Raw genomic sequence first — 144,179 nt, forward strand, 5'->3', positions numbered from 1 at the left:
TTCAGATTTGGATAAATGTTGAATCACAGAAAAAGACAAAAAAAAAATTGGGTGTAGGCTCAAAAAGCATAACAGACCACAAAAGAGAGGCAATTTGGCAACACTGAGCCATTGTGTCTCCAGTGATGCCAGCTCATCATTATGCATCTGGACCAAAATCGAGTTCCCTGGAACAAACAAACCGCACAGTCTCACTCAATGTAACAAATTTTTATTTACTTTTAGGCCGATTTCTTCAAAACGAAGAAATTGAAAAGTCGTTGATACTTGACTGACTTGCAGCTTTACTGCGCACAACGTCAGGTAGCGCGACCCCGTTTAGAAGTTGGAAACATTGTCCATGCGGTGAAAAGACCCACCTCGCTTCAGGACATGAGCTCTTAAAGCGAAGGTGATCCTTTAAAAGGATGAAGGCCAGGTTCATGATATATTTCACACACACACGTTTTGAGTACAAACCTCCTGGAGAGATTTAGGGCCCATTGTGCTGTACATTACATTACACACCCCCACACTTGCGCATCGTGTGAGACGCGGAGAAGTCAGCCGCCTGTGGAGCCCCGCCAGCTTAAGGAGTCATGAGGTCTCGGGCAGATTAATGAGGAGGTACAAACCAAACGTGTTTCTCATTGACTTTGCGGACGAACAGCAGGTTTTTGCTTCTGCTAGTTACTTGGCAACACGGCGTCTGAAATATTTTGTTACTAATAGAAGAGTAATTGCAGAGCTATTAGAGATGTACATTTTTTTCCCCCCCTTTCCATCTTTGTTGAGTAATTTTGGCCTTATGTAGTGAAAATTAATGGATAAAAGTCCCACAGTGCAGTTTCCTGTATCTATGAGTAACTGATGATGATGTCGAATTTTTAACAGCTCAACAGTTAAGTTATTGTTCAACTGAAATGCTTTATTTAACTTGGCGAGGCATTTTTCTAAGCTATTATTAAAGGCACATAAGGTGATAAACTGCGCTTGAAGCAGGGTGTGAAAAAAGCCAGCATAGTTCTTGTGTCTGTTTAAAATCAGACTGAGTGAGTCCTGTGTGCTCAGGAGGTGGCAGCCTCTGTTGTTCAGTTACAGCAAACAATGTCAAGTGTACCAAGTGGAAAATGCACTTCAGAAATTTCTGGGCTAGATTTCAACATATGATGCTTTGACCACCAAGGTAAAGATGCTGAATGCAAAAGCACGCCACCCTTTTCTCATTTTCAAAACCGTTCCTCCCGCTTAATTTCACAGATCTATCAATTAAAATCCCAACGCAATACGAACGTGACAAAATGTGTTTTGTTGTCATGTTTAGTTGCTAAGAACACTTTGGCAAAGCGCTGTGTATCCATGCTAAAATAATGAGCTACGAGGGAATAGATAAAGCTCTGAGGACGAATAGGAGGTCACAGTTCAATGTGACAAACATTTGTTTTTCAGCTTTGCCGTCTAAAAATCTGAACCTTAAAAAAATCAAACAAAACATTTTTTTTCCTCTCTCACTTTGGCATTAAACTTTTTCTTTACATGCTATTTCAGATTATCAAAATTCTAATGCCAAAATAGCTTGATATGTTTTTTTTTTTTGTTTTTTTTACTTCCTGTAAAGCCAGAAGTTTGCATAGACAAAGACAACCATTCCTTTTCTGACAGTGATGCTGCTGAAATAGCTGTGTGAGGTTCAGTCACAACATTTGATTTAAGTGGCAAATATTCGGATTCACCACTTTAACTGGGAGGAACAGAGGCGGCTGCATCCTGTTGTGAAACTGTTTGTCTGCTGAAACAAATAGCATTTTGAGGAAAACAACACTGTGTTGCAAATGAATCAGCATCTTAGGAAATTAGCTTGGAAGTTCAAATTCAGTCAAAATGTTTGAGCACTCATCATTAAGTTATGATGTCGGTCATGCAGACGTTTTGGAGGCGCGGCTCCAAAGATGTGTGTGAACAAAGCGGACTACAAATTTGCACCAGTTCTGACACAGATTTCTGACAAACCGTTGTTAGAGACTTTTGGAAAGAAAGTCATGACAATTGAGCCGAGTCATACGGTTTAAAAAGCGTTTCCATCAAAGAAAGTGTGTTCAAGAATGTTAATAAACAATTCTGCTTCTCATTTTCATAACATTTAGCAAATAGAAATAATTTTGGTAAATAACTGACAAAAATGATACATGGCTTCAGCAAAAAAAAAAAAAAAAAACAAGAAGAAAAGAAAAACTGGAGAAGTGTTTCATGATGAATGAAAATGATAAATTCAGTTCAGTTTTCTAAAGTTGATTTTCGTCTAAATTAAAACATGTAATATGATCCTGGAAGTAGAAGCAGGGTGGCATATTCGGGCTTATGGGACAGCAGGGGACTGCAGAGTTATTCGCACGGATGGGATTCAGCATCTCTGAAAGTTTTCTCACTGATCTCCATCTTTTATTGCTGGGATCTTAAAGCGTGCCACTGCATGGCTAGGAAATCTTTACGGAAAGTTTCAGTCTTGCAATTTGAATTGGGTGTGCATGAACTTTTCCCATTTATATATATATATTTTACGTCTTTAAACTAACACTCCCTTAAGTGTAATTTATACTTCTTTCTTTTAATGTTGTGTTTCGGCTTTAGAGGTTGAGCAGATTATAATCTGAGAGCATCTGCTTCACTTTCTCACAGGCTCCACTTTCCCTCCTCTCGTTCCGGCACACACCGTCCTTTTATTTTCTCTCCCACACACACACACGCACGCACACACGCACACACACATGCGCACACATTGAGCTATAATGTAATGCTTTGGTTTGATCCAGACCTCCCATTCATTTGTTTAGCTCTGAAGGTCTATGAAGTTGATATGTGTTTACATATTTGTTCACCCTTTCACTCTTTTCCAGTAACTACGGGTGCTGGTCGACCTCGTGTGTGTGTGTGTTTGCGTGTGTGTGTGTGTGTGTGTCTTCTTCCCATTGCTGAATTACACAACTCTTTCCAACCCAGGGCCTGAGAACTCTGCTCTGATGTGACCTGATGATTTTATTGCAGCTACAACCTTTTAAACGACTCGCTCACTGTCTCTCGTTCTATCGTTTTCCCTCTTTCTCTCATTCTATTTCTCACAGAAACAGACATGTATATACACATACACACACATATCATATATATATATATATATATATATATGAACTGTTTCCCCCTGTGTCTCCGTCTCTCACTTCCATCTCTCTTTTTTCTTCCCTCCACATCTGTTAATCTGCTCAGGGAATAGCAGAAGACAGAGTTTTCCAAACCTCTGTGCATTTACGTGTCATGCAATTCATCACTGGTTGAGTCCTAAGTTCTGAGAAAGTCATACTTTGACTGAGAAATGGGGCCTGAACTTAAATCAGATTATGGGTTGCGCAACAGTAGCCCAGAGCTTGGAAGTTGCTTTATTGGAGGTTTGGGGTAAAGGTGGTCAGATTAGATTTATACATCTCTGTAAAAAAAAAAAAAAAAAAAAAAAAAAAAAAAAAAAAAAAAAAAAAAAAAAAAAAAAACGAAGACAGAACAGACCTCCAGGGGTGTTTTTGGATCCACTTCGTCTGTAAAACCTGTTGAATAAGTGACGGAAGCTAACATTTACAATAACAGCCTCCCATCGCACAGCTTATAAACTCATCACTTGTGTAATTGAAGATATCGCCACTGGATGCCTGACTGAATAACGTTGCTCGACTCTACATGACTCAGAAGACGTCTATGGGTGAACAAAGAAGTAAGATGGCTGACTTCTACCTGCTAGAGAGACAAATAACAATAACACTAAAATAAGAATAAACTAAAACATAACATTACATAACACTAATGTGGCAACTGAGTTCAAAGTCGTAAAAGACTTTGATTTAAACCCAGAACCTTCTTGCTGTACAACAGCTGAGCAAACACCTGCTCCACTGTGTGGCCATGACCAACCTAAACAGTGTTCTGATGCATTTCTTTTCTTTTTATCTTTGACAAACACTAAAGATGGCATATTATGACGTGCTTAAACCATCCCAATGATTCTTTAGCTAAACAGCTGCCACAAATAGTCAACCGCAGCGTGACGACTTGCTCAGTTTGTGGATAAGGTCTTTCTTGAACTGTGTGTCCCGATTCCTAAAAGGTACAAAATGGCTTCAATAATTTCCTACTCAAAGATCTAAGGTTGAGTTTTGACTAAATCCTTTAATTTGGCTACCACATAGATCAGTTTTACTAAGAATGAAGCATTGCTGCTTTCACAGCTAAAAGCAACGACAGACATGAGTCAAAGCAACAGGATTATGAGTAATTACAAACCCTTTAAAAACTACAGGAACGTTTGTGTGGATGCAAATACCCATTTAAAACTTTTACACAATGCTGCAAGCAGCGACATGACATACGGTGGCCTGCTGGACATCTAAAAGTCAATCATGCATGGGGCCCCAGCTCCTCTGTACCACAAATATGTGTATTGTTAGTGCATGGCTCTCTGCAAAGCCGTTGAAGCCCCAGCTCCTGTTTAGACCTGAGGTTGCCCTCTGGTCTTTGTGTTCCCATCATGGTCCATCTCTGATTGATTTTGACAGGGAACAATAATGGACACGCAGAGAGAGGAAATTCTCTCTGGCTATTTGTCAGTCCATATTAGCTCAACCCATTAGCCCCAAGTCTCTGTGAGTGACTGCAGACCTTCACTGAGGACGGCATAAAATGCAATACTGGTAAATATTGACAAAAAGTTTATATCTGTACTTTTTTTTTTATTTATTCCCATATAAAGGGTTTACACAACACTGTTAAAATGCCAAGTTCTTGTGATTTACAAACCATTTGAATAAAATAAATTTCGCCTGTGACCTGTGTAACTCGACTGAAAAACAAACTGAAATGTTTAGGTGGAAAATGAAAATACAAATAAAAATAAAAAAAAAAACCCAGAAAGATCTGGTTGCTTAAGTGTGCACACCCTCTTCTAACTGGGGATGTGGCTGTGTTCAAAATTAACCACAACATTACATTTCCTGTTAAAAAAAAAGAGCCGGTTCACACCCACCAGCATTTAAAGTGCCCCTGATAAACCTCCAAATAAGCTTCAGCTGTTTTTCTGTGCGCTTCCTGAAACGTCCTCATAGGTTTCACAGATTGGAATTCGTTTTCTACAGATATCAGTCAGCACAAAGGTCCACAAGGTTTTCCAGTGCATCAGATATGCCGTGGAATATATAAAAACGGTAATGATCCAGTGGAGAACATAGCGAAATTACTGAGAACTGGGTGTCCCTTCAAGATTGATAAAAGGACAAGAAGAAAACTGCTCAAGAAGGCTAAGAATTTAACAAAGTCTGGCTATAGTTTGAAAAAAGAAAAAAAAAAAAAACAAATGTGAATTTTTCCAAATGAATGTGATGAAATATCTTTCTTATTCCCTGATGAAGCCAAACTTGACTTATAGCCATGATTCCTAAAGGTATGCTTGGTGTAAAAACAACACTGAATGGAAAGAGAGCAAAGCGGTATTGAGACTCTGTTTCTCGAAGTCAAAACAAAACCTTCACATCTTAGTGTTTCGTCAAAACTTCTTAATTCCAATTTAGATATTTTATAACACATAAAAATGTTTAGCGAGGCAAAAATAAATCAATTTAAGTGGTAAATAAAAAGGCTGTTATTGAATAAATTTCTCTACATATTCAGTGCAATTTATAAAACATGTTTAAGACATCAATTTTCATACTTATCAGTTTTCAGATGCATTGCAAGTACCTTTTTTTTTTAATCAAGCATATTTAACAAACAAAATCTAAATCGTATAGTTTAGGACTTTGTGCATCAGAAACAAATTTCTTTGATGAACAACAGGTTTACAAGACCCAAACTGATAGCTGTGCATTAATATATAATATTAATTGGGAAATACAGGTTACTGTGTGATTTATACGACTATTACAGAGAAAAATAAGAAAATAATGACATGTCTGCGTGTTAATATGCCCTGGAAATAAGAGTAATAGCGTGTCGCCTGGGAAAGCTGTTAGGCATAAATCTCTGAAAAAGGGCTCTTGAATTTATTACTCCAGCATGAAGCAGAAAAAAAAAACTGAGCATGTGCTCGCAGGAAACAGGTGAGGCTGGTGAGATTCAAGCAAAATTCATGTTTTTCTTGCTTTTGAGAAAATGGCATTTTAAATGGCATTTCAATGTGGCAGCCTGAACCAGCGGATAAATTCATCTTGTCCTCATCTGGAGTTAAGTGTTTTCACAGGTTTGCTGCAGAAAAGGCAAAGCGCTTAGTGAACAGTTTAATGTCGCAGCTTTGAAAGGGCTCGCATGGTTTAGCGTGTTGTATTTTTAATAACAGACTTCATCAAACAGCATTACGGTTGAAAAACACCATAAAGGACAGATGGCGCTGACGGGGAAAGCGTCAAACAGGACACGGATTCAGACACGTTCGCCCGACTCTGAGAGGAAAATGAGCTCTAACTTTACATATTGCTGCCATCAGATTAAGAGTTTATTCCCTTCCTGTGCCATAATCTTGCACTAAGGCTTCACACTGCTCTAAAACAGACGGAGACGGAAATGTTTTCATAACAGTCCTCATTGTCCCGAGAAAGGTTTGAAATGTGACAGGTGAGATTTTTATATATACACAGTAAAAATGCCAGTGTTGAATTAACACCCAAAAGTGTCTATATGTGTCCAAGTCAGCGGGTGTTAAAGTAACACTTCTGAAAGTGTTAAAAGATTGACGCCCATGTTTTTGTTAAATTAACATTGGCCTATAATACTGAAATGGGTTTAAGAAAAGCTAAACTTTCCATTACCGTGTATTGTTTTGAATATTCTCCACTGGATTTGATTGATATCGACACCTTGTGGGTCAATTATTAACTTTTTTAACACCACATTATGTTTTGTGATCAACACTACACTGGTGTTACTTTTAATATATTTTAACACCAGCACCGTTGTAAATGTTAATGTGACACTGTATTGTTGAATTTAACACTAGCTGACTTGGACACATATAGACACTTTTGGTTGTTAATTCAACACTGGCATTTTTACTATATATATATATATATAAATCAGTAGAAAGGAAGAAAAAAAAGGAATCACACGCTGGCTCAGTAAGCGCCAGCTTCAGAAATAAAAATAGAAAGGAGCTTTTATAACCCTTTGAATGGTGCATGTTGACGTGAACTGTGCTTCTTTTGTTTGTGAACGGATATCTAGTTAAAGGACATCAAGTTGGAGAGGTTATTGAACTTAAACTGTTAAACAAACCATTTGTTGAATTCTAAATTTCACCCTCCTGTAAAGTGAAAAAAGTAAACACCGTTTCAAAACAATTTTTTAACTGTTTAACAATTGCTTAGAACACCTACAAAGTAACCTGAAAAACGTTTGGAAATTAAAATGCGTTTTCTTGTCAGTGAATGCACCATACATAAACATTAACATTAACAGGTGGCAATAATAATGACACAAGGAAAAGCTCATTTCAGGTATACTGAGGAGTTAAAAAATTATGTTTTATTTACCTTGCCTTTGTATGTATAGCACTTTGTGCAAACTTTCTTTTCGTTTTTAAATGTGCTTTACAAATAAACTGGAGTTTGGACATCAGATGTAGCACAAAGCGTCTGGATACTCCTAAAAATATGTTTTTTCTACACACGTCTATTGTTGGCTGCAATTTTTTGAGGATCTCAGAGTTAAGGTCAACGTTCTACCATCCCTATAGGAAATACTTACAATAAATACACCTACCAGTGCAAACTGTGGTAATTACTAACATAAGATGCTAAAAAAATAAAACAAAATAAAATTTCTCGATTGTATGTTTGATTTAAAATAACACTGCTTAACAGGTGAGCTGTGGAGCAGTGGCTGCTCTCTGTCACACACAGTGTGTCATCTCTGTTCCTGGTGTGAATAATTAATGATCGCAAAACAAACTCTTCTGTGGAGCTACAATAAACTGATAAATGACTACAATAAAATGATTTTTCCTCTCAATCATTAAGATTGACGCAATTTTTTTTTTCACCCAGTACAAAGGAAATTTAAAATAAATACAATTCTCAGAATTTACTGCACATTTAGGTTTTCAAGTGGGCAAAAACATTTTAGAGGCAATCATTTCAGCTTGAAGGATGATGCATCATTGTTTTGTTTCATGTTTTCGATACCTCCTTTACAAAAGGAAACAGTATTAGTAGAGTTTATACAGGGAGATACTTATTTTACTTTAAACATTTCATTGTAGGGACAGAAAAATGTTCAATTCTCTCAGAGATATTTTAAAGTCTGTCAGTCCTAGTTTAGAGATCATAAATTGGTGCATCTCTAGACACGTGTTCACGCTTCTGAATGATCTTTATTGATTATTCTAGTTGGATGTTATAGTTTGTAAAAATATTTTAAACCCTGGTTTGGCTTCTGTCGTTTGATTTTGTTTCCGATTCCCTGTTTTGAAAGCTGAACGCGACATCTGCCTCACATGAACATTGTCAACCATCCCGGAGAAAAAGTTAAACTGAGGACAAAATTTTTGTGGCCTCTGTTTTTATTTCTACACCTTGCACTTTCTGAGCTGCATACTTACACTTTCTTGCGTTGCCGCAAAACAAAAGTGCCAGGATTTAACTCTCTGTGAACTCCCACCTTTAAACAACATCAGCCAGACACACTGGGGCACAAACAACAGGTTAAGCTAGTCTAATACATACAGATACAAAAGCTGGACATTATTTCTAAATTACAATGTAACAGTATCCTAGGTATAGTACAGTATAAAATGGCTTTCATTGTGGATAATGACGATACGCGTCAATTCCCTTCTGTTAGTGAAACAATCACTATATGACAAGTTACGTAACAGACAAAATCTGCTATTAATGTAAAAGAAATCTCATAAAAAGCTCGTTGCATAACACTTGCTCCCTTCCAGTAAATTCTTTGATGTTCGAGGAGAAAAAATAAAATAATAATTTGAACCTGTTAGGAATGAAAACATCCAGTGAATGGCAGCGCACCCGTGGCCAGTTTCCAACACAATCCTTCCCTGCAATTCAGGTCCCCTTTTCTTCTTTCCTGTCCATCCGCTCTAATAGATGCACAGAAAATAAAAGGGCCACCGCTGCTGGCTGGCCAAAAGAGAAAACCTTGGCTCAATTTCTTTGTTCATTGCCTTTCCATTGCAAATCCAACAGGCATTCTCACTCAACTCTCCTTTCCCCAGACCACAGCTATGGCTTTGGATACAGCAGTGAGTCTGTCCTTTCTCCTTTTGTGTTTGAAGATAATGCCCACTGTCTACAGAGAAGGGAACTTAAGGAAAGTTTAAACAAAATCCCCAGCCAGAAAGAAATCCGACCATTCAGGGGAACAGATTTTAAATTTAGGACAGAAATAATAATAAAAAAAAGCTGCACTGCCTACAATGTAGAGATTGTAACTCTGTGGACTATCTGACTTTTGAAGTTGAAAGTAGACCATAAAATAAATTTGATTCAGCCGGGGGTTAAATTGGGGTCAGGTTTTAAAAATAACTCCCCTCTCGGAAATGTCTCTGTAACAGCAAAATTAACACGGAGCAAGAAGAAGAAGAAGAACAACAAAAACAGTTTTAGTTCAGAACAGAGAAAAGCCACGGGGTCAGTTTAAAGTATTCATCACAGCTCAGAGTCTACGAGGTTTTCTTCTTCTGTACCTAGTGAAATCCTTTCCCCTCAATCAGTCTTTTTTGTGTCCTCTCAGCTACATTTGCAAGACTTGACGATCATGTTGGAGAGCTGCTCCACCTTAGGGGTCCGTCCAGAGTAGTAGAGTATAGTGAGGGGCTCCAGGTCCTGAGGAACGCAGCAGGGGGCGGCGGAGGCCTCTGGATTCAGAGTGTTGTACAGGCTCAGCAGCTGTTGGGAAGCAAAGTGTGGAAGTTAAAAACTCTCATTCACACACGTTTCCAATGCCTTCTGTTTAGTCTGTTACGCTTGTGTATAATTGAAGAAATCTGGGAAAGATTTGGGTTAATTCACAGCAGAGAAAAAGTCGGACAATGTGACAGGAATGTCTGCAAGTACTTGCAGTGGCCAAAATATTTGCATATTCATTCTTATGCTATGACACTAAGTAATTGCATAACTTTCTTGTGCATTTCTGCCCAAGAACAAAATGATGTATCAGAGCACATCTAATTTTAGCATATCATGTACCTTTGTCAGTCCAATTACCAGTCTATGGAATATATGGAAGAATATATTTTAAAATGTTTCCATACACTTGTGTTCCTTTTCCACACTTATCCATACACGGAAAATAGAAGAAAAAAATGCTCTAGTATTGGTTTGAGAAGCTATTTCTTTCCCAGACAGAGTGTGGAGCCCTCCAAATGCTTTAACAGTGGCTGAAACTAAATATTTCGTCTTATTGGACAACGTTTCTATCAAAACCTTGCACATATTTTACTCTCCGACAACTAAATGATCAACATATGTAAATGGAAGCAGTTATTTCTTTTTTAGAGTTAAACTAGAACAGGTTCTTGGTAGGGTTAGAGTTGATCATTTTTGCTTCATAGGCCTTCTTTCTTACCGAGCTGTGTGTTGTGTCGGAGCTCCTCAGGTAAGGGCAGGGCCCGGAGCAGTAGTTGGCGTCGTAGCCGCTGGGCTCGTGGATCCACTTCCAGTCCAGATCGCGGCGGAAATCTATGTGGAGCCGGCGAACGCAGCAGCTCTCCTCCGTGTTCCTGCGGAGCACGAGAACATCTAATGCGGTTGCGTGAAGTTTAATCTCACAGGCAATCCACTCCTGTCGCTGAACGAAAGCTTACGAGAAGCAGTAGTTTGTGTCCAGCGCTCTCTTGCGTCGGCGAGAGGAGTGGGTGTCCATGCGGTGGGGTGGGATCATCATGAGGATGAGGTGAGGAGGGTGTTGCTGCTTATGTTTTTTCAGGTTGTCCAGGTCCAAGCGACTCTGCTCCTCATCTCCGTCGACACCTAAACCACAGGACAGGATTCAGCTTCTCTATCTCCACCTATTAAGCCACCACAGCGTCTTCTGTCACGATTTTTATCAATCGTCGCATCCGATTTGAAAAGTGCGCGAACGTTTCTCCTGCTAGTCTTTCACACAACGGAGACGCAAGAAGTTTTGACCATGCACTCAACGAAATCACTTAAGCAAGTGGCAACTTAACCGAGGAAACCCACCTCTAAACTTCACCTCCAGAACTTCCTTTTCGTTGTCGATGATGTCACCGTTTGAACTGAAGGTGTGGCAGGGACAATGCACGTTGATTTCCAAACCTAGATTAGATCCTGGCGCCAAACGATCGTGAAAGGGAGAGCAGTACAAATAATTTTAATGTCAGCAGGAGCGATTAATGATGTCTTATTTTAAACTCTGTCAGATAATGTTAACCCCACCTTTGTTTATCAGCCACTCTCGTACGGTTTCTGTCACGTCGAAGGTGACCCACTCAGGAGAGCCTCTGGTCTGCACGTTTTTAGCGGCAATGAAACGCTGCTTCCTAATGTGCTCGTTTGGTTTCATAATCTGCAAAACAGTGACACAAAGGTATAATTATAAGCTTGCTTGCTACTGGGAGGTTGTCAACAAATGGACGCCACAATTTGCAATGAATTTTTCAATTAACTTTGCAATTTTGCACTATTTTGCGTTCGTCTTTTGTATCAAATCCAAAATTCATCACATAAAGTAAAGGATGTGGTTGTAATGTGACAAAATAGGTAAAAGTTTAGGTTGCTGGTGTAATGTTGCAATGCTGTGTAAAGAGTTGAAGTTTGCTGGGGTTTTTTTATTATTATTATTATTATTATTGAATCCAGCTTTGGTCATGGGACATGGAGATTTATATCATTTCAAACTCCCCTGAGTATCTAGTGAAAACGCAGCAGAAGGTTGTTAATTTTGGCCTCTCCGTTACGGAGCAGAACTTAGGGATGTTATTCCAGCTGAAGAAGGAAATATCTCCGGGCTTAAGGGGTTTTAATAAATGTTCATGACAGACTGAAAATATGGAACTTTATTGGTAGAAGGACAAAGAAACGCTACCTTTACGCACCTGGTAGAGCTCAATCCGCTGTTCACTCCTCACGGCTTTGGGGTTTGGTACCCTCAGGGCTCGAAACTCTGCTCTGAACAGGTTGGTTGAGTTCCTTTCCATTTCAGAGACACTGAAGCGGAAAACTTTAGAAGTCAGGCTTTTAGGGCAGGGGAGATTATCTGGTGAGGGGAAAACAGATAAAATATGGCTGTCATGACATTCAAATATTTAACTTTCCCAAAAACAATGCAGCATCACTGAACTATTTCAGCCTCAGCAATAAGACATTTGAGTGATTTCTGCTGACGAGACGCTGCTATGATTTTAGAGAGCCACCAGGGTGAGCTAATGAAAAAGTCAGCAGAGGATCACAACCCTGGACAATGTGGTGAGATTGTGCCAGTAGCGATGTTTATAGATTCTTTCCTCTGTGTGCTGTCCATCTGCCAAAAATTGGGCTGTGCTTCCAAATGATCAGTAAATGCACCACTTCGATTTTGTCAAAAGGAATTATTCCTAATGAGTAGTTTTTGTTTTTTCTTTCAAACTGAATAAAAGCAGTCACGCTAAAATATTTCACATGAAATTAAGCTACTGCAATGAAAATAATTTATTTAAAGGCTTTTCTTCACACCTTTACCAAAATGGGAATAAATGTGATCAAAGCTGTCTTTTTACATAGAGTCCCATATGAACATATGACCAAAACTCAGTCCTCACATTGCAGCGTACAACAGGCTGGCACTTTATTTTCCAGCCCACAGTGAATGAGGTTGGCTGCTGCCTCTCTTATCAAAAATTCCAACAGATTCTGTCTATATTTGGAGAAAGTGATAACATTGATAGTAAAACGCCAAGATTTTTTAAATGTCATATGACTTCATCTCAGTGGTATCTGTGTATCAAAGGCCTTGCTATACTCAGTTCTGTTGATAAGCAGTTGGAGCTGAAGCTTTTGTTATCGCGATGACTTCCCTAAAGCCAGGCACTGACATACACCAGATCTGTCGCGCACATAAACCCCCAAGATGGAAATCTTTCCTGTCGTTTGCTGACCAGCTTGTGCAGTGATGAAATGAGCCCTTTTCTACCAACTTCCTGCTTTGTTTGCACCTGCCGTGTAGTTTCGGTGTTTTTTCCGGTGGTTTTTTTTATGTTTTAATTAGGGTAAAAAAAAAATGTTCAATTTAGTTTTAGGGAACTGCTTTAATATTATTTCAGTATCTTGATGTCTTGAAAATAATTTGATTAGTGATTCAAATGACAAAGATGGAAATAAGCTAGGACAGGTACATTTGAAAGCTTGCTGTTGTAACTGATGGCACCTGCGTGCATATAATGGGAAAAATCTTTAAAAAAGTAAAAAATAAAAAAAATATTTTCCATGCATCTGCAAATAGGGTTTTCTAAAATACTTCCCCCCTCCCATCAGAAACTTTTATTGACAGTCAGGGGTTGGGAACATAACCCAGTACGACTGCATCGAGGACTGTAGCCTGTAAATGGGGCGGACGATCTGCCTCTACCCAATGTAAAGCCACAAAATCACAACGGTTTGACTTCAAAACAAAGATATGTTCATGCCTGTAAACAAAAACAGAAAGAGTGGCAGTAAAGAATGCTATAGCATGCATTAGTCGTATTTAAACAGCAAATGCACAAGATTCGTTTTATTCTTCTTTTAAACAAAGCTTTATTTCACTAATGTGATAGGTTATTTAATTATTCCTCAGGTACTTATTTAAATCGCTCATTATGCATCTTATAACCGTATTCCAGAAATCTGAACATTTATCAAAGAGCGCAAATTTAGGCTGAAAAATAGCACCGTGAGCGATCGAGGCCTTACTTGTTGTGCCCCGCAGCTCCACATCACCCATGCTGTGCTTCTACATCAGCACTATATTTTTACCCTTTTCTCGTTCGCATCCATCATATAAACATCCGCACAGACTTTCCCGATTCGTGAAAACTGAAAAAACAGAACACAAGACATCACATGATAACTTGAGCCTCACACTATGTGGACACTGTGTTTGACAGCAAACGAGGCCTGATTTCCATATTCGCAACAGCAAATACACAGAGAGTTCACCCAACATAAGGCGTTTCTACCTCCCCATGACCTTAAAATTATTTTAAAAACTTGTTCAAGGCACAACTGACAGATTTTTTATTTTTTTTTTCCACATGGTTCTTGTGCAACATGCTTTCGAAAGTTTCTAATGCCGTTCTGGCCTTCTGCCCTGTGGCCTACATCAAAAACGGCACTTACTGGCTCCTTATTGCTCAAATGAACAATTTCTTAGTAAATAAAAACACAAACATTTTACATCTGTCTGAAACTTGGAAAGTCTTCAGTTTGTTATCCATAAGCATGTTGTTTCTCTTTGACGTGATCTGACGCAGACAGTTATTTCTGTAGGACAAGAGGACAAGCAAGTAAAGCAGATGTGTGTCGACCTCTGCGAGTCAGGAAACGGCTACAAGAAATTATCTACTCCTCCAGTCAGAGAAGTGATTAAAAAGTTCAAAAGAATTGGAGCTGTGACGAACAAGGCTGCAGGAGCATCCACATTTATATTGCTCCCATGCAGGAGGATGAAAACATAGAAAATAAAATTGAAAATACCAAAGAGAGGCAAATTAATGAGTCTAACTAATGGCATCTGTACCAGAAGTGGCAACTACACCTTGTTACCATCTGGTACAGCAGATCAAAAGAAGCCTATGCATAAGTGACAAATGAGAAGTTCACATATAAATACTGCTGAAACTTAAATTAAATCTTCTTTTTGTCTCTTTTTATTTTTCCCCAGCTGTTCACAAGCGACTGTAATAAAATAAACTCCAGTTCTCGCCTGTTAGCATTAACATAAATTCACCTGAAGCTAATCTAAGGTTCTGAGAGCAGGACTCCACTGTTTGGTGTCTTTGGTCCAAATCGCTTTTGAAAGATTCGAACCAGAACATTACAGAGGGGAAATTAAACTTCAGGAAACCTGTTGATTTCAAAGGCGCGGTGATGCAATAAGCTTGGCTTTGCCCTGGACCGTGAGGCTCTCTTCAGCATTTATTATCCTATTCTACTCTCTCAGTCTGACCACAGACACGTGTCCCCCTCTCTCCACGAGTTTTCCATTTCCATGCCGTTTATTCTATTTAAAAAAAAATGCTGGTAACTATATAAGTTTGGCATGAAATATGTGGAGTAAGAAGAATATGAGCCTAAACAGCCTTTTCTGATTATTTTAACAAATTGGCCCCATCCAAAGTAAAGCTCATTATAAACAGAGCACCAAAAACCATACTTAGTGGCAAATTGGCAACAAATTGGAGGCATAATGGAGGAATTCATGTTGAAGGCTCTGTTTCACTCTCGGTTTAGCAAAAGCAAAACCTCAACAGTGAGGTGATCTCACCCCTCACAGACCACCTGTGTGTGTAATTATCAGGCCAAGACACAGCGGGCTCGATCGGAGCACCGCCTCAACACCATCGTGCCTGTGAACACGAGGACTTCGCCGAGAGCGGGATCCCTCTCTCAAAGCTAACCAGGAGGGTCCCCTCCGTCCTCCAACCCTTCCTGTCCACCTCTGTTCACTTTCCCTTCCCCTAAAGGCATCCCCCATCCGCCGAGGCAGATGTCCCTCTCATTTGGCCCTGACTGGAAAGGAAATGGTAACATCTGGGAGGTGGAACATGATCCACTGAGGGGGGAAGAAACAAGAGGGGATAGAGAGTAAAGGAGGGGATTGACCTTCCTGGTTCAGAGTTAAAACAGGTGGGACAGCACAGGAGTAAAACACATTTCCTCTCCTTTGCAAGTTCCCACTGCTGTTTTTAAATATATTGTCCAGTGGTGCATTTTTCCCACCAATAAATGAGTACTGACAGAAAAAAAAGAAAAAAAAAACAGCTGAGTGTGGATTTCTACTTCAGGATTTCACAAAACATGTTTTTTTTTTGTTTTTTTTTTAAGAACGCTGAAGGAAAAACGTGCCAATTCTGCTTGATGACATCAAAAGAGGCACAAGAACTAAGCTGATTAGCTGGCTTCAGTAAACATCATGGTGACTGAGGGATTTTGACATAAATTTTGATATTTGATTTCCATTTAAAAATAAGTATTTCAATAAAAAAACCCCCCATCAAAATAAGTAAGAAAAAGAAGATAAAAATAAGTTTACAGGCTGATAAGTTTCTTTATGCCATATCTTTGCATACAGAAGTAATCAGGTATCACAGCTCGATTTGGGTAGATTCCGTCTTCAACTATCTCCATTTTACAACTAAATCGCAAAACAAGTCGGAAAAAATAACAATGACTGTAACTGAGATGAATCTACAGAGAATTTGGAAAGCAGCTTTAAGATCTTCACAATGTAGAAATATGTTTCTTTGCTTTGTGAAAGCATGAAGTGTTCTCAAAGAAAATTGTTCGTTTCTATTTGGTCATCTTAAATGAACTAGTTCTTAAATATTTAATATTTTTATTTGATTTCTTTTTATTTTGTATAACATTTGTAAAAAATATATATATATTAAGGTATCTCGCTGTAGATTAGAATGTCGTCCAAAATATCATCATCATCATCATCATCATCATCATCATAGTGTGTGAACAGTTTGGAGTGCAATAACTGCTGACTAATATAAGTATTTTGAACTTCTGATTTATTTGCCCATGTTGTGTTCAACCAGTTGAACAAAGGATGATCTCACCAGAGGCAGATAACCGAACCAAAAATGTAAAATGTAAAAGCAGAAAAGAGTTTATATCGCTACCGATACACCGATGTTTTCTCCATCACAATAATTTCTAATATTGGTGCAGCCTTGACTTGGAAAAACTATCTATTTCATTGACTGTGATTCGAAGAATGAACCTCATTTATCTTGTAGATTTATGACACACACAGTGAAGTGTGTATTTCTTTTCAAGATGTGATCAGGACTAAATGCTAATGGAAACTCAAAATTAATTTTCTCCAATAATAAGAATGTCAAACAAAACCCTTAAAAATTAGTTTTTATTACATTATTACCTCATTAATGTCACCCTATTTTAAAAGATGTCTGCATACTAGACAGTAGATGCACTCAATGCTCCCTCCTTCGACATCATTTACTGCATCCATGCAGCATCGATGGAGGCGACCATTCTGTGGCTCTGCTGCGATCGCTTTGATAGTCAGCTCCTCTGCACTTCTGTAGCGTCTCATCTGTCTCTTAGCAATCCCCCTTAAAGAATCTATGTTAGATCATTTGTGTTTACTGGCTGCTCAGTCTCATTTAACCAGTTTTTCTTTTGGTTCTCCGGGCAGAGTGTCAAGTCCTGCTTAGAAAATGAAATCATCTTCACACAGTTTGTCAGCAGAGGGAATAATGAAGCACTCTAAAACTTTGTGGCTGCTCTGACTTTGGACTCGTTAAAACTCAGTAAACCAACACCAGCAGATGACAAAGCTCCCTAAATTGTTCCTGACTGTGGAAACGCCATGCTGAGCTCTGATCCAAGCAACTTCGATTTTGTGCCTCTTCGCTCGCTCTCCAGACTCTGGGACCTTTGGTTTCCAATCAAATGCAAAATTGGCTTTATGCTACTGAACAACAATTCAGCTTTTTTTTTGTTTTGTTTTGTTTTGTTTTTGTCCTAGACTGAGGTTGTTGTCTCTGGATCAGGAATGGCTTAACACAACTAATGCAGGGCATTTAGCCAAAGTCCTGCACATGTGGTAGATCTTAGAAAACTGAGTCCAGCCAACTACTTTATCTTTTATTCTTATTGCACTTGCACACTTTTTCCTTCCACTCAACCTTATTGCTTGGCTCCTACATTCTCTGAACAGCCTGCTTCTTCAGCAATGTCCTTTTGAACACTTGTAAAGTCAACGCTGTTAGCCACAGGCCACAGCATCATATATCTACGAGATTTCCGATGCTTTTGTCAAATTTTAAGAAGCTGAATGCAGAGTTTTCGTTAGTTGTGATATTTAGTTATACGCAGAAAATAAACGCTTTAAATATCTCACAAAGTGTGACCTGTCTTCATATCTCGTTCATTTTCAAAGCTATATGCCACCTTTTAAACGCCGTACAATTTTATTGATACAACGCAGTACAATCGACATATTTTTGAAGGAAGTACAAATTGGCCATCATGCGGTGCGTAATTACGCACTACGGAGACAACGAGAACGTTTAGAAAAGGGAAGAACTCACTGTTGTCCGGCGTTCCGTGCACCATGTTGATTTTGTATATCTCTTTGGCGATGTACTCCGTCTCTGTGTTGTCCTGGCCGCAGCTCTGCTTCCGATCCCTGCCCAGCTGCTCCAGAAGCTCCTTCGTGCTGTTATATAACGCCTGGATCTGATAGGGTACCTTGCTCGGTCCCATGGAGTGCGGGGGGCTCGACAGCCGAAGTTTGCTCAGGATCTGACCCCGGATCGCCTCGACTCTCTTCCTCTTCACATGGTCGATGTCCACGGTGGCACAAGTGGACAGGGGCGAGCTCAGAGTTGCGCAGTTGAGGAGGACGACGAACAGCAGAGCTTTGCCCAGATGCATCTTTCTGTCCGCATTTGTTTCGCTCTGGCAGCTGAAATGTGTCGGTTCACAGAGAGGACTGCCTCTACCTTTTAAATCAGCTCCTTTTCTTTTCCAGCTTAGAAACTAACGTGTGGACTAACTCCGCTATGCGCAAATCCGAATTTAAGTTCGCCCATTATTTATTCATCCGATTCAAATTTCTATTAAGACTTTCTTTCTGTATTCTTCTGTTCAGTCCATCAGTCCTCCTGGTCCTCCTTGAGCGGTTTGTCTCGCGTCGTCTATTTCGGAGCATCAAGTTTTATTCTCCGTGCAGGGTGACCGCAGGCTGTCGCATTAACGAGGTATATGCGATTTCGAGCTGCTGATACGGCTTCATGTGAGCTTTATAGGCTGCCGCTGCTTTCTGACGTTTGATGGAGGAGGGACCGCAGACACCCGGGAGCGCACAAATCACAACAGGGGCCCACTGCCACACTCACTGAACCTGAAATACTAAATAATTTTGTTTAAAAAAAAAAATAGAGAGAGTGGAAAGTATAAATTGCTCTTTTGTTCCCTGGTGCTGTAAAACAGACTCCTTTGGAAGGAATGCTTGCTTGAAGATTTAGCTTACCATGGCGCAGACTGCAATCCAGATCTGGTCTTGGGATCACTTTGGTGCGTCTTATGTGACGATATGATAATGCTACATGATACGGAGGGTTGTGACAATATTTATTCTAATTGTCTTCTTGTGATATTGTGTGGTTTAATCTCCCTGGTAGTGCGCCCTCTACTGAGCAAAAATATATTCACGTTTGATTACTTCATTCAACTTGGCAAAAGTAAAAGAGGAAAGGAAAAAGTATTTTTTGAAAAGATATTGAGTTACTAATTTGAGGCAAACATTTTTTTTAAACATAGCCACATTTCTCAGATTCTTCTTTTCTTTTCTTTGGTCTTGACAAGATTTTACATTTGATGTCGAAATTTCAGAACATTTGTGTACATTATGTATTAAATGCATTTTTTATTCAGTAAGTCTCCAAGGTTTTACAGCCGTTCAAAAGTTTTCTTATTAGTATTTTTAAATAAGAAATCTTACCGTTATAATTTTCCACCCTTATAGTAAGTCTTGTCTGATGAGTTTTGATTTATGCTGCTCGTTTCACTCATTATATCAGAATTGGACTTAAATAAAGAATCCCACTTGCAGTTTGACCACAGTTGTCCTATATAACTTAGAGTTGTGGAACTCTTAAAGAACCATTTTGATTCATTCTTCCTGATTAAAAATGGTCCCTTGTCTCTTGTTCTATATCTACCAGTAGGCAAAAGATAAGAATATGATTCAAAACTGAATGTTTTTGAGAAAAGTATAAAAAAATTACCTGAATTATGCAGGGTAGAGGGATTAAGATATTCTAATTGTCTTTACAATTAAGCTTTTCAGCCTATTTCCATTGGTAAATAAGTCAGGAAGTTCACTAAATCTTACAAAGACAGCTTACTGCATTCCTCTTCTACTTCTTCTGCAGTTCTATGGTGCCAAGCAGTTCTAAACAAAATCTAGTCGTTTGATGGAGATCTCATATTACAGACGCCATGCCAACACATTTGTATTCTCACTCAATGGAATCAATGATTTCTTGCTGCGAGCACAGATTTTTCCCATGCCCTCAGCAGCCACCTTCCACACAAATGTCTTTTTTTTTTTTCTTCTGTCCTAATGTTTGACGGTTTGTTTGCAGCCGTCTGAGTTATTTTATCTTTTCCCTCCTTCATCAGCTTTATCTCTCTTCTTAAGGCATATCCGCATTTTTCAAACCTATTTAAGGTCAGACTGTCGCAGGCTCCGGAGGCCCCGTACCCAGACATGGGATCTAACATTTTACTATGTTGCTTTTGCCTGGCAGTTTGCATACCAGGAATGATTTCATACGATGTTCAATCTTTATATGGCAAACATTTGGTTTTAATTTCCATGGTACATAGGTGTGTGATATACAGAGCTCCTGTGTTTTATTTGGCTGGTTTTCCAAAGCTTTTCATGTCTGTTTACAATGTTTTCAGAACAAATATATATTTTCTCAACTTGAGTTGATAAGAAATAAGGAAATTCAAACTTCTTCATACAACCAGTGCTTTGAAAAAGTATTCACATCCTCTTTTTCCACCTTATAACCACAAACCTTAATCTATAAGTGAGCAATACAAGGGTGTAGGAATATGATACATGGTTTTAATAAGTTTTTTGTTGTTCTTTTTTTTACAAATAAAATCTGAAAAGTGCGGCTTGCATTTGTGTCTAGCCCTCTTTACTTTAGACTTAATATAATCAGGAGTACAGCAGTTCTGTGAAGATCTCAGCAGAGTTGGACAAGAAAGCAATATCTCCGGTTATTAAACTTTCACAGAGCAATATTCAATCTATCATCTCAAAACAGTTGAAAAAACAATCTGCCTAAATTGTTTGGCTGGTCAAGAAGAGATTTGACCAAAGAAGCAGCCAAGATGTCCATTGTGGAGGAGGTGAGATGAAGGTCAAAATTACTATGAGAAGTTTGAATTATGCCTCAAAACATGTAGGCAACACAGCTGACATGTGAATCAAGGTACTCTGGTCAGATTAATCCAATATTTAATGTGGAGGAAAGAGCACAACATTCCCCTGGTGAAAGACAGGCATAGTAGCATCATGCTGGGTTGGGTGCTTTTATTCTGTTGGGAAAGAAAAGCAAAGTTTATGGGACTAAGGATGGAACTAAGTAAAGTGCAATCCTGGAAGAAAACCTGTTAGGGGCAGGAATAGACTTACAACAAAAACCTTAATCATACAGCCAGAGCACAGTGGTTTAAATCAAAGTCTACTTTGGGTTTAGTCAAAGATCAAACCCAAATAATCCAATTGAGAATCTGTGGCAAGATGTGAAAACCGCTCTTAACAGATGTTTCTGATCCCATTTGACTGAGCTTGATATGTTTTTTTTTTTTTTTTTTTTTTTTTTAGAAGAATGGGCACAAATACACACTTGGAAAGTTAGTGGAGAAAGAGGTGGCAAAAGACTTGTTGTAATATGTGGTTCTGGAAAGAATTGATTAAAGGAAAATAAATACAAATTCTGATCCCCACTTTTTAGATTCTTTTTTTTTAAATGAACGTTGTATCATTTCCTTTCTATTTTAACAACTTTGCTCTAGTTTCTATAGCCCGTCATATTAACCTCTGATAAAACCGAATGGATTTTGTGGTTTTAGAGAGACGAAACGTGAAAGAGTTGATCAAGGCTCTCTGAGTTTCACAGCCTGACTGCCGTTTATCTTTTCGAAAATGTGCAATGTAGTCATATCTTGATTTATAATTTGTTTCGTATTTTGAGTCACTGCAAACAAACTTGGGAGAGAAGTTCATTGAGCTGCTGTAATTATAGAGTGACAGAACTCCCTTGTGGCACTCGAGCAGGTAAACACACGTGGCAGCTTTTAGTCAGTAATAAAACTCGTACATATCATTTAGCTTGGACACATTTGTCGCAGTTGTCCATGAACACTGGTTTCTCACTTTACCACCTACAGTTCTGGCTGAGATGTCTTCATTCATGACTCGATCTGTTAATTGTGGCGCCTGCGATCCAAAACCTAAAATGGACTGAAATGAGTGTTTGTACGATCCAGAAAAAGAAGAGGGAAGGAGATGTCTTCATGGCCATTGTGAAGCTATTTTAGGAGCGGCACCAAGGCCTCTGGTTTCTGTCAGCCACTCTCCCACAGCCGTCCATGCACGCTGCGATGCCCTGGATATTTGGAAAAGTTTCAAATGACTTTTATTCTGGACATTTGGAACATTCTGTTTTAATTGTTTCCTTCCTAAACTCGCAATATGTTCCATTATACATTGAGATTATTGTTCCAGAGGATGCTTTTGTTTGTGTTTTTAAGACAAAACTGTAATATTCAAATGTATGATTTAATTGAAATTAACATATGAAGACAAATTTGATGTGAGTTTAGGATTATCGCAAAGACACACCAGACAAAGAAAAAGGTTTTTAGAGAAGAAGAAAAAATATTCTATCAAATAGGTAAGGATGAAGGTTAACAGTTGTGCATCAGGGTTAAGTGATTAAAGATATAGAAATTTGTCAACAAGTGAGGAGAGCATATTTTGAAGATGCAAGGGGGACTTCGAGAAGCTGTTAAATTGAGAAAACGAGAGATAAAAGAGTACTGTTAGAGAATCTGGAAGTGCAGAAGATTGTTAAGGCAGAAATGATATGTAGATGGGAAGAAGTGACAGATGTAGATGTAGAGATGTGTAGAAGAGAAGGCAATGAACTTTTCATTTAATGTAAAAACACCATTAAGAAATGGGAAAGCATTAATGAGGTTTAATTATGAAGAGAAGTGATGATCAGGGAGTGGTAGTTTGGATTACCCCCACACCTTGGTGATGCCACCACCATGTTTTATGGTGAACATGGTGAGTGTATTCGTTTTCCAATATGTATAGCCTTTTGCATGTCGCCCAATGAGTTCAGCTTCTAGAACATCTTTTCCCACATGCTTTCTGTGTCTCTACCTTGGCTTGTGCAGCTCATGGAAGTAGGATGAAGGCTGGTGTAACACAGAAGGACGCAGGCGCTAGAGGAAGATGACAGAGTTGTTCCTGTATGGTAAATCCGTAAAACAGAGCAGCTGAATTAAGATTTGTAACATTATATGAGAGCGGCAAAAGCTTTCTGGGTGGCTTGACCTGAAAGCTGTCTGTGTTTTTTGGCAGTTCTCCATTAAGCCACCAGGTGATGCTGCATACCAGTTCATAACATCTGCAATCATTGAAGAAAGCCTACTTCATAAACACTCCCAGGACTTACATTAAATATACTAAAACCAGCATATATTATAACCAAAGCTATGAATTGGATGTAATGTGAAAATTTTATAGAAATTTTCACATTACTAATATTTTAACAATTTTAACGTAACAATCAGCATCCCTGTTCCTCTAAATTCTTCCACCTGTCGTCGTTCTTGTCTGGACTTATCGATTCAGATAAACCATTCTGGACGTATCCACGTGGAGAGATTCTGTCATGGATCTGAGCAGGGAGGCCGCGTACACATCATCACGAGAATTACAACCAAATGAATGGAAGAGGAAAACCTGGCCGTTCAGCAGGAGCCAAGGTTCCAAGCAACATCTTCCATCAGTCCAACATTCCCGTCCCTGTGGGGATTCCTAGACGCGATCCCAGACATCACCAGCTAAGTTCACTTTTACTCCAAGCGTCGACCAGTGATTACCTCACTGCTGGGTCAGGTTTTAGTGAGTCACTCTCCGGCAATCTCTCTCTGTCTGGCAATACACACGGAAAAGGAATGCTGCTTTAGACCGAGGGCTGAAAACAAAAAACACATGCTGGTAGCCGCACAGAGGGAAATGTAGGTCAGTTTTCTGCTGATTATGTTTGTCAGAGATGTTAATGGCAGATGTAGAAGTTGACCTCAACAAAAACGTCTGCCAAATGTTTCTAATCTTGGCCGTCAAAACTACATGTTTAACACCAGTTCCTTAATTTGATTCAAACCATACTCATTTCAGGTTTTTTTTTTCCTAACACCTTGTACGTCCCCATCCAAAAATCCAACATAGTTAAAGGAGGAGTTCAAATTTTGGTGAAGAGTAGAGCTTAAAGAAGTCGAAAAGAAAACACACTCTCAAATGACTGAAGTCTGGCTAGACAGGGTCAGACAAACCCCAAATACTAAGCAGCTTCCTGCCAGATTTCCCTTTTCCGCAGAACCCTGACAGGCCGGCGCAGTAAGCCCGCCTTGTCTGGGGGAAACAAATCAATGAGTCATACGAGGGGACGTATCCGAGTAAGAATGCTAACAGGAGACCCCTAAAACCCACACCAGAGGAGGCAATGATGTGTATATGTCATAGGCACATAACTTCAGTGAAGCGTTTGATTGGTCCAACATCTGTGTTAGTCATCAGTTGTCCTGATACATGAAAACAAGGATAGGAATACCACGCCGGCTAGACGATGACTTAAAGTGAGGTCATTTAAATTCAGCGCAGGTTTGCGACTCTCTCTTGTTGTGTCTTAATTTTTATATATCTTTGGACCTTAACTCATACTGTCATCCAAGACATTCTGCTGGTCTTAGACATCTCAAAACTATTTAGTTATTCAATAAGTAAAATAACTGTAAAAAAAGAAGAAAAAAAAAGCTATTTATATTTTTACAAAGATACAAAATGTATTTTCTTTAATTACATCTTTTGTCTTCAGTTTTGAGTTTTGATTGGGGAATTGCTTTGTCAGAAATTATGAATTTGTGCTTGGCTTATTTTTTAATGTTAAATATAATTTGAAGTGAACATTTCAAAAAAACATGATTGCATGTATTAGCTATTTTACAGTTTTAATAGCTTGTTTGAAAGCTACAGCTAAGCACACAGATATTTTGCCCCTGGTCTAATTTTACCAATGTGTTTCTTCTAACTGGAAGTACTATCATTGTCTTGGGAGCATCCCAGCTAGCGCGCCGTCTTGACTCTAATGGAGAACAGTGCTGAAGATTAGGGTGATGGCAGGAAGGTCTTTCAGGCTCAAAGACCGAGAGCACATCAACAAAGATAAATCATCAAAACACCAAATGAAACACACAAAAAATCTGGTCAGCATTTATAAGAGTTTGATTGTAATACCAACAAATAATTTTATAGTGCTTATTGGGAAAGGTATAAAATATTTTAATGCAATTATTTGATCATTTTGTGTTGTATTATTAAAAGGATTAAATAATCCTTAAAAATTATTCACTTTTTATCGGGTTTTTTATTTTTCTTTCTGAGACATGCCTGTCTTTTTTCCTAGCAGAAACAAAAGCCTCGGTTTAATTCAAGTATGTACATTTTCCAGGGTAAAAATAATTGGGGAGCTGCTTATACATTTATTTTCTCAAAGCTGAGTTAAAAATAATATAGCTTTCTTTTTGATTGATTGATTTGCTATTTTAATTTTGTCCACTAGTGGGCAGACCACTTTCAGTTTATCCCTGAGAAGCGTTCTTGAACACAGAGTGACGTCCAAAAACTCGGCCTCCGGCGTTATTACCTGTTTATTTAAAGATTTTTGAATTTTTAAATTAACTCACTGTGTGGCTATTTTTCAGCTAGCATTTTCTTTTTCAAGTGTGCTTGAATTTTGAAAAAAGTAAATAATGAATCAATTAGTAGCTTTACAACAGAGGACCAATAGACCAATAAATCTATGATTCAAAGGGGGGAAAAAATAAAATAATTTCCCTTGGCACAGTTAAAACTGCATAATCTTTAAACAGGAAATTAATGTATTGCAAAATATTTTTTGCCACTTTTGTTGAGGGAAAACTTGTGAACTCTTACTAAGTGGTCAGAAGCATATGGTCATACTTTTCTTTTTGAGTATTTGTATTTTTGTAAGTGATCACAAATTTTAAACTAATTTCAAACTAATAATTCCAAGACAAAGCTAGAAACAAAGAACAGCACTATGAGATGATGACAAACAGGAGTTACACATCCCATTTCAAGCAGGATTCATAAACTCAGCTACCTAATGTTGTTTAAAGCTGAATCTATAAAAACAGTTTTGCAAACAAGACTTTATGAGCCGTTTCATGCAGGATTTATAAACATGTCAGCTTGTGACACTGAATGACAAGGCAGTGTTTTAAAGGAAGTAAAAAGACTTATTAGTAATAGAAACTTTGCCAAATATCAAAATGATGATTGAAAATAAAACAAGGCTACATTACAGTTCTTATTTCCCTGCAGCCCGAGGTACATGCATACACTTTTATTCTGATTTAATTAGATCAATTTTTAAAAGTGCTGAAATAATACTTATGCAAAACTTTACACATCTTGTTTCTTCTAGAAATATTTTTTCATTATTAGTTTTGAGTGGTTTCAATTTGGCTTTCACAGCGGCCGCTTCGTTGCTTATGCAATAAAAAAAAAAAATAGCGTGGATGGCTTGCTTCCATAAGATGGCATATTGTGCCAATTTGATGTCAGAGAGGTGAAGACTGTTCACTTTACATCTAGGTCTAAAGGAGGTGGCAATATGCTGAGTTAAGGGCTTTTGGAAAACAAAGGACAAGGCGTCATTGGGCCTCTGCATGAATATGAAACAGTAGACGGCCAGCGTGTTCATTCACACTCCAGAAAACTTCTGTCAAAACCTTTACACACTTGGCATTTTCAGATTGGCGCTTCGTGTGGGGCGTTTGCCTTGCTCTGCGCTGCTTGTTGTGATAACTAATTGCAGGTCTTACGTGAATGATTGATGACGCAGACTTTCAGTGTTCCAGGAAATGATTCAGCTCATTTTGAAATCATCTTCTATGGTGTAACTTCGGTTTCAGCGATGCTTTGTATGCTTTCTGGACAAAGATTTGCAGCTTTTTATGAGCGGATTTATCCGCAAGACCGTTCAGATATATCAAAATGCCAAGGAATAAGAAGGAAAGCACATGCAAGAGATTGGATGTTGAGAGATGGAAAAACTGAAAAATAAAAAAAAAAAGATCTGAACTCTCTTCACTTTCCTTAATATATTTCTATTTAGCATTACAAGTGCTGACATTTAGGTAATGAGACGACTCTCTGGCCCTAAATCAGATCGACGGAAGAAAGAATCTCTAAAAGAAATTTAAGAAAAATGCTAATTATATGTAAAGTGAGTTATGTGTCGTTTGGCTCAGATTACCAGAACACATGGCTTGTGCAGATGCGTGGCATGACTAAGAAAACACAATATTGTGGTATTAGTCCTGTATGAATTCACAGACACACACATATTGTTTCCTGCAGCACAATCCAGGTTCACGTTAGCTTCCTTCTACGGAGTCTAGACAGGAAGCAGGTCCATGCCAGATTAGGGATTTTCTCCCTCACACCAGTACACACCCAGATCACATCCACATATGGGTTACACAACTGACAGCCATTGTCTCTCAGTGTGTCTGTGTCTATTGTGTCCTTGGATATGCATCGGGAAGATAACATTACAGTATCTCTGAATATATGAAGATTTCTGTTTCATATCGGTTCTCCTTTCTTTCTTCCACTGTAACTAAAAAATAATAATAAAAATGCAGATTTAAGCTCGTTTTTGGTTTCCATTACTCACTTTATGTCTGATTTGAAGTGTCGAGTCGGAGGCGCAGTGTGAAAAGTTCAACATGTCCTTCCCAGGTACAGCGTCGCACTGCGTCCCGTAGCGCTTAGCTAAATTAAACCGAGCCCCTACTGTTCTCATCTGCTCACCTGTAGCTCCTGCCAGGCCCGGCCATGACCTTTGACCCCACACAGATGGGTCTGCATAATAAGACACGGACACACACGGCTAAGTGCCACCTTGGACACATTTGACGGGGAGCTATAATGGACGTAGAAAGTTTAAATGCTGTATGTCTTAATGCTAATTTCCTGACCTTTGTGACTGGGCGAAGGCTTGTGCGAATGTGTGTGTTTTTCTTTCGCCAGACTGCGAATTTAACCGCAGCTTCTAGCCACAAACACACAGGCAGGAGTGTGCTTACTGTACATAATCTCCGGCTCCCTGTGCATTGTTGGCCTGAGGCCAGTGACCTCTGTGCTCTCTGTATGGCAGGATGAGCTGAGCTTTTTATTCTAACTGTATGAATATGCATGGCCTCCTGGCTCCGTAGACCTTGCAATATAGACATGGTTCAGAGAGCTTTTGAAGAAAAACTATTAGTTTGAATATTCAATCTACTCAGTTTAAGGTAAACTGGGGTTTTTCATTACTTCTGAGGTTTTTTTTACACCATTAAGCTTCTTTTTAAATGCTATTTTTAATGCATTGCTATTTTAATTTGATAACCCATTATCTATATTTTCATTTTACAGAAATGTAATTTTCAGATACAATTGGTGTGTTCACCTGCTGCTTTATTTGGAAACAGGACAGTTTGCAAAGCCAAAAAAAATCCCAATTTTCTTTTCAAATGTAGAGTATATTGTTCCTTTAGATCAAAGTCTGTGTTCTTCGGTGAATATATGAGCATATTTACACCGTGTCTTTGAGGATCTATGACAAACTGCCCACTGCTGCATTAACAGTATAATTCATCCTGTTCTTGGTTCTGTCTGTAAAACGGTCCCCTTCATTTCCCACTTGAGCGGTTTTCTTATCATCCGGACCCCCTCTCGCCTGCCCCGGGGGCTGAGTTAAAGCCGATAAAACACCCAAATATTCTGTTAAACATGGGCGGCCTCTGCCGTGTGGCTGGTCCCTGCAATGCCTCATGGGTAATTATGGTAATAACTCAGCCGTCAGAGGCGAGGCCAGAAGGACCCCGGGATGACGAGGTCAGATTAGAGAGCTCAAAACGAAGAAGAGCGCCAGCGCTAGAGATGAGTCTGCGGGGGTCAAGGTGAAGCAAGCTGGGCTGCATGTCCCATAAACACTCGCTGACACATCAGAGACCGCTGGATGCATGTCGGCGCTGCCGCTGATCTGTCGTCCTCAGCCACCAAGATGCCGATGAGGGATGATGACAAGCGTTTGAGTTGCTCGGGCATTTGCTCGGCCTCTGCTGGCAGAGTGGGACGTTGGGTGGGAAGGTCGAAATGCCCCAAAGTTGAAGCAAGTAGGACTGCTTAATGTCCTCAGACGATTTACTGGGACAGCAGATGTGGACGCAGCTTTGAAGAATTGACTTGATCACCACCTCAGATCGCTTCGTCTCTTTACCGAGACGCAGTGGAAAAACTAACAAAGGCAAAGGACAAAATGTTCCTGCACAACTTGATCCATTATGGCTCCATGTAGTCCTAGACACTGAGGTTTACACCATTACTTTCAGAAATTAAAATCCACTCCTTTGTATCCTCCGTACTGTCCGTCTGCTTGTGGACGCTGACGCCTGTCTCTCGTATGATGAATAACAGAGACACAAACAGAGCAGCTGCAGCAGCAGGTTTGGGTATTTTGCAGATGATGCGAGTCTCGGGTTTGATTTTTACACATCGTGTTCTCACAGCAGAGACAAAGATTCATTTTTTTCTATTGTGACATAAAAATCCCAGCCACCTTCTGACCAATTTGAACCTTGACGCCTAGAAAAAGCAATAAACATAAATATATTTACATTTATAAATGTGTGTGTGCGTGTGCGTGTGTGTGAGTGTGTTTTGCAAGGAATTGTACTGAGCATACAGTAGCGCAGCACCGAACCTCCCACATTTGTTGCTGCACATTGCTTGTCATATGATGGCGGTATAGGCTACCACATTTTTCCTTCCATACACGAGACAAACTCAGCTGTCCAGACAGTTTTTCACCACGCTTTCTTTCTTTTTGTTCTTCACGATGGCTGGTGGTTGAAAGGCTAGTATCCGTATGGTTTAATCACAAAAACTGATCTGAGTTGAGACGAGTGTGACCCTCAGGGCTTTCCATGCCTTTCTGTGTCTGGTATCAAAATTTGCTAGGCGATCTGTAGTTTTCAAGTGAGACCAAAAGCAACGACCAGTGTAATCAGCAAAGGGGCAAATACTTTTTCACGGTACAGCTGCCCGACATATTAATTTGTTTCCGAAATTATGTTTAATGTGTTTTTTTTGTTTGTTTTTTTTTTTGTCTGTTTTTGGGCACCTGCCAAGCTTGAAATACCTCAGGTCAGAGCAGTTTATTCTTCCAGCAGTTTATCGACCCCCATATTTATGCTTACATAGTTAAATACTGCAGTTTATTCACTGCCGGCCAGTAAGCGGTACACTGAGACCTCTGACCTGCAAACAGCTATAAATATTTATTTGTGTCGGCTTGTCTAAAAATAACTGTATTACAATAGAGTGTCCTGGAGGAGGTCCAGGAAAGTTGTGCAGGGAGCAGCAGTCAGCATTTAGCCTCGGTGTCCGGAGAGAGACGCGGCGGTGTCGAGAGGCAGACATATCAATAGCTTTTTGGTCCAGTGGAGGGGGTGAAAAAAAGTCACATTGCAAGGGATCTTTTTGGTCTGGAGAGGTATTTTTGGAGCATGGAGACTAAACCTTGGTGCAGCTTAGAGCTTTGCAAGCATTTCTCTCCAAACACTATTTTTATCGGTTATCATTTATCATAGATATCAAAATATCTGTTTTCTTGCGAAACAAAGATATTTTGGTAGGAAAAAAAAATGTGTGCAAATGAAAAAAAACGTACAGATTTCATCGTGTGAAAACCAAGACAGGAAAATTAAGTGTGAATATTGAATGGAGACTGGATGGGTTTTTGTCTACTTTGTCTTATTCTTCTGTACTTCAGCATTGTCTCGCAGGGCCGAGTGCTATAGAGGTAAAGTTCACAGTTTGTTTCTGTCTTCCAGGGTTAGACTCAAACACTCGGTAGGGAATCTGAACTCACCAATTCTAATGTGAACAACCCAGCATATTTCAGTTAGACCTCAAAGCAAAGTAAATAAATAGTTCACTATGCTTTCCTAAAACCTAACATTCTTCTAGTTAACTTTGAATCAGTGACAATCATTTACAATTATTTTATCCTTCACTCACATCACTTTAGTTAAATATTTCACAGTAAAATGAGTCATCTTACTGTGAACCTTGGTAGAAAAATCAAACAGGAGACAAACTCATCTTCGTACATTTCTAGTTTCAGGAAAAAAAGATCACACTGAACATTTAGAAACTGAATCTGTAGAGCAACGATAAGCAATCACTGTGACATTTTTTTAAAATAAAGTTTTCCTGTTGATCTCAGGGTTCCTGCTGATTGAATCTCGCATAGAAAGTAGAGAATTTTACCATTTCAGGATTTCATTCATGTGCACTTAGCCTATGATTATCAGTTTATTTCTATTATATATCGAGATAAATCATAAAACTCCTCAGATCTTTCCTGGAATTTAATTTCATTGGATAATATTTCAGAAAATGTCATATTACACCCTATTTCTCTGGCATGTGACTCCATACATTTTACAGATTGTGAACAAAATAATAACTAAAATAAAACAGGTATGTGAATAAAGTATATTCACATAGCAATGTGAATGAGTGTTGAGTACATTTTCAGAAGCATTCTCCAAACCAGTGTGAGAAGGTAGAAACAAACTTTAAAACCTTCACTGTGCTGCTTTCAGATTACTGGGAAAGTAACATAAATTACACTGAAACATAAATAACAATTGGGATATAAAAAGAAGGTTTTTAAAAAAAACTAAAAAAAAACAAAGAGCAAATGTCTGAATAATTTGAATTTCATTTGACATATTTTGAGAAAAGTGTGGGCTAAACTGAGATGTGATCCACTATTTTGACGCCTAGAGTTTATGTTAAAATCAGGTCTGAACAGGATTATCGATTGTTTCAACTGCAAATTAAAACTTATCTCAGGCGTGATTAATTGTCCAGTCTTCATTCGGTCTTCATTCCATCGTTGTGTCCCACTCGAATATCAAACTTCCAGCCAGCCTGCCTCAGTATGAGGCACAAGTATTACTCCACAACTTGTGCCTCTCTCCACCCCAATCCCTCCTTCACCCCCAGAATGCAATAAATGTCCGGCCATCATTTATTTTAATTCACTCCCCTCTTGCACAGATGAAATGGATTCGTAACCTTGTAGGACAAGGACGTGCATGCTGTCTGCCGTCAGTTGCTGAGTTATTCTCTATTCTTCCAGCATAGGGAAGGAGAGAGCAAGGCACGCTGATCGAGAGCGCGAGAAAGAGGCCCAATGATGAAGAGAAATAGTCTGGCATGCAAATTGCCGGCTGCCACGTCCAATGAGGAGCCTTGGCGGAGACTGTCACCGTAGAAACTCTGGACAGAGTTAAGGAGACTGAGGGAGAGTGGACGGCAGGACAGGAAGAGTCTGGGGAAAAAAAGAGAAACACGCCGAGTGTGATTTATTCACTAAATCAAGATGTGATGGGTAGATTATGGGTAGTCTGATGAGAAAAAGTGTTTATGGGATGGCTAATTGAATGTGACCAAGGAGGAGAATGCAGAGAGCAGACAGAGATGGTGACTGGATGGTGTAAATAATTTGATGATTAAACTGGCACTGAAGAAACTCCATAGAAGACAGTGGAAAAGAAGAAAAATATTAATTTAACTTGAGTTTCTAACTCAGCCAATTGCGCAGTAGAGTGAGTCTAATGACATGTTTGAGGATATATAGGCTAATGTTGCAATATTCCTGAACGAGAAGAGGTTTCTTCAACAGTGTGACAACACTGAATTGTAAACAGGTTAGATTTCATTTCACCTGGTGACAGTTTTCACACAGTGGTCCTCTTTCTAAATCTTAAGAATATAGTGAGAAGGGAAAAAAATACATGCATTCTTTCTTACTTTCAAAACGTTTCTGATTGGCTGATCAGACCCTCACGACGCCTCCTTCTCTGGAAGATCCCAGAGGTCCGACATTCGCATTAAATTGAAGACTCATCATACAAGACAATCTGTGGAGAACGCGGACTGCCAAGGTTTTAGCTCATGTAGCTGGGATTGCAGAATTAGTGGTTAGATTTTTTAGCTCTATGTCTCAGTCCTCAACTAATACGGTTACAGGTTTATTATGAGCTAAACCAGCTAACAGGCATCAATCAGATTTGTCAGGTCTATTTGCATTAAACTTGTTGCTGTTTGAGGCTCCTACAAAGCTTTGTTTGTCCTCCAGGAAGATACTGGATTTATATCCAGGATTTATATCTACGTTACTACGGTCTTCCTCAAGATGTTTATATTTTGAATTTTGAGGGCTTATTTCAATGTTACGGTTGCCTCTTGAGGTTGCAGGGTTCTTGGTGGATTGACGCACAGTTAACAAACAAACCAGGGGAAAGCTAAAGCATACAGGCAAGTTATCAGACCTACAGGACATGAAACCAAAGCAGTGAATCCCAAAAAGGCATGTTAAACATTTGTAGTATATCTTATTCAAAGATATGAGACTTTGACGTGTAATCCATTTTAAAACACCACCAATTTTTTGTCCCCTGATAGAGACTTGGACTCAGAGATTCAACAGACTAACGTAATAACCTTAACAATGATTATATTACTTATTACTTTACTGAATATCCTTCATCCATCAAGTGTAATCCCTTTCTTTCAGGTTGTAACAGACATCTGACAGTGCTGTCAAGCCCACTAGAGGGTAGTATTTAACTACATGCAAATATTAAATAAATATGATTTAAAAAAAAAAAAAAAAAACATATATAGAGTCCATTGCCTGTGTCTGTTCATGATTAATGTAAGTTCTCAGAAGTGTTAGCCATTTATTTGGAAGATTATTTTTAGTTATATCACAGGGTTAATAAAGGTCTATTTCCATGGATTACTTTTTAAATTTAAAATCCAGTTATTACAAAACACCATGTCGATATAATTTCTAAACTCTCCGATATGAGCATTATTTAGGAGAAATTTGGTGACAAATGGTTGCCTCAAATTATTGCCAGTTAATGTTTCTGTTACAGATATTAAACAATTGAAGTTAAATCAATGCTTAGTTTCTTAAATTTCCCATTTTTAGAGTGTTCAGTCTCCTCCTTCTTACTGAATGTAGATCTGGTGATGACATATTCTTTGCATGTCCACGGAAGTCCTTGGAAATGTTTGTGTTGCATCTCATTTCATGAGTGCTGTGGAAAACACACGGAGATTGGACTTTAACACAAATTGGATTAATATTTGCGAGAGATCTCCAAAAGCTTTTCCACTTGTAATGTTGTTTGCAGACGCACTAAATGAGATGTATCAGCGAGAGCAAACGTCTCTGTATGCAGAGCTAACGGCACGGAGGTCTGCAACGGGCTGCACTGTGACCCAATGGTTTCTCTCCGGCTCCAGTTTCAACAGGACGCAGCACACAGGGAACCAGCATGGGGAAATGTGATTACATGTTTTCTCTAATGTAAGGAAATCTCATTTGTTTTGTTGGCCATTTGACTGCGCCTTTCTACACCGGAGAGTTAGAAAAATCCCAGCGCTGAAGTGGATGAGGGTGAGCAGTCACTGTTACCACCCAGTCTGAGGAAGTTTGCTTTGACTTTGACTTCTACCTAAAGGCAATTTATTCTCAAAGAAGGGAGGGAAAAAAAATTAATCTACTTCATCTAATTACTGGCATTTTTTTTTTACCATATGGCAGCATGTCATCATTCTCCACTCTAAAAAGAAGTAAAAATAATAATTTCTAACAAGTTTCAGAAAATTCAGTTGCAAGGAAACATCGCAGCGCAAGACGTCCATTGATGGCACGCTAACTAAGATGAATGTGTTGTTATCGAGCCCTGGCATGAAAAATGAGGACAAAAGTGTGCCGCATGTTTTGCGACAGTCCCCGGTGTCCTTATCTTCTGTAACCTCTGACCCCTCGACCCTTTAAGCCACAAAGGTGATTACAAGTGGTCGGTCAATAGAACGCCTATTGGCACAAGAAGACAGATTCTCAACCGTGCAGTTTCTGAGATGTGTCAAGATGCGTAGCAGCATGCGACTCTCGTTTTCTCATCTCTTCAATGGTCAGCAGAGTGGAGAATGTGAGCGGATGTCCACCAGGACATTTCAGCTCATGCTTAAGAGAAAGATCGGTGCTAAATGTGGAGTTTCTAATAAGACATGGGCCTGATTATTTATTGACAAATGTTAAGGTGCCAAACTCATATTCCAAAGAAAAAAAAAAACAGACTCGTTAATCATTGGTTATATTTTAAACTGAATTGATCAGATCAAACACTTTTTACAAAAGATATTTACGCCTCTTGCACATTTTTCAAATTTCACATTTGCATAATTTTGACTGTTTTGACACAACTGGTCTAAGATTTTCCTGGTTGTATAATATGGAGTGAAAAATATTATTGTTATTACTTCAATTTTAATTTTCAGGGCTCTTCATGGGTGTTTTCATTCTCAGCTTTTTCACTCTGCGACTGAAAAAGCTGATTATTTTTAGTTCACGGCTTCAATGATAAGCTTGGAAATTAAAGCTACATAATTTCAATATTTAAATATTCAACAGTTTCACTTTTTAATTGTCTGTATTTTCATGACAACAGTAGTTTTGTATTGCTCTGATTGTTATACCTGATAATTAATGCAAAAATAAGTGACTGAATTAAAAAAAAAAATGACTGGAAAATCTCCTTGACTAGGTTTATAAGTTGTCAATACTGGGGTGACTGTGGGTCATGAACTCTGACCAGTTAAGATAAAATGTTCTCTGGCTCTTATAAAAAAAACGCATCTTTTGTTTCTAATTGAGACAAGCAGGGGGAAAAAAATGAGAGGGCTCCATTGATTGTGTTTTTGTTTCTGTATGGTTACTCTCATTTATTCAGTTCGAAAGTCTATCAAGAATACCATAAAACCTCTACTTACAGCTTATTATTAAATGAATGAACACTTTGAAGCAAGTTGCTTTCGGGAAATAGACTGTCAAGACTCGGTTGCTTATACGGCTCTTTGGGAAAAACCCACCCCTGCTGTAACGTGTAAGCATTGGTCCCTACTCTCGTCACCGGTCAGTAGATAGTAGAGAACTGAGCAGAGGTCTCATATAGACTGCTTGTCTGCCTCACCTGTTATGGGATAGAATATGATTTATTTTCCCTTTTGGAAACAAGACTGCAGTTTATCGTAAAACACAAAAGTGAAGAACTATTTGAGTAGTTGTAAGCCGTTTGTGACTTTATAACAATGCAAGAGGTAAACCCCAACATATTGGTTCTTGGCACGTTACAGTTATGCACCGGATGCAACCGATCTCTTCGTCGGCTCCCCAGAACGTGAGCGCAACTGGCTTCCACAGATATACATCTTTTTTTTTTTTTTTTTTTTTTTAACACAGCAGTTTGAGATTAGCGAGGGGCCTCGGGGGTCCCACTCGTCACTCCATTTTCTAAATTGACAGCTGGAGAAACTCTATTCCACCTGACGTGATAAACGACATGGGGCGTCAGAGGAGTGCGTCACAGCAGAGTGAAAGGAGTGATAAATGGAGGAGGTTGGGAGGAATCAGGGCAGATGAAAGTTGTTGGGCAGTGAGAAATGACTGACAGCTCGTTATGAAAATCAACAGACAGTCAGACATGTTCAGACTCTCACTTCGATGCATTTTCTTTCATCTGTCCACATACAGACGTTTTACCGCCACAATAAGAAATTCTCGATTTTGTACATGTTTCTATTTTGTCTCAGCTAGAACCTGTGCAGAAGCTCATTCATCGACGTTTGCATCTGCTTTTCTGTAGTAGGCATTTAACAAAATCTGATGTATACTTTGATTTGTTTTTCTACTTCTGGAAAGAGTCTCTGAAGTCAAACCTCTTTTCACGAACGTTGATAATCTTTGGGTGCTGTGAGAACTTCTGCCATCTTCATTTTTTACAAATTCGGTTGTCACGGTAACCAGAAGTTGATATGGTTTTATTTCTATGCTTGCTCTTGCTGTCATGGCCATCTCCAGCGTTTCGTTCTTCTAGATTAACCCTTTCTGACCAATTTAAACCATTAATGTTGTTTCTGTTTCCTAGTTCCTTCATTCGCACCATTTCTTAACCCAAAAGAGAGAGAACAGAAGAATACGGGCCCTTCAAACTCTCCATGTTTTTTTTTTTTGTTTGTTTTTTTATTGTGACAAACACATTGTCCTCACAACAGCCATTATAGTGCTTCATGTGTTCTGATATATTAGATTTTCCATCATTACAGTAATCTTTATTGGCAAAGAGAAGAAATGAATTAACATCAAAAACATGGCATACCTCGTCTCTCATCCAATGACTGCTGGAGATAGACACCAGTCTTCCTGCAAGAATAAGCAAATTTACATAATTAATGGATGGATAGATACCAACAACGTTCTTTATGTGGGAAGGGGAAATATATATTGTGTTTATCTATGTAAAACAAAGTAAAATTTATGATGCAATATCTTTCTTTTATGACGTAGTAGGAACATTTTTTTAATTGCTTTCTCGTGGCTTTGGTTTAAGGCAGGGTTCACAAACACCAGTCCTTGAGGATTATCCTGCTATTTTTAGGTACGAGTCTTTTTGAAAACAGCGTGAATTGATATAATTCGAATATTTGCAAGGTTACCATTATAGGACACATTATAGGACACTGGGTAGTTGTGTTTGAGATCATTTTAGGTCCCAGACCAAGAGGTAAGAGTAAAACTAACATAAATTCAAGGAACCACACTGACATTAAATAATTGTTTTTTTATTTTTTTTTTATTCACAAAATCAAAGGCTGAATCTTGTTATCTTAAGTGCAGATAATTCAGTAGAGAACATTCTCTTATTCTCCTGGTTGTCCGAACATCAGAAACAGATTCACTATGTGACTCGTGAACTTCTCTTTTGATCAGCTTTGTCTGCACAGAAGTTTCTGCAGTTGCATGAACACTACAACTTTTTAGCATTTTTCTTTATTATTAGCTATGTAACCCCCATGTCATTTACATTTATAGCCCATGCAAAGCTATAAGTCACCCAGCATAAAGTTAGAAAGCTCAAAGAAACCCTTGAGATTTCCACTTGGCAGCACTTTATTGGGCATTTTACCCTAGTAGTCTTACTAGCTTCTTGCAACCTCACTCATTTTAGTTGTTTTAGCCCCCTATGGCTGTGTTGCTGATTTTGAATAAGTGCTCAGGGCGAGAGGGTCAGCTGCAATTTCAGCTGTAGCTAAACTGGTCTTTTCTAATGTGAGATCTGAGGTGACTTTGACTTTTGATTAATGACAGTTCTCCAAAGGACATATTGCCAGGAAAACTTTCCACAGCATGAAATTCACTTCCAGTAAAAGAAGAAAACATCTCTATCTTTATGCATACAAAATCTGCCGTTGACTGACTGCACTCAGAACGAAACAATACCCAGGTGCCATCACAGGAGGCAAACACTGAACGTGTTTGTTATTAAAATATTTGTACTTTTTGGGCCCCAAAGGCCCACTATGCCTTTTCTCACTTATGCATATTTCCATTATAGTGACATCAAGCAAACAGAGAAACAGTGCTGCTGCTTTTCCACTGTTCTCTCTCGAGTGCTTCTCTCACAGGCTGTGAAAACACCAGCCCCAGGGAGTAGACGTATCCCATGAGCCCCAGGGCAGAAGGCCCGAGGACACGCTAGGGGGATGTACCGAGGGGTGTTTTGCAGAAAAAGAGAGTGGCATATCTCAAAATAATAAACTATAGATACATGTAAAGCAGATAATGATTGAATAAAATTGGCCCATTTGGGGTTTTACTCAGAGATGATGTTTAAATCCTAAGACCACAAGTAAATGCAAAGTTTGACTTTTCTAATTTAACATGATGTGTTTAATGTACGAGTCACACAAGTAAGGTTAAAGAACAAGAATTTTAAACTTTAATATAGCTGTAAACAACTTAGAGACCTGCACTGAGATAGATTCAATGAGGCTAAAGCTATACAGGCTTTCAAATTTGTCCCCAGAAGAACAACCAGGGTTGCTATTGCAGTCCTGGTTTGGGAGTTCTTCAACTTTGCTCTTGATACATCTGCTCAATTTCTTTTCTTGTGTCGTATCTGACATTTATTACATTCAAGGGACCTATTAAACTTTCCAAAAGTTCTGCTCTTTAGGTCTGTGAAATATTTAATGTCGTGACCAGAAAGAAGTTTGTTCCTGTTCCCGTGCAGCTCTGGGAGAGAGAACAAATTACACCGTTCATTGCATAGAATGGATCAGCCTTGAAGACCAGAGAGCATGCGAGAAACCTATCCTCATGGGCCCAGACCTACATTTCAACAACGACATTAAGTTTGTAAATCAGACTGCTACAAAGTTATTCTTCTGGCAACCCTTTCAACTAAACAATGCTGGCTTTCTGTAGAATCCGAGTTGTGGCTTTTTTTGCAGATTCTCACAGCTTTTTGTGAACTCACCTTGTCAATGAATTTCCTGGAACATTAACTCCTGTTTTAACTTGTGAATAATCTCCCTTATTTTAGAGTGATGGACTTCAAATTGCTTGGGAATGGTTTTATAACCTCCCCTTGATTGATGAACAACAGTAATTGCTTATTTAAGATAATTGTTTGATGTTTTTCCCTCCAGGCATTATGTTAACACACACCTGCATATAATCTTCTAACACCTTTGCTTTGTGGACAGCTCTTTGTTTAGTTCAAAATGACAGCGTGCCGTTTCTTGGTTTTTGTACACTTAGCGGTTATATTATTGTTATTTTCTGATACCTATACCTAAATGTATTTTGTTTAAAATCATAAATAAGACATATACTTTAGTGCTGCTGTGTTGTTTCTGACTGAAGACCAGAAGTCTTTTGAACCTTTGGACATAAGTCTCTGTATCTGTACTCTGCTGTATGATCTTATTATGTGTCAGCCAATTTAACAGAGACGCCTTCAGGGAGTGACAGTGAGGATGTTGGGGAACAGGAGGGAACGCCCTCTGATACACACACATAACTGGAGCTCTGTCGTTATTCACAGTGACCTCTGTGGCCCCTCCACAAAGCCTGTTTTTGTATTTGATAGAAAAATCGATGAGTTTACTGGCAGAGAACAACCTCTGTGAGGAACTAAAGCAAGGAAAGCGTTAAGCACACCTCATCATTACTTGGTCCACCACAAAACATTTAATGTGGAAAAATTCACCCAGCCCATGTCACCAAGCTGATGAAATAACCGTTTTAAACCAGCAGAACCAAAACATTTTAATACATTTTAACATTTGCTCTTCCTAAAGGGTACGCTATTGTATAGCTTTATATTAATTGAAAAACATGATGGACGTCTATTTTCTGAAACAGCTGATTGTTCCCTCACACAGAGGTATTTGCATGGTGGTGCACAGATGCGTTTTCTCTGTGTGCAGACAAATGATTTATTTTATGTCTGTCCTCTTATCCATCAGGTAGTTGAGTAAGATTGTTTTTCATTTGGATCTTTCTTGCCGTTGAGAGGAAGTCTCTCCTCTCCGCTATCGCCACATGCCTTTTCAGAATCTGGGAGAGCAACAAAGCGCAGATTTAGTGATAATGGATAAACGTTTTACAAATATGATTAATCTAATTGTCTGGAATTGGTGATTAAGTAGATCAAACTGTACTCTTTATTCATGGGCTCAAAATGAGTGCTGAATTGGATTGATTGAATGTGTGTGTGTGTGTGTGTGTGTGTGTGTTTTGCATACTATTGTGGCTTTGTATGACCTCAACTGTAATTTCTCCAAATGTAGCCTTAGATACAAGGTCAAGCCTTTTAGACGGGTCTCTCATGCCAGTCTTGAGGCGATTCTGAACAGATGTTGGCACAGCCAGCTGGACATGGCGACCTTGAGTAACTCTCAAAGGGGTCCTCTTTGGCAGCGTGGGCACCTACTCTCCCCCTGGCAAAGGAGGCCCAGTGCATCATCGCATAAGCAAGTGATATGTTAGGGCATGTGTGTGTGTGTGTGTAGGTGTGAGTGTGTGCCTCCGTGCGTGCGTGCGTGCGTGCGTGTGTGTGTGTTCACAAACCAGCATTGTGTGTCATTCAAGCTTCAGTGAAAAGGTACCAGTGAATCAATCACATGCCCTGTGTAACACAGCGCTAAATGAAATTCAATGGACTGATTGAGTGAGTGATGGATGATTCACATACAAAGACCCAGAATTAAGTGATGGAGAAACACTCAGAAGGAAAGTGGAGGAAGTGAGGGTCTTTCAACCTCTTAGGACTACATGGTGTGTGTGTGTGTGTTGTGCTTTCAGAGTCACAGTGTTGAGGGAGAAAAGTAAAGACATAGCAGATATAGAGTCTAATGCCTGGGAGCCGCAGCGTTCATGCCTCACATCTGCCTTCCCTGGATGCAGCAGAATGTGTGTGTTCACGAGTGTGTGCGGCTACCATCTGGGCAGAACATCAGGGGTACGCCTGGACCGCACGGTGAGCCAGTCCACTTTTAATCTGCCCAGCGCCCTCTCCCCGCCAAGGAAGGTCAGTGCCTCGGCAAGGACAGCACTGTCACCCTGCAACATGAACGGCGGGGGTCGGCAGTGGCTATCCATAATAGATGGCAGCTGGCTTTAGTGTACGTCTTCACTTTGCCTGGGGCCCCGGTCTCGGCCCATCTTTCATTCCCACAACTCTGCTAAGCTAATGTGCTGTGTTAATGCCTGTGTGAATCAGGAAGAGTGCTCAGTCGTGTGTCTCCCCTGTAGCTACTGAGTGCTCATGTCATTGCCAAAATAGGGCAGACGGTGCTTCAACAAAGGAAACATTTATCTGGAGGTATCGCAGCAGAGCAACAAAATTAGCCTCGTGAGTTCCCCACTGCAGTCAGAGGGAAAAGCATGATCTAGTACAGTATGTCTTTGGAAAACAGTTATTTACTTAATTGCTAAAGTACTCACATTCTCTGAACAACCACCAAGTTCAATGCTACTTATTAGGGCTTCATTTGATAGACTAACACAGAGTAGCACATTCTTATGAAGGGGAAATTGCTACTATTTACAGTTTTCTACTAATGAAAAAGTGTGGCATACATTCAGCCCATTTTACTCTCTTGGCCTGAAATAAAATTGAGTGCAATCAACTACCTTCAAATTAGTGAAAAAAATAATACAAATAAATAAAAAATCCCCTGTGTCTGTTTTAATCTGGGTATAAATTCAACTCTTCTGCTGTGAGCTCTTGTCCAGACTCTTGAAGGAGGGTTGAATGATATTTTAAGCTTTCATCTCCCCTTGAGTAATTCATATTTAGGATAAACATGATACAACTGCACACCCAGTTAGAAAAAGACTCAGAGACTGAGCAACCCTCCCGACCCCACTAAGGGACAAGGGTGTAAAGAAAATGGATGGATGGATGGACTGAGCAAGGAGAGCATTATGGAGAGAAGGAGCCAAGATGCCTGTGGTGTAATTCTGGAAGAACTACAGAAAACCACAACTCAGGGTTTAGGATCAGTCGATGTGTTTTGGATGTGTCCAAAGCACACCTGATTGAAAGGATTGCATTACCTTCTGTGAATGCCATCATCAAGTGCAACAGAATGTGCCTGGTAGTCACCCAGTTAATAATCCAGGTGTGAGACAGCAGGGAAATACCCCAAATATCTAGCAGACCACAAAACTGAACAACTCTTTGTTGAGCGCTGCTTGTTGTTCTGAACTCCTTCCTGTAGAAACTATTACTATTATCCAACATACACAGTGTTTGTCTCTCCAACAATGGCTCTAAAATCTCTTCCTCAGGTTGGGAGTCTGGGCGTCATCCTTAATAGCTCCCTATGTTTCACGTATGAGGCTGCATATTTCCATCTACACAACAGTAGATGGAAATATGCACTTCCCCTCACGCCGCCTCATTTTAATTTTTTTTTTTATGTGTAATATGAAAAATAAGAGGAAGAGAGAAACAAGAAAATGTCATAGTTTTGTAAGCATTTCGTTTCACATTTCTTCATGTAAACTTCTTGAAGTTGAGCTCTCCCCCATCAGTTTCTCTTTCCAAGTCGCCACAGAAACCAAAACCATTTTAAATGCAAATGACCTAAATAAGATTAGCAAGGTAGGCAGGCCGCTCCCTGTTAATTATCAAACGCAGTAGTCAATTAACAGACCTAATGATGGGACACTTAGTGTGCGTTAACCCAATTTAACCACAGCTGACAGACAGGTGGATACAGCTGCAACGGGGTACCTTAAGGTGGGGCATGGAGACGGAGCATTCACACCTTTGTTAATGAAAATGTGTGATTTTAGCCAGGGAGCAAAAGAGTTCAGCTTGAAAAACATGAACATAGTGACCATGCTTGTGCTTTTCACCCTGGAAGTGATTGCTTGTTAGGTACCCTGTGAGTGTACGGTGGAACTGGGCTCATCTGGGGGGTAATTAGAGCTGCCCAGGAGGTGTTGGCCGAGATGCTGCTCTGCAGTTAACAGCATTAGTCACAGCAGCGACTAAAGCTTGCCCCGATTTAACAGTTGTCACTAGACCTTGGCTGTGAGTGGCATGGGTGACTGACAGGTCGAAATGGGGGTTGCATTTGAATATGTGGGTGTGTGAGCATGGGCTTTGAGCTCACCTGTAGGTTGAAGTCGCATGTTCTAAATAATTTTGTTGAACATTTTGTGAACAGCTTTATATTTTTTCATTAGATTAGAAACAATGGCCTGATGGTTTCAGTTTAAATATGATGGTTGGAGGCCAGTTGCTCTTTTTCTTATGTTTTCTAAATAGCCACTCAGGAGGAGGGATTGCTGCAAGTCAATGACTCAATGCAATTGGCTTCTTTAGATAGAAAACATTCAAACAATTTCTAAATTAAATTAAACAGTCTTGTGTTACATTTAGGATCACACTGAACTGTTTGTCATTTAATCTAGTATGTCAGCATGATTTAATTGTATTGAGATTATTTTTATTTATGTTAAGGACTTCCATTTATATGGAAATAACTGGACCATTTTTGTCCAATAAAGTTCCTTGAGCTGTCATTTGATTTGAATTGGTGCTACATAAATAAGGTTATTCACATAAGAAAATTGTGCATTTTTAATGCAGCATCTCTGTCATATGATTATAAATCTGAATTGAACAAACCAAGCGTACTCACTCAGAATTTAAAGAGATTTGAATGTTAATACTTCTAAAACACTTGGGGAAAAAAAGTAGGAATACTTGCCCTGTTACATCTGTTTTTTTGTTTGTTTGTTTGTTTTGTTTTTTTACTTATTGCATTTTGCTATATTTGCATGCACTTTCTTTGGATCCATTGCACTGGGCTCCTTTCTCCATCACATATTTTAGTATTCAGAAAAAATACATTGAAAACTTAAAATGGTTGCTCGTTTCATACAGCTGATGTTCATTGCCAAACACACACACACACACACACACACAAATAAAAATCAGCTTTTTCATGTATAGTTCATACATTTTCACAATTAAAAAAAAAAAAAATAAAATCCAGCAGTTTCTGTCATGACTTCATATGCTGAGGCGACCGTTTTCTTCAAGTGCTGCTGGAGCCCTTAATTCCTGCCATAAAAGAAAAAAAAAAAAAAGAAACAAAGCACAAAATTTGATTGATGTCTAAATGTTTTAGAAATGCTCTCAGAGATCCAGGTGGTGACATTCAGGTAACTCTATTAGACACATCTGCCTCACTGGCATAAATCATCATCACACCGAGGATCTGCCCAACCATTTTCTGGAGGTTTTAGCAGGAGGTGTGTGCCGGTGTGAGCGACCTATTGATCATTAATCTGGCGTCATTGATCCAAACATATTTCCCTCCCACCCTGCTGGTTTCTTTGTGTTTAATCTGTTAGGATTTACAGGGATGTCTTTTTACCAACACCTTTCTACCGAGACAGGTCAGACAATAAATAAGTAAAAGCTCTGCATTGGTAATTTGTAAGTTATTATCCTAATTATAGCTTTCGTCAGGTTGCAATGCTTCAGAATGATGCATTATCATAATTTGTTTCTCAAATTGTTTGTTTTAGTGCCGTTGTCAATATTGTGCAGTAATTTTACACAATAAAGCATAATAAAGCTTTTATAGTATTGAACGGTTCAGCCTTGATTTCTTCACCTCCGCTCCAAATGTGCAAAAGTAGCAGATATAACCATGTGAAGTGAAAGTCAATGCACAAGTGATTTACAAACCACAAAGCAGATAGTAAGTGAATTTCCAAGTGTATGAAATACACATTGAAGCAATGATGCTATATTGTGGATCACAGACTTTCATTAATAGATAAGCCCTTAATTTATGTCAATATTGATTATTCAGTTCAGAGTGTTCAGCGGAATCATCAGTCTTCCCTTCCTCTTTTCATTCAACCTACTTCTGAGAGCAGATTAATTAACTTTTGCTCAGCTGTCATGTAAAGAAAATTGGACATAAATAAAGGAAAATGAAGTGTTTTATTATGATTTTTAGATCTATAATTTAATGTTTAGCTTTCCACAAATCTGGGTTGTAGAAGAGAAGCTAATTTGAACGAAAGTTCACCTTCACAACAACCCTAAACATATAACCAAAACTACAAAAGAAAAGTTTAGACCAAACATGAATATGTGTTAGAATGGAATAAGCAATATCCAGGCCTAAACTCAACCTGGAATAATTGTACAGACTTTATAATTTAATTTAAGAAGTTCTTTGTCCATTATAACCTGTGGAGACATTCCCTTAAACACCTGGCGACAAAGTGTTACCTCAAAAGTGCTGAAAATAGACAAACATTTTCACATCAAAATATGTTTACACAGAACCGTATCGTCTTCTGGTTGTCGTTTAGTTGTTTGTTTTCAAGTCTTAATTGTCAGCAAACTAACAAATGCTCCGGGTCCTCCTGATTTAGAGTGGCACTCTGGCTCCTGATGTATATTAATACCACAACACTAAACCTCTTACCCAGGGTTCATCATTCATCCAGCTAAAAAAGGAGGAATTGAAAAGCAGTCCTTGTTTTTGCTGTAACTGGAAGCCCAGCCATTTATTGCGTCGTAAGACAGGGCAGCCCCCTCCGTGCGTCCTTCACCTCCAGCGCACAATGTCGGCTCTTATTAGGTACTAAAATGTGTTTAGGTGAAATTTTCTGAAACATGCAGGTGTCAAAACAAGTGGGAGACTTGAGTGCTTCAGAGTAAGACGTGCTTTGTTAAATCAGATGTTGCACTTGCTTTATTTCACTCTTTTTTTTTTCTATAGCTAAATGCAGCTGTGTGTGTCTGTGTATGTGTGAAATGCCAGCATTAAGCTGAAAAATTTGCATTTCATCTCATGCATATTTTTAATCATATCCCTTTCTGGCGTTGCCCAGTGTTCCCATTTAAATCTGGTGAGGTTGTCATTGGGTGAGTGGTGCAGCTCTGGGCTTGGTTAAGTGATGACAGATTGTCCTCCACCACATCTACAACCCTTCTCCCCAGCGGACCGCCAGTCCCTTGTTCGCATCTTCCTGAGTGGACTTGAAGACTCAGTCAGCGACACAAGACAAATAACACTTCTGCCGTACCATCAGTCTATCCAGAAACACAACTGCTCGCCTTTCACTTTACAAAGCCAGTGTGTGGTATTGGACTTGCTCTCTTTTCTTCATTAGTATTTCCCTAATGCCTTCCTAGAGACGAGGGAACGCTGTTTGCAAAGAGGACGGTTCTCTGAAGTTTTTAAAAAATATTATACACCAAGTTTGAACTATACTTGTGACCATCTTATCTCCTAATCAGAAGCCAGTTTTCATATTGCAGAGATTTCTGTTATTCGCATCATTATGAAAGGAAGAAATATGAATGCGATCAGTATAAGAACAGTAGCTTTATCTATCCGAATGTATTTTGTCTGTTAGCACAACATGTCAAACCTTAAAGCAGCACCAGAAGATCACACTGGACAACATTTGACTGGAAAACATACAGTGAGTCTTGATTTCAGCTGAGACATTTAATTTCAAGGTTCAAAATTTGGCTCAAGCAACCTGGAAGCATGGATCTGCCCTGCCTCGTATCGAAGGTTCAGGCAGGTGGTAATGGTGTCCAGGTATACAGATTATTTTATTGGTTTACTTTCTACACGTTAGCACCAAGAATTACTGAATTATCACAGCCTGGTGCATCCATTGTCTCATAGCTTCCTCCAACAGGATAATGCAACATGTTACTGAGCTCAGATTATCTCAAACTGGTTTCTTAACATTTTAAGTGTGTTGATTGCACCTTAAATGGCCTCCATTCATTCATCCATCCATCCAAACTCTCTGCAGAGGTCGTCAGTCCATCACAGGGCAAGAGAAACATACAGGACTATCAACATAGCAAGCAGACGCTCGTAACTAAGGTCCATTCAGAAAGATCAATTAAGCCAACAGTCATAAATTCAATATTAGGCCAGAGTTGGCACATTCAAATCATTGTATTATCATCTAGTTAAAGTTAAAACCATCCCCAAAATCTTATGCCACTTTATTCCCCTCTAGCGCGGTATATGTAGACCTGTCAAACTTTTCAAGTAAAGACCTCAAATGCCAACTAATGTGTGAGCTCGACATTTTAGTCAGATAAAATTATTTCTTTTTTCTTTGCAAAGCGCAGTAAATTGGTTGTCTGTGTAGCAGTCTCTGGCTGCTCTACCTGCCTCATACTCAGGAGGATGCTGTTGTGAATGTGCTCGTATGAAAGAGGAGCTTCGGTTGAGTCTCCGCTCATGATTCGTTAACTTCACAGGCACTCTCGGGGAATCCTGAGGCCACACTCCCCCTGCCACCGCCCTGGGCAATTATGGCCCTTTGAAATGCAAATGGCGGCATGTACATGCTCGAGTGTGTGTACGAGAGTGTGTGAATAGATGAGTTTACAGGTTTGTGTATTACTTCATGCACACCTGTGGGTACGAGTGTGTTTTCCGCGTAACTTATCTTGAAAGCGCCTAAATCCTCCGGCGCCGCTGTGCAGAAGCAGTCAAATCCAATAACATCTGAGAGCCCTGTTACCTTGTGCTCAGCCGGTCCATTGAAGGGACCCTCCAAAACGTGGAGCCGACAAAGAACATACCTTCAATTAGCCAAACGATTAACATTTTAGAGGAAGTCTGTGTTTGACTCCCTTGGGCGCCCCAAGCTCCCCGCCACAGTTCTTTCATATTCAAATCCTCGACATAAAAGTTAGCCATATCTAATCCCAAAAATTGGTCTTTTACTGTTTTACAAAGAGACAATGCATAAAGTTTTTGCAGGCAGAATAATTGCCAGGTTATGGAAAAAGGTGTATGGTTATGATTAACAATCACTGCAGATCATGATTTGCTCTCAGAAGCAGACAGGAAGCTGTGTGATACTGTCTTTTCTAATTTAGTAGGTGGTTAGTCAATCATATTCAACTACATTCATTTACATTGCCTCTAAAGGGGTGTGGGGGGGGGGGTTGCTTCCATGCTTGAGTGGGTTTGTGGTCATTATCATGTTGTGCTGCGGTTTCGTCTTCGAGATAAGAGACGACGCTATTGATTTGTTCCATTTTTTGTGTCTGGCGCCTGTCACTCAGCCATGGTATCCTGGTCCAGAGCAAGTTGAGGTCGTTTATCTGAACACCTCCATAACCCATGTGTAACAGGGTGGCATTGTGGGGAAGATGTAAACTCTGTATGAACTTACGCCTCACTCCCATGCCAACAGGAGTTGAGTAAATTCGTCAGCTGCCTAACCCAGGGTCGGGTAAAGTGGATTTACACAAATGTTTCATGCAAAGGACTCAGACGTGTCTGTATAACCTTGTTTGTGTCTGCGTGTGAATTTAGAATGAGTTTTTCTTTTTTTTTTTCTTTTTTTTTTAAGAGTCAAAATTCATGACGGTGCTATTGGCTCATGTAGAAGAGTTTCAATTTCAAACTGCATTTGCATACATCCTCTGACACTCGGTTAAATAACCCCTCAGCCGGAGTTACAGGTAAATCATTATTTATTTGCATTTTGGTTGCATTATGTGAAAGACAAAGACAGATTAAGCTAAAAAAAAAACAAAAAAAACAACTAACCCACAGTGGTGAATTGAGACATTGATTCAGTTGAAGGAAACACCCTCTGAAATGCTGAAATTATGTATTGATTTTCCTCCTGTCTTTCGCCCCGATGCCTCCGGGTAATTGCCTCTTTGCTGCTGCGTCGTCTGAACTGAACCGTCAGGGTATCTCAGTGACTCTGGCCTGTTACGCACATTCCCAGAAGACGTCCTCGCTGACTTCACGTTGCATTTATGAGTCTCCACAAAAGTTAGCTTGTGCATTTCAGACATGAATAGTATATCAACTGTTTTTTAGAACAAAAAAGGGTACATACCAAGTTTCAGCCCCTCAATACCCAGTTTAAAATGTCGCTATAGACTTTTATAATCAACACAACCCTTGGCTGACCTCATTGGTTCAGTTTGTCATGGTTTAAGATAGTCAAGCAGGAACAATTTGTCATTTTCAGATTCTTTAACTTTGTGGTCACTTTCACCAACTTTCTGCAAGTCTGAGATGGCCTTTTATTCCATTTTATGTTCTTTGCATTATTTAAGACTGAAAATATCCCTTGTGAAGCATTCACAAGCACCACTAGTTGTTGAAAACAGAGTAAATAAGCTAAGGTAAGCATATGATATCAACATGTATACTGGGATAAATAATTATTTGTTTGGTTAAACTTCTCAAAAAGAGAAAGAAAGCAGGAGGAGACTGCTCACTCTACAATTTACACATTTGTAGTAACGTAGTTCTGAAATGGTTCTGGCTTGTTGGAAAGCAAACAAGTTATTTTATGGAACAAGTACAAACTAGGCTCTAGCACCAGTCCAGCTCGTGGTTTGGAGGTGAAACCTGCAACAATCAAATGTCAAAACGCCTTCCTACTTGAGTTTGACAGGTGTCAACTTTGGAGCTCCTGAAGCGTAAAGTAAGACGGATCTTTTTCACAAAGTTAACAACTTTGGGTCAAAGATGTTTCTATGTTTGTGTCACAGATACAGGTTAAACCTTTGACATGTTACTCTCATCCTGAGTGGTCTTGTTCCAGCAGCTCAATCCTCTAGGTCTGTGAAGAGGCTTCACTGGCCTCTAAAAATGTAAGGCGAAAACCCAATCTGTATAAAATGTGGGTTTTTTTTAGGACAATGAGTCTTGTGGGCTTTAGAGAGATATGAAGACAAAGTGTTGGTGACAATTTCTAATCCCCTCGACCCAGAATAAATGCTTTCCTTGTTTCTGGTTGAGAGAAGGTCTTTGTCTATTAATAACAACAATAATAGCACTTCTATAAAAAGAATGCACTTTACAACAGGTGTAAAAGTCATTTATTCTTATAAAATTCACAAGCTTTCTGTAGACGTCTTGGCAGAACCACAAGGTGTTTTTTCAATACCGACTCATCATAATCGTTGTTTGGCCTTTGCATATTTTACATACGATTTCATTTTTTTTTAAATTGGTAACTTGTGAGCTTCACATGTTTCTGTGTAAGAAAATATTTTTTACATCCTATGAATTTGCATGTTGTCCATGCAGTTTTAGTATAGTTTTCCATTATATTTGTAATTAAATCATTTCTGAGAATCATATAAAGCTTTCAAATTATTAGAATTGCTACTATTAGCTGTGTTGGACCGTCCTATTTAAATGTTTAACAGTTTTCTAACACACTTCTCATAGCATACACGCAGAATAATGAAATATAAGGAGGAATAAAAACCTGATTCAAATTCCTTTGATGTGGCATTGTCTCAGACGAAGAAAGGGTTGCGGTAATTTGCTCTCTGGATGTGGCTGCTGAAACCAATACTGATTTCTTTGCTTTGCTAATTATTAATTACCCATCTCCATGCATATGTGTTTATTCCTAATTGTATTTGATGGATGAGTGGCAGCTTTGACACCTCATTAGACCAGATTAATTGAACGACACAATATTTATGTCTCGCCAATGACCAGTTATCCTACCATCTATCATTGCGATGATCTCGCTGATTGAAAACCACTGATCCGTGTAATCCTAATTATTTTGAATTAGAAAAGAATTTATAGCTTCTTGTGGCGTTTTTCTGTGATGATGGCAAATTGGAAACATTAAATGCATAACGAGGGGGAAAATGAGAGGAAGGCACAATTACAGAATTAATGTGGGTGAATGTCGGCGAAAGGGGGAAGGGTGCAGGAAACAAATTCGAGGCGGGCGCCTTTACAGACCAGAGGTTTAACTGCACAGCCTTAAACATAGACCTTTTTTTTTTTTTCTTCAGCTTCTGGCATAAAATTTGCCTCTCTTAATTCTGTAAGGTAAAGCCCACAGGATGCTTTTTTTTTTATTTTTTTTTATTTTTTTTTTTACTTTTGACAAAACCTCTGTATTCTTCAACAACTCCCTCTCCTCTCCCTTACGAACATGCTTCCGTGGAATATCTCGATCCATATTCCTGTCTTTTATTAAAAAGTTGGCTGAGTGAAAACACTTCCACTGAACTTCACATAACCCTCTTCTAACTTCTGCAAAGCTCAGGCCCTCCTGGGAGGAGCACAAACTAAAATCCAGCATTTGAGCTCACAAAGGCGCAACAAGGCCCAGAAGAGTGGAGCTTTTACTATCATACGGCATGCGAAAGCCTCAAGGAGCAGACTTCTTTCCCAGGTAGTGAGAACTTCCTCAAGCTTATTTTCTCGAACTTTTCAAGTTTCCAACACCATTAGCAGGCTCCCTGGTGGTTTTTGAAAGCATTGGCGCTAATTGAATTAAGCGGTTTGGTTCGGATTCAAGCGTTTATGAGAGCAAGTCAGTTGAGGCAATGAAATCCTCACGGTTTTCTAATACCAAGAGGACTCATGAATGTATGCGTGGATCACTGCTGCAAATTAGAAGTTAAAAAGAGAGGAGTTGATCTTCCTAATTAAGGGTTAAACAAGGTTAAAAAAAATACCTGGTTGGGAGACATGAAGCATTTATGTTGTTGTTGTTGAGAGAATCTTATTTTAGGTATCAAGATGCCCCTAAAGCAAACTGTGCCAACTCTGGATCTTTGGTTACTGTAGCCAACTTTAGAGTGTTTCAAAAGTGCATATAAAATGACTTGTCTGATTTGATTTTAAAAAATTAAATTGAATTATAAGGCTGATAACTTGTGTTTGTTTCATACTTCCAATAATTATGTATTTTATGGCTCTTAAAAAAAAGTTACTGAAAAAGATAGCAATCTCTTGGATAAAGTTTTCACCAGGTAGTTCACCTTTTCCAGTATATCCGTTTATAGATTTTCTGATTTTATTAATTGCACAAAGTTGAAGTAAACTGTGAGGAGCATTTTTCCTCTCTCCATGATGAAATATAAAACAGATGTCTAATAATAAATTGGACTGCACTTTTATTTCCCCCGTAATCAACATAGTTGACAGATGCTGCCTTAAAGTAAGCAAACCTATGAAATAGAAAGATAAATATCAGGATTTTTTTTTTCTTAACTTTACCCTGTCTCTAAATGACGACAAAAATACAACAGAACGTTTACACCTGCATAAATGCAAGCTGAATCAAACAAACATTTGAAAGTCAAATTTGCTAATATCCAAAATAATTCTTAGATATATATTCCTATTTTAATCAATACCACTTTTTAAATATTCTCAACTCAAACACTCTTGTTTAAAAAAAAAAAAAAAAAAGGACAAGTGGTCCTCGTTCAGAATCAGCTGGGGGAAAAGTTTAATCCCATTGAAGGGAGCCACAGCCAGACGTTTAGCTCCTCACAGTGTAGAATACAAGATTATAAAGCCTGATATAGCCCTCCCACCACCCGTTTATTTTTATCCTCTATTAAGGCAGCGATATCCTTAAAAGCTGCCAAAATTATCCTGCAAAAAATGCTGACTGGGAAATATGAAAGGTTCCAGGCGGCTCTAGTAAGCAATCTGTGCGCATGGTGGAGCAATGTGACTGCTGTGCTTGCTATACCAACAGGGGTGACCCCGGCTGGATGGAGAGGTGAGGCTAAATGAAAGTCATCCCCAGATCTTGTGGGAGCCAAGTCTGGAATACAACAGCTCGCTCCAGAAGATCAGATTTTAGTGGTGCTTTGCATCTGTGCATGTTTGGGAATTTTTTAAAGCAGGTTTTTTTTTTTTTTTTTTTTTTAAAGCACCGTAATTAATATTCAGCTGATTTTTTTTTGTACAGGATGAACCATGCAAAATACAATAAGAAGGGAACTCAATCTTGTCATAAACTGATTGTTTGACGTTATGATGAGCACCTTTACATTGGGCTTCACTGGGATTATTAATAGATGAACATAAAAATCTACAGAACATTTTCTATGGCAACTTTTCCGGAAAGAAGGGTGATACACCTGACAGTTTGCATTGTCACATGTAAAAAGCTGGATAAAACCTGCCAACTACATGTTGAAGTTTTTATTTTATCTGAATTAATAGAGAAGGAAATTAGATTTTTGATTCTTTGAGACATGTACTTAACTCATTTACTGCCCATTTCTTAAGAAAACAATTCTCCCCTTTTTTTTGATTTGTATGCTTTTAAAAGCAAGCTAAATATTATCGCTACATTTTTAGATATAAAAAAAAAGCTAACATTTTTTGAAGCCATTAGCAGTACCTGCTTGTGATGGTGGAGTGCCTAATTCATATTTCCAGAGGTACATTAAAACAATTCAAACATCTTTATATTTGCAAATTTTGTATTTTTGCATTTTTCTTTTCTTATTTTTTGACAGGACCAGCCATGAAACCAGAATCAGAACAGCAGGAGACTCTGACGTTTTGAACCTGACAAGCATTTATGCTTCTCTATACTGATTACATGATGCAATACAGGTGAGTAAATGAGCAGCTGGAAAACAGGTGTAGGGGGTTGAAAACCGGCACTGAGGGAAAAGTAACATCAGACATCAGGAGACAGAAATAAATGAAACATGAGATGGAACAACATAAGCAAACCAAGCTAAAAGCCCAACCGATTGTGAGTTACACAAGCAAGCCAAATGGCAGTTTTGAACACTTTTAATCGAAAATTAAGTCTTTAAAAACCTTAAAAATATCACATTGCTATGTTTTTCTTACATTCAGCATCCATAGAAGTATGACAAACTCTTCTTTATTAACGTTTCACGAGCACTGCACCACCCCGTCATCAATATCTACTTAATTTTTGGCTGAGTTGTGCCTGATGCTAAACACATCTGGAGAAAGCTGCACCTTTCACACTGGACAACCTGTTTTCTCTGTGGCGCTCGAAGCAGCAGCAACCCGTGCTATGTACGCAGAAGCATCATAAAGCTGTAAACAGCTTGCTGTTTATGTCAGAATCAGCGTTATGACTTTCAGAGGCTTAAGGTTAGAGAAATACCTTAAAAATAATAAAAAATATACAGTATGAGCAGCATTTGGTGACTACATTTAACAGAACCGAAAGCGGACAATGTGGAGACAAGACCGGCAATTGTGGTTCAACACAATATATTTTAAATCGTATTATCAAAAGTACCTAAGATCTTGTTTTATGAGACTAAAATAAATGTCTGAAAATCTGAGTCCATGTTTTAAAACTGTAAAAGATGCAACACAATATATTTAGCTGTACTTATTGATAAAATATGGAGTGATATTTGACCCCAGTGATGCAGCGTTGCACAAAAGAAACATGTCCACAAATATGACCAGAGGTGTGAGCACCAGCTCCTCTGCCTCTTTGTGTGAATCCAGCTCTCTCAATCAAGACATCCCAGCCTTGCCACCGTCCTCTGATTAACTCTGCTGCTCTTGTAGCTGTGTTTTAACGCTCCTTGGTGAAATGAGAAATTAAGAGGCAAGAGATAGAGGCTAATAGCATTTATTAACCCAGCGTGAGTTTGCAGCGGTCCTCCACACAGGCTGCTCCAGCTCCTGTTCTGGTGGCTTCGCTATACGGAATAGCCCGGCAGAGAGAGAGAAAAAGAGAGAGAGAGAGAGAGAGAAAGAGAGAGGTGGGGTGGAATGTAACAAAACCCCAACAATTGCACCCAGCTGATTAATGGAGCCCTGTGGCTATAGCAATTATCCCTCTCCACACTCCTCCGGCAGACGAGCCAAACAAGTGTGTGGCAGCGAGAGCAAAGTGTGTAAATCATGTTTCTGTGCCACTTGTGTTACCTTGATAAAGGCTCAACAAGAGTTTGTTGATTTAACGGGTCGCAGAGGTGGAGCTGGACTTTTAAAATCATTTTTTTGGCAGCTTATTCTCCGTAATATATATTGTCAGGCTTGTGCTCCAAGTGGCATATTTTTTCTATTTGTTTATCTTGATCATTTGTCGCAACTAAGTAATAAAGATGTAAGAAATTATTTTAGGACCCAGATATTTGCTTTAATTTACTGTTGAGCTATAGATTTGTATTAGTTTAAATTAACTTTTTAAATAATATGTAGGAAAACAAAGAAGGTGCATCTGTTTTAAACATTTCTGCAGTCACAAGGAAGAAAAAAAAATCTTTTTCTTGTTTGAGAAACTCAATTACATAAAAGCAACGCAGCAGGAGATGATATTCCTGACTCCAACATTTTATGTATTTACTACTTATTGATTGTTGCACTTTACACCAAGCTTTTGATTCAACAGGCTGTAAAATCTCATCGCCGTCTGACCTAGTTTAGTTTCTCAAAGGTTCCCATTGTACTTTACATTTATTAAATTCCTTTGTTCAGCTGTTTTCTGCTAAATTAAGACTATGTTCTAGGCACTGGGAGACACCGGAGATCGAGGGAATACTTAGCTGACAATGAGAAACAGAGAAATGAGAGCAAACTACAAACTCCACATGCACACACCGGTTGCTGTCCAACGCAGCAAAAACTGCTTACATGCAGATTTGACTGTTTCTTCAAATGATAGGTGCATTTTAGGCTCAGCGAATTTACTGTAAAATATCAAGCAACATCTCACAGACATACGGAAATCAATGTGGTGAGCCGGAAGGAGAGGGGAGCAAATAAAAATAAGAAAAACATACACAAATGTGCAAAAAGGAAGGCTGCTAAATTTATTACTATAGTAGTTGTTGCTTATTTTTATACTGTAAGCAAACATCGTTTATTTGTTCAGGCCAATGCATATCATTTTTTTATTTTTATTTAACTTTTTATTCACTTCTTTTTTTGGTCAGTGAATTTCTAAATCTTCTAAGTCAATTCCCATCAATAAGTTGTAGTTCAGATAAGGAGGAGTTCAGCTTTTCAGGCTGTAGATAAGTGTGCATATAGTTTAATCTAGGAAACGGCATACAAACTCATTTAAACGAGATCTTTTCCTTTGTCCAGTCCTGATCTGAAGCCATACATGTCCACTGAACATCAGTCCTGTTTCCTCTGCCTCATTAAAAACATAAACACATCTCCTGTATTGATTATGTCTGGATGTCTTAATCAGATCAGCAGGAATATTTTGCGTTTTCTACTGCAGGAAAGTACACTGAATGCCAAAATATTGATCATGTTTTATTTCAGACTGCACGGTTCTGTCATTAAAGCAATCGCCCTTTGGTCCAGTGACTCTGATACGGAGTGACATGAAAAGAAAACATTCAAATTCATAATTCCCTTTTTTTATTAGTTTTTTTTTTATTATTATTTAAAAGACTGAAGGGAAACAGAGTCTGTCCTCAGGCTTCTGGTGACACAGGCACACCGTAATCAATAAGAGCGTGTGATGGGTTTTGCATCGATCAGGAAAATGTGGGTTGATGAAGTGGGTTGGGAGGATTGGGCCACGGAGCTTTGGCTTCCCTCTGATGGCCGCCGCGCCACACAGCCGCCGTAAACATCCACTCAAACTTCTGTGCTGTCAGCTTCTCAGAGGCTGTTATCACTATTTATTTGGGAATCCTGCCTCTTGCAGGCTTGGCGGATCGTTCACCCCTGCACAGATCGCAGAAGTGCCGTGGGAAGCAGCTGTTGCTGCTTCAAACGAGGGCAGGCGGTGGAAAAGCCAGACCGGTGGTGGAGAGGATAAAAGACTAAAGGGAACAGTTTAACTCTATAAGCTGACTCTGAGCCCTCGAAAGCCGAGTAAACAGACCTGTAAGTCAGCCTCAGTGAACATGCTTATCCCTGCAATGTGTAAACACTGAAATCTATCTATCTATCTATCTATCTATCTATCTATCTATCTATCTATCTATCTATCTATCTATCTATCTATCTATCTATCTATCTATCTATCTATCTATNATCTATCTATCTATCTATCTATCTATCTATCTATCTATCTATCTATCTATCTATCTATCTATCTATCTATCTATCTATTTTAAGGGGGTCTGCCCATGTTTTGCCCATGTTTTGCTCCCTTGTGAATGGACACAGACTGGTTGTCCACTAGCCCTTCTCAGTCCTGTAATCGTTCACTCCCATTGGCCGCTTCCAGGACATCCTTCCCCAAACCGACCAATAACCCTCAGCTCTGCGCACCCCAACCACTCCTTCCCCGTCTTAAAGAGCCCCATCGTCTTCAATGGAGACCCAGTCGCTTCACTCACTTTACTCAGCCAGAGAGCACGCTTTCTTCTCTCTCTGCTGCTGCTGCTCTCCATCCATCTGTCTCTTCATCTTTTTATTCTCTCTGTCTCTCCATCCGTCTCTCCTCCTTGAGTCCCAGTTCCCTCTCCTTTCTTTGCATTTGCTTTTTTCCTGTTTTTCTTCACTTTTTTTTCCTCCTTTTCAGCAATCTTGAACGCTCAGCACTTGCTCAGACTGGAGTTTTGTGTGACCCAAGGAAGAAGGTTTATTTCCTTTTTCATTTGCTACTTTGAGAGAGTTGGAGAAAGGAGCGAGGCGAGACCCTAATTTGTGACAATATGAGGAGTTGATCTCCTCTTCCAGCTTTTCTCCAGCTGTTCGTCCTGTTGTTCTTCATTCATTGTTTTTTTTTTTGTTTGTTTTTTGTTTGTTTTTTTACTGCAACACCTGGAATGCTTAATGTGGACTGATGGATGTTTCTGAACTGTGCATCCCAGATCCCCTCTGCTACCACAACCAGTGAGTGTTCCTCTTTACTCATCTTTCTGTCCTTTGCTCTTTGTGTCAGTACTTTTCAACAATGTAAACATCAAAACTGTCACTTACAAGACAGAAGGGAAAAAAAAAAGAAAAGAAACTTGGTACCTAAAGTAAGCATTCCGACAGGGGAGGACGTCTCTGCATGGGACATCTGATGTCATAAATCCCAACTACAGCAGCAAAGCCTGCAGGGAGTCCAGGATGCACGGCTGCACCAGAACGGTCCAGCTCGGCTTCAGGACGCAACATTTCAGAGCATTTATTGAATATAATTTTACAGTGTAAACATGTAGTCTTACATAAGCTCGGAGGACAGACAGTTAAAACTAACTATAAGTTTGGAAAACCTAGAAAAGTTTCTGCAGGGCTTTTTCTTTTTTTTTTCTTTTTTTTTGGCTGCTCTGATAAAAAAGCCAGGATTGACGGTTTTGTGTTGTTTAGGATTTATAGAACATCCTGAATTAAATAACCTTCATAAAAAATATAGAGATAATGTAAGTTTAAAACTGCTGCTCACTTCTGCATTCAGTTTAAAACTGACCACATCAGACACCATGTTTCCTATTTGAAACTGTCTTAAGTATTTAATGTTGTTACACACAGAGACAAGCTTTCTCAGCAAAAAAAAAGAAAAAAAGAAAAGAAAAATCAAAACGATATTTTTTGGCTCTAAAATTGACTTACAATTGTTTCTATTATTCTAATCATACTATGACACAAAAAAATGACCAGGTGTTATTTTATTCACAAAGAGCTGCTTGTTTCGGAGAAATTTCTTTGGATTCATTTTTAAAAAGTTGAATATTTGGTGCTTTTGCTGATTTACTTTGCAGTAAAGTATAATCAGTGTACATCTAAACACTGTCATTGTCATTCTAGGACTTAAAAATGTTTTTAAAAACAATAAACTGTTGACAGCATTAGCAAAACATATATTTTCTGCAGTACTGTTGTGTTGGACTTAATTCAGTCAGCAAAGTCATGTAAGGTGTAGTTTACTCAAGGAAGGGAAGATAAACTTTTGCACTCACAATATTAATAAAACTGGTCAGTTGCAACTTTTTTTTTAGACTTTTATAGTTTTGTTTTGTGATTTATTTGATCATTTTAACAAATGTAAGTTCATATGAATTGCTGCACATGTGTTCCAAGTGAAAACAAATATATAAATGAGAAAAAACACTATTTATACTTTATAATTTGCTCTGACCATGTTCTATTGTTTAATCTGGTTGCGTGTGTATGTGTGTGTGTGCTTGGCATTACTCACTTCCACAACATGTATTCTTCTTATGCTTTTCTAAAGCAGTAAATTAAACTTTTGCCATGACATTTGCGTTGTTCAACATTTTTCACCACCGGCACTTGAAGGTGGTGTAGCTGCTCAACTTTTTGCAAACAAAAAGTCTGCACGACAAGCAACACACACACACACACACACACACACACAGAGCTGTGCTGGGATCAGTTTGGCTCTGCAGAGTGCCATTAATCCCAGCCGAGAACTTTTGGTAAGACGACCTGCCTAGTAGCCGGAGGTGAGAGCTCTGATGGCGGTCCAGCTCTCATACTTACTGTAGGCTCTACTAATTAAACAAGCATGTTCCTCCACTGCTCCTTAACTGAACTTATATTAACTTGTTGTTTTTTTTTTAATTGATAAAAATAAAATATTCTGCAGAAACAGTGGAACAGCAAATAAGAAGTGCATCAGAGCTTGATGGGAATAACTGAAGTAACTCCCTTCACGTTTCAGTTCACAATCAATACGTTCCCTCAGTGCTGAGCACTTTCTGCTTATTTTATGTGAAACTTTTAACTTTCAATTGTTTAAAATAAAAAAAAGACATTTGTGAGCTTCATTTCAACTGAAGAGCAGTCCTTCCAGTTTTTACCGCTCTCCTTGCTCACATTATTTCCTTTTGGCCCAGATGTCTCACCTCAGTTTCCGTTCACAAACTGGAATGTTTAAGCGTTCAAACATCTTTACTCGATCACAATTACACACATGAATATGTGCATGCAAATACATAATGGACCAAAGCGTCGCACTCCGACCTGATCTAAATTTGGCTGTAAAGACACCTGACAGTGTCTGTTAAAACAAGCATTTATAATGTTGTTCGTTCTTCCCGCTGAAAGTGGAATGAATAGAAAAAAAAAACATTTCAATTCATGTAAACTTTTAGTGCAATATAAGAAAGCTAAGACAGTGGATTTCAGTCAACTTTATCACATTCTTCTTGCCCGATTAGCAGGACACATGACTTTTTGCTTTTCTGACATGAAAAACTGCAGCCAAATATTTCCTATTGTTGCTATGAGGGAAAACGGTGAATTCACTGGGTTGCCAAGATGAAAGAGATGGAGAAATTAGTCTTATTGGTACAATTCATGGCTGATTATCATAGAAAATAATTATGGATATTAGAGCATCTTTTACCGTTTCATAAGTACTTTTTTTCTGCAATAATTATATATATTATATATAACTAAAAAATCCCTAGCAGCAATGTTAGAACAATCTAAACAACAAGTCTGTATTTTAACCTCTTGATGCAGGAAGCTGTCTAACAGCTTAGCGGCTTTGCTTTAATGTTACCTGAAAAGTTAAGCCCAAAAATATTCATACTGCTGACAGTTAAAAGAGTAAAATAATTTTCATTCAACCAAGAAGTCAAGATTTATTGGCAATCAAACTATTCTAATAAACACTGGCCATCTTTTTTTCAAGTTTCTACTGAGACTTTGGTGATTTATCTTCAAGTTTCTGTGGTCAGAAGGCCTCTTAACCATCACCCTAAACTTTAGTTCCCTCCCCAGATTTTTTTTTTTCTCAGAATCAAGTCAGGAGTTTGACTGAGCTACTCAGAATATCACTTTAAGTCAGAACATGCATGTCAGTAAAATGAAAACATATGAATTTACCTTTATGAACATGGTTGGACTTAAAATCAGGCAAAAATAAAGACAGGTACACAATAAGTGATTTTTCTGTTGTTTTTTTTCTTCAATTAAAAGTAAATGTAAAGAGGAAACTATACGATGAAGTGTCTTTGAATGTGATTCATCTCTTCAGAGAATGGTTAAGGTTTTAACTCACTTCTCTATAACCAAATGCTTTACAGTGCAGTTTTGAGCCCTAATGCAGAAACACGGTGAAGTCTCTCTTTTAACATAGAAATAATAACCTTGAAAGAAATGCAAAAAAATTAAAAAATAAATAACCAAAGCCAAATTGTATTTCTGCATTTTTAATAAAGCTTATAACAACTACTGAAAATGTAGGTATACCATGAAAAAAAAAAGGAAATTAAAGTTAATTTCAAAGTAAAACTAATTAGGATGGAGGACAGGGTGACTCTACTGCGCTTACCGTGTGTGGACAAAAATGATCTGAACGCTTCCTGCTGCCATCAATCGGCATTTAATTTTCATGAATTCAGAAAAGAAAAGGCCAGAATTTAAATAATAATAATAATAATAATAATAATAATAATAATAATAAAAATCCTTTTAATCTTTGTGCTGTATTTTCTTCACAGCCAGCTTGTTTATTAATGGCTCAACATGCGGCTACAGCCAAGCTCTATTGGTTCACAGTGATGGTATAAGAGGCAAAATAACTTCATTACATGTCATGACCCACCCCTGATATAGATATATCCTTTAGGCAGCTTGTCAAGGACTCTGAATTCATGAGGATGTAGATGGATGCCGCCACCTCTTTTTTGTTTTTACGCATTTTTTATTTATTTTTTATTTTTTTGCAATGACTCCCCAGTGCAAACCTGAACAATATTGCTCAGAGAGGACTTCTTAGAAGGAGTTTGTTTTATTGATCAAATGAAATTAGCACACAGACACAGAGAAGAGATGAAGCAGTTTGTCTAATCATGAAGCGCAACTCAGGCGAGATGTTTAATTTAATGGGCCTCATTGTAGCTTTGCGAGGTCTCACATTGTGAACTTAATTCCTCTTCACCACCTTCATTTGCATTGTGTCAATTGACCGGAGCGCTTACTGTATGAGCTCGAGTCACGCTTGAAATTCAGCCCATGCCCTAATACCATTAGGCAAATGCAAAGTTGTGTCATTTACACATTTGAGAAGAAGAAGAAGAAGAAAAAGAAGAAGGAAAAAAGGGGAAAGCTGGAAGGGAAGGAGGGGTGAGAGAAAAGCCAATTTGTGCCAAACAAGACTCGGTTGTGATTATCAGTGGATGTTATTACTGTGGAGAAGCAGACGTTTGAAGGTTATGTTTCTGGGCAGTAATTGAAATGCAAAATAACATTAGGATCGATGGCCATCTCTGTTTATTTATGAAATCAATATCGTAACTGTCCCACATGAGTCCTCCTCTGATTCCCAATGACGGCTTAAGTCTCTGGTCGTTTATTCCCCCTTGCCCCCCCTCCCTCCACCGCCACCCCTGCAACCTCTGTTTTCTGTCTCTTTTTAAAAGGCAGTTAGGGATGTGTTTGACTTTGCAGAGAGAGCAATTTCCTCGAGGTGGTTGGATGTGTATGTAGATGGGGGGTTGATACTCCAGGTAAGGAGACATCATCCATGTGGGAAATCTATGCAATCTCTCCTCGTGGCTGTGACATTGAGGAGGCCATATGCTGGAAGTTCTGTGCACTACGTGTTCGTGCATGTGAGTGTTTGCGTTGGGGACGCAGAAAATTAAAGTACACTAATGCGGTATAAACCTACCGCTGGGACTTAGGAACTTGGAAGGAAAATAGTAACTTTGAAAGTGAGAGAATTAGACCGAAACTTAAAGGTCCTTTTTTTTTTTTTCTTTTATTCTAGCAAGTCAATCTGTGCAGCTCCATGTTGTGACAGGTTTCTACCCAGGGCAGCATAGCCCTGGGGGCGTGAAGGTGCACATGGCAAAACAAATGGATACAATGTGGCAACTGTGCCTCAAACAAATATTCAACAGCTTAGTTACAAGTCCAGACAATAAGAATAGCCCATTCCCATGTTGTATACAAGACATGTATGGAAATATACTCTGCAGGTGACTAATGTTTTAATGAATTTTGAAGTGTATTGGTGTTTTTTAAGTATTTATCTAGATCAAATTAACATTTAAAATTTAGATCTTAACAGTATTTGTTTGTAATTAATTGGTCCAAGATCACTTTTCCTTTAATCTCCAGGTCAAATCGTGAAAATAAAATTCCTACTCATTGCCTGTATGAAAACTAAAAACTTCCACTATTTTTACTCTATAAATGCATCAAACATGCACTTTACAACAATTCTTTAGACTTCAACAAAATTCACATGATGATTAGATTAGATTGATGCATATTTCAGGAGTCATTTTGTAATTCTCTTATTTTCTGTTGAATTTAAAACTCTTTCCTCTCTGTTATTTATATTAGCCCTTAGGAAAAGAAGACTGAAATTCTCTATTAGCAGAAAAATATTATCTTTCTCTGATTTCAGTCCCTAATGTTTCTAATAAAGCATGTTTGCTGTTTTATGCTTTTCTTGCTGTCAGGGTGTGTGTTGTGTTTGATTGTTTGTAGAGCGACAGGAAAAAAAAAAGAGTTTGCCCAGGTGGGCTGTTAATGGAAGAATCATCATGATTATAGCTTAAATGAGGTTTCCATTGCTGTCTGGTAAAGAAGAGAGTGAGAATTGTATTGTTAATTAGGGGGGAAAAAATCAGAGTGAAAAAGTAAGGAAAGTAGTTCTTGTAAAATTGGTACAAATAAATGTGCTTTAAATAAATCTGTATTTTTCCTTCTGATATATGAAGACTTGATGGACGTATTCAGAAATTTTCCAACAAATAGAAGTGAAAATATTAGTGAACAGAACAATAATAAATAACACCTTCAAATTTACCAACTCTCCATGCACTTCCAGGTGTAAATACAATACACTACGAAGATCCAGGGATGTATTTTCCTTATAAATAAATATTTGCCTTTTGTTTTGTTAAAAAGTGCAAAAACATATTTTCTTTTATGCTAGTTTGTTTTCCATGAAACAATTTTAGCTCCCCAAAAATGTCAGAATGAGAGATTCAGCACCTTCATTTTCCCGACAGGAAAACTTTTCTTGGCGTAAAGTTGTGCTGGAAAAAAGACTCGCGTCAAAGTAGCAAGCAAATATTTTCCCTCTGAAAGCATAAAAATAGACACTGAGGAGCAGAGCTTAAATAAAGAAAGGTGCTCATTCAGTACAGCCTTTAACACAGTCACTGTAAATAAATAGTACAGGGTTTAAGATGAAAAAAAAAAAAACATAAAATAACTTCTCAACAGCTCAAAGTAATGAAAATCATAAACAACAGACTCCACGAAGGTCTCCTGCATTAAACGAAAATGAAAAATTCAGAAAAATATGCTAAAATTTTCAAAAAATCTTACAAAGTTACACTTTCTTTTTATAGTAATGTTAAATTTAAATACAATTAAATGTAGTGTGCATAACCTAAGTTTAGGAAACCACATCCATCCACAGCTTTGCCTCCCGGCTGCTGCAACACACTCATTGTGAAACTCCAATACAAGCAAAACTCTGCAGCAAGAATCCTGATGAGAGTGAAAACACAAAAGCATCAAACCATTTTGTCACTTCCTTCACTGGCTTACTGTCTCCGATTTGATACAAGCTCTCATTCTCAAGTTCAAATATGGAGACACACAGAGTCTCCATATTTGCTAAAACCATTTCTTTTTAGCAGAACATTTGGTTTTTCAATTATTAGGTGTACGGTTAAACCCCCCAAAAATAAAAATAAAATAAAAAATCCTACCTCTGGCAGATTTAGGTTGAAAGTTTCTGCTTTATTTACCAACATGTCTTTTTCTAACTGAAAATAACATAAACGTTTTGGTGTGGCCCAGTCATCTGTGGAGGAAGCTAAAAATTCAACCATAAATGTCACAAAAACGTATGCCTGGTCAAAAAAATGCAATAAAAGCAGGTCAGCAATTATATAAAAGGTTTGATGGCTCATCAAAAAAATGTTCAACTATCTTTTGACATGCCGCTATATGGTAAGATGTAAATGAAACAGATTTTTTTAAATATATTTCTTTTACATTACTTTATTATATTTAGAGAAAGGTTTATCTCATTTCCTTCAGAGAGAAACTTATGGATTAGATGAACATAATTGTAAATGTAAAACTGCAAGGGGTGTGAATACTTTGAGCTAAACTGTAATTCTGATTCCGTTTTTCTGACTGATCTTGGCGTCTTATGGATATAATTCTGTGCTTCTTATCAATAACTATAAATTTGATCCTTTCACTTCAGCTAAATGCTTTATTCTGTAATAGTTCAAGCTCATACCTATGTAATTTATATTATAAATAAAATTGTGTTTTATTCTATGATATCTTTTTCCTCTGTTAAAGGAGATTTAGACTGTTTGGTAAAGACAAGAAAATATTTTCTCTCCCATTCATGACCTTTTTACTTTTATGTGTGAGCGCCTATATGTATTTTTTTGATGACCTTGATTTATGATGCGAATACCCGCATCACCCCTTGTGTGTTGTTGCTCCTGCTTAACTCCCCGGACGACATGCACAGCCACCCTTCCCGCCTTTCGCCACGCGTGACCATTCATTTCCCGGACACACTGATACCATGGACTAACGGCGTAATCTATGTGTTTTGTGGTTCGGGCCACTCAGTTTAAAGCTGATAGAGTTTGCCCCAAACAAGGACGGCCTATCATGGAAAGATTAATGAACTAATTTCATGCATGGCTCCTTGCTTCTGTCCTTCTGTGTTCTTCCATGTTTGGCTGTATGTTCTGCACAGAGATTTACGCTGCACTGCTTGCAACAAGCTTAACCCCAAGTTTAACACTCATGCGTTCCCTTGGTGAGGAAATGTAAGATTAGGATACCTACAATAAAGGCGTGCTGAGGATTCTTTCAAACATGCATGTTTTGGTTCTGGATGTAAATTTATTATCGACAGTTGCAGAATTAGATTGGGTTATAATTGACATATGCAAACATTAGAGTTTTTTGTAAAGTGCTCCGCCGAGGCATTTTCAGGCTGGATAAAGAAATCACAGCTGACTCGTGTTGCTAACTTTAAGCCGTCTGGACGGCTCAGTGGTTTTCTGTAAGTAGTGAAGTCTCATTCTTGCCGTGTGATGGACAGACGGAAACCCGTGTCTGCTGCGTCCACAGTGGGACCGTCTCACAGCAGCAGAACAGAGAAGGCAGGTGACCTTCACGTCTGTCTGATGAGTCCTGCTTGTCTGCTCTGTTTGTACCATTTTTCTGCGCAGCGGAGCACACACTAACCTATTAGATATTAGGTGCAAGGCGTTTGAGATAGTGTGTGTGTGTGTGTGTGTGTGTTTTGCCAAGGGACACACCGAGGAGGGTCAGCCTACACTTTAAGAACTCCATGTCTCTTTATAATAAGGGGAAGAAAACCAAATTATGAAACTACGTACCTATTTCTGTCTGTGCGAATCGGTGGTTCGTGCCATTATTTCATTTGGACAGATCTGAAAGGACCCATTAGAAATTTCCATTAAACGTAACAAAAAACATCTCCCCAGCGTTGCTGTGTGCTAAGTGTGGAATGAACTACTTTTTACCAACGCCACAATGTACTATTCCATAGGGATTCCCCCCCATATCTAGCTGTGATGATGTATTAACTGTTACCACGCCGCTTTCTGCACCTCCCTCTGACGGGAAAAAAATCTGCCCTCCAAACTGACTGTAAGCACATGCTGATTTTCAACAAGATTTAACACGAGCGCTGTGAATTTTTTATAAACCACAATGGCCTCATGTTGAAGACGAAATGTTGTATCGCTCCATCTCGCACTATGTTAACAGTCCTGACTAATTAAAAATGCATAAGGAACGTCTGGGATCCGTAAGAGGGGGGGTTATTTTCTCATGCCTCATCTTAAACAGGAAGGAAGCGGAGGAATCGATAGATCCGATCCGGGCTTGAGGGGAGGGAGGCTATCTTCATCCCTCTTTCCATCCTCTGTGCGTTAGCACTTAAGAGAAGTTCTATGCTGTCAGAGCCCGAAGACTTAGTGACTTAATGCAAAGAGGAAAAGGACATCCCTTACCATTAGCACCAGATCTAAAACAGGGGGCAACCCTCAAGAGCACTTAGGAAAAATAAAAAAAGAGAAACCAAAAGAATATACCTTGCCTTAGCCAAATGAGAGTTTTTGTAAGAATGAAGGAAAATATGCAACTGCTGAATGTTGCAATTATGATATTGGTGGCGATCAGTCGTTGATTAAGCAGGATGTGGGAACATTGCCTAGAGTCTGTTTGGTCCCTCTAAATTTTCTTGCATGTAAATTGCAGAAGGTGGCCAGACATTGGCTTCAAGATTTTAAAGACTTGTCCACGTTTAAATGACCAAAATGATTTATGCAACGGTCCTTTCTAAGCAGCTTTTTAGAAACAGCAACATTTATGAAAGTGCATTGCTCTTTAAAGAAGGACCCTGATATTCTTGAAGTCTGAGCCACATTTTCATCAGTCTTGTCAAATAAATCTTTGTCAGGTGTTACGATCAAGGACAGGGAAAGTTTACTCAAACGTCCAAATATACAATATAATTCAAAAACCCTATAACAATCTGTTAAGTGTTGCATCCAGTAAACATTTTGCCATCACAATTCTGGGACTCAACTATATTGAAGTGATCACTGTGATTTGGTATACTGTCCAGCTGACATTTTTAATGTGGCAATAAAAACATGGACAGAGTCAAACTCCAGCTCAGGCCTAATTTTATAACCGAATATTCTGTACACATACACTGACAGACTTTGTCATTTTAAATTAAAATTACAATTTCTTTTTTAATTTCTTTATTGATGTAAACTTTAAGTATTAGTCATAGTTATGTTTATTATTTTTACACAATTCATTTTCATCTCTTTGAGTTTCTTTTAAATAACTGAGTCCATAATGTGATTGAAAAAAAATAAATCAGGCCAAAATAGCATTAACTTTAGATTGCTGCAGGTCAGTTACAGTTTAAATGCTAAATACAAAACACTCAAAATTTTGATGATAAGTATGACTACAACAGCTTAAATAAACTGCACTGACTCCAGAAGTTCCAGTAAATAAAATTATTTTAGCAGTTGAACTATAACTAGTTGTTCTGCCACAGTCACATTCAAATCTTCCATAGTTTCTTCTTACCTTATTAAAAATATTTTTTAACTGTAAATTAATTTCGCTGATGCAGAAATTAAGTTCATGTTTATTCACCTTTGAGGTGACCTGAAGCTGTGATCGCAAGAAATGGTGTGAATGCTTCACTGCAGTAATATTCTCAAACAGAATTAAAATTGCTTTTGATTCCAAGGTTAATCAGTTAAATATGTTCAATCAAGAATAGCACATGAAACAATGTTACATGGTAAAACAATGCATCTGTTGTTTTATGCAAATTACAACAAAACAGAACTACAGCAGTCCACACATGCACACTCTCAAATTCAGAGTAACTATAACGAATAACCAATGACAGGAGATGCATGTTAGAAATAACCAGTCACGGCAAAGTGGGTTGGTTCACACATTTGTTTTTGCTTCAGCCAGTTGCAGTTTAAAACAATCCATTGATTTTTATGACTCAAAACCTGTGTTACATGTCCCAAAGGTGCATTAGCCGTGATAAGCAGAAATTGCAGAAACTGCAGCATGTCCGCTTCTGCTTACAATCAGTTCATAACTCATGATCATCTGCTGTTGTTACTTTGACCAGAGTGTGTACCCTCTCGTAGAGAAAGAGGAAGTCTGCACTTCATTTAATCGATTTAATTCATCCTTCCAATAGGTCGAATTTATTTCTAAATGCATTTGAATGTAACGCTATGGCAATTAAGCTCAGATCTCAACTTCTCATGTGCGTTTGCGAATTAATGCCAATCATTTTTGTCGTAAACTGAGAGAGAGAATGGACACAAAATGTTGAGAACATTTCACTCGTATGAAATGTTTAGCATCCTTCCACCACAAAACTTCATCTATAACTCAGGGTAAGTCTCCCTTCCTGCCAGGGGAGTTTAGGGGGTACACGCAGGTACTATGGTCAGCTCTGGTGACCAAAATGCCTCTGGTTCCCGCAGAGGAAATGGCGTAGCTAAAGGGTCTCCTCTTAAAGGATCCTGCAGTGAACACACACCTTTACCTTACTAAATAGGTTAAAAAGCACAGAAAATTTAACTTTTTCATCTTAATGGTGATTTTGGCTCTGGAGTGGTTAACTCAATATGTCATTGATGTCAGATCTTATTCAAGTATTGAAAGCATTGTTTTAAAGCCAAGTCTTGTTTATTCTATATTTTCATGCGGAGAAAAAGCTGGTAATGAATAAAATAGCTCGAATATTTGAGTTTTAAGTTCCTAAATAAACTAAAATAATATATTTTCTTTCACAGAAAAAAATATAGCTGTCCCCAAAGAGTCGTTTTATGTCCTGAGCCTTGTTTTGTCAAAACAATAACAGACAAAATCCTTGAGTAGAATAACAATGGATTGGATAATATAAATGCCTGCCAAAAAATTAAGAAGAGTAAAAAGCCATAAATGAGCAGTCAAATAAATTTAGGACGTAGCTACGTAATTTAGGACATAGGTTGAAACATCTTGACATATTTAAGGGCTTTTAAGGCTTAAATATATCATTTAACATTTTAAATTAAGACTTTCAGGAACCCTGAATAAGATGAAAAACAAAAATGTTTTCCCAGGTCAGTGCTTCCAACCGAGGCAGCAGTAATCTGGCACCATCATCCGCTGGCAAAATAACCAGGACTATTGATTTGGTCATCTATTACCCACAATCCCCCAAATGCTGAGTGTAACACCTCTCTGTCCATTAACAGCCTTCTAAGCTTTCATTCATTCGTTCATTCATTCATTTGCTTCTGGCAGACGGCCAGTTGTAGGCATTGTTTTCAAGATGTATGGAGCATCTGTTGACATGGTCGTTAGTTACTATTTTGCCTGAGAGGAATGGGCTCTGTCGGTGTTCTGCTTGGCATTCCAGCACATTAATGGTTGTGTAACGTAATCTATCAAACTCAGATGAACCAGCTGATGAATTTCTCACAGAATGATGGACTGATGATGGTTAAAAGCCAAGGAGAGATTTTTTTTTTCTACTGCAGTTTAGTGATACACATCGTATATCTCTTCAGAAAAGATTACATTGGTATTTATACATAACCTTAAAAAAGTAGTTGTTTTATTCTAAGACTATCTGAGCAGAAAATTACCTGATAAATCAAACTGTATGTACCCATACAAGTGTCACCCTCTATGTGTTTCTCCAGGTTGCTGACCAGAATGCCCACTGACGACCGACATCTACCCTCCAGCTGTGGTTCCTACGTCAAAACTGAGCCCTCCAGTCCGTCCTCCTCACTCGTAGACACCGGCAGCCATCACAGTCCCAGCGGCAACTCAGACGCCAGTGGCGGCTACATTAACGGCAGTGGCGGGCGCTCCCACATCTTAGACTCGCCTCCAATGTTCAACCCGGGCATGCTTGGTGGCGGCAGTGCGTGCTTACGCCGTTATGAGGAGTGCTCCGGCAGCATGGCGGACGACTCGCCAATTAAGTGCGAGTACATGCTCAATGCCATTCCCAAGAGGCTTTGCCTGGTGTGTGGCGACATTGCCTCAGGGTACCACTACGGCGTCGCCTCTTGTGAGGCCTGCAAAGCCTTTTTTAAAAGGACGATACAAGGTATTTTTCAAAGTCTCTTTGTGGTTTTACAGACTCCTGTGAGTTGCAGCTTTAGAGTGAAAAATATTTTTCTCCTATTGACGCCTCGCTGGGCAGTAACACATTTCCAAGCAAAGCATAAGCAACTGGACAAACCTTGAAAATGGGAAAGATATGCGCAACAGATGTTGTCTCAAGGTATTTCTCAAATGCAATCCAAGAGATGTAGTCAATTTTATTTAATTACATACATTCCCGATCGATCTTAGTATAAAACTACGATGTGGGGTAAATCTCTGTTACCATAAAATAGGAAGTCGTGGGTGGAGAACACTGATGGGGAATAGCGTAGCTGTCCACACGTTCATTCAACCTTCATGTTAACCAAACAGAAACCGTCTCGGGCCCTCCTAAAAATAAAAAAAAACTACGAAGAAGAAGGAAACAGCTCCTCTTAAAGGCATAGCACAATTTCTAGTTATAGATCAAGTTAAATAAATAGCTGTATGTAACCTAATTAATTGAAAAATAAAAATAAATCAAATTACATACTTCCCCCTCTTTAAATGAAATGTCCTCATTTCAAATTAAAGGTGTTACAAAAAAATCATCTTGCATTAGTTTTATAAGTGAAGTTGGGAAAAAGCGACAGTAGATAGTTTGTTGCAGCATAAATCCTGTTGCGTGTTGGGAAGGTGGAAAGGAAAACTTCCCTTTAACAGGAAGAATCCTGTTTCTCATTTTGTCTGATTTTACGTTTTGCAGGTATATGTTTGAGTAAAATGAACCTTGCTCTTTTATTCTTTGAACTACTGACAACATGTCTGAAATTCCAAGCAAAAATTTTGTATTTGCAGAAAATGAGAAATGGTCAAAATCATGAAAGAGATTCAGTGCTTTCAGAATTAAAAGAAAACAAATATATATAAACAGCAGTGTGTTAACTCAGGAATAAACTGAAATTATTTTAAAACTTGAACAAAGTTTAGGAGTCTTCTTATGAAGAGAAAATTCGACATTCAGGTCAAAATACATGCATTTTCAACTGTGCACATGTTTCTTAAACCTTAGTTTAAGTTACGAGACTAATTTGTGTATGCACCGAAACTCGAGAAATTGCAGATGTCTAGACTAAGTTGAACTGTTTAATTCAACGTTCAGTTGCAATCATTTTAAGTGTACTGTAAAAAGAATCATTATGAACATGATTTAGGTGGAACAAGTCAGTATAGTAAAGACCGTCTTTCTACTGTCCTTTTTCTCCTTTTTCCTTCCGCTTGCTCTCCTTCGCGGAGGACAGCCTAGTACCGAGCTTAATCTGTCCGTCATTCGTCCTGAGCCACGGGAGTTTCAGTCAATAACAATCAGTGTTGGGTGACTGTAATTAAGAGCCAGGCATTTCATTGGAAGAAAAGTCAAGAAAGGAGAATAGAGGTGCACGTCTCTTCTTTGTCCTCGGACCTCCCTCCCCCGTAGCCCATAAGCAAGGGGAAAAGGAGACGGGGGTCAATTAGAAGCTCAAGCACGTGTTGCAGTGGCAATAACAGAGATGGGAGACAGTGGAGGGTCTGCATCGAGGAGTCCTCTAAATAAACGCAAAGGGACAAGGGACGGTGGGGACGTGGTCATTCACAGAAAGGAGAAGCCACTTTAATGGAATGGTAATCAGGGAGGGGGGTCCCGGCCCCAGTAAAGGAGGAGAACAAGGAGAGGTCCAGCTTGAGTGGAGATTGGCGCGTAGATAATAGCATGGCATAATAATATATCAACATTTAGGGGGAAAATAAGAGAGGTTAAGGAAGGATATTAGAGTGGTTGAAATGTCCTTTGAGAAATAAAGGTGGACACAAGACCTGATTAACTAAGAGGGTATGCCGACAGTGAGCTTTTAGACATAGGCAATTTAAGTCCAACAACCCACCTTCACCACACACAAACACACACACACACACACACAGACATGCGCAAACAAGGTTATTTTAATACTACATGAGGAAAAAAATAACAGAGTGTTTTCTCTTTTTGCCTTATCTTAGCTTAATTCATTGAAGTAAAACTCGCTTATTGAGATGCTCTCATTTTCAGGAATTATGTGTTTTAAATGATAATGATAATAAAAACAAGACTATATTTTAATTTAATGTTTAAAAAAAACACATTAACATATGACAAAATGTCTTTGTCATAAAAAAAAATTAGTTTACACGCAAAATTTAAATATCAGATGTCAGATTTTTTTTTTTTAAATGGGGTTCTGTGGGGCATCTATTACTATCCAGTATCTTACCTGCAGCAGCAAGCAGTCTAAGTAATTTTGGAAAAAAGTGCTTTTTTAGCTATCTCAATGATTAACAGTAATTTTTAAACAAAAGTCTGGGATTATTTGTGCTGAAAACTTTTTTTGTTCCATTTGTGATTAAATAAATTTCCTTGTAAAACACTTTGCCAAACAGAATAGGGAAAACATGTATTAAAAAGCTCTTGCTTGGAGTCTGCTTTTACTATACTTTTACGACCGTTAACTTGTTCTAAATACAAATATTCATTATCTGGTGAAATGCATACATAGATCAGAAGAATCGGTTGTCAAAGATCACATTTTCAGTGATGGCATAGTGAAGTGAGTGATGATTATCAGGTTTGAAAGGAATTTTAACAAAACTTTATTAGAACTTGTCAATCCCTTATTACCTTGCATTAATCTAGAATTAATTGTGATCGTCAGTAGGCTTGTGCAGCTCCTGGTTTCTGTCCTGAAAAGATTGTGTCCCTGCTGTTATCTTATGATGGCACCGACATCTTTACACTTCCACTGCAAAACCTTCAAACTATGTTACTTCTATAGATAAGTGTGTCTGGGATGTTTTTAAAGTGGTTTTAATGTTAATTGCATGTTTGTGATAGACTGACCGTTTATTCTGGGTCTTCCGTGGCATATTTAAGTTGTTTTGATGGTGTCTCACACTATCCTGGGAAATTACATTACCTAGGCAGTTTACATTGTTGGTTGACTGATCTGAATCCTGCTGTTTTGTGGTTCATGACTAGTATGCAATGCTGGAAAAATCCACCTTCAACTTTCGCATCTGATAAAAGCAACTCTAGAAATATGTTTCCGAATCAGTTTTCGAACAGATACAGAGAATAGATGCCACTATAGAGACGCTGAGCAGCATGTGTTTGTTCACATGAGAGCTGGAGTGAAGAGGATTTTCCCCATTTTGCTAAAGCCTCTTGGTTTATTAGACTTCACCTAGCCTAAATCCAGCAGCAGTCCCTGCCAACATCCTGGCGTGGCTCCCTGGACCCCGCGCTGTGCTCGTGACCCCGCCGGCACCATCTATGCCAAGGATTCTGACAAATGTTGGCACCTTCTCCTTGACCGACGGGGGGTTGTGTGAGTTTTTTAGAGCGGGGGGCTTTAGTGCTGGTTGTATGTGGTTCTGGCAGATTTGCAACCCACACCTGGTTTGCTGTATTTAGGTAGCATTGATAGATCTCTGGGCTTCCAGTCATGGACTCTGGAGTCGTAGGATTCTAGGGAGTTATATCAGCTTTTATGTACATATTAATTCAGAAAAAAAAAGAAAAAGAAAAATTGACTGCAGCAAATTCAGTAATGACTGTTTTGGATCAGACTGATTAAATTGCACAGAAGATATATTCATAGTGAGCCAAGACCCATCAAGACAGACTTGAATAATAGATTTAGCCTTGTTATATGATACAGGATCCTTAGCTAGTCCAGCTGCTTGGTCCATTCATTCTCTATATAAGGGGGAAAATATTTTAGAAAAAAACTCTTGCATTAAGCTAATTGTGTTTTTGAATCATGCTGAAGCCGAACTGGTTTGTTAGCAAATGCCTCTAAAACCCTCTTCATCTACAAAGATGCCACATGGGGTCAGTTTGGGTTTGTTGTTTTCATTCATATATTCTATATGTTGTCTTAAAGTATGTTTTATTATTATTATTATTATTATTATTATTATTATTATTATTTCTAAGGTTTGTGGGAACTGATCTACCTTTTCTTCAACAGGAAACATCGAGTACAGCTGTCCGGCAACCAATGAGTGTGAGATTACCAAGAGGAGACGAAAGTCCTGCCAGGCCTGCCGTTTCATGAAATGTCTTAAAGTTGGCATGTTGAAGGAAGGTGAGTCTGATTACTCACTTTTCAACCATATTCTCTTCACTGGTGCGATTTTGTTTGCCTAATTTAATCACTGAATGCTCTGTAGACAACAGTTATCAGGAAGACAATTTCAACATCTGGTGCAAACATTCCTTTCAGCAACATCATGATAATCTTATTTACTTTTTTGCTTCTGGTTTCCTTTTCAATGTAGTGCTTTGCAAAAGGCATCATAATCGCTCCATATTTCAAAACTTGTCTTATAATAACAACTGATTTATTTTACTAGCATTTTAGGTGAAAAAATTCTAGTAATTATCCACAAGAAAGTGGATAAATTGAGAAGTGGATTTTTTATTTTATTTTTTTACAAATGAAAACATGAAAAGTATGAATTGTAAAAGTTGTCAGTCCCCCTTACTCAAATGATTCTAAATTAATTTGAGTTCAAACAATTACCATTAAAGCATTCTAATTCTTAATCCAATTTGTATGAAATTTACTCTCAGCTGTTCAATGAAGGCCTCAGAGGTTTGTTAGAGAACAATAGTGAACAAACAAAGACCAAAGAGGGCAACACATGTGGAGACGGACAGAGGTAAATGCAGAGCAATCCTGGAAGAAAACCTCTGAGAGGTTGGGAAAGACTAGGGAACTTCCAGCAGGACTGCAATTGGGTCACTTTGATTGCTGCATATTGTCATGAGTTAAAATGGCCAAGTCAAAGGCCAGATCAAAAATTCATCAATAATCTGTGACGTGCTCATGTTTACTCTCCGTCCAGTTTAATCGTCATGAGCTATTTTGCAGGAAATAATTAGAAAGAAAACTCTGTCAAGCTGTTTCTACAAAGTAATTCTACAAGATGGTGTACTTATTTCATTTCTCAATAAATAATATGAAACAATTATTTATTGAGAAATAATTATTTACTGAAAAAAAGTTTTGAATAATTTTTCTAGGCACTTTGGAAAATCAAGCAAAAACTAAAATCTTTTTGTCTCTATTTAAAAGTTTCATCAGAAGAACTGAACATGTATTATTTCATTTTTCTTAAGATCATAAGTAAATTTAGCTTAGGCGTACGGACCAACCAGAACAGATGGAAGACGACTCTTTTATGCACAGATGTTTTGGCCTTTAGAAGACAGTGTGGAGATCCCCCACCACTTACTTACTTAGCTCTCCCCGCACCGATGAGCCTCTGTGTGCTTAACACAGACAGTTTGGAAATGCTGCTGAGTTGGATGTTCTTACCGAGCCTGAGTGAAATGTGTAACAGTACTCTTGAAAAGCGCACAGAGCGTTCCCCCGGGGACTTCTCCTCTCCCCTGGGCTCTGGGTGTCTCTCCCTCTCCTGCTCCGTCTGAGTCTGCCTTGCTTCCCCTCTCCTGCTTCTGCCGTATTGATCCGCTAAATGCTTTCCGAACATGCCGCCTCACTTCCTGCACGTGTTGTTTTTCCTCCGGTGAGAGACCTCTGGGAGTACTGGAGGAAAATCTAGCCGATAGATTTTCTTTTCTTTCTTTCCTTTTTTTCTTTTTTTTTATTTATGCGTTAACCTGAAAAAAAACTCAGCTACATAAGTATTTATGCATTAACGCTAAAAAAATATATGTTTTTATATGGCGAAATTTAAATATAAAAGGTTTAGCATTGGCTTCCTTTTACATTTCCGAATGAACTGTCATGTGTTAAAATTCCAGCATGAAAATAGGATATTTTCATATGTGAAGTAAGAATGCATAATATTGTTTGTGCTCTCTTTTTACAGAATAACATAAACTAATACATATTTTTAAATATAATACAAGTAAACAGATTTATACAACAATGTTAAAAAAATGCCTAACTTTTCAATTCAGTTTAATTATTATCACAATTAATTGAATGATACACGATTCATAAAAATCAAAAAACTGCGTTTTAAGAATTGGATTTAAAGCCTCACTAACAGCTATATATTTCCTAAAATTATACCCTCACTCTCTCTGTTTTGCTATGTTCTGGGCACACAAGGCATGTCTCATGTTTGAGGCCAGTAGCTGCCATTATAATGCAAGACTGTACTCATGTCTGACTCTTGATTCATTTCCATGAAGGCGTCTTGCTTCTGCTGCATCTATAACATTCATTGTGCTGCAGCTTTAAACTGCATTTTTACCTGAGTTTTATCTCTGAGGTTTTCATCATCAGGCCATATTTTTTATACTTGAACATACCATATTAAAGTCTGAGAAAAAACCCCGGGCGCCACTGTGCGGCTCTGAGAGCGGCATTTTGCAAAAAGTGTTCATAACAAGTAACAGGTTTTCACAAACTTCAGTGTATTTTAAAGGGAGTTTATTGAAGCGACTAAAATAAAGTAGCAGTTAACTCTGATAGGTCAATATTTTGTGCAATTATACCTACAACCTTGCACATTTGCACACATTTGCTCAGCTCATTATATCTGAGTTAGAGTGATTTTGTTTAACAGCAAATTTGTTAAACAAAATTTGCTGTTAAATTTTGTTAAACAAAATTTAACAGCATTCATTGTTATATTTCATGTAACAATGAAATTTTATTTCATTGTTATATGAAATATAATCATTTCATATAACAATGAAATGGTTATATTCTTAACCATTTCATTGTAGCTTTGTATTTTCAGGATCATTGTTGTGCTGGATGGTAAGCATCAACCCTCTCCTAGATTTGTAGAGTGAACAAGCATTAGAGTTCTGTCAACAGACACTCCCACCTGGGTTGATGAACTTTGCTTCTCTTCCAGAGTTAGCATGGAGCTCCTGGCAGCTTTTCAGATGAATGCTGGTCTTCATGATGTCTTCAGAGCAGCTGCTTTTATTATGAGATTATTTTAAACACAGGCATGCTCTATTCACTCGGGGACTCACGAACGAGGCGATTGTACTGGACTTGTAGAGCTGGTAGATGCCACACTTTTCAGATTTTTATGTGTTTAATTAGCTGACAAATAGACTTTAATTTTACTGTGGTTTTGACTCTTTGTAGACTTGAGAGAGCTTTTGGATGTTGGACTCAGATAGTCTTTGAGAAAGAGAAGTTTGGTTTTCATAAGTTAATATGTGAGGAGTTGAAAAACACATTTAGGGTTTCAGTTATTGGCCATGCCCTATGTCTTTTTGGTACTGCTAAGATAAATGTGTGTAAAAATATATCAATATGTATGAATGTAAGCAATATTCAAACACACTGCTAAGAACAAGCAACAGTGAAAAAATAAGAATTATGACGAAATTATGATTTCTTGCAAACTTCAACTAATTGCCACTTCTCAGTTGTCTCTTTAGTAGCTAGAGCGCAGTAGCGCCAAACATTGGGGCGCAGTGCGGTCAGTTGTTTTAAAAGGGTCCGATATTTCTTGATAATGTGCCCCCTGCCAACCTTCATCATAAAGCACCAGCTGCTTGGGCGCTTCAGCATTGGTAGCAGGTTGAAAAAAAAATAGCCCTCTTCATTTTGACACCTGCCACAAACCAGTGGACTAAGTCTTAACACTGTTTGCTGGTTTCAGATGAGTTTGGTGTTCAGTGTTAGTTCAGGACCACTGTGAAAACCTGTGTACAGGATTGGTAAATATTGGTCAGTCATAAATCAGTCCAGGATAAAAGGACATAGAGTGTCTTGCAAAAGTATCTGAACTATTTGTTCTATTTGGAAGTGAAAAGAAAATTATAGACTGCTTCAAATATTTCTTACAAATAAAAATCTGAAAAGTGTGACATGCATTTTTATTTAACCAACTAAGTTAATATTTGGTAGAACCCCCTGGAATTTTTTTAATCCCTTGGGGATTAATGATGTATAGTCATTCGTTTGTTCGTTCTTTTGTCCGTTTGTTCACATGTCACAGTCATTCACAGCTAAAAACGAAAACTTTTGCTAATTTGTTTTTGTAAAAATAGCCCAAGCTCAGCTAGGTTTGACAGAGAGCATCTGTGAAAATCTGCTGCCTCAGATTTCTCATTGGATTTAGGCCAAGATTTTAAATTGAGCCATTCTAATACATGAATATGTTTTAGAATAACATTAAAGCTCTGGCTGCATGTTTAGCGTTCCAGTCCTGCTTCCTCCTCAGTTTCAACAGGTATTTTGCTCCAGTAATAAACTCCGAAAAGCTTCCCTGTCTCTGAAACAGAAAGCCTTCCCATACAATTATACTGCCACACAATTGCATGAGGACTGTGTGATCAGAGGAATGTGCAATATTAGTTTTTCAACATATTTTTGGAATGTAGAACAAAAAGTGACATTTTTGTCTCTTCTTCCATAAGTTTGCTTCATTTGTTTTGGTAAACTTTGGTAGAATATTTTGTTTCTTTCTTTCATCTGCATCTTCTATGAAGGCTGGATTTGTAGAGTTGTCCTGTTGTTCATGAGCTGTGGCTAGCAGCAGCTCCTCCAGAGTTACCAAATAAGCTGAATATGTTAAACATGCCACAGTTTTCACCATGCATTATTTTCCTTAAACTTCTAATTAGAGACTTTGTATTGGTCTGTGTTATAAAATCCCTGCTGGCTGAGCGGTAGCTGCAGGTGCCTCTTTAGGAGCTGCAGCTGATAAAAAGGTCACAAGTTCAATGGAAAAACCTTAAAGTAATTACAGCTTCCAGAAGGTATGGTGTCAGTACCCAGCGCCAGGAGTCGCCGCACGCTGCTAATAGAAGCGCTAATACTCTTTAGTGTTACTGTGTAGCGTAAAGGTAAAGTCATAGCTTGCTATTGCTGTTTTGAATTTGTGTGATTTTACTTCTATTGTTATTTCTGCAGATTGTAGAAATTATTTTTTGTATTTTTTATTTTTTTTTTTTCATGCTGTGGCAACATCTAGTTGTGTCTTTAGCCGTCATCCGATAATGTTGACACATTAACATGTTGAAACAGAAGAAAACAAGGCTGCAGCCCTGCTGAATTTCTGGTGTGAATGAAAATCTTTAACAGTGTGAATAAAGGACACTTAAGCCGCTGCTCTTTTGAAATTAGAGCCGGATGTTTTAGTCATAGTTGGGTGTTTTTGTAGAGATTTTCTGACACTGCTGTAATGCGGTGGATGAACACAAGCTGCCAGACTATTTTGGCAACCCACACCGCTGTCTCGCTCTCGCTCCGACCACAGATAGGGATCAGCCATCTTTTCCTGACCGAACGTGGCTACCGGAGTAATGTTACAGCCTTATTTTCCTCCAGCCACATACACAAAAGATTAGTGAAGCCATATCCAATATCACAGACTGTCAGGTCCCTTCCCAATCAATGGGCTTAGATCGGAAACCAATCTATACACTAAGGTTACATCATCAAAATAAAGATATACCCAAAGTCTGTCTTTACAGGCTTAGTATTTCCTTTCGTTATTCAAGGTTTAGGGACCGAACAACCCTTTGACCCTCTGCTAGTCCGATTTTCACACGTTCTGAGCCCCATTTTTGCTTTTAGGCTGTCAGGGTCTCTGGTATAACCCAGCTGAGAGTCAGCGGCCACCCAGAGACTCTCCGCTGGCCTGTCCTCACTGTCTGGCAGGTGATAGATCAGACACGGATGCTAACACGTGTTCTTCTGAAGAGAAAGGGGGGGTGGGATTTGGTGAAGCGCTGACCTCTTTACAACCCTCTCACACTCCAAACATGCATTCATTTACACACATGTCAAATGTATATCACCCCTGACAGGCGACACGGAACCAGACCCTGAGTTACACGCTTCCTGCCAGCACCCCGCCTTGCTTTCTGCTCCTCTGCTGCCCAAACAACAGTCCGTGTCGTCACCTCGAACTCAGCACACCGAGGGTCCCGAATCAACCCAGCTTCTCACATGTTGTCGATTACAGGCGGATTTGTGGTTCTGGTGGAAGTATTGAACATGATGCCAGTGTTCACAGTTGTGGGAGAACAACTCTGGCCTGTAAGGGACTGGAGCAGGTGGGGGCACCAACCATCCCCTTAAATTCCACCGCAGTTCTTCAGCCCACCCAGCAATCAAACACAATCCATCCAATGCTCGTACTGTAACTCTTCCCAGGCTAGCACACCCGCCCTTCAGCAGTTGTGCTGAAAGGGCAAGGCCTGTGTGCTTAGCTGGGGGCGAGTGTGTGTTCAGGAGGAGGAGAGGGTGGGGGTGTTGCGGTGCATCCATCTGATTTTTTTCCCAGCTAAAATAGGGAGCTCCTAATCTCCCTTTGGCAGCGCTAGCCAGTCAGCCAGTTCTGACACATTCTCCAGAAAGAAGCGCTCCTGACAGGTGAGGAGCTGAAAATAGTCGCGTGAGACCCACACACTCATTCACACACATATGCACGCATGTTGGTTTGGCAGCGTGGACGCGCACACTCTTCGCTAAATGGGCCACATGCACATGTGTGTGACGGGATCTGCTCTCCGCAGAGTCCTGTTTGCATAAAAACAAAATTAATGTCGACGCTGGTTTAAATATATTGGTTTTCAGTTTTAATATAATATTGGAGAATTTTTCTGAATAAATTTTAGAAGTAGTTGCGCAGATGACCAGTGCAGGCATGAGACTTTACAGTTTAATAACCTTGGGGAAAAATAGAACAACTTTCTCTTGTCATTGTAATTATTATAAAAACATTATCTAATTTGGCTGCATGGTGGCATGGTTGGTAGCACTGTTGCCTTGCAGAAAGAAGGTCCTGACTTTGTGACTTACTTGTAGCTTCTGTGAGTCAATAAAGATCGTGAATGGGAAAGGGAAACTGGGGTCAGATAACTGTAATGACTGCTGAGATATAAAAACACCTCATCATCTTTCTGCACACATGTAAAAACAATCACAATCAGGACATACTGTCCACCGTTGTTGCTGTTTCACGGACTAATCGTTCCGAGGCTACACACACACACACATATTTTATATTATTTTAAAAAATCTGGACACTTATTGTCCTGCAGCAGTAAAGCTGGTATTGAAGTAGGTTGTGAAGTGTAGAATGGGGTGCTGACAATGATCCCCCTCATGCCTTCTGCTCTCGGCTGTCTTGTAGTTAGATTCCCAGTACTGCTCCTTATCACATCGTAGGAGGGGATAACCCAATACAGGGCGGTTCAGACATCGGCAGCCTTATCAGGGTGGAGATGTACACCTGATGCTGAGAGGTAGAGCCAGACAAGGGGGGGAGGAGTGAGAGTGAAAAAAATAAAGATCTTGCAGAAAGTTGATACGTTCAGCTAAAAACAGCAACCTGCTCTGTTTCATTCTTTCCCCACACACACTCTTCTGCATTGTCCATACCTTTTTATTATTTTTTTTATTTTGCATTTCTTTCTCTGTGTCCTGCAGCCTCACGTCTCTGCAGTTTTCAGCAGAGCTGTAAACTGGAACATTGATGGCACTAAGCTCTTAATTCTTGTCAGCATCTATTAATTATGGGCCAGTTGAACGCTCCAGTTCAAACAGACCCTGTGGATCCTGGAATTCAAACCCTGGCTGCTTGGTCACTTGTCGTTTGTTGCAGCTCGCAGTGGGGAAACCAGTGTGTGTGTGTGTGTGTGTGTGTGTGTGTGTGCGTGCACATGTGCGTGCGTGTGTGTATTTAAACGCAACTCAAACTAAGCAGCAGCCTACCTCTGTGTCATACATTTATAGCTTATACCTGTTAAATATCACACTGATCTTACACAGTCTGTAAAAGTTTAGGTTTATTTAGTTAAAAGGGACGTGTACATCATTGGAGCCCCCAGAAAATCAGGCTAGTAAAAATTGTACAGGAGCACAGCTAGAAAAAAAAAAGTGTATTTGTATAAAATTATTGAGGTTTTACATTTATGTCGTCTTTGAAGAAGATGTCTGTATGCCTTTATATGACTCACTACGACCTGATGTGCATATAACCTGCCCAAATAAAATAGGTACCAGCCCCTCCATGACCCCCAGATGGAGAAGCTGGTATTGACAGTTCATGGATGGATGGAAGAGATAAACATTTCTTACACATGCAAATATGTGGAGTTAATAAGGACTCTGATTTGAAATATCTACATTGTCTATCTATCCCCAAAAAGGGATGAACTGTGGAAATAATGTTAAACATTGTGCGTCGTTAATCATCCCTAACTCAAAGCAAATGTTAAAAACAGCAGCTAAGGCTCCAACTACTGCAAACCCTGCTCCTGGCTGCCTAACTGACTAATTAAAACCACATCCACATGTGTTCAAAGAACAAGAAGTCTATTTGCAAGCCTTATTGATTACTTTAAGGCGTACAAATGGAAAGCTGTGTTAGGAGAGGGGCTCTCGATTTAGCTTCAATCTGCCAGGCATAAAATGATCTCACTGTGTTTGCTGGGAAGAATGAGCTCCCTTCGGGCACACCGGGTAATTAGGTTAGTGGATAGTCGGTGTCAGGAAATTGAAAGACCATCCTAATCGGATTCTTTTGTTTCCAGGGGAATCAAAGGAATTTATGTGCGACGCTGGGAAATCTCACACGACTCAATTCTGCTTGACCATGTAAAATCTGTTTGCTCTCCCTCAGTGCTCAAACAAGTTTTAATGCGAGATTGTAAATTCAGCACGTAAGGTGCATTGAGCCTTTTGTCCTTTGTGACGGCTTTGGAGATAATCCTTGACGTGTCACAAGTGTATGCTGAAACCTCCAAAGGACAAGTCTTCTTCAGACCTCAACAGAACTGGCTTTTCAAACAATCTGGTGCTGGTTATCTCTTTGTGCTATAAGGAAACTTGAGTCACTCGACACGTTCTCCCATTTTGAAAACTTTAAACCAAAGGAACGTAATGGCAGAAATTTAAAGATCATTTCTGGGCTTGGAACAAAGTGTTATCATTTGATGTTTTTAACACTTCTGGACATTTTCGTGTGATCCTATATTTCTGATGCTATTGTTACGCCTGATTTCCCCCCGTCTACGGATCAATAAAGTCTATTCTATTCTATTTATAGTTCATAGTTTGAAAATATTGAATCAAGCTAAACTGGAGCAGGCATAAATCAGTAAAATGTAGCACTTTATCATACCAACAGGTGTAAAACTCTAAATTTTTACCTTGTTTTGCTTGGCTTCGGCTTACTGAAATGGGATTTTTACTTTCTGTTATGCAGGCGTACGCCTGGACCGGGTGAGAGGCGGGAGACAGAAGTATAAACGGAGGTTGGATGCTGAGAATGCATCCTACCTCGGCCTCACCCTCCCTCCCCCAGCCAAAAAGCCCTGTAAGTATTAAGATTGTGAAGTAAGTCTTCAACCACCAATCTAATTCTTGTTTCGATTTATAATCCAGCCCGAATGAGTTCAAATGAACACGTCCCTGTTTTTTTTTTTTTTCTCTCAGTGACAAAGATTGTTTCACATCTCTTGGTGGTGGAGCCGGAGAAGATCTATGCCATGCCGGACCCGACTATGCCTGACGGCGACATCAAGGCCTTGACCACCCTGTGCGACCTGGCTGACCGCGAGCTTGTGGTCATAATCGGCTGGGCCAAACATATCCCAGGTGAGAAGGGATGTTGTTTGGATCGTACTCTTCCCGATTTCAAATAGAGTGTACCACAAGACGTGGCATAGATTTGCTGCAAACCAATTGAAAAAAATCTATATTCAAATCTAGAGGATGAAAGAAGAGGAGTAGTGTAGGTTTCTGTTGCAACCTTTGGGTGTGAGATCACTAAGGTAGTTTACCCCCCCACCACCTACCCACTCACAGACACAGGATAATTAACATCTGCTACTCATCTGCACCTCAGGGAGAAGCCAGTCCCATATTCTAAAATCTAATCAATAAAAAGCAGCTGAAACCTTTGATTTGACTGGGTGTGGTGGGGAAGTCTGGGGGCCGGGATCCGCCCCATGTCAATGTATTCCATTTCAATCCCACACTTAAAGAAAGCAATCCTCTTACTTACTTAAGGACACCACACAGAGCCTGTGGAGGAATTGATTTATTTGGAGGCCCTCTTTCTGCTTGCTGACTAATTCTTAAATAAGACATGTTATGCAAATTTGGGGTTTTCTGTTTTCCCCCCTTTTTTTTTTCATTTAAAACCGACAATTTGAAGAAGAGTTTTTTAAGAGCAGGTTAGAAATGAGTAATTAAGCTTTGCTTTTAATATACTCATCATTTTATAAAAGCAAGTGATACTTTCATGTTTTTTGTTTAAATTGAAAATATGTGCCTCGATCTCCGTTACTAAGCAATTATTATGATATTACAGGCTTACATCACAAAATGTGTACATTAAAACCCCAAGAAATTGACTCCTAATAAACAAAACTATCTAATGTGATAACTTGGAACCACAAAAGATGAAACTGAAATCCCAATGAAAATACATTTTGTACGCATAACTGATCTTGTTGCAAAATGCCAAGACACTTCCCCAATGTTTCTGTCTGAATGTTGCAATGCTTTTCAGAACTATTCGAATTCAAAAATACTTTATTGATCCCAAAGGCAAATTAAATGTTGCTGTAACTCATTTAATTGAAGAGTTATTGTAGATGGTGATGGCAGTAGACAGGAAAGAATCAAGGCAACACTCCAGGTATATTTTTCATGAGGGAAGAAAATTATAGCATGATAACTAAGCTAAAAATAAAAAAAATTACATAACACTGCCCCTTTCACATAAAAAAGGCAAAACTCTTTATTTGTGTAAAGGTGATAGAGACATACCTCTTGTGGGTGATGTAATAAATAAAATGTTGACCAGCTGCTCCTTCTGTTCAGGGTTTCCCCTAATTGCCGTTTTGTCATTAGATTTATGTTTGACACTTTAAGCAAGAACATAATTTTTTAGCTAAGTGGTGACACAAGCTTTCACTGCTGCCACTGAGTAATTATGTGATGCCGGTGCCTGGGTGCAAAGTCTTCACCGCATTTCAAACAACATTTTGCATTGTTGGCCGATGCTCACCTGACAGAAATGACTTGGACTAAAATGACTATAAACTTCTGATTGTGAGTTTATTGGAGCATTGTTTAAAAAGTTTTCATGGCAAATCCAAAAAAAATATAAAAAACCTGTTCTGTTATAAAACAAGTTACTCTTTGTATTGGGTTTTTAAAATAAGAAAATAATCAAGTAAGACCTGAAATTTGCCAAAACAGCAAAAATAAAATGCAACATCAGTCTTTACTTGTCTAAATTTTAATTCAGTTTACTTTTTGGAATCTTAAATCTCATTTATGCAAGAAAGCAAAGTAAATTTAAAACATACAATTAGACCACAACAGAAGCCACTTTCCGTCACATACTCCATTCTTCATTTTGACTGATGCTGACACAAGCAACCGGGCGATTTGGGTTTTCAAAATAAAAGCGCGTTCATGCTCCACTCGTTAATACTATAATTCACTATCACAACAACTGTTGTGGTTGTGATATTCATTAGTTGAGTGAAGGAAAGCGGTTGTACTCATGTTCACTTCCAGACTAAATATAAAAGCATGCCACACTTTTCAGGCGTTTATTTGTAAACCATAAATACATTTTGTTGGTTGTATCATGACAAAATGTGAGAAAAGTTCAATTGATATAAATAATTCTGCAGTTCAGTGTTTGTTTTCCCGGGAACTTTGGGTTGTACCTAGTTGTCACTCATAGTTTTGCCACATGGCTCATTTCGTAACCCTCGCTGCTTTGGCATAAACACACACTCATGCTGCATTTGCACCTCTGTTTTGCATTTACAGATTGCCAGAAAAGAACAATGGCACCTTCAAAATATTGTTTCCCATGCAGATGTTGCACAAGCATAGGAAAGTAGGAAAGACAAAGAAAGAGAATTATGAAGCAACCCTGAAGAAAACTTTCCCTTACGACCTCACTTAACAGACCAACAACAATGTATCGCTGACATTGCTGGTATTAGTTTAAAATTTCAGATTTATTGGTGGCACGTGGAGCAGCACCAGAGCCTATGGAGGATACTTGGGTGCCACTTGGGACCTTCGATACATATTCTCCCCCCCTTCTCTTAACCAATTTGCTGTTTTCTGCGAATAATGACCACCACCACCACCAAATCTAAAAATACATTTCCAGGTTTTTTCATGGGTTTGGCATAAAGCTTTTGAGAGATGCTCTGTGTTACATTACCTGTGTAGAGTTATTGATCTTTTATGCTGCGACCATCTAAATCCAGAACTGACAGCGATATTAAAGGGGCACGTGGCCCTCTGGGGACACTTTACCCAGGGCCACCAGGTCAGAATGTCACCAAGTAATAATTAAGACAAAAAGGGGTCCCTACAGTTTAACAGTCCACGCCTACCATTACACTCATAGCTCACTGAGCAAATGGCCCTAACGATGAGGTAATAAGAGTCATTAGTGCAGATTGCTCCATTAATGTGGAAGTCCTTCAACATTCAGATACAGAGAACTGAGGAAGAAACGCGCAACTCTGATTTTTAATTTTTTTATGCATATTTTGCAGCTAACAACTTAGTTTACAGATTATATTAAAATGATTTTATGTGAGAAGGTTTTGATTTTTTTAACACAGCGGCTCACTGTTGTTGCTCGGTCGCCTCTAGACATGCCCCCAGATTAATGATAATAGAGATGTTACGACCTGGAATCTGGAGGGGACTGCTGATTTGCCAGACATTGCTGTGTACATGTGCAAAACAATTCTAAATGTATGCTAAAGCCTGATGCTATAAGACCTCACTCAATGCAAACCATCACTTTCCTAGTCCTCTCGTTTTTTTTTTCTCTGCTTGGTCTTACTCCAAACACTTTCCCCCCTATGTCAGCCCTCACGCACACGCACACACACACACACACACACACACACACACACACACACGCACACACGCACACACACGCAGCCAGACTTCCTTGTTCTCCAGTTCCCCTGACTCTTCCCCCTCCTCCCGCTCTTCTTCGCTCATATAGAGCCCTCTAGTCTCATTATTACCTCTGTCTTTTTATTAGGCCCATTAGGGCTCTTAGGAGGCCTGTAATGATGCTAAATGAATAGAGAGTGAACTGCTGTCTGTTTTAGACCCAGCTCTCAATGACAGCTTCAAGCTTCGCTGCCAACCACTCACTCTCTTCACCGTGCTGAATAGGGTTTCAATTTCTTATCTGATCTGTACTTGGACTGTGCTGCCACCTCGTCAAGGCCCTTTTCTTTTCTACAAACACTTGCTTCTGGCACGTTGAGGATTCTTGTCGTACTTTAGAAAGTAGTACGCTATTTGTGGCACTTTGCAGCCGGCAGATTTCACAATGCTGTGGTTTTATGGAGATTTATGTTGGAGTGAATATGTCGAACAAAACTTCAGGTTTGAGGCCAAATGCCTGCTGTCACCATTTGAGTTGACTGTTAATCAAAAGTATGCAATTTGCAAACTGATAAGCCGTAAAACTGTGAAAATAGCCAGTCAACGTATATAGTCTATTAACAAGTAGCGATTGTTTTTTGCTTTTTTTGAATAGTTGTAATCAGTGACCTATCGATCCGTCTTTTCAGTTTCAGATTTTTCCTGGTTCCAAAATTAAAGCCAACCACTTTGAAGTTAAACACCATGACTTAACCGTAAAATTGAATGTTAATACTTGAAAACTGAATTAAAGGAGAAGTATATAAATTAGAGTCGAAGAGAGTCTGAAATTCTGACTTAAAAATAGCCTAGAAGTCCTGAAACTATTTTTTTGCTCGACTAAAACATTTCCCACAAAGAGAGGGATAAGAGCTGATTCAGCTCTGCTCTGATTACTCAGGGAGAGATCTGTGGGCTTTTTGAAGTTTCCTTTTCGTTTTGAACTGTAAATCTGCTGCTCGGCTTTGATGCCAAGTATTTTTCTGTAGGCTGCATCTTTTGTTGCACACGGAAAACACGCTTCTTCAAATGTACAAGTTCGTTTAAACAAAATGTTTGCTCAGACGTCATTGAGTCTGTGATCACGGCTCTGAATGTGTCCTGCAGTATTGTTCCCTAAAGCGCAAAAAACAAAACTCATAGGTTTGAGAATCACACCTATTCAGTGAGAACATATCCAAATATTTTTTGGTTGACATGAAAAAAATGTATTGGACTATTTCAAAATAAATGCCTTGCACGGTTGTACGAAATCTTGTAGGGGCCTTTTATGGTGCATGGTAAGCTCAAAACGATTTTGTGGATCCTGAGAAATGCTTGCTGACTGAACCAGGATACCTCTGTTGTTTTTCCTGGAGCGTTGCGCAGCAGAAAGTGTCTGCAGTGCAGCCTGTCTAGGTCTCCCAATCCCAACCTGAAGCAGACCAAACCATCGATCTCTCTGTGGCTCTCTGTCATTTGAGAAAGATTTCATTTTGAGGTGCATTTATAGCCGCAGAATGCATAATTTTTTAGGAAGTATCTGGTAACTCCAGCGTAAACATGCCCTTTACATTTTTCTTTTTCCTAATAGATTCACTGTCTAATTCTTTTTTTCTTCTTTTTTTTGCTGAGTGTACACTGTGCATCTTTTTATCAATGCAGTTTTTTTTGTTTGTTTTTTTATTAAGAAACTGACAACAATTTACCCAAAAACATATAAAACCAAGCCTTTCCCCTCCCTCTGCTGCGTTGTCAAACATAAAAAAAAACAACTTCCTTCTTGCCTCTGCCATCACACAGCGAGAGTGCAGACACATGCAGGGACATTGACATTTCCCTGTTTGCTCAATATTGTGTCATGTTTAGTCAAACGGCAGTAAATCAGTAGCTTGGAATATTGATATTTCATCAGGGGATTCACCCACCACAGCAACACTTAACTCTGCCCACACCTGAAGCTCCAGGGTGACCCAAACGGAGTCAGGAAGTCTTTCCATGTCTTTGGTAAATTGACTGCATACAATGAACGGTGAGGAATGATGGAGAAAATGAAAAGATTGCTGAAAAGAGAGTCGGCTCTCTTCAGAAGGTTTTGGTGATGGCAGAGATTGTTGACAATTTTTAAGTAGAGGGGAAAAAAATCCTAGTCCTGGGAACTCTGGATCGATTCAAAATACCCAAAAATGTATTTTACTCTGCTTAATTTTTTGTAAATTTAAATGGTGAATAATTCTTTTATGTTTTTTTTTTAATTATGAACAAGCTAGGCAACTAAGCTATCCTTAAACTGGTAATGTAAGTTACAAAATTTGATGCTTTAATATAAACTGATGCAATCTAATACAGAACCTTATAGAATTGTTTTAAATTTCTTTACACTGTCTTTTCCTTTTCTCAGTCATAATTTAAACAGAATCTTTAAGCAGTATGAAAAGAAAAATTGGCTTCTGAATCAAAAATCGACTTTGACTTGAAAATTGTTTCTGAATGTGACCCTGGAAATCAGAATCAAATTGAATCGCTAGACACTGAAAGAGTCACATGCATTACTTTCTCAAAGTCATATTAGTTTTTTTTTTTGTTTTTTTTACATTTTGTGTGTGTCAAATTTCATCCCACCTTGCTTAAATAAACTAGAAATCGGTGGAATTAATTTTTCAAAGCAAACCATCGACTCAAAACTCTAAATTAATACGTACATATTTATACAAAAAAATCTTTACTTGTAAAAGAAAAGCATAATTTCTCTTTTGTTTTCACATGGATCTTTGTTCAGCTCCATTTTACCCTGAGATTGCTGAATAAAATCCATTAACTGAGACTTGTAAGTCCCAATCCTTCTAAGAGATGGCCGAGCACCTAAACTAACAAATCAGGAGAAGAGAGTACTAATCACTGAAACCATGTAGAGGACACAGCAGATGAGTGGAAGAGGATGCTCTGATCAGTTAAGTGGAAATCTAACGTTTTGTGGCCTACATGCAAAGCACTTTACCTCACCTCGAAAGCACTACCTGTCCAGCAAAAAGCACGGTGGCGGCAGCATCCGTCTGGGGGGAATGTTAAAAGCTGGATAAGGCTTGAGGCTGAGGCGAAGGGTCAGGACAAAAACCAGACGCCCATCTACAGATACAGTGGAATGTTTTAGATAAATAGTGTATAATGCGTTTGAGTGGCCTAGTCAAAGGCCTGGTTTGGAAACTTGATATCCAGAGATGTTCTGCGTCAAGCTAACAAAGAAGAATCCATCTCCCTCACATGACTTACAGCTGTAACTGCAGCAAAATGTAGTTCCACGAAGCTAGAGCTTCGGGGATCGAGATGAACCTTTTCTTTTAGGACAAAAATGTGAAATTAATGTACAATTTTCCTTCCTTTTCATGTTTTACACAATTCCATACATAGCACGAGAAATCATAACGAAATACCGCAAAGTTTGTGGTTGTGACACGGCACAATGTAAAGTAGTTAAGCAGTACTTTTGCAAGACACTGTAGTTCCCCCTCCCCCCGCTAAAACATGTACCGGATGTCCTCCATCAGCTGTCTGTTTGTCAGATCTGAGGCTTGGATCGATGGCCCTTTCGCATTTGGTGGACTGATTACAATCTACTAATCAATGGCACCCCCAGCACTCTTTTCTCTCCACCTCATTCTGCCTCTTTCCATCGTCCCTCTATTTGCTTGATAAGAGCCGTTGGGAGGGCCTCTTTTTAGTCAGCCTGACGGACTCTGATCCATACCAGTTCAGATTTAGGTAAGCAGCGTTGTTGCTTCAATGGCCTGTAATCACTTCCCTATTTTCCATCAAGTATGGTGAATGGCATTGTGACTCCGGGAGCCTTTTCAGCTGTCTGTCCGTCTGTCTGTCTGTCTGCCCTTGCGACGAGGTGAGCGTGAAAGCCGGAGGAGAGAGTTGACGGGTCGACCTCGACGTCGGCCTGAATCGCCGCTTTGAGTTCAGAAGGTCGAACACTTAGTGAACAAAGGATTGTTTTATTATGGTTTACTGCGAGGACTAACCTGTCCCTAATAACATTTTGATTGTTATAAACTTTGTATAAATTATGAAGTTAATGACTAAATTTGTTTCTAAGCCAGTTAATTCAAGTTCAACAAATTCACCTGAATGCATTTTGTGTTTCCGCAGTTTAGTGCATCTCACCTTTTGAGCGGTTATGGCAACTAGGCTAACACCAACAGTGTTAGCCTAGGGAAATGGGGAAAATGGGGAAAACTTTTCTATTCCATGTTAGCATATTTACATTTCCTCTATAATAATTATTAATATCCCTGAGTAGTTTCATTGTCACACTCTTTTTAACATTTCCTTTACTAGCATTTTGATATGTTTTACATTTAAATTTTAACCATTATTTTACCCTTGATATAAAATCTCTTTTTCGAGGGAGACTTTAATACCTCAAGAGAGCTACTGACTGAACATTTTTGTAATAACCTTTTTTATTATTATTATTACTTGTTTTATGTTATTTAAACTTTCTGAGAAACGTCATTCAAGGTTTTGATTCAGTGTACACAATAATAATTACTTTTATAATTGTCACTTTTTGACTGGAATTATTGAAACACATGTACTTTTTGGTGATATTGTAATTTATTAAGATCCCCCTGTATGTAGCGGTGGTGACACAAACCACAAAACCCCTTCTCTTTTGGACCAGTGATTTGGTCGTTATTGGAAACTATAACGTCCTCTCTGCTTTACGGTTCTTTGCAGGAGAGTTTGCTCTGACTTATCGCCTCTCCCGTCCTTATGCACTAAAGGTCTGGCTGATGATGGCTGAATAGTTCTGGCTCACGTTTCAAAGGCCTTTACATTTGACAGATTTATATTCCACCCTTAAGCCAACACATATAGCAATCGGCCTGTTTCAAGTCGTTCTCCTCTGGGGATTGTACAGTGATTATAGTCCATAAAACGTACAGAGGTTTCAAGTTTGGCTACAACCTGGAAAGAAAACATAAGTGTTACAAATCTTTTTTTTTCTCCAATAGGTTTTTCTACACTGTCCCTGGCAGATCAAATGAGTCTCCTGCAGAGCGCCTGGATGGAGATCCTGGTGCTGAGCATTGTGTTTCGCTCGCTCCCCTGCGAGGACGAGATTGTATATGCAGAGGACTATGTGGTAGACGAGGAGCAGGCGAGGATCTCGGGCCTGCTGGATCTTCACGTCGCCATCCTGCCGCTGGTGCGACGCTACAAGAAGCTGCGCATGGAGAAGGAGGAGTTTGTCACGCTCAAAGCGATCGCGCTTGCCAACTCTGGTAAGGTTCAATCTCTCTAGCCCTAAAGGGACTTATTGCAAATTAAATGTAGAGAAAGGTGATTAGGTTTTTTAAAGGAGTATGAAATCACACAAAACTACAATGCAACCAAAGAAAAAAACATATAAGTGCATTTTATAAGACAGACAAAATAAAATAGTAAAAACAAACAAAAAAGTTGCACAAAGTCTTGCACTCTGCTCATCTATTGGTGCCAATGCTAATTGTTTGCCACTGGTGGAAAAGTAGACTTAAAAAGTTTGTTTTAATTTTAAAATCAGCTTTTGTGGAGTTTTTTTTTTTTTCATCAGTATTTTAAACTGTTTCATAATATTTTGCTAAATCTTTTGTTTGTCTTGCCAAACCTCTTCATGTCAGGGGCTCTAGACTTTGCTCTAAGCTGGAAATAGATTTTTTTCCACATAAGCTTATTAAGACACTGATTTAGTTGCATTCAGATATACATTCACATTTGTGACTACAACATTTAAAAATGTTATAAAGTTCAATTGGTTTTATTCATTTTACATTTGTCCATGACAAATGATGGCCACAAAATCTAAGCCTGGAAAATAATTAAATTCAATAAAATATAATTCTAGAAACTATTTGAGGTCATTAGATTCTTCGTTCATCTTTACATCAGAGGTCTTGAATCCACAGATGAGATCTAAAACAAATTAAGAATGTTGGCATTTAATTAAACAAAGAATTTCAGCAAAAAAAAAAAAAAATGTCAAGACCTGATGTATTTCTCGTGAAGCCATCAGTTTCAAGTTTCAAGATAACAGCTCCCTGATAAGAGTAAAGGTCAGAGGTTTTTTACCCCCATTTATCGTAAGTGTGCATGTGCAGCTTCATGTTCATTTTGTGACTGTCGACGCGCTCTCATTCCCTCCATCTCCATCACAGTGGCTGCCAGCGCGGCTCAGCCGAGGGAGATATATTTAGCATTTCATTAGAAAAACAGGGGCTGTCAATAAAATGTGTTAAGTGGAGTGGAATGAGCGTCGGGGAGCGACGGGCCTCGTTTGTTCCAATGTGAAGATGCTGCGCCCGTATCGACAGTTTGCTTTTCATGAGGCTGGGCCTGTCCCCCACTAATCAATGGCTGTTAGGAGTCTTTTCTCCTGCCTGACTGAAAAATGAAAAAAGATGCTGAGCCCAGAGCTTTGCTCATCTGATTGCAAACACTCCACGGGAGCAAAAGAGGGGGGCTGGAAAGGCAGGGATTGGAAACGTAAGGGAGAAGTGTGGGAGAGGAAAGGCCTGGGGTTGAGCGGGAGGCTCAGCGAGGGCAATAGGGCAACTTTGGCTCGTTTGAACAAAGTCCCGCGGAGCTTCGGCTTCGCTGGTCCGGAGGGGGTGACAGCTGTGGAAATTCATGGCCATTGATTTTGTAATTAGCAAAGTATCGACAAGATTGACGCCAGGCTGCTGACGGATTACACGGAAATTGTTTCTTCAAAGTTAGTTTTGCATGCCGGCCGGTACCGCCTTAAATAACTCCACATATAAACACATTTGAACACATTTTCAATAGCTTCACAGACACACACATCTTACCATGCCGCCAAATCAGGATCAGATCAGTATTAACATGAAGGTTTCAAACAAAGACTGCTGGAACACATGTGCGGTCCACATAGCCTAGTTAATTTCCCAAGATAGAAATGCAATTTACACAGAAGGCGACTGGTAAAAGAGACTTAATCAGTCAGTTAGGAACATAATTAGCCTTGTACTTTCCCTTTTTTCTTCCTCATTTACATGTTTATACACGGTCTTAACTTCACTCCCTAAATTCATGACACATAGCCGATCCAATTCCCTCACTCGTCATCTAGCAGACATGTTCGGCTTCACTTTTGAGATGATATGACACTGAGGAAAACTGTTTTTTCTGTCTATGGATAGGCAAATAGGCTAGACCCGACATACTACGCTTGTCTACTAAAACCCTGCGTCAGCTCGTCCTTTTTAAGGACGACTATGCTTTTTTTTTTTTATTCCATCGTCTAGAGTTATACATAGAGAGGAATTTAAAAAAAAAAGTCTCAACTGGTTTTATTTTAGAGCCTATATATAAGGGGGCCAACTGCTCTTTCTTATGAAAATGAAGGCCATCTGCCACCATCATTCAGATGAACGATATCCTTGTAATGCAGCCATCTGAATTCATTAGCAAAATGGGGGGATGTACACCGTACTGCGTGCTACCAAAAAGAAATGAATCTTTCTCCTTTACCACTGTATATTTATTCCGACCTGCGGTGCACGTCTCTCTCCCCTGAGCCTCGGCCACGCACAGGCATTTATTTAAGGAGCATCATTAACTACTAACAAGAGAAAAGCTCTCTCCAAAATTGCATGTCTGCATTTACAAGCTGTGGAATGTAAAACCAGCTGCAAAACAGGTAGGTGCAGCTGCATATTTGTGTTCCGTTGCACACGACAAAAACATACTTTATTGTCACTGAATCCATTTTTAAATAGCTTTGTAGCAATGAGGGGCTACGCTAATTTATATTAATGTATCAAAATCTGATCAGTCTCAACCTCTTTCCTAATTAGGGAGCAGGTTTGTCATATATTTTGAAGAAGAAAGGAATAGGTCTTGTATATTTATTGCAATTTTATTCAGCTTAGAACTATATATTATTAGTATTCACACAAGGTGTACTTCCTAATGATTTGATTAAGTAAAAAGAAACAGGGTTAGACAGACACTAAGTAATTTTACAGACTGTTACATGGCAAAGAGGAAAGAAATTGGAATAGGAAATACACTTTCAAATTATTGTCTAAGTTAATTAAAAGTCTAAAGTGTATTGCAAAAGTACCGTTCTCTCTGTGTTTTAAGAGTATTTTTGCGGTGTAACTTTGCTTTTACACCTAGAAGTATTTTTCTTAGGAATTCAAAGAATGTCGGGATTTCCTTTGCCAGAACCAGAACATGAGAGAGCACAAGAGTTAGCACTATAGGAAAAGTGAATAACTTTGGGTAGAAAGAGCCTGTTTACTTCCCCCGAAACAAGTGTTTCTGCTTCCTACTGGCACCTAACTCTCTCTCTCAAGGCTGCAAAGAGATTTACTGTTTTGTTTTGGTTTTTTTTGGTGGGGGGAGGTTGCCCTGGGTTGTTTTATGATTTGATTATTCCTCACTTTGGATCTGAGACCAAAAGAATTTCAAATGCAAATTAACAGGCTAAGCTGACTTCTGTCTCTTTAGTTAAAGGGTAATCAAATAGCCATTTGAAGGAGACTTTGAAATATTTTTAGTCATCCAAAGAGCTTTTAATCTAAGCAGCATAGTAAGGTCTTAAAATCATCTATATCTGGAAGATTATATGATGCAATTTATAGAGAAGATGTTATTTTGACCAGATTTGAAGTCATTACAAAAATCAGTTTTTGTCATGACTGGCATTTTTAAAAAGTGTGATCAAGTAGCTAAACGTGTGGAAGGTTAAAGTTGGTGTTTTAGTGTACAGGACAGCTTTAAAATATGACAAAACACAAGAAGCACAATATTATAAAATTACATTTACGATTTCTTTAGTTACAGAACTGTAGTGAAACTTTAACGTTGCACATTTCAAGAAATTAAACCCCCAAATATTCTGCTGCTATAAATGTTCTAATGAAGTTTAGTCTCTTCCTCGCATCACATGTACCTCTTTCTTCATCTTTTCTCTCCACGCCCCTCCTCTTGCTCCAGACTCCATGCACATAGAGAGCGTCGAAGCCGTCCAAAGGCTCCAAGACTCTCTCCATGAGGCTCTGCAGGACTACGAGGGATCCCAGCACCCAGAGGACCCCCGACGGGCAGGCAAGCTGCTGATGACCCTGCCTCTGCTCCGTCAAACCGCCACAAAGGCTGTTCAGCACTTCTACAGCATTAAAATGCAGGGCAAAGTTCCCATGCACAAACTATTCCTCGAGATGTTGGAGGCCAAGGCTTGACACCTGGAGCAGCTGCATCATTCAGTCAGAGACGAGCAACGGCCCATGAGAAATAAAGGTGGAGTGCCAATTAACAGCCAAAGGATGACACTTGGGCTCTGAAGTCATTTTACCTATTAAAATAATAGCAAAACTTGAAAAAGGAAGAAAAAAAAAAGACTTGGAATAGTTTTAAAGAGGGTGACTTTAAATTTGACACAAACGGGATGATGATAATGTATATAGAGGTGTACAGAAATCAGGCAACTGCGGTCTTGTTATAACCAGAGACCCATTGCTCTATATCACTTGAGTCTTCTGTGAATCTGTTTCTTATTTTTGTTTTAATCTCAACATGAAAAAGTGATAATATAAAGAACTGTACAGCAACGTAGCCATACTTTGTGTCCCAGTTTCTCCTCTTTTCTTATCTCACTTGTTCCAGCACTAGACTCGAACTGGTCGTCATTTACACGTACTGTAAATTTTGTGAAGCCTCACCGGGTGGAAGGAAGAATTGTTTAAAATCCTTTCTAAACTTATCATCAAAGACAGTAACTTCCACGTAATTACCTCATAGTTGCTTCATTGAACTGATATTTTAATCCGATCGGTCGGTCAAATGACAGAGGTCAGTCAGCTATCATTTCTTACTAAAGGTGTGTCTGAATTGTTCACTCGTTCAAATTACTATCCACTTCAGAGTGAGAGTTCAACATTTAGCAATAAGTTTTAAATGCTCAAACTGGAATTTCATCCACTTTGTATTTCAGTGGAAATTAGTAACATGCAACAGGCTTATTATGTACAGTTTAACACTAAACTCTTCACTAAATTGACATTAGTGCACTGTGCCCTGATTGGACAGAGCACGCTTATTACTCATCAAAATGCCAATATTAGCATTCCAATGCTAACATTCACACCTAATGACTGCAAAATGTGCTGAAATTCTGAAATTTTGAAGGATTTTCCAAATTTAGTTATTGCACACGTTTGTGGATATGAGAGATTAAAAATAGCCATGAACTTGACTCAATAATTGGCTTTTTATTATGAGTTTGAAGAGCAGACAGCGGAATTGGTCAGCAAGCAGACTAATCTAGTAGTAGACTACTGTTTTTGAAGTTTGCTGCAGTGGAAAGACAACATAAAGGCATTCCGTGCTCCTCTTTTGTAAATTGTACTGAATTCCCAAGTTTTTTGAAAACTTCAAGCTCATATGCTCTAAATCCTCATTTGTTTTGTGTTTTTTTTTATAAATCGAAAAAATATCAACATACGCCAAAAATGCTTGGAGGATCGTGAAGTAATTTTTGTGAGGTAAATGTGAAACTTTTCTTGCAAAATCTAAACAAAAGACTTATTATAATTTAAAACGTATAAAACCCAGCTGCATTTCATCCAAGCATAACTTTCCAATGGAAAGTTTCCAAACTGTATATTTCTTACAAATCTGAAAAATGTTGCGTAAGTGTACGTGAAAACCAATGACGATGTCATAGCTTTTAATGAATAATACAACTTTTGTGTACTGAAGCTACTGTTAACTGTTAATAGTCTATGTTTGAGCAACCTGTCAGTGTTGTGGAAATATTCCAAAATGTACACTGTATTCTCATAATCACTAGTTGACTCCACAAAATTGGTGACAGAACGAGTGAACATTTCATTCGCAGCAGAAATGTTTGCACTTATGATTAATGTGACACAAAATGGGTACTGGCTACTGTTTAGTCATTTTTAGGAAACCGCACTTCTTTTTGTGCTGACACTGGAAACTAAACATGCTGTGAAACCAACTCAACAATGATAAGCTATATCTTGTACTGATGAAAGTGTATTTTATTTTATTTTATTTTATTTTTATTTTTTTTCAAAAATCATGTAATTATCAACCGATACAACAGGAGGGTCATGCTGTAGATACCAACTTTGTGAGGATTTTAGGTGCTTGTTTGATGCTATGCTAGTTTTTAAGGCTTTTAATTTTAGACAGCATTGTAATTGGTCCCATTTATTTATAGAAGTTTTGTATTTTTAGTTCCATCTGTATTTGTTTAACTCAGAAACTTGGTGTCACTGATATTGATTTTGCCTTGAAGCTCTTTAGCCGTCATCTGATGAGGCTAATATTTTGCAGAAGCTATCAGAGAAGCTACCAAACATCAAAATGGCAAACTTATTACATTTGGTCTTCTGTGCAAGTAATTGTTTTACTTCAATACTTCTTGATTCATTGAGGTGAAAGTGCGTTCTCACTCGAACTGCTATTAATCTGAATTGTTTTTTTTAGCTTAGGTAATATGGCGAATTGAAGGAAAGTCACATTTTGTTTAGTAAATCCTGGAATTAGCATCCAAGTAAAACATTCAGCGGCTAGACTTCTTGACTTTTCTGGGGGTGGGGGAGTTACTGTTTTTTTTTTATTTGTTTGTTTTGGTTTGTTTTGTTTTTTGTTTGTTGTTGTTGTTGTTTTGTTTTTGTTTTTTTTTTTTTGTTTTTCAATTTTACCACAACCAGTGGTCTTGGGGGTTTTATTTAGCTTATAATGTCTTCCTTGAATCCCAACAAAAATCAGACTGCTCATGAAATTCTTGCAGATTCATAACTAAATACGAATAAATTATCAACAGAATTAATATTTGATACCCTACTTTTTGGTTGAAGGGATATTTAACAACCAAAGTAATTTTTTGACTATTGTTACAATGCAAGACTTATTTTCTCTCCAAATGTGGGTCACAGGGTAAAATTTTGAAGCTCAGCTTAAACTTTGAAGAGATTTACACTTTCTTGTAATTTTTTAAGTCACATCTAAGTTTGAATTGAATATTTTTCATCATTTTGGATAACACAAGATATGGTACCTCATTACAACTGTAACAATGTAGTGTGCGTCATTACAGCTCACTGACATTTAGCATATTTGTTTTTTAATGGCGGTGCGAAACATTCAGAGCCAACACTTAAAACATGAGTATAATCCACAGTTAATCATAGGTTTTAAGAGTGTAGGATCTGCCAGATGCAAACTAGTTACCAAAGGATACTGTTCATTTTGCGTCTTCACCAGTTTTACAGTTTTGGTATTTTAATATATATGACTTCTTTGGATCTGAAGAGAAAATATCTTGTAACAACTGACTAGTGGATGCTTTGGATAAACGTAGAAAATAAAGGATTCAAAGTAATTTTATAAACAAAACTATAAACAAATTTGGAGTAACTCCAATAAATTAAGATGGGGATCATAGTTATTAGACTTTAATCATTAGATAAATTTAAATTGAATTGGAAGAGATTAAAATGAATACAAAATAAATTCATTTTAAGTCAAGATAAAGTAAATAAAATACATTTAACTTATAATAAATTAATATTTTTATTCCAACTTTATTTATGTCCCAAATTCGTCTACCTAACATTCAGCTACTTATCTACAAAGGGAAATTAAATGATATGCACTGGTTACATACACAAGATCACAGGTAGGGAGTGTCAATAGGGTGAAAGAAAATGATAAAAAGTTGTTAGAAAATGGAAATATGAACTGGTGAAGGGGCAAACTGACATGAGTTGACTCTAAATTATTTAAAGACAGTACCATGCATATCATAATATTACCTCAGTTGATGACATATTTCTTACAGTTTTGTTAATCTAAGCAGGTAGGAAGGAACATTTAACCAACATGTGTCAATAATAAGAGGACAGGTTACTCAGCAGCTTTTAGGGATTTAGTGAGAAAAATATAAATTCCACACGGAGGCTGTGGTGTCTTTTAAAAAGTCAAGTGCCATAAGCTTCGCCCAAAAGCGACGGAAGCATAAGCAACTAGAAACTCTGAGGCTCTACCAGAGAGACCATATTAATTAACTAGAATATAATGCATAGATAATTTTAACCGGGCGCTGATGAGAATAGTTTCCATGGTGCATCTCCCCAATTGTTAGCCAGCTAATCCATCCCCAAGTGAAACAAGGGATTTATTACCTCTGATTAGTATCAAACCAAAGCAGAAGCACAACTCACACAACTGCATTTATGAAATGATGAGCTGTTTTCACGTAAATATTTTATTCACGACATAATAATCATGGGTAATAGTTCAATTCTGTTGTGTTCATTTACTCTTAAGTTTGTAATAGCGAAGAAGGCGCACACACTGTAAAACTGCATCGGTTAACATAAGAAAAAGACTGAAGTGTAATTAGGACATGAGAGTATAATTATTTTTCTTTTTAATGCTTACGGCATAAATTACACTCCCCGAGTTCCTGTTGTTTTTGTTGTAAGGCTAACCTATAAACCTGTTGTGGCAGAAAAAAAGGTCATTTTAAATTTCCCCCACTCACAAATTAATGTGATAAAAATTTTTTTTTTTTTTTAAATGCCTAATTTATGTTCAGACATCTAAAACGGTTCTACAATATCCAATTAATTCTAATTGTGTCCTAAGCTTGAAATTCTCAAAAGAAATGGAGCAATTAAATTTCTGCTTTGGCTCTACTCTGGGGACGAGAGGCGTTTTATTTTAGCTGATGGTGGGGAGGCTTTTTCGTCTAAGTCTCTACAAAAGGCGATTTCATGGGTATCTGCAGTAGTTTCCTAACAGAGCAGCAGCGATCACTGGGCTATGCAAGGCAGTACGGCCACCTGTGCTCCTTGTGTTTGGAGCATCAGACTGACTTGTAGTTGTGCTTTGTTTACAACTTGAACATACTGTATAACTGCATCGTGCAATTCACTGTATTATACTGTATCTGCTGTGCATTGATGTGACTATGATCACGTGTTCGGTTTGCCACTTTAATGTGTTCTCGTGAGCATTAGGAACATATTTACAGCCCAGTGTATTATACAAGTCTCTGTTTCAAGTGAATAATGAACGAGTTCATTGTGTTTGTTTTAAGACGAGGTTGTTTTTTCTGTATTTTATTTTTATTTTTATTTTTTTGTCTCTCGGTTTCTCCGTGTGTTTTGGTTATCAGCAAAGCAGGACGAACGGCGACTAAAGTCGTCTAGACCCTATACCTCAATTCATATTTTGAAAATTACACTGGGCTTGGAAGCGGGCCATGGGATTCTCCTGGGAGCCAGTGGCACAGAAATAAAGTGACATCACCGGCTGGGTATTAAAAAAAAATGTAGATGAAGTTACCGCAATTGGTGGTGGGGGGAGGAGGCGCACATTCCTCGGAGGAAAGCTACTTATTCGTTGCTCCATTTGCGGACTTACCTCATCTCCATGCACTCTGAGATGACGAGATTTACATAAAACATGGAGGAACCTCCCCGGCCGATCTGTTCCACGGTGTAAAGAGGAACCTGCTAGGTGTGCGCACCACAGACTAGTGATTACCCAAGAGGTTTCTCTCCCTCTTCAAAAGCAATATGTTTGCATTTGTGATATATGAATCAAGTTAAAAGGGAGCTTTGGTTCATTGTAATTACAAACTTTCTTCATGCTTGAAGGGGGGACAGGCTAACTATGTGCACTGTTCTGTGAAGAAAAGAAAATGAATTAAAAAAATGGAAAGAAGCCAAAACACAGCTGGGATTCACTGGACAGGACTGTGTGGCATTTTCATGTGTTTTGTTTGTTGTATTTATCCATGTGTAAATAAATGCTTTTGTGGGGGAGTAGGACAGCCAGATCTAACAATGCACTGAATGTACAGTGACAATAAAAAAAAAACACAATTTATGAAATTGTGGCTATGTGATCTTTTCATTTAAAGAATAGGGAAAAACATCAATTCACCTGTACAGGAAGAATTTCATTTAAAAAAAATTGAGGTTCCTCCACAGACACATGTTTTTATCAAACTGGTCGATTGCTTACATTTTTTATAAGCAGCAAAGCCACTGAAAACAACACGAGGAAAGAAATGGATCAGACATACACGTCTGTAACCACAAACTGGTCCACTCAAATTGGTCCAGAAATCAAGTTATACCTAATCAAGAGAAATTGCACAGAAATAATTACTATCAGCTGTCATGGTGTTTTTGTGGGGGGTTTTTTTTGTTTGTTTTTTTCAAAGGGTCTCACATTTCCTTCAAGCACCCTCGGATTATTCCAGGCATTAATGGTGGGTATATGATGGTTAGCTAGCCAGGACTTGCCAGAGGAAGACATTCCTGAACTCTGACATTTCTAGCTCTGCTCATCTTCTCTGTTCTGGTTTCCAAAGAGCAAATCTTTAGACTCATCTGTTAAAAGAATGATATTCCAGAAGTCATGGTCTTTGTCTACGCTGTCTCTATTAGTCTTCCGTCTGGCTTCAATGTTTTTCTTACAGAGCAATGATTTCTTTTTTGGACATCTCCTTTCATATCAATTGTAGCAAAAAACTAATTTAGGTCTGTGATATGTTAGCTTTTATGTGTTTTTTTTTTTTTTTACATTTTGTGCTATGGTGTTCATTTTGACACTCTGAGTTCTTACCATAGCTTTTCACTTCAACACTCAGAACCACACCAACTGAATTTCTGAGATTTAAGTATTTCAAACTTTCCCAGAAATGCTGATTGATGTCACCATGTGCTCAATTGTTGCGCAATCTGGGAGGATCCTAATTTATTCTTTTCCATAAGTTACGAATTGTGATGTCCATGTGTCCGAACATGTTAGAAGTGAATATGATCTGTCGCAGGTGAGTGTTTTCTGCTGCGTACACAGGTCTTTTAAATCCTGTTGGGACCATAACAATTAAGTGAAAAGAGTGTAGTTTTACAATAAACATTTTAAATAAACCGCAGCAGGTGTAATAAATTACAGTAAGACGCGCACCTCTGTGAAAGCAGCTTTCGTATGAGGAAAATGGCTCTTAATAATGCAGTCAGTGGATTTTAAAGAAAGTACCCACCAGTGTGAACAAATTTGTTGTTTTCACACTTTGTTGTCATCTCAAACAATCTGAAAGGTGACCAATTATTTTCACATGTATGAACAGGCATCTGTGTTCGCCTGCGCGGTTGGCAAGATGGTGCCTCAGGGTGCAACGGCATCCTCCTGCCCCAGACCGACGGTTGGGTGGCTGTCTACTCCGTGTCCCGATTGACCTTCCGTTGGCTACAAGGCTGGCTGAATGCACATCTGACACACTCCCGTCCTTTGTGGTGCAATCCTGTGGAAGTCATTTCATTTACTGGCCTTTCAACTCCAGCCAATATAAGGGGTGAGCAGGGGGGGCTGGGTGCAGCAAGTCTGTGTTTAATCAGCCTGCCACAAAGCATTCCCCTAAACAAAATCAGTCACGATGTCTGGATTGAAAAAAAGAAAAAAAAAACTCAACAGAAAATTGACATAAACAAAAACTTTGCCAATTTTTTTTTTTTTATCTTTTAGAGACAATCGTGGTAGAATGGGACTCCATATTGATAATGCCAATTGTGATGATTGCTGCCATAGCAAATAAAATTAAAGAATAAAGTGCTCCACTAAAACTGCCGATGTCGTTTTATGTGCATTGCCTTAATTGCCTTAAATAAGACTTTTTTGTTTTTTTTAAATATGACAGGTCAGGACTCCTTTTTCAAGCCAAACTATTTCTGAGCAATCTCCAATGGAAGATTTCGTCTTTGCGATGTCACAGGATCTTGAAACTGAACTAAAATCATTAGTTGTCAAAGTGCAGTAGATAGCATGATTTCATCCTCCCTACCCTTCAAAAAAAAAATAAAAAGATAAACATCTGGCACAAAAAGCCCAAAACTACTAAATCAAAGCACTTGATAAAAAAGTCTCTTTAACTTGTGTGACAAGATGATTTTCCTCTTTTCTTCTGTCACACAGAGAGGAATTAGGGCATGGCCCACTGTCCTCCTACTGACTTTCCATCTCATAAAACCTTGTTTCATTCTCTTTAAAATGCAGCTTACTGTCAGGCCCGTTGGCAAGCTCTGGTCTGTTAATCACCCATTCCTGATGCCACACACAGTAAATCTATTATCGCACTCCTAAATGCAACCTTGTGCCGGGCCAGCCGGCTTCAGACACTCTTTCCGTATACTCACATTTCATCCTTTGGCTCACACGAGGATTATTCATCGGCCGAAGTGTGAGTCCCCCGAGAATAGGCCTTAAAGTGTCAGTCATGGTTATTCGGAGTGGTGTTGTCTTAGACGATATAACCAGGTGAAAGTGACTGAAGGAGATAGGAAACCATCAATATGCTCACTGTGTAAATTGAAGAAGGTCATGATTTATGGGTCCTGGCTGCAGGGTGCATACATGCTGAATCTACTCTTTTTATTTATTTATTTATTTATTTTCTCCTGCTCTAGTCCGGCTCAAGGACAGGTAAGCGTTCCCTTTTTCCACAGCTCATCCCTAACACCACCGCTGCGCAGCCTGTGGCACTTGCTGATGAACGTCCCTGCGAACAGCTGCTGCTTTTTCTTAAAGGAGTTGAGCACCATCTATAGGCGGCAATAATAACTGAGGGGGAAGCATAGATGATCAGATAGCAGTGTGTTCAACCTTTTTTTTTTCTATTTTTCCTCACCTCATTAGTCATTCTCTTTTGTCGCTGGGGTCTCAGACATTGAGGGGGCAGCTGTGGGTATCTAAGACCCTTGAACAGCTGCAAACCCCCCAAAGGCATCGCATCTGTTCAAATCACACAGCCTGTATCTCTGCTACAGCAAGTTACAGTACTTAACAGGGTTCTGAATGGTCTATTGACTGTTGAGCAGATGGTGAGTTACGGTACGATGTTACAGGCAGGACTGAAAAGAACGGACTTTCCTCCTTACAGGGTTTGTATGCAGTCTGTAATCGCATACAGTTATATGGAATATGAATTCACGTTTTTCTCACGTTGAACATGTACAGAAAAAGAAAATTGTGGGGGAAAATGTTTGAATTTGCATTTCATATTTTTATTTTTTTTTCTTCATTATGTCTTACTTCCATTCCATCATTTTGGCCTTCTTTTCTTCCTTGTGATTTAATTCCTTCTTAATTTCTTCCATTCTTTGTGTCTTCATTCTGTCTGTCTTCATTTTTGTCTTTCCTCACAGCCTTTCCTCCCTTTTTGCCTTATTTTCTTCCTACTTTTCTGTCTTTCATTCTTTTGTTTCATGTGTTATTCCATACTTTCTGACTTTACTTCTTTGTCATTCCTTCCTGTCATTACTTTATTTCATCTTTCTTTCCTTGTGTCCTTCCATTCTTACTTTGCTTTGGTTCAGGTTCCATTTTCATTTATTTATCTGCTTATTCATTTCATTATAATAATTGTGAAACTTGTGCGTTGCTTCGTTATTTAAAACTATCCTAGAAGATTGAGATTTCAAAAGTTAAAATCTGCAACTTTTACATGCAAAATATGTAAATGGGTTGAAAATGGGACATTTTAATAAGGCCACAAGAGGAGAAATCAGCACTTAGCCATGAATTCATTTCAGAAGGCCAATAAGCACAACAAAGTCTTCCCTTAAACTTAAAATATATTATTTATTTGTATGATTTATTGCATCTGGGCACCTCCGATAGTCTTCCTCTGCCTTCGGAGTGAGCACACGCCGCAAAAGGAGCGCTCATTAGCATTTGACCTCCACATTATGCTTTGTTTACCTGCCTCTACTCACCTCCATATCTCCACAGACAAAATCAGGGCTTTTTCACGGAAGCATCTCGTCTGTGACACAGTTTTGTTATTGCGCGCCAAAGCTAAACACCACATTTGCATTGCAAGATTTTCTTTTTTTACTTTAGTGAACAGAAGCCTCCATATCTCCACAGACAAAATCAAGGTTTTTTCACGGAAGCATCTCCATATCTCCATGGCCAAGGCCATAGGAGCTCAGTCATGTAGCGGGACTTATCTCCTTCTGGATACTGTCATCTGCACTCTGCAGTCCCTTCAGCTACTCAAAAAAAATCCCCTGGGATGATAAAGAGAAAAATGAACAAAAGTTATTCATCTTATTATGCAAAAGGAAGAAATTGTGGGTTTACTAATTGCACACTTGAGCAAACTGAAATGAAAGCACTTCCACATACTCGGACGTGATACAAAATAATTATATTGTAAATAATTTGTTGTGCTGGTTGTGAAGCAGAAGCAAGCTAGGGGGAAATCATTTCAACTGCAATTATGTGCTCTACGAAAAAATATTTTCACATTTTATGGGTGAGCAGATTATGCATACGGCGTGAGCAAATACAATCAACAAGTAAGGGCAAATATCCACGGAAAATATATCCTAAAACATGACACACACACACACACACAAAAACACACACACACACACACACACACACACACACACACCCACACACACACACACAAACACTCCGTTAGCAGATTGGCGGGCGTGGCAGGTAGCTGTGGTTAATTGCACAGCGAGAAACTGTTCTCTAATTTATTTCTCGCCTGTACAAGAGTGATCATGAAGCTGCTTTCATTTCACAGAACACAATTTTCATATTTAATGAGCATGACTCCAATACAATTACAGTAATTAGTCAAATCTCACTCACGGCCAATGGAGCTCGCCACCATTATTAGTGGATCTTATTAATGATGTTGCACATGCGGTGCTCGTAGGGTAATTGAGGGCATGTGTGGGTATATGGGAGCGGGAATACTGGAGATTGGAAAACAGTGGTGGTCTGTTTTCTCTCTTTGCTTATGCTAAGTGGAGGTTGATTTAATGTTAATATCGTTAAACCTGAAAAAAGGCTGCTGGGTTTTCCAAAATATGAATTATTTTGATTTTCTTCACAATACACATTTAATGCAGGAACTGTAAAAGACATGATTCTAGTTTGTATGGGCCTAAAATGAATTTGGTTTAGATCTTTGGTTTTTGTGTGTGACTATTTTTTTTTTTTCTGTTGCCAGAATACTTACATACACTTACAGTGCCTTGAAGAAATATCTGTATAACCGTTGAAGTTTTACTTTTCACACAATATCAAACTTCAGTGAATTTTATTAGAATTTTCTTTTGAAACATACTGACACAAAATAATAACTTAATGTGAAGTGGGACGAAAAGGATGTGTGCTTTTGAAATTTCTTCACTGACAAAAATAGAAAATTGAGGCACATATGTGTAAAGTTTAAAGCAATCCCAAACACTGAACATCTCACAGAGCTCTTGATCCCTCGTTTTTCACGGGGGTTGCTTTCCAAAAATAAGCCGCGATAAGTGAAATCCGCGAAGTTGTCACCTTTAGTTTTTTACAACTATTACACAACATAATTAAATACTCTACATTGAAACCAAAGCACAACTCTGTTCCTCCCATCGTCTGAAGCATAGACTAAAAAATTCAAATTCAAGAAAGTACAGCAGATTTCAGTTTTAATTGGTTTTGTATTGATTTGTATTGATTCAAGTGTTGCACCTCTCTGCTTCTTTGCATCTGAACAACAAAGCTGGTATCAGATTCTCTTTTCTGATTAAGTCTCTCACCCCAGGACCGCTGGAGATGGGTCCAATTCTTTTTTGCTAGTCTCTAAAATGGGAATCGTAAGAGAGCATACCATTCGAACGACACCAATTGGACAATTGGTCCTTATTATGGTCTTGCACAGATCTTCAGGTACTGGCTTCTTGAAGTTGCTGTTGAGACGTCTTGTTTATGGAAGAAAGTACTGTTGTGAAAATTTACCATTGAGAAAGGTGCACTATGGACTGTGCGAAGAAAAAAAAATGTTAATACTCTTTTCCACTAGTCTTTACATAAACAAGTGAAGTAATCTCAGAAGTTTGTCTCAATGGCCCCTTACCCAATTAAGGGCAGTGTCACCGCTAAGTCTAATGAGTGTGACGCTGCAACAGTAAAACCTCCATTAGCGCCACATAATTAGCGTAACACGGAGGAATTAGAGAGCCTCAATGGCAGCGCTTTGGTGTTTTTATAATTAAACAGTGGAAAAGACAACAATTAAGCCCAATCTTAAAGCCCCCCTCAATCTCATTTAAGCCAGAAAGGACATGTTTTGTTTTCCGAAAGCTCTAGAGATGCTGCTGCTGCTGCTGCTTCCGTGGGAAGTTTGAATTACAGCTCAAAGACAAGAGAGTGAGGGGAGGTTATGGGAACAATGTATGAAACACAGAGCAACAGGAAGAGTTGTGTGTAGCTCATGTGGTATAACTCTTCCTCATTTATTCAAGTAAGACGTATTAAAAATTCCTGGATTTGATTTGCTAATTTTGTGTCAATTGCTTTTACTTTTTTTTTTCTTTCATTTGACACCTATTTAAGTATTTATTTAAGAAACACTGTTAGGATGGTTTACTGGTTCGGCTGAAGTACTTACACAGTATGTGGAGATTGAAATAGCTATAGCAACAGGCTACTAAAACAAAACATGGAAGTTTGACTTGTTAGATGTGAAACGTAACATAAAATAAATATATGAATTCTAAGAAAAATAATAATGACTTCTTCAAAGTTCAAGGAAGAAGAGTGTTTTTTTTGTTTTAAATCTCAAATATGAGCTTTCATGCAGATGTAAAACTGATGAATCTGAGGGAAATGCTGAGTAAGAAAAACATGACTCTAAGCTGCTTCCTCTTCCTCTGGGTTTAGTTTCTCTGCCCTTTCTCTCCAATTTGCAAAACCTCAATCCCTGTCCCCCGCATTGATGCCAAACCTGCGTGACCTGGGTCAAGATCAATAACGCAGTTTAAAAAGGATGGACTGTGTAAATAGAGACGATGGATCCTGCAGATGAGGATGGCTTGACCACAGCCAGCCTCCAGCTGCAGCTGCAGCAACAGCATTTGATCAAGTCTAAAATCAAGTGGCTACTCAGGAGGACATAAATATGGGGCAACAAAACTGTGACAAATACTCAACATTTTCTTTGCAGTGTTAACGAAGGTGGCGTCTTTGGGCCTCCATATTTGCAGGCAAAAACTGTTCAATAATTGCACAAATACACCATATAAAAAATAATTGTATATTTCTGTTGATAATGTTAAAATTACCATTTAATCTAAATAATTATTTCACTGTATTTTTAGTTTGAAACTTCTTTAATATAGTGATGTTTTTGTAAAAATTTGTAAACACTGTTAAAAGACACACAAAACTCTTTATGGAAAGCCAAAAGGAGGGCAAAGTCACAGATTCAGATCAGATTTATTTAAAATCTGTTTAAAATATTTTTAATTCACCCATTTAACAAAAGCAAAAGTTTGTTTTGTTGTTGTTGTTTTTTTTACTTTTATTGCTAAGGGCATCTGCCTTGCACGTAAAATAAAGAAATAACAGAAGTTCAGAAAGGATCCTTGAGGAACTCCAGATCTAATTTAAGCTACAGCCAAATAATATTTATTTTGTCTCTTATCTCTTGTGTAAAAAAGACTTAAAACATTGTAAAACATGTCCTTTCATCATATTACTCAAGAATACAATGGTTTACAGTTCAGAATGAGCTATATTTAGTTTCCCAACTCCACCCTTGACGGTTATTCAAATTGTTACAGGTCTATATTATTTTGAACCAGATTTAGATTTGGTTAGAGCTTTCATTCCAATTTGAAACTGGAATGTTTTAAATCCTCAGGTAGAAAACATAAATTAAAAATAACCTTAGACAATAAACACAATTATCAAGATGCACTGCTTAAAAAAATGTAATGGACTTCATCTGAGGGATGAAGTTGTTTCAATACATCTGTGAATTAAAAAAGAGACCCACGCTTCACGAAAGGACTGGGGAGATTTTACTGATGACAGAAAAACTGAAAAACTTACCAGGTTTCATCTTGGAACAGAAACATCCAAAAGGTTTAAGAAGGAATAAGGGACGTAAGGCATCTGATAGATACAAGATAGGATACAGTATGTAAGATATCTTGACCCTTTTTTAAAGTTTAACATTTGTAAACATTCATGGAGTTTGTTCTTTTCCCACTAAATCAAGTATTTCCCCAACTGAATCGCAACAATTTAAATAATTAATCAGTCATCTTGAAGTTTTTTTTCTATACCGAACATTTTTTAACATATACAGCAAGAATCCCCAAGATAGACTATTCACAGTAGAATCTATGGTGTTGCCTTTTTATGAGTGTGTTTCACTTGCAACAATTCCCAGAAGGAATAAACTCAGCTACATAAAAATGCTGACCCAATACATCGACTGAATAGGTGAAGTCTTGGTGTAATTCATTCCTGCAGCATCAATATGAGCAAGATTTATATGTTTTTTTAAATGTGGAAACCCACCGTTTTTAGCACTTTCCTATAGGGCGTGTTACCAGATAGCATCTTGTCATCTAGGTAAATTTATAGAGAAAACAAAAGCATTATTCACCCACATTTACACAGCGTGCATATCAAATATAACACTTTGTGAATGCAGAACGTGCTAGTCATAATTCTACTTATCTTACTTGTGTGACAGAGGACATTTGAGAGCATAAACCAACCTACTACCACACCTGTAAGCTATAGGGAGCAAACCAATCTACTGGACCCGGAGCCAAGCAGCTGCTCATATTAATCTTACAACCCACTTCCTTTTATGACACAAAGCAAATAGTCATAAACGCTCTTATCGGCCTTTCTAATAGTGGGGACGTTCCAATCAGATTCACGGTGGCATAAACTATAGCATTTCATCTTTATCGTATCAAACAATCACTCCTTTTTCATGGGGATCGTTAATAATAAACAGACAGCTTGTTGCATAATGAAATTCAAAGCTCTATCGTTAAGAAGGATCTCACATTCCGTTTACCTGTATTTACATATATTTATGTGGGCCTTTGTTGTTTCGCTGCAGTAACAGGCATGATGAATGTGTGGTTGAGGTTCTGCTGGGACATGCTACTCTACACAGAGCTGATCTGTGATCAGGACTTCTTCACTGGAAACTTTGGTGAGTCTCAGTATTGCAACACAATCAACAGTTCTTTTAATGTCTTTGTCTTCTGCAGTGTTCACTAACTGTCATCACTGCTGTTTTTGTTATGCACTGCAATATACAAAGTGCAAGATTATATGTATATATATATATAATATGCATTTTCTTGAGATTATGGTCATATTTTTCCAGCAAAAGACTTGTCTTTCATATAAAGCAAATAAAAAATGTTGGCAGTGTATTCTTCATAATCAAGTTTTTCGACTCCTAATTTGTATACTCTGCATAATTTGAAGAATTTTGATTAATCAATTAATAGTCCGTCCTCAAGGTCTTTTTTATAAACCTATCATTAATAAAGGAAGACATTCAATTAGCAGCGAAATCTTGATTGCTGATTTTGTCACAACAGACTCCTTTTTTTTATTCATTTTTAAAAAATGTGAGTATGGCATGAGACGAAGAATTAACTAATTTCATTAATCTAATTGTCATCGCTCTCAACCGTCCCACTAACAAGTCCAAATTAATATGATTAATCAATTTGACGACATACAAACCCATTCAATTACAGTTTTCAAAGGCAAGTGGGTGTGTTGGGGTGATAGGGAGGCGCAGCAAATGAAGGGAGGATGGCTTCTGAGCAGCTTTCTCTGTGAGGAGACCGGCCCACAATGTGGAAATCAAGAGAGGGCAATTAGTCATTTTGAATGGTAAACAAACGTTGATGAAATGTGGAGGGCGAAAGCGGCACCATTACTCTGACTTGTTTGGGAAATAAAATGTTGTATTGCTTTATGAAGAAAAAAATAATGGAATATCAACATTTTTAGCCATAGAAAACCAAATGTCAGTTGTTGTTTTTTTGCAACGAAAATAATCAGGTCTAATTCAAGAAATTAAATAAGTGCTCCGCTTGATTAACAGTCTCAAAATCCAATATCCCTGCATTGTATTTAAAACAGTAAAATAAGTTTATTAGCACTTCTGAATAAGTGTTCAATGCATTAAAAATTGAATGCAACCTACTTTTGTAACCATTTTGGATCAGTGTTTGAAAGCACTGACCCAAAGTAAAGAAACACATTATCAGTAGTTTATTTTATTAAATAGCTTTTCCCTCTGGTCCATTGATCTGGTATTTTTTATGTCAATTCAGAATCAGTCTTTTGTGTTAACTCAAACAACTGGCCTTCTTAAATTTACATTTCTAGATGGTTTATTCAGAGAGAAAAATGGTAGCAATGTGGTGTTATGATGGCAATAACGCCATTAAAATAACAGCAATAAGAAAATAAGCTTTCTGTTACTACAGTTCAAAGAAACCAAAATTGTTAATTGTGTGTTTTTTTTTTTTGTTTTTTTTTTTACTTTATGCCTTCTAATAGCAGAGAAAACTAATCTCCAACCTCATCCACATTTTTGCACTTTAATTGTTGAGTCATGCTACTTATTGTGTGGCTCAAAGTAAAATTTGACACCGGAGTTTAAAAAAATGCACTATAAAAAAAGATTCATTTGAAACCTTTGATTTACTCGTCTATTCTGGTTGGATGCACTGCTAAGGTTTGACATTGTGGTATCAAGTCAGAGTCAGAGTCCAGGAGCTAATGTATACTCAGCCAGCTGTTATTAAGCACTGACTTGAGTGGAATTTTTTTTCTCTTTACGTTCTCACCAGCTTTAGTGATGTAAACAAGCCTCCTAACACTGATTCACATTTGAGCCACAATGGATGCCTGTTGACTGCCTTTATCTGATTTGTATATTCCACATCGAAAGTGAAGAGAGTGCTGGCGCAGCAGTTTGGGTGATGTCCTTTTATGCACCCTGCCTTATCAGCCCTGCATCGCCCCTCTGCTAACCCATTTCTGATTGAGCACAGTGATTGCATTAGCTTTTATACAAGGAATAGTTCAGAGGAACCATCTCTAATTTAAGAATTGAGGTATTACATAGGAGACAATTAGACCGTGGTTCGATTGCCACGCTGAGGCTTAGATGCTGACAGCCAAGAGAGGGCTTTGAAATGTCATACCAATTAATCTATCCAGCCATCAAACAATTTTCTGGAAACAAAGTCGAGGGGGGTGCGATCAATCCGCATCACTTTTCTCCTCACCGGGTTATGGGAAAATTGATTTGCCAAACAAAGCATTTTAGAAGCAGTGCATGGACTTGTTGGGGGATCTATTAGCCTCCATTGAGCATTTTGTTTAACATAGGATTTTCATCACAGAGGAAACGCCGTGTCCTCAATATTGTGAGCCGCAACTTTACGATTGCTGATTTCTTTGCTCTTGCTCAGAAACCTTTAGAAAGTGCTGATTGTGATCAAAAGGACCCAACTTCCATTGCGTTTAAAGTACAATAATCAGCCTGACTTTGGTTTTATAATTGTTGCTACAACAGATTACAGGAGAGTAAATGAAAACTGTCGAAGCAAGGAAGCATGAATCCCTGGTCTAAGTATTTTTGTGTACTGTGAAGTTATCCTGCCATCCTATACAGTGTAGCTGCCTTAAGCTGTATCATGAATCCCTTGAGCAGTGTATTGTTCTAACTGTATCACATTGTGCCCGTCATGCTGTTTTAGAGAGGAGAAAGCTTCCTCTATGGGATTTCTCCTTCCCCCTTCCCCTGATAATCTATCTCTCCCTAAAGGCTAGGCCTCCCTGACCTTGTCTTATTCACTGAGGGCGCCTTAAGTGAAAGAACTGAGGCCTGAATGGACCATTTCTCCTCTTTTAACACCCCTTGAATGTCATTGGTGAAATATGAAGTCATTAGGCAATATTAAAACACTGCTGACAAACTAATTAACGGGAGACATTAAACAGGACCGGCTTGATTAATCCGCTTTAACGGTTCTTTTAAAGTGGTTCTGGTCAAAATTAAAACAGATTTACTGGTGATGTTAAGGAAAATTATTTTATGTGTATCAGGCCTCAAGGGCAACCAAAAGTCAGTGGTCTTTTACCTCCCACCACTCTGACTCTTTTGATAAACAAAGCGACTTTGTAGGCTCTTTTAAGCCAATCTTTAGGTATTTGACTAAACTTTACCCCAGACAATATGGCAATTTGAAATTGGTATTCCTTATTGCCTTTTTTTTCATGTACTTTAACTGTAGTTTTTGTTTTGTTTTGTTTTGTTTTTTTTTATTGGGTCAAGAGGAATTAGTACACCACAGTACACAACAATTTTTACATTTGCATTGACTACCCCAGTTGTATGTTTTAGGTTATTCATATGTGATTAAGTTCTACAGTTTTACTGAGCAATTGCATGTTATTTCACATCAGTACGGATCCCATACTTTTAAGCTTCAACCCACACGACAACCACAAATTACAACCCTTAATGTTACCGGTTGAACTACCCAAAACATTGGTAATTAGGCGGTCAAAGAAATTTGTATTGACAACAGACACAACCTTTAAAACAGCACTGTTTGTATATTATTTCTTGCACCAATTATGAGAATGAAATACTTTTAGCAAGTATTTAAAAATTGAGGGAAATCATCTCAGTTACCAGCAATTAGATATTTGGGTTTAAATTACTTGGATAACACACATATATATTTTTTAATAGGTTGGTGACTTAGTGTTTAATTCGTCGGCAGTAATTATGATCATCCTGTGTCATACTGGTGTGAACGTTATCAAAATAGAGTTTTGAATATCCATGGAAATGTCTCCATCTAGTGGGAGAATTGTATAATGCATTTAGTCTAGTGACAAAGCAGGTAGGACACCTACAGTTTATGTAATCGTTTGACTTGATACACCTTTTTCTTGTTCTGTTACTTTTTATCTGCTGGGACTGTTCAGCCATTTGTAGGTAAACTGAATATGCAGTTAACATTGCATATTATCACCGGAAGTAATTTACACTGTTCTAACATACATTATCTAATACTAGTATTGGTTACCATCCTTTATGTTGTGAAAATATACCTTTCTAAATAACATTAGTTACTAAATAACATCACTGCAAAATACTCATATTTCGTCTTTTTTTAAAATTCTTTAATAGAATGGTTATATAATGTTCAAAAATAAATCAAATGTTATAATCAGTCAGTACCCCTAGCCTCTTTAAGAAGGTCTTATTGATATTTTATAATAATCCATGATACTAGTTTTTTGTGATGTTCCCTTTTGCACCTCATCCACGCATGCTTCACGAAACAGCCATGATCCACCGTAAAAAAGAACAAATCAAACAAAGCTTTTCATTGTTTTACGTGACGGTATAAGTAAGATAAAGGCCAATATACACGAGTAAGAGCTTTTACACAAAAGGTTAGCAAGGGATGACAATTTTAAAAAATATATTTTAAAAATGTTTTCTAAGTCCTATTATAGGAAACGATCACGTAATGAGGTGACGTATTTCCGGTTTCAGCTGCGTGCTCCTGTAATAGTCGGCCATTCAACGACACAAAGCGTCTCTAAACGTATCAAATATTTTTTTTGTGTGAGATTTCTAAACTGTCTAACTGGTCTTGCAAGCGATAACAATTCATTTTGTTTTTGTAACCTAATTAACTGTATCGCTGGTCATAAAATGAATTGACAATGTAGCTATTTTCTTCTGAAGAGCGGAGGTCGACGCTAACTGCTAGCTTTGTTAGCCACTCCAGGGCCTTCAGTGCATGTAATCACGTTGGCCTTCTGTGGCTTTGTTTTATAAAATGTTTCCTTCTTGGGGGAATTACGGGGCTCCTCCGCCGCAAAGCTTCGGAGGACCTGGCCCTCGAAAGCCTCCAATCGGAACAGGTCAGGCTCCTGGTGGTTTCGGCGGCTACGAGGCCTCCTCTAGCGGCTCGTTGTTCTCCAGCCTTCAGGAGCAGCACCGACAGCAGATGCAGCAGCTCCAAATGTTGCACCAGAAACAGCTACAATCCGTGTTACACCACGGTAACAGCGGCACTGGGTTTGGAGGTGGACTGTCGGGTGGGTTTAACGCGGCCCCGCCGTGGCATTCAGAAGGACCGGGCCAGGTAGAGGGCGCTGAAAATAGTCAGCAGTACATTATGCAGGAAAAGACTCCGGTTCAGACACCGAGGGGACCCCTACCACCTAATCAGGGCCAGCAGCCGCAACCTCCACCGCAGCCGCAACCAGCGGAGTCCAAGCCGATTCCTCCACCTCCGATTCCTCAGCCACCCAAGTCGCAGGAAAACATCGGCGCTCCAGTGGCCAGCAACACAAACCCGTCCAGCACGAATGATAACAAATCCGTACCTTTACAGGTAATGACTTAAAATTGGTGATATTGTTTTGGTTTGAAACAAGACTGCATTATTTTCAAATTTGACAAATAAGTTAAAATCCTGAAAGTTAGCTTTAAATTATTTTACATTTTTGATCCAAAACATAGAGGCAAATGAAGATTGGGTATCAGATGACAAGATTTAAGTCTATAGTTGCTTCAAAATATGTGGTTCCTGTTGGCGTCAGACAACAACAAAAAGTTATAATGGGTAATGCTCTAACCAACACTGGGGGTGTTATCTGCAGAACTGAAAGAGATATACAAAGAAACTAGCAACTCTGCTCAAGTGGGGTCCATTTCAACAACTCTCTCAAGTTCATACTTGTTCCTCTGAAGTTAAAATTGCCTGTTTTCTCAATATTTTTAACAACACTGTTTTGTTGAATGTATGAGCAATTGCACAAAAATCAGCTTGGTAAATATTTCAGTGTTGCTCCAAAGAAAAGTAAGTGACAAAGATAATAAAAAAAAAAAGTTTAATGCGCCTATATTTGCAATTATAAGGCTTGATGTGTACAGAAATAAGTCATCAAAGATAATTAACCCTTTTATAAATAAAAAGGTAAGTAAAGAATTCTATTGAAGAGTTGGCTAAAGTTTTCTAAAACTCATAACCAAGTTAAATTTAAATGGCAATGGTTTTAAGAGTCTTAATTACATAGCATAATAGCATATTACATTGCTAAAGCAGAAGCCTGTTTTGGAAGTGGTTTGTTTAATGAATGCTTCGTCTTGTCTTTTATTTGTTTCTTACCAGTTAAAGTAAAAAAAGAGAAACTACAACTTTGGTGCAGTCTTTTCTGTCTGCTTACATGTTTGAAATCTAAAGTAATCAATAAAATTTAAATTTTATTTAAGATAATTTTGGTAAACAAATTGCTAAAAATGTGGCTGTTGGTTGTCCTTATTTTTATTTCTTACTCTTATTGGTTGTTTTTGAAAATCAGGAATGCGTTTCAATCATAGCAAAGTAAATATGGTTGACCTGTAGCTACTGTCAGTGTTATTGTACACATGCTCCCTGGTGGATAGGCTTAACAGTGAAGCATCTTGTAAGTAAAATTATTTTTGTTCAAGTTAAATTCAAGGGTTTAGAGCAGGGGTGGCCAAGTCCAGTCCTCGAGAGCCACCATCCTGCAAGTTTCAGATGCATCCCTGCTTCAACACACCTGAATCAAATGACTGGCTCGTTATCAGGCCTCTGTAGAGCTGATCCCGGTCTGTTGAAGTAAGGATACTTCTAAAACTTGCAGGATGGTGGCTCTCGAGGACTGGACTTGGCCACCCCTGGTTTAGAGTGTGAAAGCAGCTTTACCCATAATTGATTTCATTATTTATTGTGTTGAAAATGTCCAAAAGCAACTGCCAAAAAATGTGAGACATACTTTCTTATAAGTAAGACATCTAAATTCTGTAAGCAATAACACATCTATAAGAATGAAGAAACGGCATAATCCTCACCTACTTTGTTTTGTGATGCTGTTGTTTCTATCAGGATCAACAGAATGTGTGGTACAAACAGCATCTTCAGAATTTACAGAAACTGAGGCAGGAGAAAGCCCAGCAAAATCAGACGGCAGGCAATGCCTTTCTAACTCCGCAACCACCCAGTCAGGCAATGCCTCCTCCCCCTCCCTCAGAACCACCAAAAGGCACACCCCCGCCACCGCCACCAAGAGAAGAACCACCTGTGCCACCCCCACCTCCTGTAGAAGTAGCGGTACGTTTTCCTACACTTGTATTGATATTCATAAATTATCTCTATCAGGTTTACAAAATGATTTTTTGTTAAGTTCTTGTTTGAGAAGTTGTGTAAGGCCCTTTTAGTGATGCAGTTAATACTGATCATTTGTTCTACAGTTTTTCTTGTTTCTCTTTTAGTGTAATGTAGTATAATGTCATGTAAATGCAATGAAATTCTCCAATGTACTATTTAAGTTTAATTGATTTTACCTCTGCACCAATTCACAGGACCCTTTTTCACGCATTTATTATTAAACAGCTAACATGCTGATGAGTAATTTTGAAATAGTTTGTCCCACATTTGCCTTTAAGAACATATTAAGATATGTTTTTTCAGGAGAATGTAAATGCCTCACAGTCTAAATTTATATATTGTTTGCATAATTTTACAGAGTGCAAATGTAGGAAACTCACCTAATTTTACAGACACAGTAAGTCTTACTGCCCATTTTCCCCATAATTTTTATGCCCATGCATATTTTGCCTCAGTTCTCATAATGCTTGCCATATTCTGAGTAGGGTTGGGTTGCAAAATTTTCACATAAATTGACATTACCAGAGACATATGTTTTTTTACACAATTTTGCTAAGTTGAACCTCTATCTGTTGAGGTGAAAATTTACCAGTGCTTCTTTGACCAGTTTGAAAGATGGGAAGCATTTTTGTGTTAGGAATGATTAGGCATTAGAAAATCTTTATATAGGATATTTTAAGCTTTTCAAGTGTGCAGTGTTGCCTTGCTCCAAAATATGACATGCCCAAGTATCTTTAATGGTGACTTTGATGCCACTAATGTCAAATATCTAAACACAGTGTCAAATACAAGACACTGATGTGCACATTTAGGTTTGGCAACCAACTGCACTGTAAACATACCCAGCCCTACTTTTTAACACAATCCAAACCTTTTCATTTGTCTTCCAACTTATGTTTGTGATATTGTAGGTCTCCACCCATAAGCAATGTATTTTCCAGTCTAGTTGTTTATAAGCTTTAACAATGTTTAAGTTGTGTTTTGTTAGCTGCTTTTAGTGGGTGATCTCAATGGTGCTTTGACTTAACTTTGAAATATTTATTTTCATTGGAAATTGCACTCTGTGGTTCTACAAATATATCAAACATGTGTTAGATATAAAACAATATGCTTACCCCTAATCTTTGCTTGATTTTGTTTGAAGCCTGATGCTCCAAAAGACCCAGAGGAAGCTGCTCGTCTTCAGCAATTGCAGGCTGCAGCAGCACAATGGCAGCAGGTGCAACAGCAGAGAGTTAGCTTGCAATACCAAGCTCTCATGCAGCAACATGAAAAACTTCAGCAGATTCTTGAACAGTATCAACGACTGATTCAGCAACCTCCAAACCTGCAGGTTGGTAAAAGCCCAACAGAACGTCAGCTTACATTTTCTGCTGTTGTTTCTTTGTTTATTTGTAAATAGTGCTTAAAATCAATTTTTGTTTCTATTGCAGACGATGTCTGCGGAACTGCAGCTGAGGCACTATGAAATGCAACACCAGCAGTTCATACCTTTATTCCAAAACTGGAATAGTTCTTTTGCTTTGTGGCATGAACAGTTTCAATCTTATCCTCACAAAGACCAGTTGCAGGACTATGAGCTCCAATGGAAGCAGTGGCAAGAGCAGATGAATGCTACCAATGCTCATCTTCAAGAGAGGGTGGCCACTATTACTGCTATGGTGCCATTTGCCTCAGGCCAGTATGGTGCTATGATGGGACAGCTTGGCCAATACCCTGGACAAGATATGCCATTGCAGCAGCAAGTAGTGAACCCTGGTGTCCAACCCACTGTGGTTGGTGCTATTGCCACTGCTCCAGGTCCTGCTGGTGCCCCAGCTGCAAGTACTACAGGTGCTACAGCTCCAGACCAACAACCTCCTATCTTTGTGGCACATTCAGAATCATCTGACGGACCCCTTGTACAAGGAAGTGTTCCTGGTGGGGTTGGAGTCATACCCCCTGGTCCTTTGACTATGCAAACATCAAGTTTCAATAGCATAAGAGAACCAAGGTCAGTTGTATTTGTTTTGTTTTTTACTGGTATTTATATATTGACGTGGGACTGACATTTAACAACAATTTGCAAATATTGTTTTTCTACATTTTATTAGCTGTTTATAAATATGAATATTTGTTGTTAAGCAACATTAAATTAGTTTTATTTTCTTAATGATGGCAGGCCCAGCAGATTTGACCAACCACCACAAGGTTTTGATGGGCCCCCTACGTTCGACCAATCACAGCAGCGTTTTGATGGTCCTCCAAGGTTCAACCCACCACGTCAACGATTTGAAGGCCCAACATTTGATCAACCACGGCAGCATTTTGATGGTCCGACAAGGTTTGACCAACCACGTCAGCGCTTTGACGGTCCATCAAGGTTTGAACAACCACGACACCGTTTTGATGGCCCCCCAAGGTTCGACCAGCAACGTCCGCGCTTTGATGGTCCCCAAAGGTTTGACCAACCACGGCAACGCTTTGATGGTCCCCAAAGGTTTGACCAACCACGGCAACGCTTCGATGGTCCCCAAAGGTTTGACCAACCACGGCAACGCTTTGATGGTCCCCAAAGGTTTGACCAACCACGGCAACGCTTTGATGGTCCCCAAAGGTTTGACCAACCGCGGCAGCGCTTTGATGGTCCTCCGAGGTTCGACCAGCCACGGCACCGCTTCGATAATCCACCCAGACATGACCAGCCTAATTTTGGACAGCAATCTAGATTGGATTCCTCAAGACCCCCTTGCCCTCCACCACGTTTTGAATCTCCTTCAGCCCCTCAGTTAAAACAGCAGCAGGGTCCTGAACCTAAATTGGAGACCGACATTCAAAATCCTGCAAGTTCAGATTCAACAACCTTGCCAAAAACACCTGCTCAACCACTGTCTAACAAAGATGAAAGTATACCTAATAAGTCAACAGCTGATGACTTGACAGATGATAATTTGCTTGGATCAGATGGCTTTTTTATTCAAAATGACCCTATTCCCCAGACATTAAAAAGTAAGAAAGAGTCTGAGGAAGCAAAAAATAAAACTGATGATAGCAATAAAGACAAACCTAGTACATCAACGAAAGACTCTGGTTCAGTATCAAAACCTCCACCACCTCCACAAAATTCCCAAAAGGACGATGGACCAATGATGGACAACAAAAAATCAATTAAAACGACTGCTGGAATCCAACCAGAACTACAAAGTTCAGACCAGTTGGCACCAAAACCAGAACCTCCAAATCTACTTCCTGGCAGGGGACGTGGCCAGCCTCCACTGCGTGGACTTGGGCGTGGACAATTGGGCCCTGGCCAGTTCAGAGAACATAATATTGCACAAACTGAGGAGGGGGTGGACGAAATGCCTTATGACTACATTCCACCAGAGGAAGATGTAGAAATACCTGAAGAGCAACAAGACTACTGGCAAGATCCTTCATATCAGGGGTTTGGCGAGGATGAATCAGAGGTGCGTCCTGAAGACACATGGGTCCCAGAAGAACATTACTTTGAAGAGGAAGAGTATTATGAGGAGCCAGTGGGACCATTTATGGGGCGAGGTAGACCCCCATTGAGAGGAGGGCCCCCAATGGGACGAGGAAGACCACCCATGGGCAGAGGATTTCCTCCCATGGGGAGAGGTGTACCACCCATGGGTAGAGGATTTCCTCCCATGGGCAGAGGAGTACCACCCATGGGCAGAGGGGGTCCGCCCATGGGCAGAGGGGGTCCGCCCATGGGCCGAGGGGGTCCGCCCATGGGCCGAGGGGGTCCGCCCATGGGCCGAGGGGGTCCGCCCATGGGCCGAGGAGGTCCACCCATGGGGAGAGGAGGTCCACCCATGGGGAGAGGAGGCCCACCAATGGTGAGAGGTGGACCACCCTTTAGTAGAGGAGGCCCACCAGTAGGTAGAGGAGGGGCACACATGGGAATAGGGGGTCCAGCAGTTGCTAGAGGAGACGTAGATGATATGCACTGGGCAGAGGCTGAGTCAGCAGAGTGTTCTGAGGAAGGAGAACAACCCTACTGGGAAGAATGGCGGCCTCAAATGAGAGGCATGAGACCCCCATTTCCACCTGGTCGTGGTCGTCCTCCACGTGGGCACCCTGGTTTTATGCCTCGAGGCCGAGGAGGTCCACTTCACCCTATTCACGGTGAAATGGGTCATGAGCCTGTAGGTCATGAAATGGAGTTGGATGATGCCAACATGGATCAGTCAATGCACCCAATGTACCACGAGCACGACCCATATGGCCATCCCGGGCATCCTGATGTAGGAAGAGGCAGGCGACGCATTCCACCTCCGCCCCATGAAATTATGGATCGCTTAGAGGAGCCTTTGTATGAAGGAGCTGAAGAAGATTCTGAATGGTACCCTCCACGAGGCCCTCCAATAACTCCACACGAAATAATTGACAGGGGAGGAATGAGAAGACGACCTATGGGTCGAGGAATTGCAAGGGGAATGTGGCGCCCAGGTCCACATCATGAGGGATATGAAGAGGCATATAAGGAGGACCAAGCTTTGGATTATGATCGAGGTGAGGGTGAGTACCGCCGGCCTCCAGCTCCAGAGTTTCCACCTGAAGACTATCGCCATGAAGCCAAGTTCCGTGAGGGGGAGTGGGACAGAGATCGTCCTCTTCCTGAAAGAGAGTATCCTCCCCGCATGCCGCCCCCACCGCACCTCAGAGAGGAACGCTGGGATCCAGAAACAGAGAGACGTCGCTCGTATCCATATGATGAAAACGATAGGGCAAGGGGAGAGCTACGAATTCTTGACTATAGGGATGAGCCCCCATACAGACTGGATGAACCGCCACACCTGCGGGCTTCAGACTGGGATAGACCTTCTAGGCGTTCTCCACTACCAGTGAGGACATATCCCGATTATGGTGACCTTAGACCTCAGTATGAGGAGCGCAAGGAAGAGCCACCACCTGCTGGATCTGCAACAGACTTGCCTGGAAGCTCAGTTGAAGCAGCAACCCAAGGAACAAGCGGGGCAAATGTGCTTGCCCTTTCTCAAAGGCAGCATGAGATTATCCTGAAAGCTGCTCAAGAACTTAAGCAAATAAGGTAATTTATTGTCTTTAATTTTATTTGTTTGAGAATGTGGTGATGATGAGTGTCTGACTGGCCCAGAATAAAAATCCAGCCTAAAAAATGTAATTTGTTTTAGGAGCTGTGATCACTCCAAAAAAGTTAACTGGTTTGGCTAAAAACCTAGCTCTCAGTTTGGTTGACATAAACTCTTGTTTGAATACATATTTGAATGCCAAGTGGCCCAGAGACCTCTCCAAAAAGCAGGAAGTGGACTGTAGCACATCAGACATTTTGTGTTGTTTCCCTCAGTGGTTATTGGTGAAGCACCACCACAGAACAGGGGGGTGAGGTTTTTCAAACAATATGGTTCATTTGGCACAGAGCAGAGTGAAAGCAGACCAAAAATATAACAAATGTTGCAATTTTGGTCCTGAATTGACCTGAGGATGACAGCATTACAGAAACGCACTGCAATCCCTCATGCTGAGGTGGCAACTATGAACTTGGCTTGTTTTTTTTGTTTTTTTTAAAGGGAGTTGCAAGAGGGGAAGACCCCCAGTACTGAAAAACCACAACCTGCATCCAGTGACCTTCTGACAGAGCTACCTGCAGGTCTCCTTGGCTTGGAGATCCCACCAGATGTTAGGAATGTTTTAAAGGTAATTGAGAGCTACCTTGTTATTCAGAATCACTTCTGGTTGTATGAGAAATTCAATAAAGGAAAGAAACTTAATTCCCTTTAGTTTTTTTTACCTTACTGTTTGATGTAAGAGCTTTGAAAGTAATGACATCTTTTCTCACCAGGGTATGAGTGCTGCTGTTCAGCCAGCTGCTCCTGAATCAGCGTCTTGGGAAAGCAAACCTGCTGCTGCTGTAGATTACCAGTCGTCACTGTCTGCTTCAGCCAAACCGCCAGTAATTCCTAAAACAGTCGATTATGGACATGGGCATGGTATGTCCAGAAAAACAAATACCTTAATTGACACTTTAGAGACATATTGGGTGTTAAATCGGTGATGCTGGTGTAATGAAATGTGCTGATTGTCATTTTTCAGAGCTCGGGGCAACTGTAGAGCGGATTGCATATGGTGAGAGAATAGTATTAAGACCTGACCCAATCCCATCAGACCGCCTCTATGATAAAGGTAGGGTTCACGTTGCAATAATTTTCTCATCATTTTTATTAAGTGTTGATTTTTTAAACTCTTTAACTGGTGTTTTCTTTAAACTAACTTCCTAGAACCACTCAGTCTCAGAGATTCCTACAGCCGAGATCCGTATTATGACCGGCGACCAGACACCTATTTGGATCGCCGGGAGTACAGCAGAGAGAGGGAGTTGTACCGAGATGCGCCTCCTGAATATGAAAGAGACAGATATGAGAGGGAGCGCTATCATTCACGGGAAAGAGATGAGAGGTATGTCCTTTGTTGCTGAATATTCAACCTTATTTTCTGTTTTAAAAAATTCCAGCTTCTCTACTTAAGTGGTATTATTTTTCTGCTTTTTATTCAAGCACACATACCTTGATTGAAGAAAGGTACCATCAAATCATGTCAGATGTCTTGATTTGTCTTGACTCTGATGGTTTGAAGTAAGAAGGATATAATAAAGAAATTAAAAATGGTCATTTTATGTGCAGGTCTCCACTACCTCCTCGAGCGGCATACAGGGAAAGAGACAAGGAGCGAAGTGGCAGTCGTGACCCAGACGACTATTATGGAAGGCCTGGCTATGACAGACCTCTGTATGACCGCTCTGGACCAGACCGCATCGGGCCTGAGCGTTACAGCTCGCCTTACTGTACGTTGGACACACATATGTTAATTAGCATTTCTTATTCAGAGTTTTCATGCATTATTAAAGCATGTGTTTATTTACAATTTTAGTTTGAACAATTTTTGGGGAGTAATAAATGTAACTCTGAAGGTTAAAGGATTTCTTTAAAATGTTACAAATACTTGGGCTTAATGCAGCCAAGTAAACTTTCAGGTATTAATGAAATTTTTGAATTTGTTGAAATGGAAATATTGCCATTCAGTGGAAAGAAGAGGTTATCCAGAGGACCGAGGACCACACCCTGCCGCCCCACTGCCTCCTCCACCAACACCGCCTCCTCCTCGAGTCGAGAAGAAGCCTGAAATTAAAAATATTGATGACATCCTCAAAGCACCTGGCAGATTATCTCGACCTGAGAGGGTATTAATTAATTACTGCAATATTCATTCATGTAACATTAACATATATGAGCAAGGACTTAAGAAAACTGTATTTAAACAGATTGTTATTATAATGAGGGGCCTCCCAGGAAGTGGAAAAAGCCACGTTGCAAAGCTTATACGGGTATGTAATTCTGTTTTTTAATACATTTTTTAAAAAAAATGTTTATCTCAGTAAATTAGAAATATGAGTTTATTTCAGTAAGTCAGTTCTAAAGTGAAAGTTGCATGTTTTATAGATTGAATACACATATTTCAAGTGTTTATTCCTTTTATTTTTGATCATCAATATTTTCATTAATTGACTTGTATTTAGAGGAAACAAAAGATTACATAAATGGCTTTATTTTGGTTACAAACTAATTTTGAAAATCATTCTAAATTTATGTAGGACAAGGAAGTTGAATCTGGTGGCGCACCTCCAAGAGTTCTTGTTCTGGATGATTACTTCATGACGGAGGTGGAGAAAGTTGAGAAAGACCCAGACACCGGGAAGAGAGTCAAAAATAAGGTTGGTCTGGTGCACATGAGATCAATCAAACTGTTTAATCTGATGGATTGTGATGAGTTTAATCAGAATTGTTTTTGGTTTAGTGTAAATGATGAGGTGCTCAACAACTGTCTTTCAGGTTCTTGAATATGAATATGAACCCGAGATGGAGGATACCTACAGGAGCAGCATGCTGAAAACATTTAAGAAAACTCTTGATGACGGGTTCTTCCCTTTTATTATTCTGGACACCATTAATGACCGAGTGAAACATTTTGAACAATTCTGGAGCGCAGCCAAAACAAAAGGCTTTGAGGTGAGTTGTTTCAATTAGTACATCTTCTAAATGGAGACACATGCTACAAATTAGCTTACTCTATAAGCAAGATGATACAAGAATTGGACAGCTGTTTTATTCAGTTTGTCTATGTTAATGTGTGTCTCTGCCTATCAAATAAATCTAATAAATTAGATTAAAAAAATAATCAAAAGTTGTTCAGTTTGGTTCCTGCTGAAAAAAAAAACAAAACTAACTTCTCTTCCATTTCTAGGTGTATGTAGCTGAAATCACGGCTGACACACAAACGTGTGCAAAGAGGAATGTCCATGGGCGCAAGCTTAAGGATATAACAAAGGTTAAAAGGATTGCTTCTTTGATCTCAAATACTAAGATAGTTAAGGCAACGTTCTCATATCTTTGGCTGAAACAATTATTTTTAATGGACTTTTTTATATGCAGATGTCCAACAACTGGGAGTCATCTCCTCGTCATATGGTGCGCCTGGATGTGCGATCCTTGCTTCAAGATGCTGCCATTGAGGAGGTAATTCTTTTTGTTTTAGTAGATTTTTTTACTGCTGGAAGTTGAAACCCTTTTTGTCAGTGACTTTCTGAGCTAAACTTTGATTTGCTTGACTTTTTAGGTTGAAATGGAGGACTTTAACCCCGAAGACGTTCCCCAAGAAACCAAGAGGGAGGAGGAAGAAGAGAGCGATCTGGTAGGACAAAAAAGCTCCACCTCTTAGCCACATATTTTCATGTCTGCTTCTATTGAACAAAACATACGCAGGATTAATTGTTTTCCAGATTGATCTGTAGTGTTAGATCAAACAAAAACGGATGAAATCCCTAAGACTAAGAAAGCACTGTAGTTTTAGTTTTGTAGTCTTTTTATTACTATTTTAACGTTTCTAACTTTATAATGATATTTAAACACAATTTGCATCAAATAGATTTCCCCCTTAATGTAAGATTCCAGTACATCACAGTGAAACAAAAAACTAAACCAATGAAAATTGATGCTATCAAACCAAGAGTTGAAAAACATACTACTAAAATGTCTTAGTATTATCTCTTTACAATGTAAGATATAGTGCAATCTACGCATAAATACTGCTTTTGTATGTGTATAGATCACAATCATTTAAACCATTAATGAAATGTGGTGGTCAGCTTTGCACTGTTGTAGCTTAAATGCTTCATTGTTTAATTGCTTCNGATGGTCCCCAAAGGTTTGACCAACCACGGCAACGCTTTGATGGTCCCCAAAGGTTTGACCAACCGCGGCAGCGCTTTGATGGTCCTCCGAGGTTCGACCAGCCACGGCACCGCTTCGATAATCCACCCAGACATGACCAGCCTAATTTTGGACAGCAATCTAGATTGGATTCCTCAAGACCCCCTTGCCCTCCACCACGTTTTGAATCTCCTTCAGCCCCTCAGTTAAAACAGCAGCAGGGTCCTGAACCTAAATTGGAGACCGACATTCAAAATCCTGCAAGTTCAGATTCAACAACCTTGCCAAAAACACCTGCTCAACCACTGTCTAACAAAGATGAAAGTATACTAAATAAGTCAACAGCTGATGACTTGACAGATGATAATTTGCTTGGATCAGATGGCTTTTTTATTCAAAATGACCCTATTCCCCAGACATTAAAAAGTAAGAAAGAGTCTGAGGAAGCAAAAAATAAAACTGATGATAGCAATAAAGACAAACCTAGTACATCAACGAAAGACTCTGGTTCAGTATCAAAACCTCCACCACCTCCACAAAATTCCCAAAAGGACGATGGACCAATGATGGACAACAAAAAATCAATTAAAACGACTGCTGAAATCCAACCAGAACTACAAAGTTCAGACCAGTTGGCACCAAAACCAGAACCTCCAAATCTACTTCCTGGCAGGGGACGTGGCCAGCCTCCACTGCGTGGACTTGGGCGTGGACAATTGGGCCCTGGCCAGTTCAGAGAACATAATATTGCACAAACTGAGGAGGGGGTGGACGAAATGCCTTATGACTACATTCCACCAGAGGAAGATGTAGAAATACCTGAAGAGCAACAAGACTACTGGCAAGATCCTTCATATCAGGGGTTTGGCGAGGATGAATCAGAGGTGCGTCCTGAAGACACATGGGTCCCAGAAGAACATTACTTTGAAGAGGAAGAGTATTATGAGGAGCCAGTGGGACCATTTATGGGGCGAGGTAGACCCCCATTGAGAGGAGGGCCCCCAATGGGACGAGGAAGACCACCCATGGGCAGAGGATTTCCTCCCATGGGGAGAGGTGTACCACCCATGGGTAGAGGATTTCCTCCCATGGGCAGAGGAGTACCACCCATGGGCAGAGGGGGTCCGCCCATGGGCAGAGGGGGTCCGCCCATGGGCCGAGGGGGTCCGCCCATGGGCCGAGGGGGTCCGCCCATGGGCCGAGGGGGTCCGCCCATGGGCCGAGGAGGTCCACCCATGGGGAGAGGAGGTCCACCCATGGGGAGAGGAGGCCCACCAATGGTGAGAGGTGGACCACCCTTTAGTAGAGGAGGCCCACCAGTAGGTAGAGGAGGGGCACACATGGGAATAGGGGGTCCAGCAGTTGCTAGAGGAGACGTAGATGATATGCACTGGGCAGAGGCTGAGTCAGCAGAGTGTTCTGAGGAAGGAGAACAACCCTACTGGGAAGAATGGCGGCCTCAAATGAGAGGCATGAGACCCCCATTTCCACCTGGTCGTGGTCGTCCTCCACGTGGGCACCCTGGTTTTATGCCTCGAGGCCGAGGAGGTCCACTTCACCCTATTCACGGTGAAATGGGTCATGAGCCTGTAGGTCATGAAATGGAGTTGGATGATGCCAACATGGATCAGTCAATGCACCCAATGTACCACGAGCACGACCCATATGGCCATCCAGGGCATCCTGATGTAGGAAGAGGCAGGCGACGCATTCCACCTCCGCCCCATGAAATTATGGATCGCTTAGAGGAGCCTTTGTATGAAGGAGCTGAAGAAGATTCTGAATGGTACCCTCCACGAGGCCCTCCAATAACTCCACACGAAATAATTGACAGGGGAGGAATGAGAAGACGACCTATGGGTCGAGGAATTGCAAGGGGAATGTGGCGCCCAGGTCCACATCATGAGGGATATGAAGAGGCATATAAGGAGGACCAAGCTTTGGATTATGATCGAGGTGAGGGTGAGTACCGCCGGCCTCCAGCTCCAGAGTTTCCACCTGAAGACTATCGCCATGAAGCCAAGTTCCGTGAGGGGGAGTGGGACAGAGATCGTCCTCTTCCTGAAAGAGAGTATCCTCCCCGCATGCCGCCCCCACCGCACCTCAGAGAGGAACGCTGGGATCCAGAAACAGAGAGACGTCGCTCGTATCCATATGATGAAAACGATAGGGCAAGGGGAGAGCTACGAATTCTTGACTATAGGGATGAGCCCCCATACAGACTGGATGAACCGCCACACCTGCGGGCTTCAGACTGGGATAGACCTTCTAGGCGTTCTCCACTACCAGTGAGGACATATCCCGATTATGGTGACCTTAGACCTCAGTATGAGGAGCGCAAGGAAGAGCCACCACCTGCTGGATCTGCAACAGACTTGCCTGGAAGCTCAGTTGAAGCAGCAACCCAAGGAACAAGCGGGGCAAATGTGCTTGCCCTTTCTCAAAGGCAGCATGAGATTATCCTGAAAGCTGCTCAAGAACTTAAGCAAATAAGGTAATTTATTGTCTTTAATTTTATTTGTTTGAGAATGTGGTGATGATGAGTGTCTGACTGGCCCAGAATAAAAATCCAGCCTAAAAAATGTAATTTGTTTTAGGAGCTGTGATCACTCCAAAAAAGTTAACTGGTTTGGCTAAAAACCTAGCTCTCAGTTTGGTTGACATAAACTCTTGTTTGAATACATATTTGAATGCCAAGTGGCCCAGAGACCTCTCCAAAAAGCAGGAAGTGGACTGTAGCACATCAGACATTTTGTGTTGTTTCCCTCAGTGGTTATTGGTGAAGCACCACCACAGAACAGGGGGGTGAGGTTTTTCAAACAATATGGTTCATTTGGCACAGAGCAGAGTGAAAGCAGACCAAAAATATAACAAATGTTGCAATTTTGGTCCTGAATTGACCTGAGGATGACAGCATTACAGAAACGCACTGCAATCCCTCATGCTGAGGTGGCAACTATGAACTTGGCTTGTTTTTTTTGTTTTTTTTAAAGGGAGTTGCAAGAGGGGAAGACCCCCAGTACTGAAAAACCACAACCTGCATCCAGTGACCTTCTGACAGAGCTACCTGCAGGTCTCCTTGGCTTGGAGATCCCACCAGATGTTAGGAATGTTTTAAAGGTAATTGAGAGCTACCTTGTTATTCAGAATCACTTCTGGTTGTATGAGAAATTCAATAAAGGAAAGAAACTTAATTCCCTTTAGTTTTTTTTACCTTACTGTTTGATGTAAGAGCTTTGAAAGTAATGACATCTTTTCTCACCAGGGTATGAGTGCTGCTGTTCAGCCAGCTGCTCCTGAATCAGCGTCTTGGGAAAGCAAACCTGCTGCTGCTGTAGATTACCAGTCGTCACTGTCTGCTTCAGCCAAACCGCCAGTAATTCCTAAAACAGTCGATTATGGACATGGGCATGGTATGTCCAGAAAAACAAATACCTTAATTGACACTTTAGAGACATATTGGGTGTTAAATCGGTGATGCTGGTGTAATGAAATGTGCTGATTGTCATTTTTCAGAGCTCGGGGCAACTGTAGAGCGGATTGCATATGGTGAGAGAATAGTATTAAGACCTGACCCAATCCCATCAGACCGCCTCTATGATAAAGGTAGGGTTCACGTTGCAATAATTTTCTCATCATTTTTATTAAGTGTTGATTTTTTAAACTCTTTAACTGGTGTTTTCTTTAAACTAACTTCCTAGAACCACTCAGTCTCAGAGATTCCTACAGCCGAGATCCGTATTATGACCGGCGACCAGACACCTATTTGGATCGCCGGGAGTACAGCAGAGAGAGGGAGTTGTACCGAGATGCGCCTCCTGAATATGAAAGAGACAGATATGAGAGGGAGCGCTATCATTCACGGGAAAGAGATGAGAGGTATGTCCTTTGTTGCTGAATATTCAACCTTATTTTCTGTTTTAAAAAATTCCAGCTTCTCTACTTAAGTGGTATTATTTTTCTGCTTTTTATTCAAGCACACATACCTTGATTGAAGAAAGGTACCATCAAATCATGTCAGATGTCTTGATTTGTCTTGACTCTGATGGTTTGAAGTAAGAAGGATATAATAAAGAAATTAAAAATGGTCATTTTATGTGCAGGTCTCCACTACCTCCTCGAGCGGCATACAGGGAAAGAGACAAGGAGCGAAGTGGCAGTCGTGACCCAGACGACTATTATGGAAGGCCTGGCTATGACAGACCTCTGTATGACCGCTCTGGACCAGACCGCATCGGGCCTGAGCGTTACAGCTCGCCTTACTGTACGTTGGACACACATATGTTAATTAGCATTTCTTATTCAGAGTTTTCATGCATTATTAAAGCATGTGTTTATTTACAATTTTAGTTTGAACAATTTTTGGGGAGTAATAAATGTAACTCTGAAGGTTAAAGGATTTCTTTAAAATGTTACAAATACTTGGGCTTAATGCAGCCAAGTAAACTTTCAGGTATTAATGAAATTTTTGAATTTGTTGAAATGGAAATATTGCCATTCAGTGGAAAGAAGAGGTTATCCAGAGGACCGAGGACCACACCCTGCCGCCCCACTGCCTCCTCCACCAACACCGCCTCCTCCTCGAGTCGAGAAGAAGCCTGAAATTAAAAATATTGATGACATCCTCAAAGCACCTGGCAGATTATCTCGACCTGAGAGGGTATTAATTAATTACTGCAATATTCATTCATGTAACATTAACATATATGAGCAAGGACTTAAGAAAACTGTATTTTAACAGATTGTTATTATAATGAGGGGCCTCCCAGGAAGTGGAAAAAGCCACGTTGCAAAGCTTATACGGGTATGTAATTCTGTTTTTTAATACATTTTTTAAAAAAAATGTTTATCTCAGTAAATTAGAAATATGAGTTTATTTCAGTAAGTCAGTTCTAAAGTGAAAGTTGCATGTTTTATAGATTGAATACACATATTTCAAGTGTTTATTCCTTTTATTTTTGATCATCAATATTTTCATTAATTGACTTGTATTTAGAGGAAACAAAAGATTACATAAATGGCTTTATTTTGGTTACAAACTAATTTTGAAAATCATTCTAAATTTATGTAGGACAAGGAAGTTGAATCTGGTGGCGCACCTCCAAGAGTTCTTGTTCTGGATGATTACTTCATGACGGAGGTGGAGAAAGTTGAGAAAGACCCAGACACCGGGAAGAGAGTCAAAACTAAGGTTGGTCTGGTGCACATGAGATCAATCAAACTGTTTAATCTGATGGATTGTGATGAGTTTAATCAGAATTGTTTTTGGTTTAGTGTAAATGATGAGGTGCTCAACAACTGTCTTTCAGGTTCTTGAATATGAATATGAACCCGAGATGGAGGATACCTACAGGAGCAGCATGCTGAAAACATTTAAGAAAACTCTTGATGACGGTTTCTTCCCTTTTATTATTCTGGACACCATTAATGACCGAGTGAAACATTTTGAGCAATTCTGGAGCGCAGCCAAAACAAAAGGCTTTGAGGTGAGTTGTTTCAATTAGTACATCTTCTAAATGGAGACACATGCTACAAATTAGCTTTCTCTATGAGCAAGATGATACAAGAATTGGACAGCTGTTTTATTCAGTTTGTCTATGTTAATGTGTGTCTCTGCCTATCAAATAAATCTAATAAATTAGATTAAAAAAATAATCAAAAGTTGTTCAGTTTGGTTCCTGCTGAAAAAAAAAACAAAACTAACTTCTCTTCCATTTCTAGGTGTATGTAGCTGAAATCACGGCTGACACACAAACGTGTGCGAAGAGGAATGTCCATGGGCGCAAGCTTAAGGATATAACAAAGGTTAAAATGATCACTTCTTTGATCTCAAATACTAAGATAGTTAAGGCAACGTTCTCATATCTTTGGCTGAAACAATTATTTTTAATGGACTTTTTTATATGCAGATGTCCAACAACTGGGAGTCATCTCCTCGTCATATGGTGCGCCTGGATGTGCGATCCTTGCTTCAAGATGCTGCCATTGAGGAGGTAATTCTTTTTGTTTTAGTAGATTTTTTTACTGCTGGAAGTTGAAACCCTTTTTGTCAGTGACTTTCTGAGCTAAACTTTGATTTGCTTGACTTTTTAGGTTGAAATGGAGGACTTTAACCCCGAAGACGTTCCCCAAGAAACCAAGAGGGAGGAGGAAGAAGAGAGCGATCTGGTAGGACAAAAAAGCTCCACCTCTTAGCCACATATTTTCATGTCTGCTTCTATTGAACAAAACATACGCAGGATTAATTGTTTTCCAGATTGATCTGTAGTGTTGGATCAAACAAAAACGGATGAAATCCCTAAGACTAAGAAAGCACTGTAGTTTTAGTTTATTACTGTTTTAATGTTTCTAACTTTATAATGATATTTAAACACAATTTGCATCAAATAGATTTCCCCCTTAATGTAAGATTCCAGTACATCACAGTAAAACATAAAACTAAACCAATGAAAATTGATGCTATCAAACCAAGAGTTGAAAAACATACTACTAAAATGTCTTAGTATTATCTCTTTACAATGTAAGATATAGTGCAATCTACGCATAAATACTGTTTTTGTATGTTTATACATCACAATAATTTAAACCATTAATGAAATGTGGTGGTCAGCTTTGCACTGTTGTAGCTTAAATGCTTCATTGTTTAATTGCTTCGTTTCTCTGCAGAGATCTCTAAGTGAAGTAACTTTAGACTTTGAAGGTTTTGTAGACTGAAACGCTTAAAACGCATTTAATTTCAAATAATATAGATCAGGGGTGGCAATCTTTATGATGAAGAATAATTTTGGCCTCAGTCCATCTAAATAAAACTTTAGAGCTGCAAATATGGCATTAGTTGTAAAATATGACGTTGTAGATAATTAGTAGGTATTTAGATATTTTCACAAATATATAGTGAAGGAAATTTCATTTTTGAAGAACCACTATTTTATTTCTATCAGGTTTTGAAATAAAGAAAAACACAAACTTTGCAAAAATAGAGTGGATAAAAAAAATCTAAAACAATTTTCCTAATACTTTTTTGTGTTATACAAAGCAATTATTCAATTAAAAATCTTAGAAACTGTTTAAACCTGGATTTGAAAATACACGATTTTGTAAAGTTTATTTTTTTTAATCATTTTTAACCAGTGTTATTCAGAACTATTCTGGAAGGTTCAAAGATCTCTGTAATATTGTGAATTGTTTAATTCCTAGCATAATGCTATAACTTCACCTGGGCAGCCTGAAGACAGAAATTTCACAGCCAGTACTCAAAACAAACTGCAAACTAGACTTGAAGGAAAACAGACTTACCGTTTTTAGATATATTTACCGTATTTTCCGGACTGTAGAGCACCTTACTATAAGCAGCATCTACAAAGTTTAAAAAAAAAAACAAAAAAAAACTGGAAACGTATGTATATAAGCAGCACTGGGCTATAAGCCGCTGGTATCTCCGCCGCTCTCGGTTTTTCACAAGGATGCAGCAGAGGGCTGCATCCTTTATAAACCTGCTGGATTTATTAAGGACGCAGCCCTGTGTCTTAAACGCCAAACCATGGATTAGTTCACGCCGAGCTTACATGCAGCAGCTCTATTTCCCTCCTGTACTACCAGATCCTGCTACAGAGCCCCCTGGTGGTTGAAGAAAAATCCACAGAAAAGCTGCACAGGGCTATAAGCTGCATGGTTCAAAGAGTGGGAAAAAAGTAGCGGGTTATAGTCCGAAAAATACGGTATTATTTTCCTACATAGAGATGTCTTCTTCAGTGGAAAAAACATTCTCACATTTGAGCTATTTTCACTGCAAATACAGACCTGTATGGTCAGATTTCTTTGGGATTAAATAAACAACGCAGAAAATACAAAGTCAGAAATTGGCTTTCCTGATCATTTTTGGGAAACAAAGACTTCCTGTGGATTTTGAACATATGATTGACTAAAACTGTGGACAGTTAAAATAGTCATTTAAAACTGTCCTTAACCTTATGTAGTAAATCTTGTAAGAGAATGTGTAATCTCTTCTCCCTTTTCATAGTTTTATAAAATACTAACTATACATTTTAAAAATTGTTTATTAAAACATTGAAATATTAGTACCTGTTTTGCCTTCAGTTGTGCAAAATGGAAGAATTTATTATGCACTGGTTGAAATGTTTCACTCTTTTTTTCCTAAATCTTTACATGTCACATTCAATGACTTTTATGACCTTTGTTTGTCCATAAAAGCTCCTTATTGTGATCTTTTTTTTAAAAACGCAGTACCGTTGTTGGAAACAAAGATGTATAAGAACTTCTGAACATTATGCTAGATCTGTAGCTTTTGGACAATAGAAACATGTTGGTGTATTCTTTCTGAGGGGAAAATTAACTTGGTAGAGTATAATGCTCTATTGCTCAGCCTCTATAGTTTGTTGCACTTATATTTTCAAACCTTACAGATCATTGGTTGTTCAGGAATTATGCTTCCTTTAACAACTCATCCCTGCCTTTCTACCACTGATTGAAGAATATAAAATATTACATGGCCACGTTTTCTTTTTTATATATAGTACTATTCATCGAGGAGATAAAAGTTTAGTACGTTCTGCTTTCTAAGAATGTGTGATAAGGAAACACCCAATTATTTTTTGGGGTTTCCTTTTGCTCTCAAATCTTAAAAATGGTCGTAGTAAATTTAAAAATTAGAACTGTGATGGGCTAAATCTGTAAAATTAAAACATGAAACATTGTGTGTTCCCTGATGAACCTGGCAATATAATGCTTTGCGTGTTATTAGAGGCACCTGACCAGAATCGTCATGCACATAACGTCTTTCAGTGTTTTTAACCAATAGCAGAATCGGCTTTATTGATTAAGATTGTGTACTCAAACAAGGAATTTAACTTTGTTTTTTAAACGCTCACTGCGTAGACATAAAGTATAAATACATACAATTTTGATTAAGTAAAATACAGGATTAAAGGAACAGTAGGTGCATGTACAGCCATGTCTTTTTTTTTTTTTTTCTTAAGAAAAAAGAAAGACAAATGTGCTTAATTTGTTGCATGGTAGAGTAGCTGACTGATTATTCTGTAAGGTGTTCATTGTGGTTTTCAGAGAGGCAACCTAAGGAGAAAAACTTTCTGTTGCAGTTTGTTTTTGCAAAAAGTGCTCTGTAGCGGCAACTTGAAGGTAAAGTTTAAACAGTTGTGTCCAGGATATGTGGGATCTGCAGAAATTTTAGTTGCCCTTTTCCTGACAGTAGATCTGAAGAAGTTGTGGTTGGAGAGGATGTCCGCTCTGGTGATCCTCTCTGCAGATTGAATTGTTTGCCGGTGTAGCCTTAGTTTGTGTTGGCAAATTTCTTACAAATATTAATTGGCACTATTTTTGCAGTTTAACTTGGGGAAATATATCTGTTAAGATGGAGCTTTTTAATTTTATTTGCTAAAAAGTCTTTTGACCTCTTAACCTATTTTCTTACAGGTTGAATCGGACATTTTGTGCAGCTTATTTTAGTCTGCAGTTAATGACTTTTAACCATAAGAACCAGAGACATATCTTTTTTTTTTTTTACACTTGTAAGACACATTTTTCTCTACAGGTGGTATAAATCCCTCAATGCAATTATGTAGTTCATACATAATTTACCTTTTAACACTTTTTGTTTCCAATGGGGTTGACTGTAGGAACTATCGTCTCATACCTTTTCTAAATTAATGTAATCTTTATTAGTTTACACATTTTGTCTTGTGTACTAAAAGAATAAGATGTTTCTTAGTTTTGTGGATACATATGTAACAAAGGGATCTCCACATGAAAATGTAAATTCTTCATCTTAGGGTGTTTTACACCCACAATTCATTTTCTGTGGTCTGGATCAATGTTAAAGTTGTAACTCTTTCCAGTGGTTTGGCTTCTTTTCACACACAAAACTGAAAGCAAACCAAAACTGACCACTATAAACTGCTCTAGAAGATTGGGATGGAAGTACCAAATATTATACGGGATGAAGGGCCTGCGTTTCAAATTAGTCAATACCATGTAATCCTCATATTATTTATTTATTTATTTATTTATTTTGTTCCAGTTTACGCAAATTTACAAAAGGTTTACCAAATGATTTTGAGAAGCTGTCTGGATGAATCTTTCTGAAAAAGACATTCAGCATTTATCACTTTTAGTCTGAATCACCTTTCTAAGCAATGCACATTTGGCTACATCTTGCTGAAATATCATTTCACATCACATTCGCACAAAAAGTAAATTACAGGGGTTGAAACTAAGTAGCGTTGGTTTTACACATGCAAAACTCCTTAAGTGTGGAAACTCCCCAAATTTGCTAAGATTGAAAGGAGGAAATCTGAATTTTTGTAAGAATTTACTTACCACTGTTACTTGACAATTGTTCTATTTTTCATCTACACTCTATTAAGAAATAATTAATCTAAAGACAAACATGTTTAACTCTCAAATGTCAAGAGAGATGATTCTGATTAATATTTAGCTGTACAAACAATTCTTGATTTAAAATGGGTTTTAAATCTATTCAACGACCAGTTTCAATGAATAAAAACCATTAGAGAATAAGTGGGCTCTGTGTATCAGAGTCTGCCAACATTCATTTGTAAACCTGCCGAGGTCAAGGATGAAGTGGCTGCTGAGCCACATTATGCCTCGTTTCCACTAAGCAGTACAGCGCGAGTCGGTGTGGTTCAGTACACTATTTTATGCGTCGGCGTATTTAGGAAACCGTTTCCACTGTCAGTTAGACTCCTACTGGGGAGGTGGAGTTGAACACAAACGCCTAACGTGTTAACGACACATTGAATCTCTATTATGTTTTCTGCTAGTAGTGATGCTTTTTCTGTTCTCCATTCAATAGACTTTGTGGTGTTACGCCAATAGCTCCACCCTAACCATACAGCACCATTGTTGTATGGATCTACAACCAAAGGGGGATGAGGAATGGTGCTGTACGAGTCGGTTGTATTGGTTGCATTTACAATGGAAAAAGACGAAATGGCATACCACACCGACCCGGGCAGTACCGCTCAGTGGAAATCAGACATAAGTTGCTCATAGAGCCAGTTTGATCCCTACATATTTGAAGTTACTTTATGACAATCTCTTTGACTTATAGACACAGGAGACAGCATTGTTTCACTTTAAAATGAGATAGTTCTGGTGGTCTCGTCTGCTCTGGGTTTAAATCTCTGGAGGTTTTGTCACTTTACGATCTTTATAATTATTAATGCACAAATGGCAAACTTGAAAAGTTACTTAATAAATTCTAAAACGGTGAATGGAAAATATAAAAAAAAGTGTCTCACAGACCTTATTCAAAAATAAATAACTTGGGCATATATTTATTTGTATGTACCAATATTTAACACTCAAACACTCCTAAAATATTTCGGCTTGTTTGGTTCAGAGGACCTGTCCTCCACTGGACCTTGCCTTTTCACCTGGAACACATCAACTAAAGCCAATCAAAGCATCAGAAGTGGACTTTTGGGCAACTTGGAGGGAAGAGAATATAACAGGAAAAGGGTTAAAGAAAGCCTAGTATTTGCCAACAACCAGGAGGTCTTCCTTTCTGATGTTGGAGAGTTTCACTGATGTGAATCCTGCTGACTTTTTATCTGAACTAAAAATGTCCGCTAAGCATCATCTGTGATATTTCATGCATAGCCATTCAACTGAATAGCTTCTTTAATAGTCAAAATTATGTCTTATTAGTGACCTAATCCTGTTTCATGTTTTTTTTTTTGTTTTAAAAAAGCAACAAAGGGTTATCAAAAAAGCTGTGTATTTGTTTTTGTTTCTTCTTGTGATAGATGAGAAAGATTAGTTTTTATGCAGATTTCTTTCCTGCTTAGAGATAGCAGATGTTGGTTGAGTCCATATTGATCTAAAAGGTAAACTCTTATTTATTCACTGTTCAGAATAGTTCCTTTGTTTCTCCAACTGTAAAACAGTTGGAGACGACAAACGTATAATAATCCAACATAATTTGGCAAAAATAAGCAACAATTTAGAAATTCAAGAGGCTTAGTTCAACTTTTAGTTGCAACAGTTTGTCAAATGAAAAGATTTTTTTTCATGCCACATATTTTATGAAACATTTGAATATTAATAGCCATAATTCATCTTCTGACTTGTCATCCTGTAATATGTATATTTTAATGAAATCCCTTAGATAAAAAACTTTAGACAAACACATGTTCAAATCATAAAACACTGATACATCAGTAATAGCTAGATGCAAATATTTTATTATTTGGCTCATTGTAGCTTGATTGGATACTTGTGCAGTCAGATGTTTATTGATGAGCCTGTAGCTTGAGTGCAAATCTTTGTAGGACTTTTTAACAGCAGGAAGACTGCATCCTCAGCATAAGACACAGCCATGGGATTATTTGTAAAAATAGACCATCTTTGTACACTAAACCAAACTTCTACTTAAACTATGTTTGTTCTTTGTAGAGAACTTTAATTTGTCAAATTCATCATCAGTTAGCTGATGATCAGTTTGTCACTTATGAGTTACAATATATTTGTCTGCATGCCAGCAGAATGTATGTAGCACTCATTGTATTGCTGTATCTTCCAATGCAGTGTTATGCAGGTTTTGCTTGTTTGTACTTTAACCTTTTATAAACCACTTTCCTCTCTTTTCAGCCAGCCCCCTCTCCTACTCTCTCCTTCCTCCCCTACATCACCCAGACATTTAACGATTGCAGTGTTTCTTTAATCTAGGGATATCTTCCAAAAAGCAAATGGGAGATGGACACATCTGAGGCCAAACTTGGTAGGTATTCAATATTTCAGATCTCTGTTGTATCATGTAGTATAGAGATTTCCATTTCCATCTCATAAGTAATTTGTATGTGCGTTTTGTTACTTGGACTGGACCACTAGAATTGGGTTTATTGTTTTTGGTATTAAAAAAACAGCATTGTCTCCTTAAGAAATTGCTGCAAACCATCAAAGTGTTTTGTAGGCCATTATGAACATGTCCATCATCCTACAGATTTTAGTTTACAAGCATTTAAGATCATTACTGTTCTTGCCAGGACTGAAAATATAAAATTGACCCAAGGTCAGACTGTGTAATATTGAGGCAAATTGCAAAAAACCCGAGAGCTTCATCTGACTAGGTGTGCCAGAACATGTATTGAGCGACTGTGTGAGAGATTTAAAAACACGTTTCTTCATGTTGTATGTTCGCTTACATCAGACTCACTGCACGATCAGGTTGGGGACACAAATGTAGCGTCAAAGTGCAATTTATGAGCAAATCAGCAGCAAAAGTATGGGTTTTTAACTATCTGCCACACATAGTTCACATTATCTGGAAGGTGGAAGGCTCATTGTCAGAGCATTGGTAACAATTTTTGCATGGCTCAGTTTTTAACTGTCTATTGAGACATACAATAATATGTGGACATGGCCAATCAGAAAGGGATCCTGCCATTCACCGTCTCTGATTGGTTTAGCCCAGTGGTTTCCAATCCTGATCATCCAGACTCTCTATTCTACATATGTTCCATCACACCTGATTCAAATGATTGCATGGCCTCCTCTGCAGGCATCTAGAGCTGCTGTGGCCTGTTAATCACCCAGGTATTTCAGTCAGGTGTGTGGCAGTAATGAGACACCTAAAACTAAACAGGACCAGGGGGCTTGAAGGTCAGGGATAAGAAGCACTGTTTTGGATGATGATGTGGGCCGAATATTTGTTGATGAACGACAGGGAGACTTTCCGTGTGTTGAGACCCTTTTTTGTCTTGGTGACTTGATCCATCAGTACAGCCTCATTTCTTTAGGTGCGCTACTGCGAAATCAGGTCACATTCTAGATCCCTGCAGTAAATCTTAAGCAAGGTGATAGAGGGATGATGGTTTGGGCCCAGTGCAGTATTTGAGTACACCAAGAACTCCTTTGTATACCAAAGCATTCTAGAGTCAAATTTGACTCAACCCCGCTGATAGATGTAGTCAGAAAACCCAAATATGAAATCAGATGTACAATTGCATGGCTAAAATGGAAAGTAATCAATGTGGTAAAAGGAACTTTCTTCTGACTAGACTTTGCTTCTGCTTCAGTGGAATCTGAAGAAAGTTGTGCATAAACAAATACATAAACCTCAATGAATGGAAGCAATGCTGCAGAAAAGACCACAATTACTTGAGAAACTAAAGCAGAAAGTATGTTCTGCCACATATTATTGCAGAAGGTGGTTCAACAATCAGTTACCCTTATGACCATATTGCAAATCCCTGACAATTACTTTTCTGTTTTAATTAATGCAAGTAAACAAACACAACTTACAGGATGCCCTGAGTAGATCCAAGCTCTGTATTGAATACTTTACCTAAAAATAATTGCAGAAGTAGAATTAGGTAATTTTTTTACTGGGTGGACAAGAGTGACCTTGGCGCTAATTTTCCTCTTAATAAAGACAAGTTGGATGGCCTGGTGAGCGGTGGGAAGAGGAAGCGTGACAGTGAACACTTGTCCGGCATAGAGGACTACCTTCAGTTGCCAGACGACTATGCCACACGCACGTCTGCACCAGGAAAGAAAAGGGTAACATTTTTTTGCTGTTATATGAGACTTTCTTTTAGGAAAATGCTATTTGAATTGATCAGTATCTATTTCATGCTCATAATGGGTTTGGTTGGTTGTCTTCTCTCTTAAGGTCCGATGGGCTGATCTTGAAGAGCAGAAGGATGCAGATCGAAAGCGTGCTATCGGTTTTGTAGTTGGGCAAACGGACTGGGAAAAAATAACAGATGAGAGCGGCCAGTTCGCACAAAGAGCTCTCAATCGTACAAAATATTTCTAGGATAGTCTGATTCATTATTTTGGTTTACAGTAAGGTACGTATGTTTTACAGTTTCTTACTTTAATTACTACCTTAGGCATTTCAGGTTTTATTTGAAGGATGTTAGATGATGTATTTATAAATCCTAAAAAAAATGTAAAGACTAGTATCTTTTATCATAAGAATGTTTTTTATGGACTTTATTTGAAGTCGATATGGTACTTTCCTACCATAGGTGTATTTTATCCTGTGGGTTGCAGCAAATCCTCAATTTAAAGACAGTTGGGTGGTCTTCAAAGCTTGCTTTGGATGAAACTGCACAATCAGCTTAGTTTTACTGAAAAAGTGTAATATTTGTGGCCCTTAATGGTGTATCCACATACAAATTAGCCACAGTTTTCAATAAAACCCTAAGCTTTTGGTGCATCATAGCTAAGTAGAAACGCTTGTTTACAATGTTTGTCACTGTTTTTAAAAAAATTCTCACATATTTGAAGGCAGTTAACACAAGAGTGGAATATTTTACCTTGTTCTATTTTAACAAACATTTACTTGTACAAATTGCCTTTCCTTTCCACTGAGTTGTTTGGTTGATGGGGAGCAATTGTAATGTTAGATGCTAGCTGAGAAAGTATTGTGCATTGAATCAAACATCTTTAAATTTACTGGTATGACAGATTTTGTTGCTTAAGATTTTAACCTTTACTGTTTATTGCAAACAAGTTTATCATTAAATAACATTATTTGCTTTCCACAGGTGCCCAGAATGTGAAGATGCTTCAGCTCCTTGACAGTGAAACATTCGTCAGTACAATATTCCCAACAGTTATCAGTAGTTTTTGTCACTTCACTAATAATTATAAAGAACACATTTTTCCCTCTGGGATGAGTTGTAGTTAATAATCTGTGCTTATTTTGTTTAAGTATTCAGGCATCTTTTACCTTTTTCTCTGTTTTATACTTCATGTACTGTATACCTGTAACACTGTTTTAGTCAATGTGTTGTAGAGGAAAAATAAAAGGTTCTCAACATTAAAAACTAATGAGATTTGTCAGTGGGGTTTCATAATGATGTTTGGAGAATTACCTGTGTTGC

The 144,179-nt window shown here is 38.8% G+C and overlaps 3 protein-coding genes across 3 annotated transcripts in view; 2 read left to right on the forward strand and 1 right to left on the reverse strand.

The window, feature by feature from the left end:
- Nucleotides 1–7,655: 7,655 nt before the first annotated feature.
- LOC103138621 (transforming growth factor beta-3-like) lies at nt 7,656–18,632 on the reverse strand. The gene is made up of 7 exons (XM_007552898.2): nt 18,287–18,632; nt 12,080–12,240; nt 11,421–11,550; nt 11,205–11,312; nt 10,826–10,991; nt 10,588–10,741; nt 7,656–9,908 (listed from the first exon to the last, which is right to left on the reverse strand). Exons 1-7 carry the CDS (start codon nt 18,630–18,632, stop codon nt 9,750–9,752), a joined length of 1,224 nt encoding a protein of 407 aa, XP_007552960.1. The 3' UTR covers nt 7,656–9,749.
- A 39,065-nt stretch (nt 18,633–57,697) lies between these two features.
- Nucleotides 57,698–101,447, forward strand: esrrgb (estrogen-related receptor gamma b). Its single transcript, XM_007552899.2, has 7 exons — nt 57,698–58,191; nt 70,545–70,960; nt 74,982–75,098; nt 84,181–84,291; nt 84,411–84,572; nt 92,912–93,181; nt 96,903–101,447. The coding sequence occupies exons 1-7, from the start codon at nt 58,142–58,144 to the stop codon at nt 97,145–97,147; spliced, it is 1,371 nt and encodes a 456-aa protein (XP_007552961.1). The 5' UTR covers nt 57,698–58,141; the 3' UTR covers nt 97,148–101,447.
- Nucleotides 101,448–116,369: 14,922 nt separating this feature from the next.
- ylpm1 (YLP motif containing 1) overlaps nt 116,370–144,179 on the forward strand; it is a 28,371-nt gene continuing 561 nt past the window's right edge. Inside the window, exons 1-38 of the mRNA XM_007553001.2 lie at nt 116,370–117,238; nt 118,757–118,981; nt 119,397–119,435; nt 120,183–120,371; nt 120,472–121,031; nt 121,200–124,094; nt 124,594–124,720; nt 124,866–125,013; nt 125,117–125,206; nt 125,302–125,479; nt 125,578–125,601; nt 125,704–125,864; nt 126,103–126,260; nt 126,342–126,404; nt 126,672–126,791; nt 126,910–127,086; nt 127,322–127,405; nt 127,510–127,593; nt 127,694–127,794; nt 128,223–128,234; nt 128,282–130,780; nt 131,280–131,406; nt 131,552–131,699; nt 131,803–131,892; nt 131,988–132,165; nt 132,264–132,287; nt 132,390–132,550; nt 132,789–132,946; nt 133,028–133,090; nt 133,358–133,477; nt 133,596–133,772; nt 134,008–134,091; nt 134,196–134,279; nt 134,380–134,454; nt 141,013–141,064; nt 142,718–142,845; nt 142,958–143,138; nt 143,841–144,179. The exon at nt 143,841–144,179 is cut by the window's right edge and continues 561 nt beyond it. Of these exons, the coding sequence (XP_007553063.1) occupies nt 116,678–117,238; nt 118,757–118,981; nt 119,397–119,435; nt 120,183–120,371; nt 120,472–121,031; nt 121,200–124,094; nt 124,594–124,720; nt 124,866–125,013; nt 125,117–125,206; nt 125,302–125,479; nt 125,578–125,601; nt 125,704–125,864; nt 126,103–126,260; nt 126,342–126,404; nt 126,672–126,791; nt 126,910–127,086; nt 127,322–127,405; nt 127,510–127,593; nt 127,694–127,794; nt 128,223–128,234; nt 128,282–130,780; nt 131,280–131,406; nt 131,552–131,699; nt 131,803–131,892; nt 131,988–132,165; nt 132,264–132,287; nt 132,390–132,550; nt 132,789–132,946; nt 133,028–133,090; nt 133,358–133,477; nt 133,596–133,772; nt 134,008–134,091; nt 134,196–134,279; nt 134,380–134,454; nt 141,013–141,064; nt 142,718–142,845; nt 142,958–143,104 (10,311 nt within the window). The 5' untranslated portion in view covers nt 116,370–116,677 and the 3' untranslated portion in view covers nt 143,105–143,138; nt 143,841–144,179. The remainder of the gene's footprint in view (nt 117,239–118,756; nt 118,982–119,396; nt 119,436–120,182; nt 120,372–120,471; nt 121,032–121,199; nt 124,095–124,593; nt 124,721–124,865; nt 125,014–125,116; nt 125,207–125,301; nt 125,480–125,577; nt 125,602–125,703; nt 125,865–126,102; nt 126,261–126,341; nt 126,405–126,671; nt 126,792–126,909; nt 127,087–127,321; nt 127,406–127,509; nt 127,594–127,693; nt 127,795–128,222; nt 128,235–128,281; nt 130,781–131,279; nt 131,407–131,551; nt 131,700–131,802; nt 131,893–131,987; nt 132,166–132,263; nt 132,288–132,389; nt 132,551–132,788; nt 132,947–133,027; nt 133,091–133,357; nt 133,478–133,595; nt 133,773–134,007; nt 134,092–134,195; nt 134,280–134,379; nt 134,455–141,012; nt 141,065–142,717; nt 142,846–142,957; nt 143,139–143,840) is intronic.

The sequence above is a fragment of the Poecilia formosa genome, unplaced genomic scaffold (assembly GCF_000485575.1).
Source record: "Poecilia formosa unplaced genomic scaffold, Poecilia_formosa-5.1.2 Scaffold53, whole genome shotgun sequence".
Classification (NCBI taxonomy): Eukaryota; Metazoa; Chordata; class Actinopteri; order Cyprinodontiformes; family Poeciliidae; genus Poecilia; species Poecilia formosa.

Excerpts from the sequence above, each read along its gene's own strand:
- LOC103138621 (XM_007552898.2), bottom strand. The coding sequence starts at position 18,632 with ATGCATCTGGGCAAAGCTCTGCTGTTCGTCGTCCTCCTCAACTGCGCA. Across the intron at positions 11,551-12,079 it reads AGCGGATTGAGCTCTACCAG|ATTATGAAACCAAACGAGCA; the intron begins GTGCGTAAAGGT and ends ACTGTTTTGCAG. Across the intron at positions 10,992-11,204 it reads TCTGGAGGTGAAGTTTAGAG|GTGTCGACGGAGATGAGGAG; the intron begins GTGGGTTTCCTC and ends CCTGTGGTTTAG.
- esrrgb (XM_007552899.2), top strand. The coding sequence starts at position 58,142 with ATGGATGTTTCTGAACTGTGCATCCCAGATCCCCTCTGCTACCACAAC. Across the intron at positions 75,099-84,180 it reads AGTTGGCATGTTGAAGGAAG|GCGTACGCCTGGACCGGGTG; the intron begins GTGAGTCTGATT and ends TCTGTTATGCAG. Across the intron at positions 84,292-84,410 it reads TCCCCCAGCCAAAAAGCCCT|TGACAAAGATTGTTTCACAT; the intron begins GTAAGTATTAAG and ends TTTTTCTCTCAG.